The sequence below is a fragment of the Sinohyriopsis cumingii genome, chromosome 15 (genome assembly GCF_028554795.1).
Source record: "Sinohyriopsis cumingii isolate HCF-2022 chromosome 15, ASM2855479v2, whole genome shotgun sequence".
Lineage (NCBI taxonomy): Eukaryota > Metazoa > Mollusca > Bivalvia > Unionida > Unionidae > Sinohyriopsis > Sinohyriopsis cumingii.
In genome coordinates, this window is record NC_142975.1 from 63,068,108 (window position 1) to 63,212,286 (window position 144,179).

Consider the following 144,179-nt stretch of genomic DNA (forward strand, 5'->3'; position numbering starts at 1 on the left):
AAGAAAGAAAATTCATTAAATTGAACATATAAAATGTAATACTGCAACAGAGTCTAGATGAACTATTTCTTCAGAGACACAATCCAGACTCTGTGGCAGCAAAATTATCAAATAGGACACAACTAAGAGACAATCACATTTTCAGTCACAATGGTTTGACAATTATCAATGGCTTGAATTCATTGACTGTGAAGGCAAAGTGATTTGCAGTTACTGCAAAAAAAGTTCCCAAACTGTCACAGATTTTAAATTCTACCAGTGGACTTGCAAGTGTAACTGACAAATTCAGGATTTAATCAAGCAAGTCTCATGATAGTATTATACCTAATAAAGCAAAATGTAGCACAGTATATTCATGACACTTAGGCCAGCATGTACAAAATATTCCTCAAGTTACAGTTGCTAGCACTCCACTAAGAAATGTCATTTTATAATAAATAAAAATGTAATGGAAAAAAAAATCGATAAAGTGATTGCACTCTTTAACATAGCCTACTACCTAACTCAATAATGAAAATGATTTGGTTCATTATATCTTTGTGTTTTATGGAATAAATGCATACATCTGATTGAATTTTAGGCAAGAGACTGAACTTTTGGGTTAAGTTAAAATGTATGTGGAACAAATGCATTTTCTAAAACTACTTGTATCAGTGTGCATTGTGACTTTTCTTTAAGATAACTCTAAATGGTACTGGGTATATATCATTTTCTTCAACTGCACACTGTTGTCTTCCATTTGATTGTGATGACTTACAGCTATACTGTCTACACAGTAGGCCTCAGTATCAGGAAAAATTCTGTATACTTCAGTTACAGCTGAAATAAGTTTTGCATTAGTACCTGAATCAGACAAAAAAGGTTGTGTTCTGGTGTGTGAATAGAAATGGCTAAAAGTAATATAGACAAAAGCCATAAGAGTACACAAGTTACATATGAAAACCACCAATTCACTTGCATGTGTGGCATACAAGTTCAAAGATTTGCTTCATGTTTATTTGTGTACACACATTGTTCAACTCCTAAGATATTTTAAGAGCTATTTCTCTATTGTATGCATAATTCATTTACAAATGTGATTAGTGGGCCACACCGAAGGCCATGCTATTAGTTCACTTGGCAATATGGTAACGTCAGCTGAAAAGCATAATCATCCATTAAAAGAGCATTATGATATGAACATTAGGTATTTAGAACATATAGATTTTTCTTTTCCAAATGGAGTCCAAGTAATTATTGCCCAATCCAGGTATAATTTTGTACACAAGTAAAGAACAAAATAAGATAAATCTTCATTTATTTGCAATTGACAATACACTTCTTAATGAATATACACTTTTACATTTATTTTGTATCACTTGAATAAACAATATTTCTTTCAGTTCATTTTAAACTTTTATTTTATATCACTTGAGTAAACAATATCTCTTTCGTTTCATTTAGCACTTAGAAACAGGTTCTTCAAGTTACGATAATCAACTCTGGAAACAATAAACAAACTGGAACTTTTGACCTAATTATATTACATTTACTAGGGTTAAAACAATAAATTCCTTAACATAATAAATTAACAGTTCCAGTTAATCAAACACAAAATCATCTTTTATATAGGGTGTGAACTGTTAATATTTACAGGATAAAGCTTATAGTTTCCAAATTGATTGAAGCTTACATGTTGCAGTTGCTGGCACATATCTATTTCCAGCATGGTTTGCATACATTCCACCTTTAATAATTTTGTTACTTCCCTACCCCACCCATTCAGTAACAAGTATCAAAAATCAGGCTCATTCTAAGGCAAAGTCTGTAACTTGTGTACCACAGTCATCAGAGTGACAAAGATGCAAAACTTTATGATGCCTGTCAAAGGAAGAAAACAGTTTGTTGTTTACCCAAGTTTTGAACCAATTAACTTGAATTCTCAGACCATCAATTGCTACAGCCCCACTAATTACAATTGTTAGGGAATAATGAGAACTCACCTTCAGTTATCTGTGTATATATATAATTTTAATAACCAAGAATACCGGATGTCTGGGAACATTATAGCATTCAATGGTAACGTCAGAACTGAGATGAGAGAATTAAACAAGCATAGTACATGACATAATACATCCATAAACTATTGACTGGGAAAAATACTACAGAACACCATTTCTGCTGGCAGTAAGATGTTGAACCTATATGTCATAAATATCAGGTTGGACATCTAGGACCAGTAATATTCATAATGGACAATACCCACCCCCCACTCCCCAAGTGAGAAGGGCCTGATTTGTAATCTAAGCCACCCAACCTATCACAGCCTTTATAGTACTTGAAACAAATATTGAGTAATAGTAAAACAAACTCTGAAAGTTATTAAAACCAATTTGTTATATTTCCATAACTCTGCATAGTTAACTGTGCAAGCAGACTTAAACATATCAGTGTATGACAGTTAAACTGAGCTATAGCATCGATTAACAGAAGCTACGAATTCATCAACAAGCAGTGAACAATCATCTTCACAATAAATGTCAAATATTAGCATCCATAAGCTGTCAAGACAAGTTGTTACACTGGATATATAATCATCCATTTATTTCAAACAAGCTGTGAAAAACGAACCTCACGTCCACTATATGTACGCTGGCCATTGCAAAGGATGCTTTAATAGATTAATGTTTATCGTCGTGTCTTGACAACCATTTTGCGCGCGCACACCGGAAAGTCATGCTATATATTTGTTACTTGTGAACATATTCGTGGGCAGTACGCTATATATTGTTCCCGTGGCCGTATTCGCGGGCAGAATGCTATATGTTTGTTCTTCGTGAACGTATTTTTGGGCAGTTACTTTGTCATCTTCAACCTAAAGGTCAAAACTGCCCATGAAATTTATATATCTGCCCACGAACCGAAAACATGAATTACTATGTAAGAAATACAACCTATGTATATGTATTTTGATTTGAAATGTAAACTATATCATGTCCTTCCCGTAAACCCACTTTCGGGATGACTGCCCACAACGCACCTAAAACGTGTATATATATATATATATATATATATATATATATATATATATATATATATATATATATATATGTACTGTACTGTACTATAGGTACTGTCGTAGACAGAAAACTCACGTTCTCTCCACAGATTAAGCACCTAAAATTTTAATGATTCAAAGCGCGTCATTTAGCGAAAGTAGAGGTGGACAATGACTTAGCTTCTGATCGCAAAGTTGTTCTTAACATATATAGAACCGTTATTGGATCCTAACTGGACTATGATTGTGTTGTTAGAGTTAAGTTGTTAAGTCATACATAAAACTTATCGGTCAAATCTGCCATCAGGCAATACAACTCGCATAGCGTGCATTTAAGACATCCCATGTGAAAGCCTTTTGGCTGATGCAAATAAGCCAACTTTGTCAAATCGAAGCGGAACATTATCTGTAGAATATGCTTTAAAATTATGATCAAGCCTTCCGAACACTACACCACAAATACAAAATAGTATACCAAAATAAACCAAATCTCATTAATACCATTAGCATTAGAATATCATTCAGCTATGCTAGTACAAAAAATGGTATCCTCAAACACAAAAGTATTATGTTCCTATTACACCTATCAGGCTTTTAAAACAATCCTATGTACTTTGTACACTGCATCAAGGTAAAAAAAGAGACATAGCTTTCTATTTTTTTTAACTCTAAGGAGCGTCTCTCCAAATATAAGAACCGCACAGACATTTACAATACGGCTTGAAGGTTGAAGAATAGGCTACTGCACCTTTCATTAGTGGCAATCACACTACAAAAGTCCGCTTTCGAGACCGTTTATCAGTTTTATAAGCTGAATTCAGGACAATAATCCTGAATTATATTGAAATAAATACTTTTTAAAATCTATCATTTCCTCCAATTCGCTATCAGTACTTAAGTCTCTACACAATAGGAAGCTGGAAAACCTACTATTGACCAATATATGCTCATCAGCATACCGGGCTGCGTACCTCTCACAATATAGTATACTGTTAGTTATCCAGCCATGTCGGTTTTAAAAGAACATTCGTCTGATGTTAAAGTATCATACACCACGTTTTAAACATGATATCTAACAATACTTGTTTAGCAAATGGCAGGCGTCATGAAATGGTGCTGTTACTAACAAGCCATGTGATCAAACCTACCTTATGCAATTAGCCTTTTTCCTGCATGACCATCCATTGCAAGAATTAAAATTGGTCATACATATAAAACCCACTCGTGCATATTAAAAGGCGAAGGCCCACCTGCGTGCATTTTGTGAAATGAATCCTTCAGAGTGGAACACTTTATGATAGATTGCTTCTATACCCAAGCTACTCTATATCCTAGCTATAATATTCGGCATATTAATCAACTTTCTGATACAGTACATGTGATTTGCATTTTAAATTGTTTGAAGGAAATTGACATTTTCCTCTGTTAATCACCCTAATTTATATTTTATCATCTAATTACCCTATATACACATCATTTACATTCGCTATTTGATCGGGAAGCGTCACATAATTTCATTACACAACTATTGTGGTTAGGTTTAGTACTTGTATCTCTTGTAAAAAAAATACTTTTTTATACATACTATGTTACCATAACACATTTTCTGTGGAGTTATATAACCTTACAGTGCTGGTGTGCCGTAATGTCAACAATCGATCAATTATTGAATCAAAAATAATCGGTGACACTCTAAGATCCGTAGGATGGTTCAAACTTCGCGATTTATTCTCAGTTCACTACGATCAAATCTTCACTTGAGTTTTCTTTCGTCATCGAGAGAAAACTGTCGACATGTAGCTACCAAGTGTTAAATCTTTGGCAGTATCGAACATTGAGGTAGGTAGATAAACCAACTATTAAGCATTGTCACGGAATGGTGTAAATATTGTTCATTAAATACATGTACTCGGGTTTCGTTTTTTTCGCTGTACAACGATACCCGAGGGTGATTATATATATAGTCTATTGTATTTCGTAATCATGAGTACGATTCGTCCTATGCCGCACGTGCAAGGTGCTTTCGATACGGCAAAACGAAAATTCTAAAGGTATAAATACGTTACTGCATGTAAAGGGTCTTTACAATACTAATGGTTTTGTCAGCAAGCGGCCTGCTTAAAGGATTCGCACAACTCCAGCTGTAGGGGTAGGTAATTTTTCGGTTTTAAGTGATAACTAGTGTATTACCATATTTACCTTTGCATGTTTGTTATATAGTTTTCTTTACACAGCACAATGCGTGCATTTCTTTTATTCTTGTTGCGACGTAGTACAGGATTTATATTGGTAATGTAAAGCTAAATTTTTTTAAAAAGAATTCTTTACTATTGTCTTATCGAGCAGGGCTAGGTTACCTATTGAACCTCTGTTTTTGTAATTGCCATAATAATATAATCTGTATAACTTACCATGTATAACGTCCTTACGTTATGTCTGTATCAAGTTTAGTACACTGTATCGGGTATATTTTCAGCTGTTTTTGAGGGTAGGAATATCCGGGGTGTCCGGTGTTTGAGGGTAGGAATATCCGGGGTGTCCGGTGTTGTCGGAGTGTAGAAACGTCCGTTTGTCCGGAGCGTTTAAGGTGCCAGAGTGTCTAATGTCTAGCGTCCGGAGTGTCTAATGTCAAGAGTGACTAAGGTGACCCAGCTGTAGAGCCGTCAAAGGACCAGGGTGTCCGGAGGGTCTAATATTTCAAATGTCCGGAGGGTCTAATGTTCCGAGTGATCATAGTATTCCGAGGGTCCGGAGTCTATAGCAGTTGTGAAATTGATTCGTAGGAGCTGTGGAGCGGATATGGTCCACGGGTAACGGATTGTATCTCCATACATGTATTTTATTAGCTATAGGCTAATTTTGGGTTAGTAAGACCCAGTGTATCATTCAGGACTGGAAGGATAGATGGTATATCCGTTCTTGTGTTTAGTGACATAATTTCGCTACCTGAGCGAATACATTTTTACTATGTGTAAAAGATGGTACATCGTTTACTATTTGAGTGAACTATATTCATCTTTCCATTATTGAATCATTTGTGAATCATTTATCCTGACATAATTTCGTTACCTGAGCGAATACATTTTTACTATGTGTAAAAAAACTTACATCGTTTACTATTTGAGTGAACTATATTCATCTTTCCATTAATCATTTGTGAAATCATTTATCCTGTGTTTTAGTGTTACTGAACTAATTTATTTGTATTTTTTTTTCCATCTTTGAAACTGTGCGTTTTTATGTTAAATAGATCCAATATTTGGATTATAAATACGCACACATCTTCATAATCTACTGCTCATATCAATCACCACATTAAACCATATATATCTGTGTCGTCAAAACGTGTTCTGTTGTTAATCCGAAATATCCCACCCGGTTATCTTCTTACAAGCATGGCTTGTGCAAGCTACCGTCTTCCTTTGTTTTGATTGACATATGTCAATGTGATACCTCATATGTCCTAATACCGAAACTTGTTCAAACTAATTTTTATCATTTTAAGTGTTGTACAAGGAAAATAAATGCTAGCTCTTTCCTTCAGTTTTAAAATATCATTGATTATGCCTGTGTTAAGTTCTAGATTCAAGTCGTCGTCTTCCTAGCATCATTTTGTGGTACAAATATGCCTAATATCCTATACATTTAACAAGTTTTATTCTCGATCGAGACCATGAATGAATTCGACATTCACAGATATTCATGTCAGTACCCCATCTTGGTCATCGTGGTGACAACGATAGTCTTGACTAGACTTTATTTGCACACGTATAGCATAAAGAAAACATATGTTACCTGTGGCAGTGATGAGGTAAGACGGGATGATAAAAGTTAGTCGGTGAAAGGAATGCACATTGATCAAACTGTCGTATTGATAAGCGTGTTCTTCGACGATTTGTTCTGACAAAAGTTTAGTATGACCGGTCGGAATCGAGCATATTTACACACCAATGATGCAACGAAAACGCATATATGTGCGTTTGGTTAGTTCACCTTGAGATTCATTGGCCTTGCACAAACTATTGTGTGGATTATGAATTATTAAATTCATCACATCCTAATTTCAACAATGCAACACAATTCTGGATCTGTTGTGAAACATCGATCGTGTTCGTGTTCCCACGTTTTTCTCTCTTGGTATATTTGACTTCTGAACACTTGAATCGTTGGTAAGTTGTGTCGAACAAATCTTGAATAGTGGCCTATGTGAAAGGATCATGCAGGTATCGTTGACGAAAACAAGTAGGACATCTATGAAATAAATATCGCTGCAATTCGTAAACGATCTGCGGTTTTTCTAAGATCCGAAGTTATTTGCTGCAATGTACATAGCATGTGGCATGTACTAGTCTTGTACTTCATTCAGTAAATGTTGCAAGCGGAAATAATTTGCAGAATGGCCACAGCCAACAAATAAAACTGAGGTGGTATAATCGCTAGTTCGTTATCAGGCATGAACTTTATTCTGTGACTACGCAATACGCTTTGGCTAAGGTGGAATCTTACTTCAAGTGATCAACCCATCCGTGATTTAGAAATGACAGTTATTTGTTCCATAACAACATCGTAAAATGTCCATATCGAATTGGAAACATTTCAACATTTCTTCTCGAAAGTCAAGGTGTTTGAAGAATGAGTTTGCAGTTGTCCTCAACTATGTGAAAGTCGCATAGTATGTAGCTTCAGTGTTAAAACAATCTTGAGGTGCAATGTAACGACATTATGTCGTGATTCTCTTGAACTTCTCGATCTTAGTTGCATCAGAATAATGCATGGTTTGTTCGGTATCGTCGGTGTGAACTTCTGCCAAGACTTAGCGTATGCGGTGATATTTAACGTCTTCATACCTTGGTGCCTCATTACTTTTTGGAAAGATGTGATTGTTCCATGCTGATCCAAATTTATTTGACTAGAATATACTCTCTAATTCTCGCTCTCTCCATCATCATTCTTTCTTTCTTTCTTTCTTTCTTTCTTTCTTTCTTTATTTCTTTCATATTATTATGGTTCTTGTTCATTATCCCCATAAACAATTATCTTAACATCTTTCCTTCAGCTCTTCCTCGCATAGTACTTTTGGGATATAATTTCTTGATCAAACCTTGAAGATGGCGTTGATCTCTCGCCGCGCTATGTTTCCGTCCTTTGTTCACAACTTAGAATTAGGTCCAAACATGCTGGTGCACTATGTGAATGACACAATAACCCTCGCGACCCTTAGTTTTGCATAACTTTGTATTCTTATATTTTGCTGCTGTAAATGGCCCCTATTAATTAAAACCTGTGGGAACCAGACGTTTTCTTAGATTTTATGTTCTCTGTCCTTTAATAAGTTGTCTTTCCTGACGCAGAGCTAGTTTACCCCAAAACATTGAGAAACTGTTTTGAATTTGCGTCGGTATCACAGTAAACATATTTAACAGATCGGCTCTACCCAAAAAGAATGCACTCATTCAGTTTCAAACTGAACTTCCCGTCAGATATTATCACACAGTGAACAAGAATTCGGATCCGAGATAAAGATCAAGATACTCGCAGAGTATGTCGGGAAAGTGGACATAATGCTCAGGGGTGCACGCAACGTGAAGGAAAGGTGGTTGGAATAAAGAAGTAACGACAAATAGAACTAAACATACTTGTTATCAATAATATGTGTCTTCACAGTGTCATATGAAAAAGAGGAAGAGAGAAAGTGGGTTCAGAAGCATCGTTATACGCAAACCCCATTCCAGAAAAAAGGTACCACAAGCAAAACACATTGAAGAAAGCATATTCCAGTAAAGAAATTTAAATATTGAAAGACGACAATAAAATAAATCTTTACGATGTGATTTAAAATGTCACTATTTATTTTCCATGACAATATACTAACAAATATAAATATATTCTTTCATGATTTATTTGCCAACTATGGTTACAAGAACAAAGACATTATAATAAGGGCTTTTAATTTTATTTGATTAGTTTTTCTTGTCGTGTTGCTTTCTTTATATCGCTTCTTGTCGTTAATGAATTGTTCGTGTTTTTAATGTTGTTTAAAAGTCTAACTCTTCTGTTTGTTTCTGAGACGTATTCCGATAAAGCAGATGATGAAAGTTGTACTGCCAGCAAGATTCTTGCGAACACGATAATAAATCGGGAAAAGAAACATGAAAGTTGTCATCTTCTAGAAGAAGCGCCGCTGCAGCAGCTGAGATAGTTATATATGACTCTGTAGAGGTGAACCCCAATATAACGTGTACATTTAGTCCGTCCCCTTGCGAGTCCAGGGTGGTAGAATTGACCCGACGTGTCCTAGCTGCGTGTCGTAAGAGGTGTCAAAGTAGAGGCATCCTGTTTTCCATGGGTTGCGTCCCGTGTCGGGGGAGGTAAGGATACTTGTAGCTTAGCAGAGGGGTTCCAATGCAATACACTACTTTGTCCACAACTTCTAGACGGGTGGTCGGGATGGCCCGGTCTCGATAAATCGGCTGGTCCTTGTATCTCTCATGATACCACCGTTGCTACTACAGTCTACCCCTTTGTGTTTCTTTTTCTTCTACTCTCAGACAACTTCCTGGAAGGCGGTTGATTAAAGAGTCAATCGGGAGGTAATGTTACCTATTGATTATACCACCTGTGTATCCCTTGTACTTAAAAGTGCTCCCATGTTGGACTCAGGTGATGAAACAACCGAAAGACAAAACAATGGAAAATCCAAGAGAACCAAAACCATTCCAAACTCGAAGGATGAACTATGTGGCGTGGAACCTTTCCCACGCTTCATGGTCATACAATCCAAATAAGAAAGCAAAACTTGCCCCACTATTACCATTTATAGTCGAAATGACTGTACTTGAATTAGTCAGCAAATTCAGAAGTTTGGAAAAATCTAGCGTCAGGTGGCTTCCTTGTAGAGTGTGATCGGAAGCGCATACTGAGAATATCCACCAAATTAAGACATTTTACGATGTTCCAGTAACCTGCTTCGTCTGCTCATCGTTAAATACATCAATAAGCGTCTTTCCTTGTCTTGACTTGGCTGGAGTCAGCGACACAAAAATCAACAAAGGGATGAAAACTGAAGGTGTCATTACCGTCTGTAGAATTCGTATTAAACGAAACAATAATTTGCAAGTGACCAGTACCATTATACTCACCTTCAACAAACCAATAATACCTAAAGTTGTCACAGCTGGATTTTTAAAAATCAATGTTGAGATACACATACCAAACTATGAAGACAGATGCTCGAAGAGAGGGTAAAGTACCATTCTAACATGCCCTATCCAGTACAAGGTGACTACAAGCAAATAGGCAGCATAATTGGTTCGATAACCCCATACAGCTGTACAACAGCTTTGGCAACATCGCTGACATGGATGCAGTGGAATCTGCTCCATGTAATCAAGGTGCTCCAGACATGCAACCAAACATTTTAACCCAATGGAATTGTCAAGGACTACAAACCAACTACAATTATATTTTTCTTCTTATAAATGAACATGTTCCTGGAGTTTTATATATGCAGGAAACGTTTCAAAATGATACGGACAACATCACACTTATCTTTTTAATACCTAGTCAAAAATATGTTGACTAGACCTCATGAGGAGTTTCCGTCCTCATAGCGTCATCTTCTTAAACACAAATGTGCAAGCCATTGCAGTATGCGTCACTCGACATCAAGTGATTGCCTTTTGTTCCATTTATATACCATCAAACATCAACCTACCACCAAACGAATTAGACAAACTTGTTCAACAACAGCCGGTGTCACTTGTTCTCCTCGGGGATTTTAATGCCCATAACATTTTATGTGGATCAAATCACACAAGTGACATATACAAAACAGTCAAAGACCCCATTTCCGGACACGATTTCTGTCTATATAACCCCAAATCCCCGATGTATTTACATCTAGGAACGAGTACATACACTTGTATCGATTTGACAATATGTTCTCCTTCGCTGCATTTGGACTATGATATGATAACCACTGATGACCTTCACAGTAGTGACCACTTTCTAATCTCTCTTAAGAATAATAACTATACAATCGATGAAGCGTTTCTACAATGGAATTTAGAGAGAGTTGACTGAGCCAAGTTTTAAACCCTTTGTAAAACTATGCTTAATAGGGGCAATGTTTTCAACGTGAATGAACCTATTAAACATTTTACATCTGTTTTGATCGAGAGTGCAGAAGAATGTATTCCCAAAGTCCTCACCAAAGATTTAAAGAACCTAAAAGCATTACTAAAACATGTGAAGCATCCATCAGACACCGCCGAGAAGCACTGAGAAAATTTAATGATCATCCGACGCCCGATAATTTAAAGCAGCAACATATTCTCCGCGCTAAGGCTCGCCGCACTGTCGGCGTAAACAAAAGATTGTCGTTGAAAAAGTACGTTTCTAATTTAAATTCTCGTTCATCTATAAAGAAAGTAAGGGACACAATCCACACAATGAACGGAATGGAAAAGAACAATTCTTTCTGAAATATTAAATTAAACAGTAACAATTTCAACTCCAAACTTGACATCGCAAATATAATTGCAGATAGTTTCACTAAGGCGTCCTCATCGTCTAATTATTCAGAAGCCTTCCGAAGACTAAACAGTCAAAAATAAATAGCATGGTTGAAATTCACATCTAATAACTAAGAAAACTATAATCAACCGTTTTCATTATTGGAGCAAACGGATGCCTTGAACAAGGCCCGTGATATATCCGCTGCGCTGACGAAATGCATTGCCACTGTTTCAAACATTTAGTTTTTGAAACACCTACCAGAACCATCACTAACAGCTGTTACAGAAATCTTCAATGCTTTTTGGATTACTGGTTATGTACAAAACATCTGGAAAGAAGCAACAGTAATACAAATTCCCAAACCAGGTAAAGATATCACAGATCCTACCAACAATCTCCCCGTTGCACTGTCGAGCCGTAGGTGTACATCAAAGGAACATATGCGTATTTCTTGGCTTGTTTGGTACTTGGAAATTAACAGTGTAATATCTCCTTTCAGAGTGGGTTTGTATATCGCCGTAGCACCAATGATCATTTTACTAGACTGGAAACATTTATTCGTGACGCGTTAATCAACAAGATACATTTCTTTGATTTAGAAAAGACCAATGACACGATATAGAAGTACGGGATACTGAATAACCTGTACGATCTGGATCTAAAAGGTCCTCTGTTATATCAAACGTTTTCTCAAACATTAAATTCAAGTTACCAGTGGGTTCCTTCCTCTCTGATATGTGTGTGTAAAAGTTGGGTGTGCTCCTGAGCAGTAGTTCATCTGTAACGCATTTCAACATGAAGATTCATAGCATGACTAAGTGTTCATAATATGCTATTGAACAAAGAACATGCATACAATTGAAAGACAGCTAGAACAAAATATAAACAAGATCACAAATATGGTCAATGCCAACGGTTTCAAATTCTCAAAGTCAAAAATATTACGCATGCATTTATGAAAGTTACAAAGATACAATGACGAGCATATGCTCACGCTTGAGGAAACACCTATACCAGTTGTTGAGGAAACAAAGTTTCTAGGTTTTATCTTCGACAAGAAACTGACTTGCATGCCGCAAATAAAGAACTTGAAAGCTAAATGCTTTAAATCTCTAGATTAGCTTAAAGTAGTAGCTCACACTGAACTGGTTTCTGATCAAAGAGTCATCTTCAATTGATTGAACGTTTCTTCTCTCCAAAATGGACTCTGGTGGCGTTGTTTATGGCCCAGCTAGAAAGTCATACTTGACGATGATTGACCGAATTCATCATCAAGGAATAAGACTCGCTCTTGGAGCATTTCGAACATCCCCGTTTAAAAGCCTTCTCGCCATAGCTAGCGAGCCACCTTTATCACGTCATATAGAAATGCTTTCCGCACAATATGGTCTCAAATTATGATCGAACTCTCTTAACTCTGCTTTTTCGGCTGTTCAAAACCAAAATACAAAATATTATACGAAAATAAAAAAAATGCCATACCTTCATTTGGCATTAGAATACCATCCAACCGTGGCAGAATAAAAATGGATTTTTCTGACATTCATAAAACATCCATCTCCTAAAAACCTCCCTGGCAACGTAAGCAACCAAAGGTACTTTTCACACTTCACGATGGAGAAATAATATGAGACTGACCCTTCCATCTGTCATACCTCTAATTACGATCTCCTCACTGAATTCAATAACTACACAACAATGTACACTGACCGATCAAAGGAGGTGTATATGGCTACTGAAGCCTTCGTTAGTGGAAAAGACAATGCAAGTTTGCTTGCCAAATGGTACATCGATTTCTTCAGCCCAAATCAAAGCAATATACCTGCAATATATCGAAAGCAAATAATTTTCTCCAGTTCACCATCATTACTTCAGTCTCTACACAATAAAAGATTATAAAACCCATTAGAAACCAATGTTTTCATAGAAAAGACTGAGCTGTGTACCACTCACAATATATAATAATGTTGGTCACTCAGCCATAATGGTATTAAGGTAATGAAAAAGCAGATCGCGATGCTAGAACGGCCTTTTTCCTATAACCATACACTGATTTTAAACCTAGTATCAACACTTTTTTGAATGATGCAATCAATAACAAACGTCATGCGATCAAGCCAACCTTATGAGAATGGGCTCCGTCCTACAGAACCGTCCGTATGGACGAGGTAGTCATTGCAATAATAATAATTGGTCATACTTATATAACCCACTCCTACATGCTAAAAGGCGAAGACCCACCAAAGTGCATTTATTGCAATGAATCTTGCGCTGTTAAGCACTTTACGATAGATTGTTTAGCTCACTACTACAAGGTGCACGACATGAAGGAATTTTGTGATACAATATACATCGCTTGTATTTTAACATTCCTGGAAGAAGTAAACATTTATTATAATTTATGACATTTATGATATCACCTTGAGTATTTTAATGTAATGCATATACCGTCGTTCATAATCATTACTTTTTCATCTAAAACTTCATTAACACACACCATTTACATTCATCGTTGATCGGGAAGCTTTATATATCAACCTCACCATCTCATCATTTTGTTTTTAACTGTTCGTTTTTTCTATCGCTGGTCGATAAGGAACCTTTCATCAAATGTTGTTATGATACGTGTAGCCTTTTCTATGGACCTAAATGGCCTAAGAGTGCTTGTGCTCCGTAAAACTAACGGCAATCAGTTTTTATATACATAGGCGTTAATATTGTCTTGTGCATTACGATCAGGTGTAGTCATAGGATATTCCTTCGAAACACCTTAGCGTCGCAGAGGACAACACTTGTGTAAAGTTCAAATATGGTACGATATTATTTGGGATGATAAACTAGGAATCATTAATTGACATAAAAAATAATTAATAGACCAATGACCAATATGATGCAGTGTAGTTTAGCCTTTGTAAAGTACATTTTTACATGTAGGTGTTTGAATCCTGGGCCAAAAGCTGGCGAGGAATGTTATACAAATCACCTATGATCCTTAGATCAGTTGCTTATTCCTGAAATTGGGAATTGGTGACTACTGTTCTCTTGAGCATGATGAACAATTACAAGCCTTGTAATTTGTTAGACAATGCTGTGAAAAATGTGGCCCTGCTCAAGTAGAATAACTATGTACAGGAGACACATAAAAAAGCATATCAATCTTTCTACAAACCAAGATATCCAGATGTATTCAACAGAGAGCACATTGACTATATCATTGGTCATATCACTTTTGGACACAAAAAAACAAAAGTACAAATGGGTGTATGATATTATTGACTACACCACACTGCATTTTGATATATAACAACCCACACAGGAAAGTTCAAACTTTAATATATTAAGAACAAATAGAAACGTCTCATAATCAAGCTAGTACCTGCTTCTTGTGTGCGAGAGTGTGTGTTAAATGTACTATGCGACATATTGATAGATACAATTGGAGACAGTTTGGAAATTGGAAACGTAATTTGATGTATCTATTCACCTGCATTCTTGATTGTCCTTCAAGTTCGAAGATAACCATGATATATCTAACTTACGTGGTTTATGTATGTATGCGCGTTGCTGATCAGTACCAATTATTCACACGGCAATACATTCCGATACAAAGAAATACATGAGCAACTGACGATCAAAGTTCAATCAAAAAGTAACGTTTGTTTCGTTAGCGTGATGAGTACATTACTGGTGTCATTTTCAACTTGCATTGCAACTTTGTGACAATTTCAAGGAATACCCGACTCCTTAAGCGAAATGTGTTGAAGATGAAAATGGCGTATCTGCCGTCGCAAATAGCTTTTATTGGTGATAACGTAGGTAAAAATAAACAAGTATCAAAACTCTCTTTCTTGTTGACAAATATCAACTATGTAATTATTTAGCTTTATAGACATACAATTTACATAGAGGTGGTTTTGTGATTTAATAATGTTACTAATAATGCAAAAGTTGTTAATATAAATTTAAACATAAGTATATGCTCTTAAAATAAATAAAAGAAACGCGTGAATACAACACACTTTGCAAACTTTAACAAAACATTTATTTCCCTAGAATAAAAAGTGAAAATGAGAAAAAAGAACTTACAATTTTGCGAATTAAATTCACAAATAATACAATAATTAGAGACAAAAGTCCTAGTAATAAAAACATCTTGAATAAAACTTGCGTGAAGTCCCGTAGAGATTTAATGTTGAAATCGATGACGTTCTGTTATGGCCTGCATCGTACTGAAGTGTGTAAAGTCTCTTGTTAAATCAAAGAAATACTATTCCAAGTTTAAATTCATTAAAATTTCCAATGAATGTCTTTATACAAGACTTTTGTCAGAGTACTTTCGCAATTCCAGAGACAATTATCAATTAAATTCAATAATTTGAAGAAAATAAAATTCAGCCCAAACTGGTTACAAGACAATACGATTTACATTACTAGATGTTAAAGCACAATTGGTAGAATTATGACAGTCATAAGATAACATATTTCTGTGTTTGAACTCAGGTCACAAATTAGCATTTTCTAAACACAATCATTATCTAATGGAAAATAACTTTCTAGCATGATTTAATGAGCCTTGTTTATTTAAAACATAATACACTTTTGAATCCACTTTGAGGATCTCAAAAATCCTGACACAGATCAACATGTTTGCCACTTCTTGTTTACTTGAATAATAATTCGGTCAATCAGCTCATACAAAGAGAATAAAGACAATATTATTACTTCTTTACATGAACGAAATAAATCAAAGAAAAAGACAATCCGGCCAAACAGAACTCAACTAAATTTTGGACAAGGTCGAGTCTAGCAATGTTATATTACAATAACATGTAATGGAATGAAAAAAAATTAAAAGTAAAGGAGACAAAAATTAAATTAACTATACATAACAATATATATATATATATATATATATATATATATATATATATATATATATATATATATATATATATATATATATATATATATATATATATATATATATATATGTATAGATAGATAGATAGATAGATAGATACATACATACATACATAGATAGATACATACATAGATATATCTATAAATATACAGATAGTTAGATAGATAGATGTTGCTGTTGTACGGTTTAACGCCATTTTTCAGCCCAGGATAGGCTATACATGGCGGCCAGTATTAATGGTGGAGGAAGAACCATGGAAAACCCCGGAAAGAACCACTTTTATTCTCGGAGTACAATGATTTGTTCTTATCAAGGACATACATGGGCTACGTGATTTTTATATATGTAAACATGATCACGTGATCCTCTATTTCACAATTAGGCATTTCCTAAATTCCGAAATACTTAGTATTAATAGTATGTTTAGAGAGAGAGATCTCAGAGTTTTTGGGCTTTTAAACACGTGATGTCGAGTTGTTTTCTTTTGTTGTGACCAGTATTTCTTTTTGGAATGTTTGAGTTTTATTTTAAATTTTCGGATTCTGAAAGATTAATTCGTTTCTCTGGAAATATTTTGTGCTCATGCATACTTCTTTAAAGAGATATTTCTTGAAAATTTTATTTGGATTTCCAATTTTATGAATTTAAGATTCTTGTCAAGTAATGTCATGTCTTTGGGCAACCATTCCCTAAATATTATTTTGTTGCCTCCTCGTCTGGTATTGTGTTTTAGTGTATTATTAGAAATCTATTCTTTTTTGCTATTGTTTAATTGTGTAATATTTCTTACAGCAGTTATGGTTTACTCAAAGGATATAAACCAATTTTGTTTATTACATCTGTAAACTTTAAGCACATATAACCTAGTTTAGGAGAAATCGGCCTATAATCTCCCAATTATTCTGACACTGTTTTTTTTGCAATTTTTAGTAGATACCAATGCATTTATGACGTATATAGTATATTGGTCTAATTACTTTGCTTTATATTTTATAAAGGGAAACGTTTCTATCATTTTCGGACGTGTAACACTAGTCTTGCCACTTCGAGCTAAATTATTTGCCGAACAATACAGTATATTTCAGCGACTTTGTAGGCAATATTTTGTGATAGGTTCCTTCCGGTTCTTTTTCGCCTCTTCATCCCGGGGTATTGACCTGGGATGAGCTGCATACCATGTCTACTATCTTGTTTTCTTATTGTATTTGATTTAGCATGTTTCTTGTGTGGGTGTTCATACTTTGTCGAGAATTTAATGATTTGAAGGATAAGATTCAGATTGTTGGATTCTGTAATCGTCGTGCATAATGACCACTTGATTTATTACGTATTTATATGTTTATTGCTGATATTAGCGAGATAAATGTGATTGTGTAAATGATGAGAATGTCCGATTATCTCCTTCCAAACACTGCCTTAAATTGTCTGTTGACCACTTCCGTTGATGCCTTATATGGGTTATCACTTAGGATCCATCTATGAAATCTTTCTGAAATCTCTCTACTTATGGTTAGTGTAAATAAGGATGATCTGTACACTATTGGTCGTGTTTAGAATATTCTAATTGCCCGAGATTAAAGTCTACGTTGGGTGTGGGGCAGATTTATGGTGGCTCTCGGAAGTATTTTATTTTGGCTGGGTTAATGTATGGTATATCCGGTTCTTTTAGGTCGGCCATGATCTTTTCGCTAGGTTTTGATCGTTCGTGTTTCTTTGCATTTCTTTAACAACGTGTAATTTATGATTGTTTACTCCATGTGTTATAGGGTATGCGAACCATTTGCACATCTTTTCTTACGCCTCAGTCGCAGCATGAATTCCTTCGTTATTGCAAGGCTTTTCTTCGTGGAAGAACGTTTAATTAATCTAATACATGCCCGAAGCTCTTTGTGTCAAGCTGTTTGGAATTCTGCGATGCTAACTGAGCCGTAGACTTGATATTTGCAATCAACTTCAGCTCTGATTATTTATCTGTATAGAATTAAAAGCGAATTTTTGTTCTTCCTATTGAGGTTCATATCACGATTACATAATTCAACGACCTCTTTGATACGGGTTTACCATGTTATCCCTTCAGCAAGTATCTTACCTATGTAGGTATCTAGTTTCCCAATTTTATTTGCATGCTAATAAGGAGCATGTTTTTTTTGTGTGATGCGGGGGATAGCGTACCTGTGCGGAGGACACATTTTTTATATTTGTTTTGAGATTAAACCCATTCATCTCCATAATTTCATATATATATATATATATATATATATATATATATATATATATATATATATATATATATATATATATATATATATATATATATTTATTTATTTATTTATTTATATATATATATAATCTATTCTTGGGTTTGCACCGAGATACTGATATAAGAACATTCCAGACATTTAATATAACCCCGCGACTGGAATTTCATTGTCTTGGTGCGAACCTCAACGTCGATTATTTATCTCACCTAATATATTTATTTAATGTGAGGGAACTCTTCACTTTTGCAATATAGTCCACGCACAAAATTTTACGTGCGGTGCATTAGTACAACTATGAAAATGACGGCTGTGGCGTGACCGTTTCATCTGAAGTACACAATATGTACCCGTGGGCAAGAAAGAACATGAAACGGTTGATAGCATTGAGGTAGTTTGATGTTTAATATACGGATGTTATATGAAATTAACGACAGTCCAAAAAATCACTTGGGCTTTTGTTCATAAATCATTTATAGATAGCTGTAATATATCTATATGGAAACAGGGTTAGCGTAGATCTTTCGTTTTTTTATTTTTTGTGTTTCTTATGACCTCCCCTCTCCTCGTCTCCATCTGTCTCATTAAACTCTATATATTATAGTTCCGTTCTCAATATTGCTTTAATGATATTTTCCCCCACTTTATGTTTAAGTGTTCTTTATCCTTATCTGTAAATCCCAAAATGCAAAGTATTTAGTTTCTTTCCTCCAAAATCTATTGTAGTAAATTTCCTGAAGTGTTACCGTTTGTTTGATCGGAAAAGAACTCCATAAGGCCAAGCAGAAGACAACAATTATTGCGTCCCTTGACATAGTAGTCCCTAGTGCGTGGACACCAAGACTGAAACGATTTGACTGAGATAGGAAAGTAAAGGTTAGCAAAAACAACAGGTTGACGTTTCTGTCGCATGAGTGATTTATATATATATCATAAATGCATGTCAATCCTTCCTGCTTCCTCTGTCCATGGTAATATTTGGAAGGGGGTTGAGTTCCATCTATCCTTATTTCTACATTCTTTCTTAGGTTTTCGTGTTTGGTCAGGTTTTTGGGACCAGGTATACATGCTGTTATAGCTGCTTTTATGAACGTTTGTTAGAAAATACATCTTGACATGTACTTCATCCTCGTTACTAAAGTAAGTCACTGTGACGCATATTTCATGTTCTACTAACTTTGGTTACATCTGGGTACCGTTGAAGTTTCAATTTCTGTTCATGTTAGAATAATGAAGCAAAATAAATGTTTCTAACATTATTTGGAACACCCTAACAGCAAAATGAAGGTCATTGTGACATATATTTCCCATTTGACGACCTCTGGTTAATACTTTACTTTAGGTGATAACCTCATATATTCCTTGCACTGCGTATATCTGAGATCATACAACTTGGTGAACATATACCTTTTTACGAGTCTTGCTAAATTGTCATATCGAAGTATGGAACTCTAACACATATTTCATGCATCACAGTATCTAGTGAACACAATACAAATAACTTAACCACATCACCAAAAGGAAACAATCGAGTTTTAAAAAAATTAGTTACATGACTTCAGTACAACTGCACAGAAATCAATACAAAATAAAAGATGTATGACATGCTAATTATTGATGAACTAGTTAGTTGTCTATACTAATCTTCTGACGTATAGAGATTCAGTAAAGAAAATATAGCAAATACGGGCCGAATATAAATGTACGGACTAACGAAAATATACTTGAGAGAAAGAATGAAATATTACATGAACGGGTAGCTGAAATATTGGCTGAGAAAGTGGATAATATATTAGCTGAAAGGTGTCTAAAGAATTATGGCCCAAAATATATTATCATAAATATCTGAATTTGTTTTTGTATTCTGGCCACGTTCGAACATGGATTAACTCAGTCTTCACAGATGGTTACATCTCTTTCATTCTTAAAGAACGTGATTTCACACATTTGAAAATCGATTATTGGCCCCAACTTGTACCATCGTGATCCTCCTACAGCACATGTATGTGTATTATGTTTAGGCATGCAGCGCATGATATAGACCCATAAAGTTATGGTGGTAGGAGGGGACAGAAAGCAGGTGCGACAGTCAGGGCTGATGTTTGATATTATGGAGAAAACTATCAGGGAACCACTCGCAATCAATCCTTCGGCCTCGTTGTTGTTTTTATTTCCAGACGAGTTGATAAACGAAGTTTATTATCAAATTGTTAAGTATTTGAAAGCTAAATTCTTGAAAATGGAGAATTTGACGAGATTGAACAAAGATGCAAGCTTTCTCTTAAAATTGTCCAGCCTAGGTAATCTGTATACATGAAACTATCCAGTATCTTGACCGTTAAACCTTGTATCAGGAATAGGAAGTGTGTGTGTGTGTGTGTGTGTGTGTGTGTGTGCACATTATACTTTTCCACTCACAATGCGAAGGAACAAGTTACTGGGTATGAGACCCAAACTTGAAGTCCCAAAACCCCATAGGTATACACTGATGCCTCGACTGCACACAATGTGGCACAAACTGCCATCATTTCACTGTAATTCGAACTCTTTACACACATTACTCATTTTATCAATCATAAAGTGACCCTTCAAATCGTACTATTGCCCTCTATGATTGTTTCATGTTTAGAATTTCTTACTTTAATTGCTTAACCTACTAATGATCCCTTAGCAAATGCTAACATACAAGTGTGAAGTCTTGCACTATGTTATAAAAATGTACGTAAACCAATTGCAAGTGCAATCTACATTATGTTTTGATATTTTGACCTCTGGATTTAATGAGCAATCATCTCAGCCACCGCCCCTTTCATTTGCAACTCATATGCATCTGACACACGTGGCTAAAGTAACATGATACATAACCCATCTCAATCTAATCCTACCCCTCTTGTTCAATGACAGACATTTATACAGCAACAAATACTAGCCAATGCCCATCATTCCAAAATCATGTATTACCTGTTTTAATTTCTTTAAATATATTGCTATGCACATACGTAAAATATCATGTAGAATAATGCTGTTCCGGAACTTGGAAAACACATCAATGTGTTATTTTATTACTGGGTTCAATGGGTCGTGGAAATATGACCGAAACTTAAAATTTTATGTTTGTTGTTGTGATCTGGCAGCAACCTCTACATGCTGATTAATGTGCAAGGCCTTTTCATCCTTTTCAGCTTGAACGCATCTGTGTCTGTTCTAAGCTTAAACAACTGAAGTTATTTATCGTTTCCTCATCATTTTGTCTAGTTCGCTAAAACTACCTTACACTAGATCGAGAATATTAACCATTTGTTGACAAAAATGTTTTTTCCCATATAGTTTATATTGATCAATCTATGCCGATGTCGCGCTACATAATGTGGCCGAAGTTATGGCTTTATAAATTTAACTATCGTCCTAAAATCTTTAATAGTGCATTGTAAGTTGTTTTCATAGTTCTAATAATACTGTCCTTCGCATTCAGTTAGCTTTTGGTGTCATCGTATTTTTTTGTTGTTGTCCCTTTCAAATCTTTTCCTTTTATTCATGTCTGACAGAGTATTACTGTAAGCACTAATCTCGTTGTTGGAATACATAACTAAATCAAAATTAAGTCATTTATTAACCCTCTAATGAAACAGTCCTCTTATTGGATTACATTATTTAAATAAATTTGTATTTAACCGTTCATGCCCTGATTGTGGTTTTTAAAGTATTCTTCTTTAAGTCCCAAAATTATCCAAATCACGCTTGATCCCTTCTCTAATGTCCGTAATTTTTTCAAATGTTTTATCTCCACCCGCTCTTTTTGTTAATGTTTTCAATCCTTGCATTTAGTATATAAAGTTCCAAATCTCATTCGGTGCCATTCCTATGCATGCACATTGTTTATTTCCTTTCGGCATCTGATTTGCACGGCAGAGGTTTTGTTCGTTCTTTCAGTATTACCGTGTTCATTAGCTATTATTTTATTGATTACTTCTTCCGTCGGCGTCGTAATATCGTTTTAAATTTTATCCACTAATATCATACATATTTAAATGTCAATTTGCTTTTTAGCAACACCTTTTATTAGCGTTATCCATTGGTTTACCACTAGTCCCATATTGGTAGTATTCGTATTGCTTATAGTTGAAAGATAATTTGCAGAAGCCATGTTTCTGTTTTTCGTTCATTATTAATGTAAACCAAGCAGATAAGAATGTTCCCAGAATAAAGTACTATGACTTTCTAATCATGTTTCTGTCATCATGCGATATTTGAACTATACTATTTTTTCTTGAAAAACTTGTGTTACGTGTACAATGTGAAACGTTATAACTTTTTTATATTTTGATCTGCCAAGCTGAAATTAATTCTGTTAATTGTAGTCATCTGCAGTCACTTGTAATGGTGGTTTGCATTGCCTGAAACATACTCGACGTGAAAAGCATAGTTAAAACTGATAACTGATTTAGTCAAAGTAAAGTTTGAGATTTATTAATTAAAAACCTTATACTCTGTATCAGTTCTAGCAGCTGTAGATAAAAGTTATTGTTCAAAATATTTATACATGATTGCCTACTGTAATTCATTTAAAGCATCAATGTTTTGACAAGTATTAACAAGTTGGATTATGTATTCGTCTTTTGTGCATATTATAAAGAGCCTGTAATTTACTTTTATTCTTATCCTGTGTGCTGCTCCTGCATGCATACTTACACATATGCGCTATTCCTCGATTCTACAAGAAAACCCTAGATAGTATGGAGTGAATCTGCATATGGAGAAATACTATCATCACATTGGTTCGAGAATTATTTAACCTGCTTAGTAGGAATGCACTATAGTTTGTCTGAACGTAAGCGTGTGATGCTTTCGGAATAATTTAGTATTATGAAATGTCCTTTAATTATTGAAAGGTCATTTGTAACCTTAAACCTTACACTGTACGATGTTGTTGTATTAAGAGCATTTACTTAAGCAAAGATGTCAGAAGGAATTGTGAGTTACTTGGCAGCTTTTAATTCTAGATCATGAGATGATCGAAACAATCTGCCATATTTAGAACATACACACTCAGTATTTAACATAATAGTTTATTAAAGATTATATATATAGATAAACGGAAATCCTGCACAGGATATATTTGCTGTGAATGGTTTACAGAACTTGTGATTGAATGGAATGTACATGACAGATGGAATAAAATATCTTGAATACAATATAGAATGTAAATACAGTATAAAGGGTAAATATAATATTTCAGCACAAGCTTTGTTTTCAAATGAGATATCATGTGTGTGATATATATATATATATATATATATATAAACCAAAACTTTTAGCCACTAGCACATGCATCACACGGTGCAACCTCTTCTATAGCAAACTGACAATAGTCTCCCCCACCATTAGCTGGGTAGCTGCAGGTTCTAGTTCTTGTTTTCTTGCCTTTGCATGCATTAACTGAGACACAGGACGAGAATTAAGACCAAGCACTAAATACGCCATCAACAGCTGAAATGTAACAAACATTTTTAATCCGCTTTGCAAGAAAACGGATCAAACATTAAACATGCATATTCCAGCAGTTCAAATGTTTAGTTATATTTATGATTCTCATTCTGAAAGACGAATTGTTTGTTTTCTTCGAATTGTTTAATATTCCTTTTTGGATAATTAAGGATGGCTGATATATTCTGTTCTCAAATATAATTCTGTGCGAACGTTTTGTTTTCTAGTTAGTGAAAGAAAACAAAATGTGCTCACAGTTTGCATGCATCTTTACTAAATAGTAAATGTTTAATAATAATAATAATAATAATAATAATAATAATAATTAATAATAATAATAATGATAATAATAATAATAATAACAGGCCTTTAATAATTGGGATTACAATTTATTAGTAGTATGTACAAGGCAAATGAAGCTACCTTTTATTTTACCACTTACCACAGGAATGTGTGTTACATCTCTGCTGTTCTTCGGCAGAACCTAAACAGTAAGCCCCGCCATGGGGTATCGGGTTGTTACAGTATCGGTACCTCTTTTGTATACCACCTGCAGAATGAATGCGTTTTTTCTCTAAAAGAGCTAATTCATAGCAGCAATATATATTTATCTGAAGCATACACTGTAGGAAATGTAAATTTAAAAAAAATTAGTTCATAAAGTAAAACAAAATCGTTTAATGGAAAATAGTGGGAGGCTGACAGTTATAGAGACAAATATTGATTAGGATAATCAACACTTTATTTATGTTAATTTTGGAAACGTTGCACTTCAGTAGTTTAAAGTAGAAATTTATTTAAAATTAAAATTATGTAAACATTTCCGATAAAAGTGTTCACGTCTTGGGTGTGTCCTCTTAGAAGAGTTCAGACTTCATTTTTCATTTTTTGGAAATGTTAGTTATAATGAAGTAATCAGTTGCAATATTACAGTTCATTATCTTTTCTAAGCCTATAGGAAAACATAACGGGATTTCTCTACATTGCAGATTGTTGTACTAGATGATGTAGTGCCAAGATTTTATGGCTTTCTCTCTCGTTTTTTATGCTATCAATACCAACCTCCACATGTAACCGAGCAGCTACTCCAGGGTCCAAAATCACCCCAGGCTCCATCTATTGTTCCTCTGTCTGCAAATGGACGTGTTGACTTGGCACCAACACCCTAAACAATATGAATTCATAATCAGTAATTCAGCTTAAATTACTAGTTTATGCTTGTTAATATGATGTATTGTATTATTATTAATCAGCGTCACATTACAACGCAGTGTAAAAGATAACATATTCTAACGCACTCAAACGCTATTGCACATTTTCAATATCATCACAGATTCTTTGAAATTGTCTTTGTGTAAAAGTGGAAATAATTCTATATTTTACTTCTACGCAAATATTAATTCGTCTCTGCTGTCTCGCTCTTCTGACTATAGATAAATAGAAACTTCATGTAGGAAAAAGGCTTACCTGTGGAGCGATCTCAGTAACTGTAGAAAGAGATTGCGTGTCAGTAGCCAAGGTAACCTAGACAAAGAAAGTCATACACGTTGAATATTTTTATTTTTATTTGTCAACAATTCGTGAAGATTTTAAAAATGGTGAAGTAAGCAAACCACACTTTCTTCCTTTCTGCTTAAACTTGAACTGCAATGAAACTGGGTTTGCTCTTGTCATTTGGATACTCAGTTTGTGAAAGTGGAGCATTAAAACCTAATTCCTTCCTAGGGATGAAAAATGGATGAATAAAGTAAAATGTACGAAATTGATGTGAATTGTTATGTACGTCTGTACTATTTGCTTAACTTTAATCCATGAGTATCGATTTTAATGATCACTGATAAAGAACATATCAAATTTCGAAATTCACGTTAATGATTGTAGACTCTGATCGTAGAGAATGGGCTATAAATAGGTCGTTTACTTGGATACTGATTCTGTGCTCTGCCTTGATAATGAACATGTTAACTTTTTTGAGGTAGATTACCATTGGTATACGAGAGTATTGCGGCATATGTGACGTCGGAATGAATTGCGATATTTAAGTCTTAATAGAATCGCGCAGTTACTAACAAGTGGAGAAGTGAACAATTATTCATATTCTATTCCTATTGAGCGGCATTTAATATTAGTCTTGTCGTTGGTTTTGTTTTGAGTTTGAAGCCATTTTTCAGCACCTGATAGGCTATACGCATAGCGGCCAGTAAAGGACGAACCCAAGAAAGTCTCTGTAAAATCCACCGACCTACTGAATGCTACTGGCCAGCTTTCTCACATTCACACGTTAGCCGAGCCTGAGACTCAAAACCACCACTGGTAAAGGAGAGCTCTTTAGAGTGCTCAACCACGGGTTCCCTCTCAATGGTCTAAAACTACGTAACATAAAGAAGCAAAAGCAGAATGTCTAGTACAACTTAACAAATAGTTTAATTTGTAAGTTATAATATGAAAATTTAAGAGAAACTTAAAGTTGTATTTATCTCTAATAACAGTGTTTAAACTTTATCATCAATATGCTGTCATGTTCACATTTTATGTCTGAGTGCTTAATGGCTTCTTATAGACGTCAGCAACTCAAAAGTTACTATTAGCAAAAGTAAACAAATGATAATGCAAAATGGTAACTAAAGGAAATAAATTGATCTTAAAACAACTTTGTTTGATGGGAATAAATCAGAACATTATAAACGCAATTCTCCTCAGTGACCCGAAGTCAACTAAAACGAAAGAAATATTACTAATATAAAATACATAACGAAAAAGTTTGGTTGGTATACTGACGTTATTTCCTCAGTCACGATAACAGAATATTGAATTATCGAATACAATTACTATGTTGTTAAATGTAGTGAAAAGATACTTATAATGTGATAAATAATGTATCAAGCCACATTTTGAACCTCTTTATTTTATTCAAATTGTTCACAGAGAAATACCTTGCAATATATTAATGATCTGTAATGTTTCCCAACAAACAAACAAAAAATTGGCCAGATGGGCGATTGAGACGATGATTTCAATACAATAGTTAACAATGCTGTGATACGATTTATTTATACACGTTCCTTAATCTAAACGAATTCTGCTTAAAACTGCACTAGCAAGAAAGAAGAACGATTTATTTATACATGTTCTTTAACATTTACCTTAACCTAAACGAAGTTTGCTTAAAACTTTACTAGCAAGAGAGAAGAAATATTTATTTATATACAATATTTCTTCTGTCTCGCTTGTTAAAACTTTAAGCAAAATCCGTTCAGATTTAGGCAAAATATTAAGCTCACAAATATTTTGGGATGTACTTTTGCAAGTTGAAAGGTATTGAAATGTCACCTGCCAAATCTATTCTTGTACATGAGGAGTTTACCTTTCAACAGGCACAACTTAAAAGCCCACTACCGGTTGAAACAGCTTAGAATAGCAAACACTGACTGATTGTGCCACAAAATAAAAATAAAATTCACTTTTATGGGCATTTAACATAAAATGGTTTTCCTTCAGAACTTTGTTGTAGTGGATACATTACCGTGCTTTTCTGAATGTTCAGGCGGGCCCTACAATCGGCATCAGTGCGATTGATGTTGGTTCCACTCATAGTTATCTTTACCATGGGACAACGGTCCTTTGGGCAGGCAGTGGTTTCTCCCGGTTGGCGATCATATTGGTTGATGAATTTGAAGTAGAGAACACTGTTAATTGAGTAAGACATATATTCAAGTGCGCATATAATAGGGTAGGAAACAAAGTTAATAATGTTGCATCCTTTTAATGTTTACCCTTAGTATACCTTAGACAAAAGACCAGTCATACGTTTTCATATTTTGCATGAGATCACATGGTATGCTTTCCCATGAGACAGTCGGAGAATATATCGAAAAACGTACGATATCAAACAAGTGAAAGACCATCCCTTAAAATATCAAGCCGAAATAACCACAAATGTTCCATTTTGCCGTCCCAATGGATGTCTAAAACTGGATGAAGAAATTTTCATGACAAGAAAAAGAAAGTATTTCTCTGAGTTTAGCGTTGATATTTATGCCAAGTCGTATGCAACCGGATCTAGCAGCAATTGTTGTAGTACGAAGGGACCTGACTTAGAAGACGAGAGCTGAATAATAATGCCAAATGTTAGAAATTCAACACATTCAAAGTTTTATCAAAATAACGGTACAGAATAGTTTTTGCCCAAAAGGCATAATTTCTTAGCTAAGTTATACTGCGTAAATCAAAGTTAGGAGGACATGCATTCAGAGGTCAAATCTCGTCTGTTATTATGGAACCTTTGAAATAAGCTTATTTAAGAATCTCATCAGTATAGCACTGCTTGTTAAATTTAATGCGTAAAGATGTGCTTTGTAATTCAAGTAGAACTCCAAAAAGAAGTAGACTACCACAAGGTCTCATCACTCTGATGCTACAAGTCCAGCAATTGTGGTGATATTAGTTTATATATTTTTCAAAACCCAAGGTCAGCACATCGGACTGTTTTCAAGGATACTAAACGTTTGCAGCACGTAAAAAAGGTAGACGGAGAGATTCTCATGCACAATTACGTAAGAATATGTTGAATGGTTCTTGAGCTAAAGTAGCTACAAGCAATATCCCACGTGAAGATAAAAAGTTAATTTCAAGAGACATTCCTCTTTCACAAATGCAATGTCTAGGCCTTGGTACAGCATATTCAATAAATTGTATCCGAATTTTGAAGAATGGGTCCTACGCTATGATTATTAGACGGAGCTGGTATAGTAGGTATTTTATGTTGATAAAATAACTTTATCAACTGGATCTCAGAAGACAAAATGCACATTTAGATGTAATAGTCGATTCACCTGATAAATGACACAAACATATTTGAAAGGTTGCAAAGCTATGCAGGTTTTAAAGAATTCATGTGTTATGATATAAATGTAATTTTCAAGAACGATAACTCAGTTTACAATGAAGTTGACGAGACAAGCCCTGCTAATGGCACATCGAGGTTTGTATGAACGTTAATATAAAAAAGACAGAATAACAAGAACATTAAATGGTTCCCGAGTTATACAGGTCATAAAGCTTTTCTGTGGTGCATTTTTAATATTGGTCGCAAAAGGGTTATAACTATTTCGAGCCTTGACAAAATCTATAACAGCTTTAGAAGGCAGGTCTACTTGTAATAATCAATTTTGCCAACAAATTGCAACGTGCTATGTATAATGGTTGCAAGGCTACGCTGATTACAAGAAGTTTGAGTAGACGGATAAATGAACCGAGGGATGAACGGAGGGAAAATATAATTGTTTGCAACAGAGGGGGTTAGCTTCCACGACGTAGGACGATTAATAGTTTTAATCATCTTTACAATTATCAATTATAGCTGTTGTCAGCATGAACCAAATAGCTTTAGCTTTATCGTGTCCAACATGTTACATATATTGAGCAAAACTAATGTGAGCAGAGCTTTCCTTTATTTTGTAAACTGCGTTATTGTTATAGACAGTACAACAAATATAGGCTACATACCCATTTGTGCTATCGTAGTAATATTTCTTGCCATCATTAATTGTGCTTTCCAAATCGGCAATACTGCTTGCTGCTATCCAACTACTCAAAGTCGGGGCCCAGTATGGAAAGTAGGAGTAAAGGTCAAATGATACTCCTCGAGGAAGACAAACTCCAAATGTTACCCACTTATCTCTGAAATAAAATTATATTATGATTTTAACGTGATATTAAATCCTCTTTCTACTAAAGCGTCTGAAATAATAATATATATGTCATATTTGTGCTCAACCAGGCAGGAACGAGGTCATACTCCACCCATTCAAAACTGAATAAGAGTTTCAGTTCATATTTGTAACAATTTATTTATATATCGTTATTTTGGGGTATTTAAATGAAATATCGTGCATCGAGTGCTTTTCATTTCTTTTATTTCATTTATTTGTTTACAGTTACCGTGCTAATTTGTTATTTAATGTTTAGTTTACATGTTCTCTTTCTAAATTATTAAAACTGTAATTCTAATGTGCAACTCATTTTGTAAAAGCCTGTATTTGTTTTCCCTTTAGTGTTATATAATATTGTATTAGCAGAATAATGTATCATTTTAGTATTGACCAGAATAAGGTCATGTATTCATCTATGGTTTACCTCTGTATCTTTTCCAGAACTACCTAACAATCAGCCTAATTAGCCACCAAAAGATGGTTATGCTTAAGACATTCCCCAAGCCAAAAGCAGAACATATAATTGCTGGAAAACAGGCTGGTTTCAAAGCAGGACGTAGCACTATAAAACAGACCTTTATCCTCAGAATCCTCTGCGAAAAATATCTGAAACATCACCAGAACCTCTATCATGTCCTCATTAACGTCAAGAAGCTTTCGACAAGGTATGTCATGCGGCCTTGTGGGCCAGCAGGAGGATATACAACATAGACGCAAAAGGAATCAACACCATAGAAAACATGTATTTTAAGGCGACTAGCGCAGTTCTCGAAACTAGCAACCAAAGTAAAAGTGAAATAGGCGTGCATCCTCTTACCCACTCTCTTCAACATAAAGTGTATCTGGAAAGGATAATGTCCGATGCCTAGGAAGACAACGAGGGCAGCATCAGCGTTAGAATTAGAACACTCACCATCCTGCGCAACGCTGATGATAATATCGATGTCTTAACATCAAAGAGTGGATAGGCATGGATTTTGCGAAGACCCAACAAGGAGTGGAGAACAGGGTAAAATAGAGAGAGTGTCGCAAAGTCATCAGTGGAGCCCCTACTACCAGCCATATATGGGTGCGCATGTTTGATTGTATATGTGCATCTTACTTTTCAATTCCATCACTGTATATTTTGAGAGGGTTCGGAATTTGGCTGCTCCAGTGAAGAATATATCTCTTGGATCCACCCAAGATTACCATAAAATCAGCTGAATCACCTCCTGTTAACTGCTCCTCAGCCCCCGTATCTACCCGCGTCATGATGGGATCTGTTATAGCCTCAATACTGTCTGGTACCCTCGGACGGATCTAAAATCAGAATGTGACCTCTTTGACTGGGGAACCGCTTGAGATGATACAGACGTTCTCAATAGATGCATGTATAATATACAAGCCACAACATTTCTACCAAACATTGACGTCATATGAAAGTTTCATATTTAGTTTTGTTTTAAGGAATGAAAATGGTGCACTTTTGAAGGTCTATGAGTAGCGTCAAACCTTTTCACTCGAGGTTATAATTGTTAGGAGGTTACGATTTAAAAAAGTTATAAGAAATACATTTGTATTCTGAAAACAAATCCATTATCTTGCTTTCTATTTGACAAAATAATCGCCATGTCATGCATTTCGCTCCATTATCATTTGTTAGCATCAAGACCCATGACAGACTATACTTGTGATGATGTATTGTTTATTATATACATTACCAATTGATAACATACAAATAAATAAAACATTATTGGACATAGAGTCGCAAAATTCAAATATGCTACGAATGATTCTCTCTTGGCAGAAATATCAACTGGATATAATATACCTCGCAGGACAGTATTGAATAAATAAAACGGTATCTGATTTAATTAATATTATTGTATTATACTATAATATGCATTTGTTCAAAAATTTACTTTGCGATGGTTTTATTCGTTACCTTTCCATAATCATGTGGACATATCGCCATTTCCCAGTTTACTCTCTTCCTGCATTGGTTTGTAACATAGTAATCAAATGGTTTTACAATCTGATTATTAGCAGCGCCAGAAACAGAGCCGTCCGTATCTTGGAATGTTGCAGCCTTGTCGCCGTCTTCATTTCCGAATCCAACATCCTCCTGGTCTCCATTTATGACCCAGTTTCCTGTAGAATCCTGAGTTGGAAGAAATACAAAAGCAAATACAGTTCTACTTATTGTTGTGTAAACCTTATCAAACAGATATTAGGTGGGTGCACGTTTCTCATGTGCTGGATCTATTTCCGATTTCAAGACTGAAATAGAGAAAAAGAGATGTTGTTTGGGTTTCCACTTATCCTTTTTCTCCCACACGTGCTCTTGCAAAATGTCTTAAGGAGTCATAGGGGACCAAGCATATCTAAATCCTAAAATAAATGAACCATATACAAAACTTAAAATATTTTAAAGTCACACAGGGCTCCTTATATTAGCAATTAGATCTGCAGAGCTTAGTCCCGATATTTCATCTCGTCCCGATTCGATTAATAATTAATTTGACTGACTTAGTTTTTAATCCACTGTTTAATCCAGTCCAAAACTTCTGAAACCGAATAACTGTGACTTTCTATACGTTAATGGTCCCCTCAAAACCTTCTCATCAAACCGATGTATTGATAGCGGACGACTAGTAGTTATTATTAACTGTTATATCAATTACACAGGAAACGGTCACTCGCACTAAATGAGGCGGTCATGTACAATACTTACCCCATCAACAAATGCAAATTTGGCAGCCTTCATGGAATTACCAGTAGAACTGCTAAGCCTATTTAGCCTCAGAAATCCTATAGCTCCCATGTTGTAGTAAGGTGTTTTCTTGTATCCCTTAAACCAGATGTTTTCCGCAAATACTGGTCCGTCCGAGTAGATAAATCCTTGCCTTGGACTGGTCCTGCAAGAGAAGTAAGTTTCAAAATAACAAAACTAATTAATACTCAATCACTGTAGTCTACACCTGATTTTCCTACTTTCTTTTATGTGCCGCTGATTTTGTAGTGTGTGTGTGCGCGGGTGTGTGTGTGTGTGTGTATGTGTGTGTGTGTGTGTGTGTTTGGGATGTTTAAGGTAGCTTTCAAAAAATTCAGTCATATCGATACGATGTCTGCAGTGTTGCAGTTTATAGTGATGTCTAGAACTGGGGCGTTATGCCGCAAACATGTAGCATGATACCACACCCAGTCACATTATCATGACATCAGCCGAAATGTCCTAACACGGACCTCTTAATGCTGAACTCCTGACGAAGCAGCTGTGAGTATAATTTTATAAGTCTTTGGTATGACTCGGCCGGGGTTTGAACCCACGACCTTACGCATCCAAGGCAGATGCTCTAACCACTATGCCACCGGAGCTGTGTCGCTGTTTTTTGTGTAGCATTATATATAAACTTATGAAAACACTGCATGATAGCTTTGGTTTAGGTTTAGATTAGAAATCGCACGTTAAGCAATATTATCATCGATAATATATGCTAGGAAATGAAGGACAATTCAATCGTAGCAATATAAATTAAAGAGTATACGGAATATAAAGAATATTCGTGATGGCTGTGGTACAATCTGGAGTAGAATGATCTCCTTTATTTTTCTGCTCATTGACATATCTTGTCACCTATTGGGTTACCTTATGTGAATTTAAATTTGAATATCCATGCAATGTTTCTTGCCAAAATATCGAGGTTCATGAAAGTAAATAGATTTATAACAAATTGTATTTACCTGAGTATGTTAAGATACATAGTAGTTGGCATGTTCCATCTTTCCATATATAATCACAAAAACCAATGGACCCTCATTGTAAAGACAATACTATAGTACTGTCCATGTTATAGCGTATCGAAGCCATGAATCTCAGCAAGTTGCTTGAATTTTGTATATTATTTCAAGATGAATAATTTCTCTTAATTTAACTGCATTTCTATTGACAACTTTTGAAAATGCAATTTCACACTGTTAATAAGCTTACTTTTCTATTCTTGTATAATAATACTCAGCCGCACCATGAAACAATCGTCAGAATACAATGCCATAACTGATAATGTATGTCTAAACACGAGAGGGGAGCATTGTATAACCAGTTTGAATAATTGAATAGCACAATGATCGACGCAGCAATACAGTACAAGGATTTCACAACGAGACGTGCCGCACAGCGCGACGTTTGCATCAATGTCGATTTTTGAGAGTTATACGTGATTAACAATTTAGAACTTAAATATTATTTCTCCTGACAATTATTCAGAGCAAAAATATGATGCAAACAAACTGAAAGCACTTACAAAGCCCTATCCGTTGGTACTGATCGGTGGTATTTGACTGTCGTTCCATTGAAAGTAAATATAGCTGGTTCACCAATATTGCCGGATTCGCCGATGAAAACACTGTCTTTTATGAACTTTTCTTTCGGACTTGATCTAAACCAAAACAAGAAGCGATTGTGATGTTTTAATATTTCCGTAGTGAATGGTTCCTGACATGATATAATCGATAACCTGTTGTTTATGATATGTCTAGGATATGACTAAAATTAATTTGGTGTTTGCAAAGTCTCCAGTAAATAACAAGCATTGCAGCATACCGTATTTCTTCTTTTTTTCTGGGTCGCTGCCCTATTCATTGTGACTCAAAACAGCTGGACTTTAACCCTAAGAATATCTTAATGTTTTGTCTTTATGTCACACATGCTGTAATGTAGCTATACGTCATGGAAATTATTTGCTTTTCATTTCACAGTTTAGAACTCACACTTTCTGTCATTATTAACCATGCACATAAATCACCTGTGAATTATCGAATAATCGCATGCTTCTCAAAAAAATGTAATTAGAAATGAAGAGCTTTAGAAAAGTATGTGTCTCACCTGGCATATGTCAAACCTCTAAGACCGCCCAGAAGCCTGGAAATAAAATGTTCAGAGAGATATATTTGTGAAATGATAAAATCTCTTTTTCGTCTTGATATACCACAAACAGGAAGAAATAAATATACATTAAAGGTAAAACGATTTACACGAACACGGTGAACGAGAGAGAGAGAGATAGAGATTTATTTTCCTACGTTAATGCCGGATTTATTCCATCGTGTGGTACCAAAATAATGATATGTTATCGTGAGGCTATTTGTTTGGTATAAAGGATAAACTATTTCCGGTATTAACGTAGGAATATAATATGTTCTTCTTGTTATATGCCAACTTCCTCCAGAATCGAAGTTTAGAAGATTAAACTAAATCTTCGGTCGAACGCACTCACACCCAACGCTTTTGTTCGTAGCTTCACCTTACATTCATAGTCTGAAAATATAAGTATAAGTGACTTGAGAAAGCGGTAGGATTGGGTTGACATAATCTGCCACAGTAAATTACATTTTGTCCATTTTATAAGCAATTTAAATCTATCTGAAAACATTGCACGTGTGGTTCAGTGCAAATGAGTGGAGTTCTCGTTGTTATTCTTGTTTTTGTTGGTTTTTGCTGTTGTAAGGTTTAACGCCATTTTTCAGCGCAAGATAGGCTATACATGGCGCCCAATATTAATAAGGGAGGAAGAACCCGGGAAACCCCCTGAAAGAACCATCGAGAAGCTACTGGCAAGCTTTCTCACATACACACATTGGCCGAACCCGAGATACGAATCCAAGCAGACATATGTGAGATGGCTGTGATCGATAACGGTGAGCGCCTGGTCAGATTTCTTTATCAAAGATTAATTTCCATGCCTGAGATGTAAGGCAATATCTATCTATTTCTCCTGGCATGCAGGTTACTCTTTTATTTAGTTTTTGCAGGAGCAACTTTCGAAGGCACCCACAATCAAGATGGGAAAAGTTATTATAAGGGCATATTTGTTACATGCGAAAATATAGGAACGATAATATATACACATGATTTCGCAACACAAAATGGAAGACGAACACTTACGATGAATTAGACATTTCAAACCAGCCACCACGAATCCATGCATTCTGGTTCCAGTTGTTGTAAGCTAGAAAAAGACAACCGTAAACATCTTTCACGTCATTGCCCAGTCATGCATGATACAAGTAAAATAATTCTTCTGAATTTGTTTAGTCACACAAATTATCTTTCTTTGTAAGGGTTTCATATTTCTATCGTATCACAGGTTCCGAAAATACTCAAAATATGTTTTAATACAATTATCTCTAATATCGTTAGCGTAATAGGTGGAGCAATCTCAGCAAGTATATTTCATCCAAAAGCAAATGAAATGAAGGCTGCATTGACATAGGTAAGTGTAAACATTGTTTTGAAAAGAAAATACCCTCCACATAATTAGTATTCTGAAAGACTTTGAACACATACAGGATCCTTTTCTTTCCTTTTTCATGGCTCACAACCCCAAATGGAGTTCCGAAACCAGGAAAGAAAAGGAATCTAACTGGATACCCCGCCTTAGAACATTTAAACCAAGTTAAACCAAGAAGACTAGAAAAAGACAGCCATTCACAACTAAAGTTACCTTTATCCAGCCGGCATGTTCGCTTTTCCATAATTCTCTAAATTTCCTTATTAGTCACCCAATAATCTATAGTTAAAACTATATCAATGAAATATCCGGGGTATAATTTACATAACAGATGACGCTATGGCTCATCGATTTCTAGGTCAATATAAAATATATTTCAGCATCCGCAACAAGTCATAGTCATGTAAAGTTTACAAAGACAACGGTTTGTCTGTTTTATTTGATTATTTTGTCCATGTTTTGTATTTGCCTTTGAAAAAGACTCATTAAGAGTCGAAAGCGCATAGGCCAGCTAGATACTAGTTTTCTACTGTTCGTAGAAAGTTTCTTATATATATATATATATATATATATATATATATATATATATATATATATATATATATATATATATATATATATATATATATAATGCTACAAACATTTCAGCTCATTTATATATGTTTCACTTCCTCTATTCTACTTTCCCTATTTAGAATTTACGTTTGTATGTCATTGACCCCTTTACCTGTTAAACTAATCAATTTCACTTTCTTAGCTGGTGAACTGCTATTGGTTGGATCTTCCAGTGGATGATAGTCATTGCAGCAATCCATTTGTCCATCAGGTGCTAATTTGTTGTCGATGAATAAACCCTAAATAGATATAAAACATTTAGCATGCTTGCACTGTTAGAATACAGTTCAAAAATAAATTATAATGTGTCAAAACACACGGAGCAGCAGTAAATTCACTAAACAGTGCTACCTTCTGCATGTGATAAATCCTTTACCAAAGTAATGTAACATTCTCCAGGGTTGTCAACAAATGTCACATACTCGAATCATGAGTAATGGATTCTGATAAAGAAAGCATATGTTACCGAAAATGCATTCTTGTCAGTTTCCCTCTTTACCGATTATATCAATTCCCGTCCATATTTTCCAAAAAACTAATTACTTTAATTAAAACATACAAATATGGTGCTCCCATCATTGTATTTGTCAAAGAGTAAATGCATGCAACTCTGAATGTTTCAATGCTTATGTCTTTTTCAGGTATTAAACTAAATGAATTCGTTATTAAATAACATAATACAATCCAGGTTTTGTTTTTGTAAAGTACTTACAGATTCATATCCGTGTACTACGTTGTTTTCGAATAAGGAAATAGCTGTGCGGCGAGCTTCCCCTGGTGCCATAAAGTTTTCCGTAGCTGATGGACCTAGAGGTGACTCTGGATAAATGTACCAAATTCCTTTCCCCTGAATTGATGAAAATCATGCTTATCAAAATTGTGGTGAAATAAAACGTGTATTCACAAAATTCATTAGACCAATAAGACTTAAAACACCCAAAATAATCGAATCATCTTGGTTTAGGTTAGGAATAAAAACCGGCCTTCTTGCAGGAAGCAACTTGAACATTTTTGTAAAGCTACGTTTGTATGATTTTAACCATTTTGTAAGTTAACTAATCAGTTGTGTGCGTTGTAGGATGAACTTTCTTTTCATAAAATGAGTTGCTCCTGATTTTACAAACTGTATTCAAAAGAATGAAATTCGTGCTAAACACGTGGACAAAACAACATACCTCGCCACCAGCACCAGCATTGTTTTTTAGGTAATTCAGAGGATTGGTCATCCAGTAGGATGTAGGGTCACTACAAAAAGATCAGAAATTGAAATTTTTTCATTTATGTAAGAAAATGTATCTTTATTTTCAATGTCTTGTCTGAAAGAAAAATAATTAAAGAAAAAAGAATCCTAACAAATCATTGTATAATTCAAATGCAAAATTTGCAAAAGATAACCACAAACTCACTGAATTGTTGCAATAGTTTTATGAATATAAGATAACTTAGCACAATTTTTTTTATTAATGTTTGAAATATTTTGGCACATTTGTTCACGATGCGTATGTATTTAAAATTAAAAACAAAAGCTACCTTTTTCAGTAACATAGTAGAAGATTCCAAACTAAAGCTACACGTTTAACTCTGAGGATGCACTTTGTGTTATTCATTACGACATAAAAAGTTTATTATAATATAGCCTAATAAACTTACCTATCAGATGGGATGAGCTTTGCCTTCAAGGTTCCAAGAGCCAAATTCCCATCCAATGTATTATACTTTTCCCCACCGTCCTCCAGAAAGTAAGAGTGCCCAAGAGAACGATAGCAAACATTGTCCTTGACCTATAATATAATTAATATAACTCATTAATATTTATATACAGACAGGGTCAGCAGCAGAATAACGTGACATGACTTGATAGAGATCATTTTAAAAATGACATTAACGACAGGAGGAAAATGCCCAGCGTGTAAATTAACCAAAATATTTCTTCACAGAGGAAGCATTTTATTTTGAGAGGCTCTAGCGATTGAAATAAGATGTATAGCATATTATGAATAAATACGTTTATATAACAAAAGTTAGAATACCAATGTAGATGTCATAAAGAGCGGCCATGGTACATAAAACTAATATAACGAACATTTTAGGGACGTTAGAAATCATGCCGTGTGAAGCGGAACTCACAATGGATTTTTCCCCCATGAAAATGTGAGAATTTACCGGCAATTTGCTGGGATTTCATCTCTGCCATTTGATAGTATGTATGATAATGGGTCATTTGATCTTTTGTTCAATGGGTATAAATGTTCTCTTCTTTAACGAAGTTTTTGACGCTTTGAATGCTTTGAAATCACCAACACATAAGGTAACATTCGGTCCATTTCGCTTTATATTATCGATCGTCTATAAATCAGCTCCTAATTCAGTTCTATTTTAAGATAACAAACTTTACATCATATCACACGAACTGACGCGCAATTCAATTCAGGCATGCTATCAATGCAAAAAACCAGCAGTTGTTCGATTTGTTTCAACGGAACCATTTCCGTTTGTGTGACACAAATTAATTAGCAATATGAGATGTTTCGCAGGAGCCGGGTTTGTTACCAGGGTACCAAATCATTGAATATCCAGAAGACCCAAGGGAAACGCCACAAATTATAGTTAAAACAGGAGTTTTGCTTTTAGCTATTTAGTTGTAAATAAATTTTATTTATACTGTATATAGTACACATTTTAATGTGATCGTCTCTGGAAGCAAAGGTTTGATCTGCCTACTCAGTTGCTTTATTAATTAATAGATAGCTATAAGATAAAATATTTGCGATGTGATAATTTATTTAATAATTCCAAAGTACTACCGATGGATCAGTTCGCATAAAAACTAAAATCTAGGTTATTGTTTGCATAATCAAAATGGAGACTTTGCAAGTTGCACAGTAATCTGACTATCTTTCAAAAATTCAAATGCACAAATTAGTTTTTATTTCCATCAATGAGACCTAACTACTTAATATTCGCGTATAAAATTGGTATCGTGATATATATACAATACAAATGTCCTGATACTGTCACCATATACTCAACAAGTGAAGGTTTGTGTTGGAAAGTTTTCTCTCATTTGCATGGAGGGCGGGTCCGCTAAAAACAACGGAACAGTCTTTTACGAGTGGAATTTTGTTTTAGACTGAAACGGGTTCATTTCTACATGCAATGAGCGTTCTGTACAAACATGATGCTTTTACCAATACAAGTCCTGGACTGGATAAGATCAATCAACACATAACCGAGTCTAAACCTGAATTTTAGAATCCTGAACCTGTCACAGATTTCACCTACAGAACATAAATAGAGGTTTAAACAAATATTTACGCATTTACGCCAAAGTTTAAAACTGACTTAAATTTTAGACATTAACTAAATTTTGAGTCTGGACAAAATTTAAGACTTATTTTGACGAAATATAAGTCTGATCAGAAGACATTTAAGTCTGATCAGAATAAATTTAAGTTTAATCAGAAGAAATGTAAGTTTGATCAGAAGAAATATAAGTTTGATCTCAAATGAACCAAACATTCTGAACTCCACAAACAGACTAAACTTTAAGACTAAATTTAGTGACATTTGAATCTGCTTAGGCGGAAAGTCAGATCTAAGTCACAAGAACAGCTAGAACTGAGCAATATATCTAACTGTTTTTTAGGCGTAACTTACAATTTCCGAAATCAAACGATTGGACATGACTTTAAAATTTGCGTTGTTGAAATTTTGATCCAGTTATTCAGTCTAATTTTCAATTTTAAAGTGGCATTGTTGCTAAGAAGCATGATTTCGACGACCATTTAAACAAAGCTGAGAAACAATATGATTCTAAGTAATTACAGATAATAGCTAAAATAATGTTCCTGTTATCCCAAAAGGTCTTGTAAATAACATATTCGCAAGTTTTGGTATTCAAGGGGTTAGCATGAGAATTGTGACGTCTAGAAATTGTAGAGTCTAAACGATTACGGTGTGAGGGAAATACCCATCTAATATTTTGGAAGTAATAAATATGACATATAAAGAAGTTTCACTTTTATTTGACAAAATGAGATCTCTTACCAATACACCGTGAGTTCCATGGATAGTTACACATCTAGCAAAGGTATGGTGTATACTGTTCTCCTTGACGTAAGGTCTGTTGGTGTAATTTCTCGTGTCTTTGCACATATGGAAGTGAACGGGATATGAACCTGGAAGGAACGCGAATTAAAATATTTAAATGTATATCAGTCACATGTCTTGATCCAATTTATGTCAGTAATTTTATGGCTTGACCGTCTCAATACTCATACAAAACAAACGTCTCATCATTAGTATAATCAATACAAGCATCGAGTTAACTAAAGCTAGAAGAAAGACAGAATAAAGAAAAGCGCAACTCAGAATATTACAAATGCAATTGGTAAATTTAATGATGATGTTTTAAGGAATCCTCTCTGACATATCTTGTGGAAATTACATGCAGAAGATTCATGTATGATTTTCTGAACTTTAATGCATTGCTATTATTTGTATTTTGTCTTTTTGTTTTAAATTTTCGACAAAAGCCATAGACATCACAAGTAACCCTATATGGCTATTGGGAAAAAAGACAAGAAACGCATTCTTGAAAACTTCGTTAAATGTACGGATATAATCATAGCCGGTGTAAAGTTAAGAATAATTTCTTATTTACTTAAAACATGCTATTACAAAAGCAGTATGATAGATTGATCAGAGAGATAATGATAATATTTTCCTTAATCATGTATTTATTGTGAACAAACACGGCTTTAAGCACGCATACCCAAATCGGTCTGTTGTCCCATGTGATACAGTTCAGTTCCTTCTACTCTCCCATTCTTAAAACCGTATAAAAACTGAAATGAAACCAAAGTACATGCATGTATATGTCTAAACTATATATAGCAGCAGAATTCCACCTTCTACGAGGAAAATGCATGATTATGGATTTATTAATGACGTAATGTCAATGAAGAATATATTGTTAATGACATATATGTTTATGGTAAATATGTACAAGGCCACATTTTATGGTCAAAATGAATCTAGCGTTAATTCCTGGCAATAAGCTGAATGTATCACATTTATTGACAAGTATTATGTACATATGCTGAAATTGTATATGATATAAATTCGGCTTGTACCTTGATGTGTCCCCCAAACGTGTCATAGTTGAAGTTGCTGCACTTTCCTGGACTATTGGCATCATTGACGTAACAACTAGCCTCCATTTTGCCCTCAAAAATAATGTTTCTGCTCAACAGCGCCACCTCTGCTCTCATGTCTACTACTCCATCTTCTACCCCGCCCCAGTGAGTGTAACGGGGTGGTACTGGTAATGCGAAGAAATCAACCATTTAATAATGTATGTAGAAGATTCCGCACGAGCACCACCACTGTCTCCTATTTTTGTACAGACCTAGTATCCACCCTGCTTACTATAAAATGCAAAACTATGAAGACGAAAGTGTTGACATGCACTGAAAGTGTATCACTTTTTTCTTATTAAAGCTGTTCGGCATTGGCGCGCAGTTTTTTTCCTTAAATAATATTTGTAAACAGTGATAGACACTAACACCGTCTATAAAGGTGTGAGTAATACTTCAGTCAGAGATAAACATCGTGTCCAATGTATTTTCGTACGTTTATTACCTTTAAAGGTGTATTATAGAACACAAAAAAAAAACACAACAAAAAACAACGTGTATCTCTACCTTGTCAATTGCTAGTTAGATTTCTATTGCAACTATTTACAATTATGTACAGTGCACGATGATATTGTTTATAATTATCAAAAGCGTAAAGGTTTACTTACAGTCTATCCTGACTTGCTTGTTGCTACATGAAGAACATTCTATTATTGTCCCCTCTTCCGCCTGGTTCCAATCATAATCAGTGGAGGAAATAACGACCTTGTCCCCTTTAATAAGATGGGATGAGATCTAAAGTACACGCTCATTCATTATTATTATTATTATTATTCCTCCAGACAGGCTAATAGATTGTGTATGCCATCATATCAATATGCAAAGAGGAATTCTACAAATTCTTTCTTTATATTCACTTAGCATCCATTTACCTTAAATCTTATGGCACATCTTACCTTTGAACTAAGCATGATGTCCTTCTATTCGAACCTCTATGATTATTTCTACGTCCTAATACTTACTGAGCTGAGCTAGGTAAAACTATTGATAACTAATGGTTTATTACAGCTCTATGCTGCTAAGGAGCTTGCTGTTGATGACTGGTGTATTTAAATTTTAGAGTGGTTTTGAGTCCATGTATGCCTGTCCTAACAAACAAATTGATTATTACCAATATTCCATGTGGTCACATAATCGATGAGAGTTATTATGGGATATGCGGCAAAAGTAGTAAAGATGAAAAAATTCTGTTTGGCTTTCCAGGATTCGTCAGTGTCAGTCAAGCTCTCCACAAGAAACTTCAGCCCTTTGTCCCAAAGAGTCAAGTCAGCGGAGGCAAGACTTCCTGAGCTGGATGGTGGAGTGATTGTCTCTTTCACCACTACACCAGTGGAAGCTGCAATAGTATAAAATGTTTATGGTCTGGCACGCATACATACATGCACGCACGCACGCACGCACGCTTGCACACACACACACACACACACACACACACTCACACACATACATACATACATACATACATACATACATACATACATACATACACAGACATGCAAACAGCAAAGCAGAATGAATCAAAATGGTCATTTGCAAGGAGATAATATTATTAGGATCATGTATAGAGAAGATAAATGACACATATAAACCATTTAATACTATTTCTCTATTGTATTAAGTAAAACAATCACTGATAAACTTTGCTCATTCCTTAGGAGCAATGAATTATAAAAAAGTGCGCGTATTTTTCCAATTCATAATTTAAGTTGCTGTTTGGTATTTGGAAATGTTCCTGAACACGTTATATGAATGCAAATTCAAAGGACTTGTTTGGAATTTTTTGTAGTATTGGGATTTGTATCAAATTTAAGAATGCCTGGGAGTCGTGAAACTAATAATAATTCACTAATGAAATTGAATTTGGCTACAAACATTTCATTTCTGCATGGAGGATGGCTCGATTTATTACAAATTATGTTTATTTTAAAATGTGAAATTTTACTTTTATACACCAAGGCTGCGTATGCATTCATGTTGTTGCTGACTGTCCTCAGCTTGCTTGTGCCTGTCACACTTCCAAAAACTAAAGTTTCAAATGCGTTGTAGATTTCGGTTAAATCATTGGTCAAGATCAAATTCTTTCTCAGCGAGAACAAAAGCACCTCGTTGTTTGCTAATTCTGTGAAAAGAGAAACACACACATATAATAATAACGTCATCGTTCAGATTTAGTTTCACTCAAGATAATCGGAGGCTCTATCTATTCTGTATTAAAACAAGGATTTCATGTACCCAAGGATGAAATGAATAAGCACAATTCTATACTTAATCAAATAAGGATACTCCTTTTGATTTTACATATTTAATTTAAATTCTTTATAACCTAAAATTAGAAGAAAAAAATTGTTTGCAAAGCTTGACGTTGACAGATATTGCTCAAGCGTACCTGTAATCATTTTTCGTAAAGTATCCCGCTTTTCAAGTTCATTCGAAGAGTAAAACCCAAACACTTCAAATTTCTTTTTCACAGGCTGATTTAGGGTATTGATTTCGAAGACGTATGCTACAAGGGCGTCCATCCAACTGTCAGGATCGTTGGGTCCATCCACCTGAATGAGAATGTAAGGGTGGATTAATATATATTTATAGAATTTATGTTGGTGTTTGAACAGAGACAAGGAAATCCCAGTCAAAGGGTTATATTTCTGTCTCCCACGAGGCTATGCCACGCGGAGAGATAACTAATGTAACCCCGTGACTGGATTTTCTTGTCTTAGTACAAACACCGACATAGATAGTGTTCCTCACTCATCTTTTTTCAATTAAATTAATGGTACCCGGCATGCTTGCAATATAGCTAGCAAATGCAACACGCATATTATCAATGAGCTAATAGTATAGCCTCTCACGTTATGTAAAGGTCATCAAGTTTTATACTATTTATGAAAATATGAATAATTTTCTAAGTGTAGTCTAGTTGTATATGCCGTTCCTCGTAACAACAACAAAATCAAGAAGCGGTTTGGAGAAACGTGCTATAGTTATATCAATACCGCACATTAATATGAATATGTTAATGAGATCAATTAGAAGACCTGTCGACAAAAAGTACATATATTCTACGCATGAGAAAATAGAAACATAAAAACATTTGAGATTATTACTGTATTAATACATTGAATCGATGTATGCCATACTAGAATAACTATACATAATTAATATTTTAAATGGATAATATGTAACTTTCAACAGTGCCAATTTGGAACACGTACTATGGCAGAAAATGGCACCATACTTTGCATTACAAGAGGCCTACTGGATACAGTTTTAATCAAGTGTGTAGTAGCTGAGGAGATTTCAAATTCATGACTTTCTGGGAAATTTATATTTTCTTTCATGGAAATAGCAAAGATGTAGCAATCGCTATTGCAATGACATACTACAAGGAAATCTACTTGTGGAATAGCGTGGGACCTGATGAATTATCAGTCTGGTTGGTAGGTGCAGATGTTGTCATTCGAAATTGCTTTACTGTGTCTGAGTCATCTGGTGTGGAGTGTTGTTGTTGGACAAAATTGAGAAAACCAGCATGACATAATACATTGATGATTTTGTGCCGGCTTTGCAGAGAGTATGGATTTCTGTAGCCAGCGATGTGTATAGCCTGTGTGCCTCGAACTATATCAAAAAGCTCAACGTCGTGTGTGTATGTGTGTGTGCGTGTCTCAAAATGGTTTGGTTTTGTGTTATTAGAGTTGCAGATACCTTCAATTGCTTTATTAGTGAATTTCGTTATGATATGTATTCGTTGTTTTCGGTTGTTGTAGGTGTTGATGTTGTTAGATTTTATAACAACTCCGTAAGGCACAACAGAAAACAGCAAAGGTATCTTCATTGTAAAAGAATTTCCTATTGCATGAACACCATGACCGAGACGACCGGACTGAGATAACAAAACTGAGATAAGACAAATAAGCTTAGCAGAACAGCTAGATTTCTTTGTCGAATCAGTGAAAAATAGATGGGAAGAAATACAAACACATACCAAAATTAATCGTAAAGATCACGCTAGATGGATGGAAACGTAGAGATGGCTAAATAAGTAAACTGTTAAATATATTTATATTCTACTTTGATTTATAGATTGTTGAGCATCAGTCAAGGAATAAACATATGCACGTTAAATGCACTTCAGAAAAAACTAATTTACCAGTTAGGAATATTCCTTGGAGGAAGACAATAAATAATTCTAATAATTAGCATGATACTAAACGCTTTGATTGTGAAAGAATATAGGTAAATAAGGCTCTGATGTCAGTTATATTCGGCACTGGGAAGAATAATTTCTTTCCCGTTTTCCGATTATTCTATCAAAACTGACCAGAAATGCATCTGTACATGCACCCAAAGATAAGTTACGATAAAAACAATATTCTGGTGGAGCCAATAGCAGATATAGGTCTATTAGTGGTTTGACTTTGACCCCAACACTGGCTTGTATCTATCATTGAGAAAAGGTCTTTGTCATGCACAATCTTTGCGAAACAAAAGACCAAATATGATCGTCCGACCTCAATTGGTTAAACAGGGTGTAGAATAAAATTGCGTTTCCAAATTACCCATAACAAGGTCAGACTAATCTAATCTACTTCATATCAGGGCTGTATACGGAATAGAATCAAAATATACTAATTTTGCAGTAATGAAAAACCAAATAAGATCACCCTCTCTCAGACGGTGTTGAAGACAGTTTGGTTACAAGGTTGCCATTCGGAAGAACGCTTAGATCGCGAATGGACAAGAATGCTACAAGACATTGAAGAAACATCTACTGGATATTTTCAATTGTACACATACGCTATGATCATAAAGAATTCCGTTTGATTTGGAGAGCTTCTGTAGAGTTCCATCCAGTTTAGTCCAGGACAACTTTCTCTTGCCATGAACCTCCAGTGTACCACCGCTCTTCACTAAAATTGACTTTCCGATTTCTGGGAAATCACCGCGCTTTCCTGTCAAAAAACACAGAAAAATGGGTAAATGGGTAAATGAATCGATATTCGTCATTGTTATTCGTCATTGTTGTTATCGGTCCTCTATATCCTGTCCGATATAAGTTCATCTATTCATCTCTTGCACTTGCATTATTTCCTGTTTATTCTCCCCCAACATCTCTTCTAACATCACACTAATACGCAGTTACGTGAAATGCAACCTATCATACAAAAACTATGGTAGATATATTGCCATTAACTTATTTTCATAAAGAGCCATTAGTCTGTTAGTCGTAAAAGTAGTATACGATGAGACTTTGACGCTTGAACCTATTACGTACATAATTAGCATTCGAAAGTTTCTATACGTTTGCGTCAAAGATTAGATCACACTATTCTATTTTGTCTATCTCATCAATTTATTTCGCCATGCTTCTTCAACTCTTTTGCATCTAATCTAGTATTTATTATTTAGACGTAATATGCAGTAATATCTTAGATATGAATAACACGCAGAACAATTAAATGAATCGATGACATGTTGGGAAATTCAGTTCTTACCGGCAAGTGTTACATGAACGTTTCCTTGATGAAGACAAGATTCACTTCCAATGATGACCTCTCCTGATATCTCTATAAAGTTTACTGTTAGCGTGATATCCACCTTAGGACTGAATACGAGCTTCCCACTAGAGATCACTACAATGCCTGTCAGGGTAAGGTTTGATTCATCTAGGAGTATGCCCGTGTCGATTGTCACATTGGCGCCAACAGCTGGCTGAATAATAATAATAATAATAATAATAATAATAATAATAATAATAATAATAATGATAATAATAATAATAATAATAATAATAATAATAATAATATGTTCGAAAGCATATATGCTATAGGAGACAGATATATATATATATATATATATATATATTGGATGACATCAGTAGCAGATCCACAATACCTAGATAATTAAAAACGATATTATACATTGATGAGATGATTACACCGGTCAACAATGGAAAATTATCACAATATGTCCGATGTTCGCTTGATATACCCCAGGCTCACGAAGGATAGAAATATATCGATCCGTTTTGTAAATTTCATTTGCTCATGGCATTCTTGTTTCTTTATTTTCTACATAAGTAGTAATAGGTGATACCCTACGGACAAAGGGACTTCTATGTTAAATTTACGTGGTTGTACCCTACCTACAATGGGAATTTAACATGAGGAATTTTAACATTGGATGCATAGGGACAATGGATTGGGACTGTCTAGGGTCAAAAATGTTGGGACTGTCTGGCATCAAAAATAGTGGGTTTGTATAGGGACAATAGGAATGATGACGTCACGGTGGCAAGAATGTTAAATTCCCATTGTCCGTAGGGTACAACCCCACCCAAATTTAACATAGAAGTCCACTTGTTCGAAGGGTATTACTACTTACCTCTCTTGTTATTAGTGTTCAAGACTAAATAGTCACGATCTCTTCAGAAAGGAAAGTCTGCATGAACATTGAAATATTTCACAATGGCGAGGTCACAATATCAAGTGATTAAATAACAGGCTTAGTCTCACTTGCTCGGCAGCTCTGATGGGTGTTAAGCATATACAATTTCCATTTTGCAATACGCTAAGAAAATATCTCCTGGAAACACCTAATAATTACCTTTAGCTGCAATGAAAACTAACGCCTAGTATTAATAATGTAGGGCAGCCACCCTAAGTGTTACAGATTTCCCTTAGCATGCGAGAAAAGACACAACCGAAATATTTCATACGTCTAATACAGATTTATACACAGATGTGACTTCAGACTACAAAATAGGAACCCGCTGTCAAACGTTATATCGAGTCAGGTATCTTACTACAAAGTTAGCAAATAAAAATAACTTGAATACAATTGTTATATGGTATAAAGAAATTGGCAAAGTACGTAAATGTTAATAATCATTCGGTTTGCGAATAGTTAGTCAGATCCTTCAATCTATCTGTCTTATTTTAAAATTAATTGCAGACTGGTAAATGTGAAAATGTGAAAAAAACTTGTTTCTATTGATCTTGTTTTCAGGTAGATTTCTGATAGTTTTCACACATTGCTACAACCATCATCATCATCCTCATCGTCGTCGTCGTCGTCATGATCTCATTCATAATATCGTGTTCTTTTCGTAATAACGTATACCATCTATGTTCAGATGTTGCAATGATGTTCACATCTATTTCTTAATATCTGAAGCCTCTTGTGAGTAAGGTTTCTGATTTTGTTTTATTTTTGTTTTCCATTTCCCGTCGATTTTATCAATCTTGCCATCTCTTATAGATGTAAACGGGTTCGCCACTTATTACGTTTGAATACCTATCTGAAATCTCCTTACCAAACTGCCTTTATTGAATGTATGTATGCATTATAGCGAACATAACTGTTTGTAGCCAATAAAAGTGGTACGGTCATTGAAGAATAATGGTGTTGAAGACATACTAGTGGTGGTGGTGGTAGTGGTATCCCTGCTCTTTGCACAAAAATTATAAATTCTCTTCTTCATATTTAAAATATGTAAACCAAAAACCAACCAAACCAAACAAAATGGATTCTAAATCTGCTTCCCCTTCGGGGTCGATAGCTACCGCATTTTGTTAGATAACACCTATGCTCGCTGCATATATAACCAAATTGAAACAACAATACAACCACCATAGTCGATTAAATGTAATACTGTGAACGCAGACATGTTTGGAATTGTAAATGATCATAGGAATAAAATGTTTCTGATAATTAATTGTCCAATAAAACACATATTTTGATGTTTTAAGACTTTATCGACACCGTTTAAAGGCATTTGGATTAAACGATGTTAAAAATGCAATCAAATAACAAAAAGAAAAATAGAAAAGACAACATTACCTTTCCTGAAGACCACGTTGTCGGATCTGACCATAATTTAAGAGATGCATCTTCATGTGGACAAGTGGCTACAGCGGCCGTTTGTTCATGTGCTACTAATAGCAGGAACAACGCCAATATATGGAACGAGATACGACATAATGCCATCATCAGCGTTCGGTAGTATTTTGCTAGATAAGGTTAAGGTGCTTGTATTTATACTGAAGTTTCCGATCGCTATTTGTGTGCTTTGCCACGTGTCTGATGACATCATGTTTCGCTTTCTTTCATACTCAGCTAATAACAATGTCATACAAATATTGGGTCCGGGTACTGATGTACCGTTCTGATGCACACGTGTATCAGACGTAATCACCTCGGGCGATTCGTTCAATTTAGTTTAATTATACTTAACCAGAAAGCGTTATGGGCTAAATAAGTTAGCCTAGATACGTGACATACGACTACTAGGTCAAGTTTCGTCTGGCTGATGCTTCATACATTTCCCTGATAAAGATTTGTTGTTCTAGCAATCAGTGAGGAGGGTTTCAGGGGCGTACAATAGCGATTTTATTAGTGTCTTATACCGATTAGGGTGTGTACGATATTTTATGGTTTTGTGCCGCTAGCGTGGTTTGTGAGAAGATAGTAAATTTTGTTGATATCATGAAAACTGGCCTCAAAAATTCACTCTGATATTTCAGGACTTTTCTTCTTGTTGCATTCAGAGAGAGAGAGAGAGAGAGAGAGAGAGAGAGAGAGAGAACTCCAGGAGTAGCTAAAAAGAGCGGCATAGACGCCTTATGGATTACATGTTATGAAAATATTTTGGAAAAACATTATTACAGGTTACTGTACCATTATAACCCAAATGGAAAATTAAAACTAGTCATGAAAAGATGTTTCACCATGGGAACGGAACATTGCGGATGACAATAGGGCCTCCTTTGGAAGTCAATAGCATGTTTCGGTTATAAATCACTTCCCCCGAAAAGAGTTTATATGCAAGCATACTATTTGTATTAAAATAATGTTAGATTTTCTTCAGACGCACACGTACTTTCTTTGTTTGGTTTGATTGGGCAATACAAGGATAACATCAATTTTATGAGCAATTTTGGTTGTCATGAAATTGCCAGTTTAACAACGTCAAAAGATTTTCTATTAATAGCTCGAAGTGATTTCTTTGAATGTCTTAGTACGAGTCAAACAATCTTGGCATCATTGTCCTTGCTGCTGTTCTTGCTGTTGTTGCTTTTGATGTTATAGATATTGTAGAAAGTATATGTCTCTTGTTCTTTGGTTTTCACAGGTAGGTTCGATATAACGCTCTTATTTCTTTATGTTCGGTCCGAAACTGATGTAAGAGATCCACTGTTACACTAATTACACATTATTGACTGCTGAGAGTCATCGTTTTCGTTTCTTGCGTCATCGTCTTATGTTGTTGTTCGACTGAAGTTGATTCTTCCTCCTTCTAATGTTGTGTATAACACAGAAATTATTCGTTTGCAATTCATTGCATTATGTCGGTACCCTCCTAAATTGTTGTGTGGCAAAAGTCAGAGAAAGTTAAACACAGAAACTTGGTTAGAAGTAGAAGCTGTGACAGTAATGTTACTGCATCCTGTTTTGATTTGATTGCAGTGACATGAACCCTAATATGCTCAAAACGGTTTCTTGACTTTCTCATAGTTGATCGTATAAATGCTATTTTTGAAAAATCAAAAAGGACCATGCCTAACGTCATATCACACACTGAACACAGTATACTACTTATATATGAAAATAAGAGCAAACACCATTCAGTCATACTATATAATATGAAGCAAGATGAGATAAGAATACTGTCTGATATCTCTCGTACTACATATGGGTAGACAAAACATGGTGTTATAAATGTATCGTTTTCAATGATGTTAATATTATAGTTAAAAATATAATTGGTCCCTTTTAAACAACAACCCAATAAAATAGGTTTTATCCAAGGGATTAAAGATGTCGTCACATATATGGGCTCGGCTAAAATCACTGGTACTAATATATTTCTAATATCTGTAAAATGAAATGATATTTGTCTTCTATATGACTGTTGTCTCATAACATGTTCATTGATTATCAAGGATATCATTATACGGAAATTTCTGTGTAATTAAATTATGGACCACTCATGACGAAACTATCACTTGTGCAATATTTATAGGTTCCTGCATTTGTATGGGAAAATATGAACGAGCTATTTGGATGGAATACTGCACGATCTTCTGACAAAACGAGTTCATATTTTCACATACAAATGCAGTAACCTTTTTATTATATGCTCATTTTTTATTCTACAAGAAACAACGTAAATGAATGTATGCCGCATTCCAAGCTAAATACACAAGCTCATATTCATCATTACACAAATTATCATTATTACTGCGCACATAACTCCGCCCAGATAAATTTGAACTTAGCCGCACGCTCGACATAACTTTGGAAAGAAAATGGTGCGTCTAGTTAAAATTGAAATTTGGAGTCATATTGTGCATGAATGTGCATTGCAAGAACTTTTCGATTTGATCTCGAGTGAATAGACTTTGGTATTATTCTCGATTCTAGGAAATTTCGTGATTATGGACTGGATTTGTATGCGACAATTCCACATGAAATACATGAGATTGAGGACGCTAAGGAGAAGCCTGTTGGCATCTGCAAATGTGTTTCTGTTTCTGTCATTGAATGTTTGAAATCATAATGTGGAAAATATTTGAAGTCTTTCATTTGCAATTATCAAAAGGACGCTATGGAATTTAATGTTTTTTTTCATTTTGAGTGCAGTAAGGAGGATGTAATTGCAATTATCATCGAAATTACAGTACAATTTCGAAATGCGTAATCAAGATTGAGAACCTATGACATGGCTCATGTAATTTGGATTTGCAGAATTAAGAAAATACATTTTGAGGAAATTCAGGATACAAAACTGTAAGTACATTTTATTTTGCCATTCTTATCACCAGCTAAAGAAGAGAGTATATGACTTGTCACTTGTATGTTATTTGTAAGGACCAATTCTTGCGTCTGTTGTATACTGTAGCTAGCCTAAATCCGAAACATTGTATCAACGCGGAATGTGCCAAATCAGCTGGTATGTGGCAGTCCACGAAACATCTCTTTTAGTTCATTCAGAAACAAATTTAAACAACCACAACGTAAAGAGCCCCTTACGCGAGTGTACATGATTTATACACAAATCAGAAGTGCTGGCGTATGCATCCATTGTTTGTTTACAATAGAAAGCAGTTCCTTTATGCATATGAATGCTATATGTGTATTGTCGCGCGGGTTCAATATCGGGTAATACTGCACGATTCTGACAATGTAAAGTTAATGGGGGAAAAAATGAGCATATAATAATTCCGTGTGTCTACAGAAAATAGAAACCATCCTGAAAATATTGTGCTTTATAATACTGCTCTAACATAAAACACGATGGCTTTCGGTACATATCAGAGACAAATTGGACAGCTTCATCAGTGCAAGCAGATACAGAAACAACGAGTATGCTTAATTAGGAAATTAGACTGTCTCACTTTAGAATTCATTCATTCAGTCGTTCTTCTAATTTTCCTTTTAGCTGAATATGGTAATGATTTGATCGGTATACATTACTAAGAGTATACAGGAGCTATAATGTTGACAAATTGGAAAAGTGAACTCATATATGATCGGGAAATTCACATATTCATTCATACAATCAGAACATTATTTAAATAGACCGATTGAGGAAATCATATAATCTGTTACACTAGCATCACCATTTGAAATATACGTGAAATAACTCAGCCGATATGGATTCATTCTGCAATATATGATGTATATAGAATATATTATGAATAGTAGCAAGATAACAAATGTGTTACAAGCATACTCTTTCCATTTACTGTCCAAGTAAAATTCATTTGAGTAAGAATACGCGTTTTCGTCCTAACATAAAATTAGTCATATCACTATCTTAGAAATCACCTAGATAAGGAAAGCATTACAACTCTAAACGGATTCTTTTCACATTAGTTACGTCTGCTAGAGATAAGGACAAAACAGGCATACACCTTAAACATCCGCGAACCAACTGACTTTTCTTCCTTTTTTATTTTGCAAATGATAAAATATTGTTCTATAAAACTGTGGCATTAACGTAATAAATAGAAAAAGGTTGACAAAAGCACAGATATAAACTCTTGCGCAAAGCGTCTGTCGGTTATTTTCAAATTTATATTTAATCACAAGGTCCATATTTCAAACACAAACGTGTATTTTGTGTACATATTTTCCACGTGAGGGTCTTGGGGGCGTTCCTATTTTTTAATTTGTTTGTGATGTTTCCAGCTTGCTGTTTCTAACCAATAGCTAAATATTATCCTTCTTCATCCAAGTTCCTCTGTTACCACGTGAAATGGGATAAATATCCACGTATTCGCTTCCACGCGCAAGTTCAGGCTGTAATTATCACGACAGGAGAAGCTGTTTATGATCATATACTCTTGGGTGTTTGATATCAATTTCTGCATCAAATATGCACTTTCTTCATCAAGTAGTATATATTAAAGCAGTCGTTTGTGAGTCAGACAATAAAACGGTTTGGGACAGTTTTATTGTGAACTAGATTAACTGTGTCCCGAATAATGGCTTAAATATTCGCGTGAAGTTAGTTAACAGGTGCGATTTCTCAAAACCAAGTGGTAGTAATAATTTAAAAGGCAAAATATTAAAATCTAGTATTTTAACGTCATCGACACACTATGTCTCATTGTTTGACGACTATCCATCCAGTAACGTCTATTCTCACCCCGAGGCACCAAAAGTAAATGGTTGACTAAGTATATTGTCCATTTGCTCTTAAAACTTGAGTAGTTACGTTTCATTTGTTTAAGTTCTTGCTATATACCAGTTAAAAATCAATATTGTCCTTACAATTCTCAATAACACAATGCCTGGGATTACTACTGGTGACAAGGGCTTAACATTTATCAGTAGAAAAATGGGTCTATGAGTTTGTGACCTATAAGATTGTCATATAATCCTTGGGAACTAAGCGATCTACCTGGAGTCACCGAAGCCTTTAGGTTACTTTGTGAGATAAACAATGATTTATTGAAATTGCAAGTTTAAACGATACTATTTTCACGCATCAGCGAACGCAATGTTTACTCTCTTAGCGGGTTAAATGTATTTTGGTTCACACGTGGGTCACAATTTATCCGAAACAAAATATGGACAATAACATGTCCCACACACAAAAACATTTGCGTCAGATGTTTTAGTTTACTGCCAATTATCTAACTAGGTACACGTTCTAAAAAATTTTTTTAATAAAAAAAATTCGTCGAGGCGATTTCGAGAAATCTACTGCTAGATGAAAGTCGATTAAGACACGTGCCGTGAAAACATTATATCTTTAAACCGTTTCGACATGGAACCTTCTTTTATATTTTATCTCTAGGGGATAGTCAACTCTCGAACGAAGTCCTGACGAATTTCGTCGATAGCAAACCGCGATATAAGGTGCGTCCGACGGGTACCAGGTACGAAAAACACGCACATATTAATAGACTGAATAAAAGAGTTTGTACTAACTGAACTTCTGATTAGAGGATTTTGATTTCAACGCCTGTTGAACAGTACGAAAGTAGTGATCCGTTCTAACAGTAGGAAAATTTGAGAAAAAAAAAACTTTTCAGCCTATTTCTAGAACATCGCGGCTAGATAAAGCAATCAGAACTCTACAGATGCTGTAAGATTATATCTTACGTTTCCATTTGAGCCATTACGTCCCCTCTTTATTAGGTTTTTACATGGATCCATCTTTGATATTTTAATCCTAGGGTATAAAGTCCACTAACCAAGGACGTCCTGACATTTCGTCGAGAGAAAACAGCGAAATAAGGGCGCATCATGGTGTAACAAGATAACCGGGTGGACTTTTCGGATTCACAACAGAACACTTTTGACGAAGATATAACTACAAGGTTTAATAATGGATGACTTGCATGAGCAATTAATTATGAATATGTGTGTGTATATACAATCCGAATATTGGATTTAATTAACATAAGAACGCACAGACTTGATGAAAAATACAAAAAAAAATAATTTAGCAAATACAAAGACAAGGGGTGAATGGTTCACAACGATTTGGCAATGAAACGATGGATATAGTTTACTCAGGTAGTAAAAGATGTAAAATTTTACTCAAGTAGTAAAATGCATTCACTCAGGTAGCGAAATTATGGTGACAAGAAAGAGGGACAGATATACAACTTATCAGTCCAGAAAGATACACTAGGTTTTACGAACCCTAAAATTAGCCCACGGCTAACAAATTACATATACGGAGACACACTCCGTCATCAGTACACTTTGTTTCAGCTCCACGGCTGCTACAGTTCAGCTTCACAGCTGCTACAGACTCTGGACACTCAGAAGACTGCGAAACACTCGGAACACTCTGAACATTAGACCCTCCGGACACCCGAACGTTAGACACTCCAGACACCCCGGACAGTAGACCCTCCGGACACCCCGCACTGTAGACACTCCGGACACCGCGGACAGTAAACACTCCGGACACCTCGGACAGTAGACACTCCGGACACCCCGGACAGTAGACACTCCGAACACCCCGGACAGTAGACACTCTGGTCACTCCAGACACAAACACTCCGGTCACTCCAGACACATACACTCCAGTAACATACAGAGACACAGACACTCTAGTCACTCCAGACACAGACACTCTGGTGACAGAGAGAGACACAGACACTCCGGTCACAGACACAGACAGCTGAAAATATATCCAATACCGTGTATCATACAGGACACGGGCATAATACCACACTGACGTTATACACGGTAAATTATATAGATTACATTATCAGCACAATACTTACAAAATGACAGGTTCAAAAATAAACCTAATCTTGCTCGATAAGAATCCTACTATATTAAACAGTCTTTTTTAAAAATGTAGCTTGGCATTGCTAAAATAAATCCCTTGCTAAGTAGAAAACGAGAATAGAAATATGTGTATTATGCTGCGTAAACCAAAGCCATATAGCAAAGATTAAAAGATAAACGTGGTAATACAGTACTTATAGCTTATAAACTAGAAATTAATAAACTTACATATCTCGACAGCTGGATATGTGCACGTTTTTGAAGCAGACTGACTGCTGACAAGACTATTTGGTATTGTTAAGAAACTTACGTACGGTAAAGTATTTATACACAAACATAGTCTGTGCATTATATGCATTGGTTCGTCCCATCGAGAGCACTTCGCACGTGCGGCATGGGATGAACCGAACTTACTATTTCGAAATACGACACAATATACATAAATCATCCTCTGGTATCGTTGTAACAAAAAACGAAACCGGAGTACATGTATTCAATAAATAAATGAATTTAATTCCGTGACAGAACCTACCCCCCCAAAAAAAAAAAGTGGTAACACTTTTAGAAAAATCACGGAATGTGAACATAAACAATTGTTAACACTTCCAATTTGAATAGTGAACGAAAATGATCTGCTAACTACACCCTACTTTAAAACTCAGCACCCACATTTTCCGATCCTCGAATCGCCTCGATCCGGAAACTATGCGGTTGCAAAGACAACGCCCAACGCACCAATCTTGCATTGCGACCTTTGCTTTGTTCAAGTATAAGAACGGCTGATGGTCCGTTTGGAAAGTAAACTCCCTCCCGAAAAGGTACTTATATAATTTTCCTATCCCCTATACTAAGGCTAGGCACTCTTTTTTAATTACGAAGTAGTTTCGCTCCTAGGGAGCAATTTCCTACTTGTATAAGCAATGGGCAATTTCATTCCCTCTTGCTCCTGTATCAAAACAGCCCCAAAACCCGTTTCGGTCCTCAGCACAAACGTTTTGTTCAATTCTGGCAACTTTAACATTGGTGCACTTACAGTTTCTGTTTTAAAGCATTAAATGCTTTTTTCCTGGCACACACCCCAAGGAATTTATTCAGTTGCCCTTTTCTAGTCAAGGCTGTTAATGGGCTGGCAATAGCCGCAAAATTGGGGACACATTTCCTATAAAACCCAATCAAACCAAAGAAAGATCGTACTTGTTTTTTAGTTTCTGGTCTAGGTGCATCTTTGATTGCTCCTATTTTATCTGGGTGAGGTTTCAACTAACCTAATCCACTCACGAGATGTTCCAAACACTCTAGGCTAAAATACCCTATACTACATTTGGGTGGGCTTAGCTGTAATATTTGCAGTGTGAAGTCTATCGAACAGATCCCGTAATACTTTAACATGTTGATCCCATGTATGTATATAAACAAAGATATCATGTACAAACTGTGGACGTTTTCCATACCGTTTAATAGTTTGCGCATGAGACGAACGCATGACGCACCGGCGTTGACTAAACCGAAAGGCATAACTTTAAATTGATAAAGACTTTTCGGATTCGCGAATGCCGTTAACATTCGGGCATTACAGCGATTGGTATCTGCCAATATCCCTTGGTAAAGTCTAATTTGGGGATGCATTTATGGCCTGCCAAGTTCGAAAATAAACTTTCCATATCTGGCATTGGTTCTGTGTCGAACACGGTGATTTTGTTCAATTGCCGAAAATCAATGCAAAAACGGTTCTTCCCGTCTTTCTTTCTGACTAACACAACAGGGGACGAGTACGGGGAACTGGAAGGTTCGATCACTTCCTTGTCTAACATTTTCCCCACTTCTTCGTTGATTGTCTCTCGCACATTAAAGGGTATTGGATATCATTTAATCCTGATCGGCTCAGAGGTATTCAACTTGATCTCGTGTTGAATCAATCCAGTAGAGCCCGGTTTGTCCGTAAACACGTCAGGGTATTGGGACAAAACCTACAATATTTGTGCACGCTGACCCACTGATACATCCGGGCATACGTTGATCTGGTCAATACCTTCTTTCACTACGTCAATGGGGTATTCAAGGGGCATTTCTGTCCTGGAGACGATTCCAATTCGTCACACGACTTATCCTTTATCACCGCTACGCATGCTACATTCAAGACCCCTTTATCCATTGTTTGTCTAGGTCTTTCTAGATAGAGTTTAAGCATATTGACGTGAAATATCTTGGACATACCCTCCACGTCAATGATATAGTCCATTTCGCCTTTCACCTGTTTGACTTCGTATGGCAATTTCCATTGGAATAGCAGCTAATTTGTATTCGTTGGGAGAAGCACGAACATCAAACGTTTTACTTCGCGTTCCTCTCTTGTAGTACTTCACGTACCTACAACTAGATTTCGCGAGTTTGCCTTGCGTCATTCGACATGTACGCTCTAATCGTTCGCGCAGATCTACTGCGTATTGGTAAGTAGTCTTGACTTCTTCGTCCGCGACTTCGTCTGACCACAGCTCGCGTAAAATGCGCATAGGACCACGAACTGTCCTACAGTACAATAGTTGAAACGCGGAGAAGCCTAACCTTTCATGAGGAACCTCACGATACGCGAACAGAATTGCGTTCAGATACCTATCCCAATCCTTAGGTCTTTCCGCACACATACTAATAATAAAAATAAGGACTTTGTATAGCGCCTAATCTTTACTAAGCGTTTTACAACATTAGACAACACCTACAAAATAAAAAAACATATATAATGATAAGATTACGAATACAAACACCATGAAATTAGAAAACATAGAAGAAAAAAAACATGCTGAGTTTATTTAAGGTAGGAAACATTATTAGGTCTTTAAGTTTGTTCCGTCGCAACATTTGCTTCAACGTCGCGTTGAATTTCTCGACCAACCCATTGCACATAGGGTGGTAGGGTGTCGTGCGCAACTGTTTAAGGGACAACAACCTTCTAATTTCTGCCATGAGATCTGAGGTGAATTGCGCTCCACAATCCGTAAGAACCTCTTCGGGCACTCCGACCCTGCTGAACATGTCCTCGAGCGCTTCGGATACACGTTCGGTTTCAATCCATGGCAAAGCTATGGCTTCGGGGTATCTGGTAGCGCAATCTACCAGCGTCAAGATCAATCGGTTTTACCGATCTGTATGTGGAAATATCACGTAGCCCCTGTATCCTTATTACTCCGAGAATAAAAGTTGTTTACTTCACTAAAAGCTATTTACAAGTCGCGGGTCATATATCCAAAACAGCCACGATCTCAACCTTATTATTCCCACAATAAAAATAAATGAAAAAATAACTTGTTCGCGTGACTGTTACTAATTTTAAAGTAAGACCGACAACCAGGTCAGCTTTATGTTTACGAAAATGAAGAGTCAAGGTCAAACTATTTTCTGGAAAAAATACTATTTCCTAGTAAACGAAACAATATTATTTTGACATATAATGACATTAAAAAATTAAAAGATTTTAAAGCTGACAAATAATTAAATAAGATATAAATTACGTCAAATATAAACAACGGTGCTCCAACAGTGGGAAAATGTTAAAGAAAACTAGTTGAGGCGATTCCGAGAAACGTTTGGCTGTATAACGGATTTGGGTACACTGCCTGGCGTAAGAAGATTATATTTTACGTATACAGTTGGGACATTACCTTCACTCTTTGAAGAGTTTTTAAAGAGACCTTTCCTTACGATTTTATCTCTGTTGGATAGAGGCGACCTAAGAAGGACGTCCTGACGAATTTCGTCGACAACAATCAGCGAAATTAGCGGGTTCCTATGGTTATTGGGTATGAAATCTCACGCACAATGTGGACCGATTGTTTAAATATTACATATTAAATATTTCAACACCTTCTAAACGGTATTTGATTTCAACGCATCTTCAGCTATATCTAACCCGATATCGTTTCCAACATGAGGAAAAGTTTAAAGTAAATTCGAACAGAAAAAGAAGTTCGGTACCACACATGCCGTAAGGATATCATATCTTACATGTAAAGTGTAGATATTACGTACCCTCCTAAAGAATTCTGACATTTACTCTTCTTTGACATGTTACATATAGGTGGTAGAGGCAATCCACGAAGTAATTTTCGTTTAATTAACGTTTACATTTAATTTTAAGTGTTAGAGCGCTTTGTTATATATATATATATATATATATATATATATATATATATATATATATATATATATATATATATATATATATATATGTATACATAAACTTATGCTGTAAGAAGATTTTACATTACGTATACAATTGGGAAATTATGTACTCCCATTATAGAGTTTTGACATGGACCCTTCATTGATATTTTATCTCTAGGAAATAGAGTCCACCTACAAAGGAAGTCCTGGAAAATAAGGGGCGCCTTAGTGTGTACCGGGTATGAAAACACGCAAATGTGTATAAATTGTATCTATAGTTTGTACTTATGGGACCCTTACTTAGAGGATGTTGATTTCAACGCCTCTTATACTGTTTCGAAATAAGACCCCTTGCTAACAGCAGAAAAAGTGTAAAAAAATTAGTCAAGCAGATTTCGAGAAACTAAAGAAATTAAGTCGAGCACATCAGATGCCGTAAGATTATATACATGTGGGCCATATTACATCCACTCTTTATACAGTCTTGACAAGAACATTCCATGGATATTTTATCTCTTTTAGATAGAGTCCACCTACGAAAGAAGTCCTGACGAATTTCATGGAGATAAAACTGCGAATGAAGGGGCGCCTTAGGAGGTACCATCTGTGAAAAACACGCAAAATGTGGATCAAATTGAGCTATAACTTGATCTACTTATAAAATGACTTAGAGGACTTTGATTTCATCTAGTTTGGAATCAGTTCCCACAGTAGGAAAAGTTTGTAGAGAATTTTATCGCATACAACACATACCGTTGGAAGATTGTATTCGATGTATACAGTTGAGACATTACGTCCCCTATTTACAATATTTGACATGGATCCTTATTTATACTTATCTCTAAGGGAGGAAGTCTACCTACCAAGGAAGTCCTAATAAATTTCATGAAGTGGAATTGGTGAAATAAGGATCGTCTTGCGGGTGCAAGTATAAGAAACACGCAACAATTGTATCAATATATGTTTGCTAACTGAACTTCTCCTTATAAACTATTTATTTCATGTATGTGTTCCAACTGTAGGAAAAGTCTGATGAATATTTATTGAACCGATTTCACGAAATTGTCCGCTAGACCAACGGGTTGGATACAATGCATGCAGTAAGAAGATTTTTTTGACCATTTTTTTTACATAGACACTTCTTTGACACTTAATGTCTATGGGTCAGCGTCGACCAACGACGAATTTGTTCGAGAGGAATCAGCGAATTAAGGGGCACCCTGTGAGTACCTGGTTTGAAAAACACGCTCAATGTACATCTAATACAGGGATTTCAAACTTTAACCACCCTGATGGCCGCATTAGGGGATTTTTGATGGCCCAAGGGCTCTCTCTCATGACACCTTGTGACACCAATCATTTTGTGGGGCACAGGATACGGCCTTGCGGGTCGCGTGTTTGACAACCTTGATCTAATATATCAATAATTTGTAGTAATGTGACGACTACTTAGGGGATTTTGATTTCAATGCCTCTTGCACAGCATCTATCTCGGGATCTGTTCCATCAGTAGGAAAACATAAAAATAAATTGTCGCGCCGCTGTCAAGAAATTCTCGGCTAGAGAAATGTGGCCGGTACAGCACATGCCGTTAGAATGTTTTATTTTACGTCCCCTCTTTAAGCATCTTTGACATGGGCCCGTCTTTGACACACACTTTAACACACACACACACACACTCACACACACACACACACACACATACACACACAGATATATATATATATATATATATATATATATATATATATATATATATATATATATATATATATATATATATATATATATATATATATATATATATATATATATATATATATATATATATATATATATATATGTATGTATATGTATATGTATATATATATATATATATATATATATATATATATATATATATATATATATATATATATATATATATATATATATACATACATACATACATATATACATATATAGATATAAAGAGGGTCTTTACGAATAAAAGCAGTTATTAAAAACCGTTATAGTCTCTGAACCGATTGGAAACAAACTTTGCGATACTTGAGAATTATGATTTCAACCCCTGTTTGACAGTCGGTAAAAAGTAACCAATCACAGCAGTAGGAAACCTTAGAAGGAAATTAGTCGAGAAGATTTCAACGAATTCGTGGTTAAATAAAAGAAGTCGAGGACACCACATGCGATCAGAATATTATACCTTACGTATACAGTTGGGCGGGCCTCTACGTCTCCTCGTTAGAGAGTTCTGACAATGGACCTTCCTTGATATTTTATATCTGTGCGACAGAGTCCACCCACGAAGGAAGTCGTGACGAATAACGTCGATAGGAAACAACGATGTGTACCGGGTATACAAAATACCCCACTAAAATGTTCATAGATTGTATCAAACTTTTGCTCTAACTGAACCTCTACTAATAGTATTTTGATCACATGGTTGATTTTGGGAAGTCGGTGTCCTCATCCCGACTAATTAGCCAATTGCTCGGGCAAAACATCACAGACTGCATTGTTGATGAGATTCCAGGATGGATGTTTTAATTTTAAAGTGAGTGCAGGTCAGAGTACCATAAATGTCCCTGGAGATGAGTAGGCCGTATTAAAACCTAATCATATGTAACGATTATGTGTGTGCATGTGCATTATTCGTGACGGATGACATGTAAATTGTGCAATAGAGTAATTCAAAACGGACGGTTCCGTTGTCTGGAGACGTCTTGTGTTGTTGTTATAATGGTAGACATGGTGGAAGGTTATAGGTGAAATGTGGCCTAAAAGCATAATTTCACTGGCCTGAGGATACGCAGGTAAAATAGTTCCCTGTCTAGGTGAGTGAGTTGTATATTTTCAAGGTGTAAAATACTACAGATACCTTGCGGAAATGGAAGCAGGAGAAAGAGTGCAGCTGTGAAGTAGTGGCGAAAACAGCAAAATAAGGGGATCCTTAAGGGTTACCGGCCATGAAAAACACGCAAATGTTAATAAACGGTATCAATAGTTTGTACTCATGGAAACCTTACTTAGATAATTTTGAATTCGATGCCGCTTATAAAGTTTTGAAATATGACCCATTTCTAACAGCAGAGAAAATTTGAAGAAAATTCGTCGAGCCGGTTTCGAGAAACTCGAGACTAAATAAAGGAAGTCGAGCAGATCACATGCCGTAAGATTATATACATGTGAGCCATTAGTCCCCTCTTTATAAGTCTTGACATGAATCCTCCATGGATATTTTATCTCTAGGAGATAGAGTCCACCTGCGAAGAAAGTCCTGACGAATTTCGTGCAGATGAAACAGCAAAATAATGGGCTCCTTAGGGGCTACCGGCCATGAAAAACACGCAAATGTTAATAACGGTATCAATAGTTTGCACTCATGTAAACCTTACTTAGAGAATTTTGATTTCGATGCCGCTGATACTGTTTTGAAATAAGATCACTTTCTAACAGCAGAGAAAATTTAAAGAAAATTCGTCGAGCCGATTTCGAGAAACTTGAGACTAAATAAAGGAAGTCGAGCAGATCCCATGCCGTAAGATTATATACATGTGAGCCATTAGTCCCCTCTTTTTAAGTCTTGACATGAATCCTCCATGGATATTTTATCTCTAGGAGATAGAGTCCACCTGCGAAGAAAGTCCTGACGAATTTCGTGCAGACGACGTGGATCCGGTATCTTGAATTTTGGCTAAGTTATTTTAGACAACTTTGTTGTCTTTTTTATTTGAATTCCCTATGTTTTCGAAGTCTTATGTGAAATTGACAAACAGTTTCTACAACGTCAACAAAAGTGGAAATCTTTTCTTCAAATCCTACCCAGGAACAATAAGATCTTTAAAATAGATGAATTGATTCAACTTTCCAGAAAATACGGTCATTCTGAGGTAAAGGCTTCCTTAACGAAACAAGAAATAAGAAATATTTTGGTCCAGCATTTGGCAGAAAATAATTTTTTGGATAAAAATGCTTTGGTTTCAATCAGTATGTCTGTATCAGACTCTGACATAAAAGTGAAGGAATTAAAATTAAAGTACAATATGGAATTGGAGTTGAGGAAGCTGGAGCTTCAGAAAGAAGAAAGAGAAAAACAAACGCAATTACAAGCGGGACAAAGAGAAAGAAAGACAAATGCAATTACAAGAAAGAACAAATGCAGTTACAGTTGCAGTTAGGCGTGAGTAAGTGTAAGAATAGGGGTTCCTCTAAATTCCTTACTCGAAAAGGTTTAATCTATAGGGAATACTCTATACTTGATAGGAAGTTCTTGCAACTAGTGATCCCCCATAAATCCAGGTCGCATGTACTCGAGGTCGCGCAGGAGTCGAGTATGGCGGGTCATTTAGGCATGAAGAAAACAACAGAGAGGGTATTAAGAGAATTTTATTGGCCTGGTGTCATTAGCCACGTAGCGCGATTCTGTCGCTTGTGCGAAGTTTGCCAGAAAATTGTCCCTAAGGGCAGGGTAACTAGAGTACCGTTAGGTCAAATGCCATTGATAGATAATCCGTTTAGAAGAGTGGCCGTTGACATTGTGGGACCTATATTTCTACATACAGATCAGATAAACCGGTAGATTGCACTACCAGATACCCCGAAGCCATAGCTTTGCCATGGATTGAAACCGAACGTGTATCCGAAGCGCTCGAGCATATGTTCAGCAGGGTCGGAGTGCCCGAAGAGGTTCTTACGGATTGTGGAGCGCAATTCACCTCAGATCTCATGGCAGAAATTAGAAGGTTGTTGTCCCTTAAACAGTTGCGCACGACACCCTACCACCCTATGTGTAATGGGTTCGTAGAGAAATTAAACGGGACGCTGAAGCAAATGTTGCGACGGAACAAACTTAAAGACCTAATAGCGTTTCCTACCTTAAATAAAATCAGCATGCTTTTTATTTCTTCTATGTTTTCTAATTTCATGGTGTTTGTGTTCGTAATCTATCATTATACATGTTTTTGTCTTGTAGTTGTTGTCTAATGTTGTAAAGCGCTTAGTACAGATTAGGCGCTATACAAAGTCCTCATTTGTATTATTAGTATGTGTGCGGAAAGACCTAAGGATTGGGATAGGTATCTGAACGCAATTCTGTTCGCGTATCGCGACGTTCCTCATGAAAGCTTAGGCTTCTCCGCGTTTCAACTATTGTACTGTAGGAAAGTTCGTGGTCCTATGCGCATTTTACGCGAACTGTGGTCAGACGAAGTCGCGGACGAAGAAGTCAAGACTACTTACCATTACGCAGTAGACCTGCGCGAACGATTAGAGAGTACATGTCGAATGACGCAAGACAAACTCGCGAAGTTTGGTCGTAGGTACGCAAAGTACTACAACCGAGGAACGCGGAGTAAAACGTTTGATGTAGGCAATCAAGTGTTCGTGCTTCTGCTAACGAATAAAATTAAGCTGCTATTCCAATGGAAATGGCCATACAAAGTCAAACAGGTGAAAGGCGAAATGGACTATATCATTGACGTGGAGGGTAAGTTCAAGATATTTCACGTCAATATGCTTAAACTCTACCTAGAAAGACCTAGACAAACAATAGATAAAGGGGTCTTGAATGTAGAATGCGTGGCGGTAATAAAGGATAAGTCGTGTGACGAATCGGAATCGTCTCCAGGACAGAAATGCCCCTTAAATACCCCATTGACGTAGGAAAAGAAGGTATTGACCAGATCAATGTATGCCCGGATGTATCAGTGGGTCAGCGTACACAGATGTTGGAGGTTTTGTCCCAATACCCTAACGTGTTTACGGACAAACCGGGCTCTACTGGATTGATTCAACACGAGATCAAGTTGAATACCTCTGAGCCGATCAGGATTAAATGATATCCAAGACCCTTTAATGCGCGGGAGACAATCAACGAAGAAGTGGGGAAAATGTTAGACAAGGAAGCGATCGAACCTTACAGTTCCCCGTACTCGTCCCCTGTTGTGTTAGTCAGAAAGAAAGACGGGAAGAGCCGTTTTTGCATTGATTTTCGACAATAGAAAAAAATCACCGTGTTCGACGTAGAACCAATGCCAGATATGGAAAGTTTATTTTCGAACTTGGCAGGTCATAAATACATTCCCAAATTAGACCTTACCAAAGGATACTGGCAGATACCAATCGCTGTAATGCCCGGGAGTTAACGGCATTCGCGAATCCGAAAGGTCTTTATTAATTTAAAGTTTGCCTTTCGGTTTAGTCAACGCCGTTTCGTCATGTGTTCGTCTCATGCGCAAGATATTAATCGGTATGGAAAACGTCGACAGTTTTGTAGATGATATCTTTGTTTATACACATACATGGGATGAACATGTTAAGGTATTATGGGATCTGTTCGATAGACTTCACACTGCAAATATTACAGCTAAGCCCACCCAAATGTAGTATAGGGTATTTTAGCCTAGAGTGTTTGGAACATCTCGTGAGTGGATTAGGTCAGTTGAAACCTCACCCAGAGAAAATAGGAGCAATCAAAGATGCACCAAGAATAGAAACTAAAAAAACAAGTACGATCTTTGCTAGGTTTGAGTGGGTTTTACAGGAAATGTGTCCCCAATTTTGCGGCTATTGCTAGCCCATTAACAGACTTGACTAGGAAAGGGCAACCAAATAAAGTTCCCTGGGGTGTGTGTCAGGAAAAAGCATTTAATGCTTTAAAACAGACACTGTAAGTGCACCAATCTTAAAGTTGCCAGAACTAAACAAAACTTCTGTGCTGAGGACTGATGCGTCCGATACGGGTTTTGGGGCTGTTTTGATACAGGAGGAAGAGGGAATGAAAATGCCCATTGCTTATGCAAGTAGGAAATTGCTCCCTAGGGAGCGAAACTACTTCGAAATTAAGGAGTGCCTAGCCTTAGTATAGGGGATAGGAAAATTCCATACGTACCTTTTCGGGGGGGGGGGAGCTTACCTTACAAACGGACCATGAGCCGCTCTTATACTTGAACAAAGCAAAGGTCGCAATGCAAGATTGGTGCGTTGGGCGTTGTCTTTGCAACCGCATAGTTTCCGGATCGAGGCGATTCGAGGATCGGAAAATGTGGGTGCTGAGTTTTAAAGTAGGGTGTAGTTAGCAGATCATTTTCGTTCACTATTCAAATTGGAAGTGTTAACAATTGTTTATGTTCACATTCCGTGATTTTTCTAAAAGTGTTACCACTTTTTTTTTTTTTTTGGGGGGGAGGTTCTGTCACGGAATTAAATTCATTTATTTATTGAATACATGTACTCCGGTTTCGTTTTTTGTTACAACGATACCAGAGGATGATTTATGTATATTGTGTCGTATTTCGAAATAGTAAGTTCGGTTCATCCCATGCCGCACGTGCGAAGTGCTCTCGATGGGACGAACCAATGCATATAATGCACAGACTATGTTTGTGTATAAATACTTTACCGTACGTAAGTTTCTTAACAATACCAAATAGTCTTGTCAGCAGTCAGTCTGCTTCAAAAACGTGCACATCTTCAGCTGTCGAGGTATGTAAGTTTATTAATTTCTAGTTTATAAGCTATAAATACTGTATTACCACATTTAGTTTTTAATCTTTGCTATGAAGCTTTGGTTTACGCAGTATAATGCACATATTTCTATTCTCGTTTTCTACTTAGCAAGGGATTTATATTAGCAATGACAAGCTACATTTTTTTTCAAAAAACTGTTTAATATAGTAGGATTCTTATTGAGCAAGATTTGGTTTATTTTTGAACCTATCATTTTGTAATTATTGTGCTGATAATGTAATCTATATAACTTACCGTGTATAACGTCATTGCGTTATTATGTCCGTGTCCTGTATAGTACACGGTATTGGATATGTTTTCAGCTGTCTGTGTCTGTGACCGGAGTGTCTGTGTCTCTCTCTGTAACCAGAGTGTCTGTGTCTGGAGTGACCAGAGTGTCTGTGTCTGGAGTGACCGGAGTGTCTGTGTCTGGAGTGACCGGAGTGTCTGTGACTGGAGTGACTGGTGTGTCTGTGTCTGTCTGTGACCGGAGTGTCTGTATCTGGAGTGACTAGAATGTCTGTGTCTGGAGTGACCGAAGTGTTTGTGTCTGGAGTGACCAGAGTGTCTAACGTCCGGGGTGTCCTAAGTGTCTACTGTCCGGGGTGTCCGGAGTATCTACTGTCCGGGGTTTCCGGAGTGTCTAATGTCCGAGTTTTCCGGAGTGTCTAATGTTTGGAGGGTCTAATCTTCGGAGTGTTCCGAGTGTTTCGATGTGTTCCGAGTTTCCAGAGTCTGTAGCAGCTGTGAAGCTGAACTGTAGCAGCCGTGGAGCTGAAACAAAGTGTACTGATGACGGAGTGTGTCTCCGTATATGTAATTTGTTAGCCGTGGGCTAATTTTCGGGTTCGTAAAACCCAGTTTATCTTTCGGAACTGTAAAGAAAAGTTGTATATCTGTCCCTCTTTTTAATCACCATAATCTCGCTACCTGAGTGAATGCATTTTACTACTTGAGTAAAATTTTACATCGTTTACTACCTGAGTAAACTCTATCCATCGTTTCATTGCCAAATCGTTGTGAACCATTCACCCCTTGTCTTTGTATTTGCTGATGAAGCGAAATCAAGTTGGTTACTTATTCCTTATTCCTTATTCCCGATTCAATAAAGAATAAGTAACCAGTTACCCATTGAATAAGGAATAAGTAACCAGTTACTTATTCCCGATTCAAATATTTTCACATACATTTTAATACTTATTCCTTATTCACACAGGTTTTTTTATTATTATTTATTCATTATTCCCAATTCAGTGTGTAATTGGATAACATTTAGTTAATGCAGATGAAAGCTTTTTAGGGCATGCAGTGGTGTAATTCTAACCGTATTGGAGAGTGCTATATGAAGCTAAATATAGACAGATCACGGACTATATGTAGGAATCGTTTAGGATATTGATAGGAATACGTGTTTTGTAATGTGTTTTGTAATTTGATATAGGATTAATGAGTTGTTTTAGGCATTTGGGTCGTGTCTTGTGTTGCATAGCGATAAGTATTAGTATTCGGGTTCGAAAAGCTTACTAATGACTCAAGTAAAAGGGAAACCACTAAAAACCATACAAGTTTGAACTTGGAGATTTCTCGTGTGTGGTCGTCATGTCCTTAGAGGAGAATTATGTGGAGTATTTACGAGTTTAAGAAGCCTTCAGTTGACTTGAATATTGTCTTGAAGTCCTTGGAACTGGGGAACTTAGCATACTTGTAACCGATTTCCAGAAATTGGGGTTATAAGGGGAGTGGAGGACAGGTAAAGCACATGACGCAAGAAGATGATATCTTACTTATACAGTTTGGTCGTTAAGTATCATCTTTAAAGAGACTTGACAAGGACCCTTCTTGAGATGTTATCTCTAGAAGATCAGTGTATTAACGAAAGAAGTCTTGAGAAATTTCGTTGAGCCGATTTTGAGAAATCAGCTAGATGACGGAGGTGTCGTACGACACATACCGTAAGATTATAACATAGACCCTTCTTTGACATTTTATCTCTAGGGGATAGAGATCCGTCTACGAAAAATGTCCTGACGAATTTCGTCGAGAAGAAACAGCATAATAAGGGACGCCCTATGGGAATCTGGTATTACCCCACCCCCACCCCCGATAGTTTGTACTAATTGAACACCTGCTAAGAGGATTTTGATTTCAACGTTTCCTTCATATTATCTAACTAGGTACACGTTCTAAAAGTTTTTTTTTATATAAAAAATTCGTCGCGGCGATTTCGAGAAATCTACTGCTGGATGAAAGTCGATTAAGACACGTGCCGTGAAAACATTAGATATTTATACCGTATTGACATGGAACCTTCTTTTATATTTTATCTCATGGGGATAGTCAACTCTCGAACGAAGTCCTGACGAATTTCGTCGATAGCAACCGCAATATAAGGTGCGCCCGACGGGTACCAGGTATGAAAAAACATGCACAGATTAATAGACTGAATCAAAGAGTTTGTACTAACTGAACTTCTGATTAGAGGATTTTGATTTCAACACCTGTTGAACAGTACGAAAGTAGTGATCCGTTCTAACAGTAAGAAAATTAGAAGAAAAAGAACTATTTTCCAGCCTATTTCTAGAACATCGCGACTAGATAAAGCAATCAGAACTCTACAGATGCTGTAAGATTATATCTTACGTTTCCATTTGAGTCATTACGTCCCCTCTTTATTAGGTTTTTACATGGATCCATCTTTGATATTTTAATCCTAGGGTATAAAGTCCACTAACCAAGGACGTCCTGACCTTTCGTCGAGAGAAAACAGCGAAATAAGGGCGCATCATGGTGTAACAAGATAATCGGGTGGACTTTTCGGATTCACAACAGAACACTTTTGACGATGATATAACTACAAGGTTTAATAATGAATGACTTTCATGAGCAATTAATTATGAATATGTGCGTGTATATATAATCCGAATATTGGATTTAATTAACATAAGAACGCACAGACTTGATGAGAAATACAACAAAAAAATAATTTAGCAAATACAAAGACAAGGGGTGAATGGTTCACAACGATTTGGCAATGAAACGATGGATATAGTTTACTTAGGTAGTAAACGATGTAAAATTTTACTCAAGTAGTAAAATGCATTCACTCAGGTAGCGAAATTATGGTGATAAAAAGGAGGGACAGATATACAACTTATCTTTACAGTCCCGATAGATACACTTGGTTTTACGAAATCCAAAATTAGCCAACGGCTAACAAATTACATGTACGGAGACACACTCCGTCATCAGCACCCTTTGTTTCAGCTCCACGGCTGCTACAGTTCAGCTACACAGCTGCTGCAGACTCTGGACACTCGGAACACTGCGAAACACTCGGAACACTCCGAACATGAGACCCTCCGGACACCCGGACGTTAGATACTCCGGACACCCCGGACAGTAGACACTCCGGTCACTCCAGGCACAAACACTCCGGTCACTCCAGACACAAGCACTCCGGTCACTCCAGGCACAAACACTCCGGTCACTCCAGACACAGACACTCTGGTCACAGACAGAGACACAGACACTCAGGTCTCTCCAGACACAGACACTCTGGTCACTCCAGACACAGACACTCTGGCCACTCCAGACACAGACACTCTGGTCACAGAGAGAGACACAGACACTCCGGTCACAGACACAGACAGCTGAAAATATATCCAATACCGTGTACTATACAGGACACGGGCTTAATAACGCAATGACGTCATACACGGTAAGTTATATAGATTACATTATCAGAACAATAATTACAAAATAACAGGTTCAAAAATAAACCTAATCTTGCTCGACAAGAATCCTACTATATTAAACAGTTTTTTGAAACAAATGTAGCTTGTCATTGCTAAAATAAATCCCTTGCTAAGTAGAAAACGAGAATAGAAATATGCGTATTGTACTGCGTAAACCAAAGCTATATAGCAAAGATTAAAAGATAAACGTGGTAATACAGTAGTTATAGCTTATAAACTAGAAATTAATAAACTTACATACCTCGACAGCTGAAGATGTGCACGTTTTTGAAGCAGACTGACTGCTGACAAGACTATTCCGTATTGTAAAGAATATTACGTACGGTGAAGTATTTATACACAAACATAGTCTGTGCATTATATGCATTGGTTCGTCCCATCGAGAGCACTTCGCACGTGCGGCATGGGATGAACCGAACTTACTATTTCGAAATACGACACAATATACATAAATCATCCTCTGGTATCGTTGTAACAAAAAACGAAACCGGAGTACATGTATTCAATAAATAAATGAATTTAATTCCGTGACAGAACCTCCCCCCCCAAAAAAAAAGTGGTAACACTTTTAGAAAAATCACGGAATGTGAACATAAACAATTGTTAAAACTTCCAATTTGAATACTGAACGAAAATGATCTGCTAACTACACCCTACTTAAAAAATCAGCACCCACATTTTCCGATCCTCGAATCGCCTCGATCAGGAAACTATGCGGTTGCAAAGACAACGCCCAACGCACCAATCTTGCATTGGCGACCTTTGCTTTGTTCAAGTATAAGAGCGGCTGATGGTCCGTTTGTAAAGTAAACTCCCTCCCGAAAAGGTACGTATGGAATTTTCCTATCCCCTATACTAAGGCTAGGCACTCCTTCTCAATTACGAAGTAGTTTTGCTCCCTAGGGAGCAATTTCCTACTTGCATAAGCAATGGGCAATTTCATCCCCTCTTGCTCCTGTAGCAAACAGCCCCAAGACCCGTATCGGACGCATCAGTCCTCAGCACAAACGTTTTGTTCAATTCTGGCAACTTTAACATTGGTGTACTTGCCAGTTTCTGTTTTAAAGCATTAAATGCTTTTTTCCTGGCACATAACTCAGGGAACTTTATTCTGTTGCCCTTTCCTAGTCAAGGCTGTTAATGGGCTGGCAATAGCCGCAGAATTGGGGACACATTTCCTGTAAAACCCAATCAAACCTAGGAAAGATCGTACTTGTTTTTTAGTTTTTGGTCTAGGTGTATCTTTGATTGCTCCTATTTTCTCTGGGTGAGGTTTCAACTGACCTAATCCACTCACGAGATGTTCCAAACACTCTAGGCTAAAATACCCTGTACTTTATTTGGGTGGGCTTAGCTCTAAGATTTGCATTATGAAGTCTTTCGAACAGATCCCGTAATACCTTAACATGTTCATCCCATGTATGTGTATAAACAAAGATATCATCTACAAACTGTCGACGTTTTCCATACCGTTTAATAGTTTGCACATGAGACGAACGCATGACGCACCGGCGTTGACTAAACCGAAAGGCATAACTTTAAATTGATAAAGACTTTTCGAATTCGCGAATGCCGTTAACTCCCGGGCATTACAGCGATTGGTATCTGCCACTATCCGTTGGTAAAGTCTAATTTGGGAATGTATTTATGACCTGCCAAGTTCGAAAACAAACTTTCCATCTCTGGCATTGGTTCTGCGTCGAACACGGTGATTTTGTTCTATTGCCGAAAATCAATGCAAAAACGGTTCTTCCCGTCTTTCTTTCTGACTAACACAACAGGGGACGAGTACCGGGAACTGGAAGGTTCGATCACTTCCTTGTCTAACATTTTTCCCACTTCTTCGTTGATTGTCTCTCGCGCATTAAAGGGTATTGGATATTCTTTAATCCTGATCGGCTCAGAGGTATTCAACTTGATCTCGTGTTGAATCAATCCAGTAGAGCCCGGTTTGTCCGTAAACACGTCAGGGTATTGGGACAAAACCTCCAATATCTGTGTACGCTGACCCACTGATAAATCCGGGCATACATTGATCTGGTCAAGACCTTCTTTCCCTACGTCAATGGGGTATTCAAGGGGCATTTCTGTCCTGGAGACGATTCCAATTCGTCACACGACTTATCCTTTATCACCGCTACGCATATTACATTCAAGACCCCTTTATCTATTGTTTGTCTAGGTCTTTCTAGGTAGAGTTTAAGCATATTGACGTGAAATATCTTGTACGTACCCTCCACGGCAATGATATAGTCCATTTCGCCTTTCACCTGTTTGACTTCGTATGGTCATATCCATTGGAATAGCAGCTTATTTTTATTCGTTGGGAGAAGCACGAACACTTGATTGCCTACATCAAACGTTTTACTTCGCGTTCCTCGGTTGTAGTACTTCACGTACCTACAACTAGATTTCGCGAGTTTGTCTTGCGTCACGAAGTGTCCTACAGTACAATAGTTCTAACGCGGAGAAGCCTAAGGTTTCACTAGGAACCTCACGATACGCGAACAGAATTGCGTTCAGATACCTATCACAATCCTTAGGTCTTTCCGCACGCATACTAATAATAAAAATGAGGACTTTGTATAGCGCCTAATCTTTACTAAGCGCTTTACAACATTAGACAACACCTACAAGATAAAAAAAGAGACATATATAATGATAAGATTACGAACACAAACACCATGAAATTAGGAAAAATAGAAGAAACAAAAACATGCTGAGTTTATTTAAGGTAGGAAACATTATTAGGTCTTTAAGTTTGTTCCGTCGCAACATTTGCTTCAACGTCCCGTTGAATTTCTCGACCAACCCATTGCACATAGGGTGGTAGGGTGTCGTGCGCAACTGTTTAAGGGACAACAACCTTCTAATTTCTGCCATGAGATCTGAGGTGAATTGCGCTCCACAATCCGTAAGAACCTCTTCGGGCACTCCGACCCTGCTGAACATGTCCTCGAGCGCTTCGGATACACGTTCGGTTTCAATCCATGGCAAAGCTATGGCTTCGGGGTATCTGGTAGCGCAATCTATCAGCGTCAAGATGTGTCGATTTTTCCGATCTGTATGTGGAAATATAGGTCCCACAATGTCAAAGGCCACTCTTTTAAACGGAGTATCTATCAATGGCATTTGACCTAACGGTACTCTAGTTACCCTGCCCTTAGATACAGTTTTCTGGCAAACTTCGCACGAGCGACAGATCCGCGCTACGTCGCTATTGACACCAGGCCAATACAATTCTCTTAATACCATCTCTGTTGTTTTCTTCATACCTAAAGGACCCGCCATACTCGACTCCTGCGCGACCTCGAGTACATGCGACCTGGATTTATGGGGTATCACTAGTTGCAAGAACTTCATATCAAGTATAGAGTATTCCCTATACATTAAACCTTTTCGAGTAAGGAATTTAGAGGAACCCCCGTTCTTACTCTTCCTCACGGTACCCGATAATGCTTTCTTCGCGTTTGCACGTAGAGACGCGTCGTATTTTTGCTCATTCTGAAATTCTTCGTGGGAGATATCTGTAATGGCTTCCGGTAATTTTAATTTGTGTAAAGGTTTGTTATCTTCCTTTACCTGAGCCCTAGTTTGCACTGCTTGGATGATCGGGAATCGGAAGTCTGACAGGTCGGGAACCTAGATCCTTGTACATTGCCAATCGTAAGTTCATAGATCGGGTTGGCTGTGCACAATGCTTCCATGTTTTCGGTCTCTCTTATATTCTAACTGCATTTGTTCTTTCTTGTAACTGCATTTGTCTTTCTTTCTCTTTTTCCCGCTTCTACTTGCGTTTGTTTTTCTCTTTCTTCTTTCTGAAGCTCCAGCTTCCTCAACTCCAATTCCATATTGTACTTTAATTCTAGTTCCTTCACTTTTATGTCAGAGTCTGATACAGACTTATTGATTGAAACCAAAGAATTTTTATCCAAAAAATTCTTTTCTGCCAAATGCTGAACCAAAATATTTCTTATTTCTTGTTTCGTTAAGGAAGCCTTTACCTCAGAAATATCGTATTTTCTGGAAAGTTGAATCAATTCATCTTTTTTTAAAGATGTTATTGTTCCTGGGTAGGATTTGAAAAAAAGAATTTCCACTTTTGTTCACGTTGTAGGAAATGTTTGTCAATTCCACACAAGACTTCAAAAACATAGAGAATTCAAATAAAAAAGACAACGAAGTTTTCTAAAATATCTTAGCCAAAATTCAAAATCCCGGATGAGCCCCCAATTCTTATGTTACACATATAGGCTCGAATAAACAGCATCGCAAGATAAAGTGAAAACAACAAGCTTTGAAAAATTGAACAAATAATTTATTTCCCTGGGAAAATGCTGTAAAAATAAAAGAATAAGAACTTACGGTTTTAAGAATCAAAGCCAAAAAACAAACTCCAAGAATAATCCACGAATAAAAGTTTAGAAGTCCTAATAATAAAATGTTCTAATGATTTCAAGTCGAGTCCCGACGAAAAATCCAAGATGGAAGGCGATGACGTATGCTGTATTCTGTTCAATGTTGTTGTCTACATTTCCTTGTAGAAACACAAGAAATAATCCTCCGGTTTTTGAAATCCCAAAAATATTTTTACAAAATGTTTTATTTCAAGAATTCTGTATGAGCACAACAAATATTTCCAGAGAAACGAATTAATCTTTTAGAATTCAAATAATCTGAAGAAAAATTCACATATAATTCACAAACTGGCTACAACAGAAAGGAAACGACTTGACATCAAGCGTTTTAAAGTCCAGACTGTGAGACTGAACTCTAAGCATCACTTTTAAATCTAAGTAATGCGCAATTTTGGAAATGTCTAATTGCAAAATAGATGATCACGTGATCATGTTTATATATATAATATCACGTAGCCCCTGGATCCTTATTACTCCGAGAATAAAAGTTGTTTATTATTCCCACAATAAAAATAAATAAAAAAAAGAACTTGTTCGCGTGACTGTTACTAATTTTGAATTAAGGTCGAGAACCAGGTCAGCTTTATGTTTACAAAAATGAAGAGTCAAGGTCAAACTATTTTCTGGACAAAATACTAGTTCCTAGTAAACGAAACAACATTATTTTGATATATAATGACACTAAAAAATAAAAAAAATTTAAAGCTGACAAATAACTAAATAAGACATAAATTAAGTCAAATATAAACAACAATGCTAAAACAGTGGAAAAATGTTAAAGAAAACTAGTCGAGCCGATTCCGAGAAACGTTTGGCTGTATAACGGATTTGGCTACACTGGCTGCCGTAAGAAGATTATATTTTACATATACAGTTGGGACATTACGTTTACTCTTTGAAGAGTTTTTAAAGGGACCCTTCCTTACGATTTTATTTCTGATGGATAGAGGCGACCTAAGAAGGACGTCCTGACGAATTTCGTCGACAAGAATCAGCGAAATTAGCGGGTTCCTATGGTTATTGGGTATGAAAACTCACGCACAATGTGGACCGATTCGTTAAATATTTGTAATATTTAAACACCTTCTAAAAGGTATTTGATTTCAACGCATCTTCAGCTATATCTAACCCAGTATCGTTTCCAACATGAGGAAACGTTTAAAGAAAATTCGTACAGCCGATTTTGAGATTTTCTCGGCTAGAAAAAGAAGTTCGGTATCACACATGCCGTAATGATATCATATCTTACAAGTAAAGTTTGGATATTACGTACCCTCCTAAAGAATTCTGACATTTATTCTTCTTTGACATGTTTTATATAGGTGGCAGAGGCAATTCACAATTTTCGTTTCATATAAGCTAATTTTTGTTTCATTAACGTTTACGTTTAATTTTAAGTGTTAGAGCGCTTTTTTGTACCGTATATATATATATATATATATATATATATATATATATATATATATATATATATATATATATACCAACTTATGCTGTAATTTTATCTCATGGAATTAGAGTCCACCTACAAAGGAAGTCCTGCAAAATAAGGGGTGCCTTAGGGGGTACCGGTTATGAAAAACACGCAAATGTGTATAAACTGTATATATAGTTTGTACTTATGGGACCCTTACTTAGAGGATGTTGATTCCAACGCCTCTTATACTGTTTCGAAATAAGACCCCTTTCTAACAGCAGAAAAGTGTAAAGAAAATTAGTCAAGCAGATTTCGAGAAACTAAAGAAAGGAAGTCGAGCAGATCACATGCCGTAAGATGATATACATGTGGGCCACATTACATAAACTCTTTATACAGTCTTGACATGAATCATCCATGGATATTTTATCTCTAGGAGATAGAGTCCACCTACGAAGGAAGTCCTGACGAATTTCGTGGAGATAAAACTGCGAATAAAGGGGCGCCTTAGGAGGTACCATCTGTGAAAAACACGCAAAATGTGGATCAAATTGAGCTATAACTTGATCTACTTATAAAATGACTTAGATGACTTTGATTTCATCTATTTTGGAATCAGTTCCAACTGTAGGAAAAGATTGTAGAGGGGATTTTTGATGGCCCAAGGGCCGCACCATTTTTGTGATCTCTCATGACACCTTGTAACACCAATCATTTTGCGGGGCACAGGATACGGCCTTGCGGGTCGCGTGTTTGAGAACCCTGATCTAATATATCAATAATTTGTAGCAATGTGACGACTACTTAGAGGATTTTGATTTCAACGCCTCTTGGACAGTATCTAGCTCGGAATCTGTTCCAACAGTAGGAAAACATAAAAAATAATTTGTCGAGCCGCTCTCAAGAAATTCTCGGCTAGAGAAATGTGACCGGTACAGCATATGCCGTTAGAATGTTTTATTTTACGTCCCCTCTTTAAGCATCTTTGACATGTGCCCTTCTTTGACACACACACACACACACACATGCACACACACACACCTACATACATATATATATATATATATATAAATATATATATATATATATATATATATATATATATATATATATATATATATATATATATATATATATAGAGAGAGAGAGAGAGAGAGAGAGAGAGAGAGAGAGAGAGAGAGAGAATCGACCCACGAAGTATGCATTAACAAATTTCTTCGAGACGAATCAGAGAAATACGAGGCGCTTATTTCGGTACTAAAGATGAAACACCCACCTTGAACATAGATTATCTCAATACTTTGTATTAATTGTGCCCTTACTTAGAGGGTTTTGGTTTTGGTGTCTCTTGGACAGTATCTAGTTAGGGACCCATTTTAACAGTAGAAAACATTTAAATGAGAATTTTCGAGCTGATTACGATAAATAAGGAGCTCATTATACGATCGTTATAACGATGACCACTAGGATGTTGCCTCTATCCTTATCTAGATCCTACGGTTCTCGCCTAAATGACCCCGTGATCGATCTTTCTTTTGAAAGATTGTACATATGGATATGTTTGACTCCTACAAGATATATTAACTGCAGTAATCGAGAACAAAGTGATTACTGGGAAAGTCGTTATGGATACCCACAGTAGTGGAGAGTTACAGCCCTTTGGCAGATTTTAGTAACACTTTTCGAAACAGGTGTCTGATTAAATCGAATATATATATATATATATATATATATATATATATATATATATATATATATATATATATATATATATATATATAGTCCCATGAATAACTCTTTACAGAGTTTTACATTGGCGATTTTTGAGTTTTTATGTCTGGTAATATGTTGAAACCACGAAATAAATCTTGACAAAGTGAGAGGAATCAGCGAAATGACGGGGGGGGGGGATTTCTAGGTATCGAATATGAAAAAACGTTCTATGACTGTCGATTGCATTGATATTTTGTACCTGCAGATACTGTACTGCGAGATATCAGCGGCTCATGCAGAATTTCTCTCTACGGACCTGCTCCATCATTTGATAGATTTATTGAAAATTTAAGGGGCCGATTTCTAGAGATATGGAGCTCAATATATGTTATGTATAACCAAGAACATATGAAGATCGCAACTTCAGTCCTTCTCTTGCGGTGGAGAACTAAAAACTGTTTTTCAATCTGCCGCCGAAAAAATGATTTGATGTCCACCCATGACACATACATGCACGTGATGCCCTACAAAAAGAAATTTTGAAGTCTTCACCCTCTAACATTTGGAGAAACTCGCAACCTGGAAAATTAGCTATGGATATTCGCATACGGGTATCCAAGAAAGCAAACTTCCTTGCCGTCTTAAATCACAAAGAAGTCGGTATATTTTTCGATTCCCAAATTTGCTTGTCTCACGTCATTGGATATTGCTGCCAGGGCGCCACTAGGCGCCTTAGCTGGTGTGGCCCTAAAGTCCATCGACTGCCTGGAGAGACGGCGAGCACCATCTCCGACTTTAAACGGCTCCGAAACGCCCATCCCGAAAACACTTATCCTGCAACTTCGTGAGTAACGAGCTGGAACATCTGCCATGGTGAGGTGTTTAAAGGTTGGCACTGTCAACCTTGGCAACTCGCAAAACTGCGTGACATATTGGATGGCTTTGGATCATGGGGATAGTCGCGTACCACCGTCTTACCCGCGGTGTCGGCTACTACACTCTATTCAGAAAATTATGAAGGGCCGATAATGATAGCAAATGTGCTCGATAACGACCTGAAGCCAGGTGCGCTGATATCGACGGATTTGTTTCTGCTAGGCTGTTTATTGAAATAGGTCGGATTAAGGAATGTAGGCCATTCCGGTGGACAGTTTCAACGGCACGAGAGATACACACAAAGACCTCCTAAGCGCATTGGCGAACATAAACCAGTACGTGAGAAATGTTGAGCTACTGAATTGCAAAAACAAAGACTACGTCATATACATGAATGACATTATGTGTTCACTATGACCGCCACTTGACCAAAATTATCTGACGTATATTTATTCAATTCAACAGAGGATTAACGAAATGGTTTAGGCACGACAGTATAATGAGGGGATATAATGGCTCACATGTATAACATCTGCGTGCTTTTCATAGCCGGCATCCCCTAAGGCGCCCCTTATTTTGCTGTTTCGTCTGCACGAAATTCGTCAGGACTTTCTTCGTAGTGGACTCTATCTCCTAGAGATAAAATATCCATGGAGGATTCATGTCAAGACTTATAAAGAGGGGACTAATGGCTCACATGTATATAATCTGACGGCATGTGATCAGCTCGACTTCCTTTATTTAGTCTCGAGTTTCTCGAAATCGGCTCGACGAATTTTCTTCAAATTTTCTCTGCTGTTAGAAAGGGGTCTTATTTCAAAACAGTATAAGCGGCATTGAAATCAAAATTCTCTAAGTAAGGTTTCCATGAGTACAAACTATTGATACCGTTTATTAACATTTGCGTGTTTTTCATGGCCGGTAACCCTTAAGGATCCCCTTATTTTGCTGTTTTCGCCACTACTTCACAGCTGCACTCTTTCTCCTGCTTCCATTTCCGCAAGGTATCTGTAGTATTTTACACCTTGAAAATATACAACTCACTCACCTAGACAGGGAACTATTTTACCTGCGCATCCTCAGGCCAGTGAAATTATGCTTTTAGGCCACATTTCACCTATAACCTTCCACCATGTCTACCATTATAACAACAACACAAGACGTCTCCAGACAACGGAACCGTCCGTTTTGAATTACTCTATTGCACAATTTACATGTCATCCGTCACGAATAATGCACATGCACACACATAATCGTTACATATGATTAGGTTTTAATACGGCCTACTCATCTCCAGGGATATTTATGGTACTCTGACCTGCACTCACTTTAAAATTAAAACATCCATCCTGGAATCTCATCAACAATGCAGTCTGTGATGTTTTGCCCTAGCAACTGGCTAATTAGTCGGGATGAGGACACCGACTTCCCAAAATCAACCATGTGATCAAAATTCTATTAGTAGAGGTTCAGTTAGCGCAAAAGTTTGATACAATCTATGAACATTTTAGTGGGGTATTTTTTATACCCGGTACACATCGTTGTTTCCTATCGACGATATTCGTCAGGACTTCCTTCGTGGGTGGACTCTGTCGCACAGATATAAAATATCAAGGAAGGTCCATTGTCAGAACTCTCTAACGAGGAGACGTAGAGGCCCGCCCAACTGTATGCGTAAGGTATAATATTCTGATCGCATGTGGTGTCCTCTACTTCTTTTGTTTAACCACGAAATCGTTGAAATCTTCTCGACTAATTTTCTTCTAAGGTTTCCTACTGCTGTGATTGGTTACTCTTTACCGACTGTCAAACAGGGGTTGAAATCATAATTCTCCGAGTAAGGGTTCAAGTATCGCAAAGTTTGCTTGCAATCGGTTCATAGACTATAACGGTTTTAATAACTGCTTTTATCCGTAAAGACCCTCTTACGTTTTCCGTTTGCATTAGACAAACACAGTCAAAAATGCTTTTGGGAGTCAAATATGTATTTGTTTAGAAGATAATGTGCAATAATAAATGTCTGTGTCGTTTTATTGGTGAACTATAGGAACCAGATATGGACTGAAGAGGTAATTTGCTAATGAACTTTGTTACAACTATCATATATTAATCTCCGGATTCCAAGATATCGGGTCGACGAATTTTCTTTAAACTTATCATACAGTTGGAAGAGATCTCTAACTAGATATTCTCAGAGAGGCGTTGAAATCGATATATTCTAGTTAAGGGTTTAATAATAACAATCTTTTCAATCGATCCAGATTGTGCGCATTTTTCATACCCGGTTCCCATTGGTTGTCCCCTTTTTTTGTTGATTCCTCTCGATGAGATTCATCAGGACTAAAATGTCAGTGAAAAGTCCATGTCAAAACTCTTTAAAGAGGAGAAGTATTGGCCCACTTGTAAAATTAAGATATTATCTGCTTGCCGCATTTGCTGTACCCACCCACCCCCTTTATGTAGCTCCAATTTCTGGAAATCGGTTAAACAAATTCTTTCAATGACTTTGGCTTATGTTGGAACAGATTCCTGAATAGAAACTGTTCATCAGAAGTTGTAATCGAAATCGTTTAGATTTTCCTCACACTGAGCGTGTTTCATACACCTACCCGTATGCTTGTTTACCCAGTTCCAAGGACTTCAAGACAACATTCGATGTCAACTGAGGGCTTCCTAAACCCGAAGATACTTGAAATAATTATTATCTAAGCATATTATGACCACATAAGAGAAATCTCCAATGTCACACTTGTATGGTTTTTTGTAGTTTCACGTTTACTAGAGCCATTAGTAAGCTTTCGAACACAAATACTAATATTTCGCGTCATGCAAAACAGGACGCGACCTCAACATCTAACATAACTAATTAATCCTATTTCAAATTAGTAATTATGTATACCTATCAATATCCTAACCCTTTCCTCCAAAAGTCCGATAATGATGCCATGGGGCTATGTCACATGGCGCTACGCGAAGTGAACAGGCCCATGGCAGAATCTGGAAAGGAACCCCTCTTGAAAAAAATAAATTTTAACTGAATTTCTATCTTTTCTATCACTAACATCAACAAAAAATCTATGTGAATTGAAATTGGATTTTAAACTTAAATTTAAATTTAAAACTTATCTAAAATTTAAAAAAGAAAATGTATAAAATCAGAATTTTGGTTTGCAACTCAAATCAATATAAGAAAAAAAAAATTATTATTTTTTTTTTTCCTCTCTCTCCACGATTGAACCATTTTTGAGATATTTCTAATTAAAAGATAGACCTGTTCCATGGGGGAGAAGCATAATAATTAAAAAAATGTGAACCCTTCATGGAGCTCAGCCTCATCTTATTAAGAAAGGTGATTTAACACATACATAAGAATCAATAAGATTAAAAAAATAACGGGATATCACCGTTCTTCAAAATTCAAAACGTATGAAAAGAATTTCCGTTGTATATGAATACGGAATATAATAGGAAAACTTATGCACTACAAGAATTTGATCCAACAAGCTATCCCAACAAAAACACATTATAGCATACATAACCCATAGCACAAACATATAACAAACATGGGATGTAGGAGACCCTAGCAAGGTCACAGAGAAAACGAAAAAGAGGAAGTTTAACCGAGAGGATAATCTAAATCACTCTCGGAGATACTCCTCTATAGATACACTAGGGATTGAATAAATACCCGAACTCCTAAATTCACGTTACAAAAACGATGAAATAATACATTACAACATATCTGGGGGAATACAAAAACACATAAATAATTTATGTAATTAGGAAAGGGGGGGGGGGCATCTGTCTGGTGCCCCAAAAAAAGAAAAGAATTAAACCCGTTCCTAAACGATTTCGATTGCAACTTCTGATGAACAGTTTCTATTCAGGAGTCTGTTCCAACAAAAGCCAAAGTCATTGAAAGAATTTTTTTAACCGATTTCCAGAACTTGTAGCTACATAAAGGGGGTGGGTGGGTACAGCATATGCGGCAAGCAGATAATATCTTAATTATACAAGTGGGCCAATAGTCTCCTCTTTAAAGAGTTTTGACATGGACTTTTCACAGACATTTTATCTCTAGGTGGTAGTGTCGAGCCACGAAATAAGTCCTGATGAATCTCATCTAGAGGAATCAGCAAAAAAAGGGACAACTAGATATTCTCACAGAGGCGTTGAAATCGATATATTCTAGTTAGGGGTTCAATAATAATAATCTATTCAATCGATCCAGATTGTGCGCATTTTTCATACCCATCAAAAAATGATTGTGTGGATTTGATTACATGATGAATGCTTTAATTTTATAGTGAGTTCAGGTTAGAGTGCCATAAGGGTCCATGCAGATTTGTAGTCCCTATTAAAACCTAACTATATATAACGATTATGTGAGTGCATTTGCAGTATTCGTGATGGGTGAATGGTAAATTGTGAAATATAGTAATTTAGAAGGGACGGTTCCGTTCTCTGGAGACGTCATGTGTTGTTGTTATAATGAAAGATATGGTGGAAGGTTATAGGAGAAATGAGGCTTAAAAGAACAATTTGACTGGCCTGAGGTAGCACAGGTGAAACAGTTCTGTCAATTGGTGATTGAGTTGTATATTTTCACGGCGTGAAAAACACGAAAATGTTAATAAACGGTATCAATAGTTTGTACTCATGGAAACCTTACTTACAGAACTTTGATTTCAACGCCTCTTATACTGTTTCGAAATAAGGTCCCATTCTAACAGCAGAAAAAGTTTAAAGAAACTTCGTCCAGCCGATTTCCAGAAACTTGCGACTAAATAAAGGAAGTCGAGCAGATCACATGCCGTAAGATTATATACATGTGGGTCATTATGTCCCCCCATTATACTGTCGTGGTTAAACCATTTCATTAATCTTCAGTTGGATTGAATAAAAGTAGTAAATGGGAGCACCCTAGCGACAATGGGAATTAGCATTACAAGACCCCTTGGGCAACTCTAGCGACAATGGAAAATTAACATGGAGAAAAATCGTGGGACAATCTGGCGACAAGGGAAATTAACATGGAGAAAAATCGTGGGTCACTCTAGCGACAAGGGGAATTTAACATGGAACTATAGTGTGAGTCTGTCTAGCGACAAGGGGAAATTAACATGGGAATAGAGTTTGGGTTTGTCTAGGGACAAGGGGAATTGAATATGGGATTTTTTTTTTTAAATTTAAATTTAAATTTAAATTTAAAAAGGGGTAGGCAATGGAAAGGCTATCTCTTTTCGAGAAATATGGCTGGCGCTTATTTATAGGTACAGGAAGGATTGAAACGGATTGAATTCATTCACCAATCCGAACACGCGTTACAAAATTCAGTCAGCTCGCATCCAATCCGAAGAGAGCAGTCTGTGACGTCACGTGGTCTATATAGATTCGTTAGCGCTTGTGTGCGGTCAATCTATGCGACAGTGATTCAACATGACGGAAACTCAGAAAACGATCCATTGGGGTGCACCAGCAGGGGAGACTGCCCAAGGGAACCCGGACTTACTTTCAGAAGAGGTACATTGGGATTTTGTGGATTTTCTTACCTCGCAAGAATTTGTTCCGGAACCTTCGTTACCTTCTTCATTACCGCAAGTGGAGAATTTTAGACAGAGACAGAAAGAAGAATTGGAGAAATTTATGCAACGACAAAAGGAAGCGGAACAAGCTTTTCTCCTACAGCAACAGCAACAGCAACAAGAAGAGGTAAGAAAAAAACAACAGCAACAACAGCAAGAAGAAGTAGCAGCAAAGAAACAAGAGGGTGAAAATCAAACGGCTACGGTACTGTTGGACATTTTAGCGGAGTTAAGAAGTCTGAAACAAATGTATCAGACTTCTTTATCACGACCGAAGAGAATACGACCTTCCCGAGCTAAACACGCCAACCCTGTGACTAAGCCTGTCGTACCACCCTTAGTGATTTCAACCCAATCATCAGAAGTAGGCCTTGGCCGTGGCAAAGGCTTAAGGCAGTTAAAGTTGATTGGTTAAACTCACCCCTACACCAAAATAAAAAGGCGCTTTTCAGGGCCACCCACATTTCTCGAAAAGAAATACAATTTCAATTTGCCAATAACTCAAAAATAAACCACACCCATTTTACCCTTATAGTACGTGTCTGTGTATGAGTGCGTGAGTGTAGCTTCTTATTTTAAAATCAAAACTCAAAGACACTTACCTTATATCATTCATGTATTCTTTTATCCATTTTTTACAATCCAATTCACAGCACAACACTTTAATTAAAAGTTCATTGACTTCTTCTTTCTCCTTGTTTAGTCTCTCTGTTTTTTGAATTTCTTCACCGTTTTTTCCTCATTTTCTTCCCTTCTTCTTTTCTTCTCCTGTTTCTTTGCTTCTTTTAAATAGAATTGTCTTCTTTCTTCCTCTGAAGAATCCCTCTCTTCTTTCGAAGAATCCCTCTCTTCTTCCGAAGAATCCCTCTCTTCTTCTGAAGAATCCTTCTTTTCTTCTGACTCCTCTTGTTTCTTTTTTGGGCAATCTGGAGACCAATGTCCTTTTTCTTTACAATAATAACAGGTATCTTGACTTTTGTCTTTTTTAGCCCCTGTTTTTTTTTCTTTTTTGACGGTCTGGACACTCTGAAGACCAATGCCCTTTCTTCTGACAGATATAGCAAGTATCCTGACTCTTATCTCGAAAGGAAGGAGAGTAGTCTGTCGGCTGGTCTGAAGAGAATTTTATAATGACCCCTCGCAAAACTCTGACGAAACGTTCGATTTGGCTAGTCTCTTCCATCGTTCTCCTCGGTTTGAGAGTGAAATGAATAGTGAAAGGACAAGACACACCCTTTTTATATACGCTGGTTTGCCATGACTATAAATTAGTCTATGGTGTTTGAACTTGAGTCATTTGACGTTTTACACTCAAGATGAAACGATCCTATTCATTCGAGAAGAAATAAGAAGAAGAAAGTAAGAGGCAGAAACGTGATCTATCGCCTCGTACCAGGGCTGAAATCTTGGCACAAATTCATGCCAGTGATTTTGAAGAGGACATGAGTGAACCAGAATCCGAACCCTCTAAACCAAGTTCACCACCCTTAGTCAACCCTGAAAAGTACTATTCCATTCGAGAGACGGAAAAACGCTCCTCTAGAAAATTTAGAACCACGGCTTACACCTACACGGTGAAGTTTAAAGATTTCAAGGCCGACGTACCCTTGGAGAAAGCAGAAGGGTTTATCACCGAGATGTGGGATTCTTTGCTCACCGCACTCAAGCGACAATGTCAACCCAAAGAAGACGATCGCTTGACACTATCCATAGATCACGACGGTTTGAAATCCCCTGTTTGGATCGAGTTTAGCAGACCCGCAGAACTAACCCCTTCCAAAATCATGGACAAGATTCAACACGTACAACAATCTAATGACCAGTTTGACATCACCGATGGTAAAGCCACACTGAAAATGGCCCACGTCTCTCTTCCTCAAGGGACAGGACGCAAAAAGATGTTATTGGTGGACAACCTTCGCAACACCAAAACAAGTCTCGTCCGAATTCACAACCCTCAAGACCAGATGTGTTTAGCCCGTGCCATCGTGGTGGGACGAACCTATGCCAACAAGAACGACACGGTAGAATGGAAAAGAACCTGGAAAACTATTCAACGATCCGATCGAGCCAAACAACGAAATGAAGCAGAACTCCTGTTACAACAAGCCGGACTGTCCAAAGACACACCCTGTGGCATTCCTGAGATGCAAAAATTGCAAGATGCCCTAGCTCCACGCTACACCTTGAAAGTGCACCCTCAAGAAATGCGTGGAACTCTGTTGTTTCGAGGCCAAGATTTTAAAGACGGAAAATACATTCATGTCTATTATCACGATGAACATTTCGATACCATTACCAGTATCACTGGATTCCTGGGATACAGTTATTATTGTGAGAAATGTGATTATGGTTATAACAATCGAGAGCAACACAAGTCTTGTGGATGGAAATGCCCAGGATGTTTGGCCTCTCCACCCTGTCTGAGCGAAGAACCAGTGCCTTGTTCAACTTGTCTGCGCACGTTTGTCAGCCCTACCTGTTACCAGCAACATTTGAAAACACAAGGTTCACAGAAGAAATGTGCTTGCCAACTCCTGAGATTGTGCCCTACGTGTGGACAAGGTATACGTACCAATAGTACCAAGGCACACGTATGTCGAGGAAAGAAAAAATGTCACATTTGTCACCACATCGTGGACTTGGAACATGAATGTTACGTGCAAAAATACCAACCCCCACCAGAGGAAGAGGACGGTCACAAGAAGAAAGGCAATTTCATCTTTTTCGATTTCGAATGCATGCAAGAGACCGGCATTCACATTCCTAATTTCTGCGTGGCTCATCGAGCGTGCGAGAAGTGCATTCAAGAACCTATCTTCAGTCATTGCCCTCACTGCAGCAAGATTCCTGGAGGACGTGAAAAAATCTTTCGAGGACCAAACACGTTAGCCGATTTTGCCCAATGGGTCTTAGACCCCATCGACAAGACATGGAGCAAAGAGGACATCAAACGTTACGGAGATTGTCATCGTCATGCCACGGTGATGGCTCACAATTTCTCCGGATACGATGGACAGTTTCTTCTCAGATACTATACGGAACAAGGCACCGAACGTCCTAAAGTCACTTTGAACGGAGCCAAAATCATTTTCATGCAAGTGGGACAAGTACAGTTTAAAGATTCGATGAGTTACTTGGCCATGCCTTTGAGTCGAATGCCTAAAACGTTTGGAATGACAGAAATGGCTAAAGGGTACTTTCCACACTTTTTCAATACGGAAGCCAATCAACATGCCGTTCTACCCCATTTACCTGAGGATCACTATTACGACCCCGACAACATGCGTACCGAACAACGAGAAGCTTTCTACGCTTGGTACCAGGCTCATGCCTCTGACCCCTTCGACTTTCAGGAAGAAATGTTAAAGTATTGTCGTTCCGACGTGGACATTTTACGACGTTGCTGTGGAAAATTTCGAGAACTGTTCATGGAACACGGAGGGGTCGATCCTTTGAAAGAAGCTTGCACCATTGCCAAAGCGTGTTCCTTAGTGTACCGCCAACGATTCATGCCTGAAAACACCGTGGCTGTCATCAGTCCTCAAACGACCCACTATGTCAAGCGTCAAAGCCCTACGTTGGTTACATTACTTGTGCGACAAGGAAGACAAATGGATTCAGCATGCCCGCAACGGAGGAGGCGAAAAGACCATCGGAACGTATTCGGTAGATGGCTGGGACTTAGAAAACCCCAAGATCGTGTACGAGTTTAACGGTTGCTTATTTCACGGATGTCCCATCTGTTACCCTGACCGTGACACTAAAAATCAGTTTTTGCAACGAACCATGGAAGACTTGTACCAGGACACTTGTCAGCGACGCCTAAAGTTAGAACAGCAAGGATACCAAGTGGTGGAAATGTGGGAACACGAGTACGATCACCGTTTGAAAAACGATCCCGAGTTTAAACGCCTCGTGGAAAGTTACCAGTTCATGGACCCGCTGAACCCGAGGGATAGTTTGTACGGAGGAAGGACCAATGCCACCTGTTTGCTGTACCAAGCCGACGAAGAGAAAGGAGAAGAAATCAAATACTTGGACGTGTGTTCGCTGTATCCCTACGTGTGCAAATATTGTCGCTTTCCTGTAGGGCACCCGCAATTGTTCACGGAACACATCGACCTGAAAAACATTCGACAATACGAAGGCTTGATCAAGTGTAAAGTTTTGCCTCCCACGAACCTATACCATCCCTTCTTACCTCACCATTGTCAAGGCAAACTGATGTTTCCCTTGTGCCGTACTTGTGCCGAAACGTGCAACCAGGACCAACCTTGCCATCACAGCCAGGAAGAACGTGCCTTGACGGGAACCTGGGTCAGCGTGGAATTGTTCAAAGCTCTGGACATGGGATACCAACTGTTAGAAGTGTACGAAATTTGCCACTTTCCCAAGACACAACAGTACCACAAGGGTGACCCTACTCAGAAAGGCATTTTCGCCGACTACGTGGATGCCTTTTTGAAACTGAAACAAGAAGCCAGCGGCTATCCTTCCTGGTGTCACACTCCCGAAGACCAAATACAATTCAAAGAGAAATACTACGCACAAGAAGGCATCTCTTTAGACCACATCGAAAAAAACGAAGGCAGGCGATCGTTTGCCAAAGTGATGTTAAATTGCTTGTGGGGTAAAATGGCACAACGACCGTGTTTACCCAAGACGGAATATTTGACAGAACCTTCCCGCTACTTCCAGATGATTCACGACAAAACCAAATACATGAAACACGTGGACGTCGTTCGAGAGGATTTGATCTTGGTCAATTACGAAGAAGATCTGGAATTTGTACAAGACGACCCTTTTGGAAATGTCATCATTGCGGCTTACGTGACAGCTCATGCTCGCTTAAAATTGTACGAAGCTTTAGAACTGTTAGAAGAACGCGTCCTGTACTTTGACACGGACAGTTGCATTTACATCCATCACCCGATTCAACAGCACCATGACATCGAAGGAGACCGTTTAGGAGCCTGGACAGACGAGCATCCCGACGACAAGATTCTAAGTTTCGTCAGTGGTGGTCCCAAAAATTACGGCTACGAATACCGGGACAAACAAGGAGAAGTGCACACGACGTGCAAAGTGAAAGGACTGACTCTGAATCATCGTACCAGTCGAGTGGTCAACTTTGGGGTATTGAAAGAAGCCTTGCAATCGGGAAAGGATGGAAACTTTAAAGTGACCACTTATCAACCGAACAAGATTGTACGTTTACCCACTCACCACATCGTCAGTCGGCCCCTGGAAAAAATCTATCAAATCGTGTACCAGAAGCGAGTGAGACTTCCCAATCACTTTACGTTGCCGTACGGTCACATCGATATTGGTCAGCATATAAAAAGGGACAACGTCCAAGACCAATAGTTCATTGTTCATTGAAGTAACTTACCATGTCGTTGGCGAAGAAGAAACCAGATTGGTTAGGAGTCAAATGTTGGACATCACCGAGACCAGGGTTTTGAGGCTTGGACACAAGAGGTGGCCCAGTATGCACGAGAGTTATTCAAGGAAAAAAGTTACTTTTCAACCTGTGTTAGTGACGGTGCCAGAAGAACCCGTCACCCAGGACAGGACTGTCGTGGACAGGCCTGAAAGACCCTTTCGGGAGGACACTTGTGTGACCTTACCCCCTACTATAGAACTGGTTAGAACTTTACCCAAAACATGTGGCTGGTGTACAGACACTTGTTTTTTATTCCACGTTCATGTGCCTTTTATTCTTGTACTTAATCCTTTGGCTTGTATGTATTTTTGTCTTTCGTATTCATGTTTGAAAAAACATTCAATAAACGTGTTCTGAAAAAGTATATAAACTCTTGTCTTGTTTCTTTTTTCGTGTCACAAGTGACATTCCTCACACCATGGCTACCTCTACTGTCTCTGCTCCCTCTTCCTCTACTGTCAAAGTCATCGACGAACACTTAGATCGTGCCAGTTGGGAGGCTTTGTATCTTCGCCATCCCTTTAACATGCTCATTGCTGGACCTAGCGGTTCTGGCAAAACCGAATTCGTCAAACGTTTGATCGAACATAAACATCATTTGATCGATCGGCCCCCTCAACGGATCGTGTGGTGTTACAAAGAGTGGCAATCGGCGTACAGCCTCTTGCGAGAAAGTCAAGGCGATTCCATCGTGTTTGTGGAAGGCATTCCTAAAGAAGACGACGGCATCGTCTCTGACTCCCGTCAAACCCATTTGGTCATTTTCGACGACATGTTAGGAGAAGACGAAGAAGAAATTAAACTGTGGTTCACGCGCAAAGGGCATCACCGTAATGCCAGTGTCGTTTACATCACCCAAAATTTGTTTCAACAAAGTAAAGCCCATCGCACCATCAGTCTCAATGCGCATTACGTGGTCTTGTTTAAAAGCCCTCGAGATAAATCGCAAGTGCAAGTCTTAGCCAAACAGTTAGGAACGCCTTGGCTGACTCAGGCGTACGACGATGCCACTCAAACGCCACACGCCTATTTACTCGTCGATTTGAAACATACGACCCCCGAGGATTTGCGATTTCGTACCCACTTGTTTCACCACTGGTGCCAAGACGGAGGGCCTGTCCTGTACACGTCTCCGTCCTCGACTTCATTTCACTCCCCATAAAAAAATCTATAAAAACCTCAGACCCTTTCTCGTCTGTCTCACACAGTGCGAACATGACGTCCATTCAGTCGCATCTTCCCGTCAAATTGATTCGTGCCTTGTATGGCATCAGTCGAGAAAAAAATCCACAAACACGACCTCGTGTCTTAGAAGCTAGTCTCAAAGAAGTCTTACGATGGTTCACGGTGACGGCACGTCAATTACTCCAAGGAATCATTCAGATTCCTCATCAAACCAAACGCTTTTTTGATCGAAACAAAGTCGCTTTGGTCCAACTGGCCGATCCCCGCATCGACACTCAAACCAAAAAACAAATCATTTTGAAACCTGGAGGGAGCGGTACTCTAGGAGGGGTCATCATTCGCTCACTCTTAAGATGGGATCCTAATGCCCCCAAAGTTATACCCAAGACAAAAGTCCAACGAAGCCCCAAGAAGAAAAAGACCAGGTCCCCAAGGAGAACTTCTCCAGTGGCAGGACCCTCCTCTGACCAGACACCACCACCACCCCGGAAAAAGAAAAGAAGCCCCCAGAAAAAGAAAAGTCCACTTCGGCCAGGACGCAACCTTACACTCGCAAACCACGACCTGCCACGGCGGTGACTGCGTCTCCGGCAGCTTCACGTTTGTCCACTTCTCCGTTAATGACACCCAGAACTGAAGAGTACTTGGAGACGTTGATCACACCAAGAACTTCTCCGTTGATGACCCCCAAAAGAACTTCCCCAGTGGCAGGATCTTCCAATTTAGTGGCAGTTTCTGCTGCTCACAAAGTACCTTCTCCCAAAATCAAAGTTCAAGAAAGATCGGGCATGTTACAAAGTTTACTGGATTTGTCCAAGCAAGAACTGGCTCGATTTAGTCCGTTACGTACCCCTGCACGACGTGTCATGCCTGTCCTCAAACTAATACGACGTAAAGACAATCAGTGGCGACGCGTTCCAGTATAAAAAAGGCCTGTGACCAAGTCGGGTATCAGTGTTTTTTGGTGCTCCTGAAGACTCAAAGATGTCACCCTCCAGAAAACCCCAAGGAAAGAAAAGGAAAGGACTGCCACCACGTTTAGCCAAACATGGGGACATGTTATCTGTCCTGTCCAAAGCTTCTCCACCACTACGAAAAAAACTCATTCAAACAGCCTCCAAAGAGGTCATCGATACCGTGTGCGAATGTTGTTTGAACGTTTTGAAAGGCACGATCCTTTTGTCCAAACACCAGAAACAATGCTTAGGCAAACATCGTCACGTTCTTCGCCAAATGGTTCAAAAGAAAATTCCCATTCGTCAAAAAAAGAAGATGTTAGTGCAACGTGGAGGTATTTTACCTCTCTTGTTAGGCCCCATACTGAAAGGAGTCTTGGGAACCATGTTGGGAGGACTGGTGGGAGCAAGATAAAAAGGCCTCGGAAGTTCCAAGATCTCAGAATCGACCCCTGACAACCCCATGGAAGGACGAAAACTAGCTTTAGTGCCTTACAAACGATGGATGGAATACCATCGGTGGCAAGAACAACACACCCCGCATTTACCTCCCAATCCCCATTTGAGCGAGATGTCCCAGTTCCAACGCGAATTGCAGTCCTTGATGGATCGCCAAGATTTGTCCGAAACAGAAAAATCGCAAAAGTACGGTCAACTCTTGCAACGACTGCAACTATTTCACCAGAAAGCTTTAGACGAAACAGCTCTACCCACTCTGAAAGATTTTAAGACCTTGATGAAAAGTCCAGCACCATCACCAGTACCAGTACCAGTACCACCAGTACCCGTGACGAAGACAGAAAAAGGAGAAGAAGAGGAAGGGTTTCAAACTCCACCAGAAAAAGTACGCAAGTTAACAACACCACCTACCTCCAGAATTGGATGGATTAAAAAGATGATGGCCACCCCTTCTTCCTCACAAGAGAAAAAGAAAGTGAAGACAGAAGTGAAGACAGAAGTGAAACAAGAACCGATATCCCCCGCTCAGACATCCTTCTCCTCTTCGACACCTATTGCTGGCCGCACACGCAAAGCATTGCAATCCAAGAAAATACCCCAAGAGAAAAACAGTAGCATCCTCCAAGAGTGGGTGTCTTATTAACACACCAACCAACACAAAAAAAATGGAAAAAGTCTTAGCCAGCATTTACTACGATCCCTCCCATCCTGCAGGTTACGCAGGAGTTCAAAAATTGTATCGTGCTGCCAAAACGCGACTGAAAAGTCTCCGTTTACCTCAAGTGCAACGATGGTTACAAGAACAAGCTACCTACACTTTACACAAACCCATTCGACGCAAGTTTGCCAGAAGTCGCACCCGAGTGGAAGGCATCGATCATCAATGTCAAGCCGATTTAGCCGATGTCTCTCATTTGGCCAGCTACAATCGTGGCTACAAATATTTGTTTTGTGTCATCGACGTCTTTTCCAAATTTGCCTGGGTTGTGCCCTTGACTTCCAAATCGAGCAGCGAGTTAGTGCGAGCCCTGCAACGGGTGTTGAAACAAAGCGGTCGTCAACCTCTTCGATGGCAAACGGACAAAGGCACCGAATTTCTGAACCAAGCTTTCCAAAAAGAATTAAAGAAACGTGACATTCATTTTTTTACCACCGAGAATCCCGAAACCAAAGCCAGCATCGTGGAACGTTTTCAACGCACTTTGAAAGAACGCATGTGGAAATATTTTACACATCACCACACTCTGAAGTACATCGACATCTTACCGCACCTGGTGCAAGCGTACAACCAATCTTACCATCGAAGCATCGGACGTGCCCCGCAAGACGTGACTCCCGACAACGAAGTGTTGGTGTTTGAGCGCCTGTTTGGTACGTACCCGACGAGGGCTGTCCCCAAGAAAAGTGGAGAGTTGGCCGTAGGAGATTGGGTGCGCATTGGCAAAACCAAACGCACTTTCGACAAAGGTTACTTACCTAACTGGACGACCGAATTGTTTCGCGTCACTGGACGAGTGCATGGCCGTCATCATGCCGTCTATAAATTGGAAGACATGAACGGAGAAGTGCTCAAAGGAACGTTTTATTTGCCCGAGTTACAACGTGTCACCAAAAAAGAAGACGACGTGTACGACATCGAAAGCATTCTCGAACGCAGAACCCGTAAAGTGGGCAAACGACGTGTCAAAGAAGTCAAAGTACGTTGGAAAGGATATCCACCCAGTTTTGATTCTTGGATCGACGCTTCGCAAGTCATCGACTATAAAAAGAAGTGACCATCATGCCCTTTCACACAGCAGACGCAGCTACGTCGACCACTCCTCCTTCACCTAGTTCTTCTGTGCAAGATTTACAAAACAACCCTTGTGGGTGTGGTGCGGAGAACGTGTGCCTAAAACGCAAATCGTCTTTTTCTGCCAAATCTTCGTGGTGTATTGTGTCATCGGGGCAGCCATCGCCAATTTGAGTTTGCAACAAGGAGACAAACAATTGTGGACCATTTTATTGAGCAGTTGCATCGGTTACCTGCTTCCTAATCCCTCCCTGAAATTCACCTCGAACGGGAACCCCGGGAACCTTGTGTCCAGTGCCAGTGCCAGTCACCACTTCAATCACAACCAGAACCCCATTTTAGACGGAGACACGCCTCTGACGTCCAGTAACCCCTCGGACAGCCACAGAACTCTGGAATTATGAGTCACCAAAACCAATTTTACTTAACCTTACCCAGTGACAGTTCCATGGAGGTGTTTCCCAAGAACACGTTGTGCTGTTACACGGCCAAATTACCTCAGGCCATCCAGTTAGATCACGAAGCCCATTGGGAAGTGGCTTTAGTAGAAATGATTCACCCGACCCAAGTCCTCAATGTCCTTCCCAATCAAAATTTTTTTTTGATGTGGAAGTTCATGACGAGCAAATGCAACAGTGGATGGATAGCAATGTCAAATATGACAAGAAAACCCGTACACAAAAGTACACCACCTATCACTTGTTCATTCCCCCATGCTATTATTTTAGTGGTCAACATTTGGTCAGCACCATAACCTCCAGGTTTAATGTCGTGTTTCTGAAAGCTTTGGAGCATGTCAACAAAAATGTCACCATGGAGTACCACAAAACAGCTCGTCGCTTCTTGATGAAATTTGAACGTAGTAAAATCCTGTCCATTTTATTTTGTCCTGAATTGTATGACATGTTGGGCGGAGACATGGACATGAGAAAGACCATGATCAAGAAAAACGAATTACCCATCGTTTACGACAACGAGTCTTTTAGCAAGTTATTTCGTGCCCCGGTAGAACTGAACCAAGGACTGAATTTGATGTTCGTGTATTCCGATGTGGTGGAGTACAACGTGGTGGGACACACCTCCGTACCGTTACTGCGTGTCATTCCTTTCAAAGTGGATTCTGCCACGAACACTGACGAGGAAGGTGGAAACACTTACCACGTCCACCGCGAATTTGTCCATCCTCACTATTTGCCTGTCAGTAAGTCGTATTTGGACACGGTCAACATTGCCATAAAAGGAGACCTGGGACAAAATATTCCATTCACCAAAGGAAAAGTCACGGTGAAACTCCATTTTCGAAAACGGTTCTCTCACGACTCTTAAGTCATGTATCCAGTGTACCGAGGGGTTGCTCGACAGCGAGGACACGGCTTAGGAGATATGTTAAAATCGGCCTTTCGTTCGGTGGCCCCGGTGTTGAAACCGATGGTGACACGCGGATTGCACGCCTTGAAAGATGCGGCACTGACGCAAGGCAAAGAATTTCTCCAAAATGTCATCATCGACAAACAAAACCCTAAAGAAGCCTTCATGAGGGCAGGCAAAAATGTCTTGCTGCAAACGGGCAAAGACATTTTAGGCCAACGAGAAACACCTATAAATGCCCTGCACGCTACCGAGTCAGGCATTCAGCAAGGACAAGGCAGAAAGAGACGACGAAGAAAACACCCTTTCACCAGACTTCAAGCGAGAAAGGCCAAGAAAAGAAGAACCGTTCGAGACTTAGACGTTTTCGATTATTGAGAAAAGAGACAAAAAAATGATGCACCGAGAATCTTGCGCTTGTTCCAAGACGGAACTGGATCTGTTTGCCATGCCCCCCACGATGATGACGATGCAAGAATCCCAGTGGGTGGAATTTCACCCCGTCTCCTCACTGACCGATTCCGCTCTCATCGAGTTTGAAATCAAAGGACAGCCCGAAGATTACATCGATCTGAATAGCGGTTACTTGTACCTGAAAGTCAAAATTCTAGATAAGACTGGAGGTGCTATAGACGATGAAGCAGTAGCTCCCGTCAACAATTTCATGCATTCCTTGTTCAGTGGAGTGGATTTGTATTTGAATAACTAACTGGTCAGTAGCAGCATGGATACTTACCCTTATCGTGCCTACCTGGAAAATCTCTTGACGTACGGAATAGATGCCAAGAACACTCATCTCAATGCCTGTGTGGTATGGGAAGCTGACGAACCTACCAAGTTTGAAATATTGGAAACTGATGAAAAGAAAGACAACAATGATGGATTTGTAGAACGAAGAAAGAGAATCACGGGAGCCGACACAAGTTTAGAACTGATGGATCGTTTGCATTTGGACATGTGGTTGCAAGAAAAGTATTTGCTGAACGGGGTGGATGTCCGCCTGAGACTGAATCGTAGCAGTGCCGCTTTCCATTTGATGGCTGATAGTGACGGTTACAAAACCAAAATCCTAGAAGCCAGACTCTACGTACGCCGTGTGGAAGTGTTACCTAAAGTGGGAAACGACATCAGTCAGACGTTGAGCAGAACGACCGCCAAGTATCCCATACGACGCGTGGAAGTGAAAACCTTCACCATTCCCAAGGGACAGCGATCCATGATCGAAGATCATCTGTTCCACGGACAGTTACCCAAACGTTTGATCGTTGGTATCGTCGAGAATACAGCCTTCAACGGAGCTGCCGAAAAAAATCCTTCCTATTTTCAACACTTTGGCGTGTCCAAAATCGAAGTCAGTCGCGATGGCAAGACCTTGTGTACCCGACCTTTCGAACCTGACTTTAAAAAGAAGAATTACTTGAGATCGTACTTGTCCTTGTACGAAGCCACCGGACAGTTAGGAACCAATGCCAGTCACGGTATTACGTACGAGGATTATGCAGGAGGCTACGCTTTGTGGGCATTCGATTTCACTCCAGACCAAGGCAGCGACGAGAGACATTTCCACCCTATAAAATCCGGCCAGATTCGTGTGGAAATTCAGTTTAAAGACCGAGACCCTGATGAAACGGTGAACGTCATCCTGTATGCAGAATTCGATAATACCATAGAAATCAACAGTTTGAGAGAAGTCATCCTAGATTACTAGAAACCATGGAAGACTGTTATACCACTTTACCTAGTGGAGAAACTTTTAGTGTTGCATTGTTGTTAAAAAATGTTAGAGTTGTTGTTGTTTAGTGTTAAGTGATTTTTGAATAAAAAATGTTGTGTTTTGAAAAAATTGTTTGATGTTATATTGTTGGATTATTGTTAAAAATGTTAGAGTTGTTGTTTAGTGTTAAGTGATTTTTGAATAAAAAATGTTGTGTTTTGAAAAAATGCCTTTGTCTTTTGTTTAGCTATAAGAATGTTGGATTGATGCTCTTTCATTTCTTACTATCCCTCTCATGACACTCACTGAACGTTGCGACTCAAAAACCGTGTGGGGGATGTTTTCCTTCACATCCGCGCTTTGACTTTAAGAACCGGGTTGTTTCCAGTCTAACCATCCATTGTCGACTCATCCTCCTAAGAAGATGTGCTCCAAACTAGCTAAACTCAACGAAGCCTACGTGACTTTGCATAGGGTCAGACACAGTCTGATACCGAAGCCAGAAGATATAAAGAATGTGAGAATGTTAAAAATCACTGAAGACCTGATAGAAGAGCTCTTCAGAGAAGAAATGAACAGGGAAAAAGAAGAATGGACAGAGAAGTACAGACTTCAGAGACAGCAGCAACAACAACAGCAAGAGCAGCAGCAGCAACCTGAAGCTGACAGAGGCTTTGTCGATTGTCGTATCGACACCAAAGAGTTCTTCTTCTCTTTCCGAAGAAGCAGACCTATCGCCAGAAAGTCTATCCTCAGAGGACATCGCATTCTTAGAAACTAAAAAGAATGCCATAGCAAACAAAAAAACAGCCCTTTTCAGGGCTACCCAATACTCTAGAAAAGAAATAACAATCGATTTGCCAATGTGTGTAGGTAGAGTAGTGCGAAAATAAACACTAACTCTTTTTTAAAAAAAAATGTGAGGGTATGTGTTTGTGTGTTTGTGTTTGTAAGTGGTTAAGTAAGTTGGTATGGATAGTAGATTAAAATGATGTCTTTTTTTTTGGTGTTTGAGGTGTAAATTTGGGGTTAGATTGGATTGCTTTGCGTATGTGGATAGTCTATTGAAGTGATTTATAAAAAATTTTAAAATAGTGATGGGTAGCATAAAAAGTGAGTGAGTGTTTCTTTTAGGTCCGCGCGTTGTTGTTTTTTGGTCATGATGTAGGTAAGATCAATTTTATGTTTTTAGGGGATGTTTTCCTTCACGTCCGCGCTTTCACTATAAATTGAAACTCGTTCGGCAGTCCAGCTACCCTTGTTGATTGATCAACACCAAAAATGAACACGAGACTGGAGAAACTGTTGGAACTTCATGTGCATCTGGAATATGCCAGGCGCATATTAAATGAACTGGCCGCGGAAGCCATTGTGGAGGAGGGAAGGATAAGAGAGGAGGAGGAAAGAAGAAACAAAGAAAAGGAGGAGAGAAGATATAAAGAAGAAGAGGAAAGAAGATACAAAGAGGAGGAGAGAAGATACAAAGAAGAGGAGGAGGAGGAAAAGGAGAGAAGAAGAAGAAATTTCAGAATCCCAGAGAGCGAAAATTGGGATTCCGAAGCGACATATCCTGCCTCTGCTCTCTCCCCCAAAAAGGTAAAAAGTAACTGGGGGACAAGATGTGTATGTGGCGCTAGGCCTGGAAGGTGCCACCATTAACCAGGTGTCCATGAAGTTCCAAAAAAAAAAAGCCCTTTTCAGGGCTACCCAATACTCTAGAAAAGAAATAACGATCGATTTGCCAATGTGTGTAGGTAGAGTAGTGTGATTATAAACACTAACTCTTTTTTAAGATAGTGTGAGGGTATGTGTTTGTGTGTTGGTGCTTGTAAGAGCTCAGGTATGTTTGTGGGAATAGTAGATTATGGGTTTCTTTATTGTTTCTTAGCGTAGGTGAAGAGTATAGTTAGGGTTCTGTAAGCGCTCACGTACGATTGTGTGGATAGTAGATTATGGATTAGTTTATTGTTCTTAGCGTATGTGTTTGTGTGTTTGTGTTTGTGTGTTTGTGTTTGTGTTTGTACCCGCTCACGTACGATTGTGTGAATAGTAGATTATGGATTTGTTTATTGTTCTTAGCGTATGTGAAGAGTATAGTTTGGGTTTTGTAAGCGCTCACGTAAGATTGTGTGGATAGTAGATTATGGATTTTGTTTATTGTTTCTTAGCGTATGTGGAGAGTATAGTTTGGGTTTTTATTATATGAAATGAGAAAGTATAGTTCGGGTTTTATTATATGAAATGAAAAAGTAGGGGGATGTTTTCCTTCACGTTCGCGCGTTGTTTGGTCATGATCTAGGTAAGATCAATTTTACCTTTTAGGGGGATGTTTTCCTTCACGTACGCGCTTTAAGTATAAGAACCCATAGTATTCGTCGTTCAGACCATTCTGCAAAGAATAAAAAAAGAAGATGGCTTCTAACCAAATGGACACAATACAAACATTACAAGACGTTTTAGACAACTTAGGAATGATGGAGCAGATGTTAATAAGACTGGTTGAAGACCATTATTCCTATAGTCCCCATCGTGTAAAGATGGAAATTAATAACTTAAAAAAGGTAAAGGACAAGATTAGTGGTGTCATGAAAGAGATAAAGGAGGAGAAGGAGGATGAAGAGGAAAGAATAAGAATAAGCAAATGGAACGAAAAGATTGAAAAAGAAGAAGAAAATGAGAAGAGGAAGAAAGAAGAGGAGGAAGAGAAGAAGAAGAAAGAAGAGCAGGAGAAAAAGAAAGAGAAGAAGAGAAAGAGTGTTGGAGATAAAATAAGAACTTGGTGGAGAAAAAGAAGAAATTAGAAGCAGAAGAAGAAGAAAACCCAAAGGCCCTTTTCAGGGCCAGCCATATTTCTCGAAAAGAGATAGCCTTTCCATTGCCTACCCCTATTTTTAAATTTAAATTTAAATTTAAATTTAAATTTTAAAAAAAAATCCCATATTCAATTCCCCTTGTTCCTAGACAAACCCAAACTCTATTCCCATGTTAATATCCCCTTGTCGCTAGACAGACCCACACTATAGTTCCATGTTAAATTCCCCTTGTCGCTAGAGTGACCCACGATTTTTCTCCATGTTAATTTCCCTTGTCGCCAGATTGTCCCACGATTTTTCTCCATGTTAATTTTCCATTGTCGCTAGAGTTGCCCAAGGGGTCTTGTAATGCTAATTCCCATTGTCGCTAGGGTGCCCCCATTTACTACTAATAAATTTACGTCATATAATTTTGGTCAAGTGGCGGTCACAGTGAACACATAATGTCATTCATGTATATGACGTAGTCATTGTTTTTGCAATTCAGTAACTCAACACTTCTCACGTACTGGTTTATGTTGGCCAATGCGCTTAGGAGGTCGTTGAGTATATCTCTCGTACCATTGAAGCTGTCCACCGGAATGGCCTACATTTCTTAATCCGATCTGTTTCAATAAACAGCCTCGCAGAAACAAATCCGTCGATATCAGCGCACCTGGCTTCAGGTCGTTATCGAGCGCATTTGCTATCAATATCGGTCCTTCAGAATTTTCTGAATAGAGTGTAGTAGCCGACACCGCGGGCAAGGCGGTGGTACGCGACTATCCCCACGATCCAAAACCATCCAATATGTCACGCAGTTTTGCGAGTTGCCAAGGTTGACAGTGACAATCTTTGTACACCTCACCATGGCAGTTGTACCAGCTCGTTACTCACGAAGTTGTAGGATAAGTGCTTTCGGGATGGGCGTTTCGGAGCATTTTAAAGTTGGAGATGGTGCTCGCCGTCTCTCCAGGCAGTTGATGGACTTTAGGGCCACACCAGCTAAGGCGCCTAGTGGCGCCCTGGCAGCAATATCCAATGACGCGAGACAAGCAAAATTGGGAATCGAAAAAGACACCGACCTCTTTGTGATTTAAGACGGCAAGGAAGTTTGCTTTCTTGGATACCCGTATGCGACTATCCATGGCCAATGTTCCTGGTTGCGAGTTTCTCCAAATGTTAGAGGGTGAAGACTTCAGAATTTATTTTTGTAGGGCATCACATGCATGTACGTGTCATGGGTGGACATCAAATCATTTTTTCGGCGGCAGATTGATAAACAGTTTTTAGTTCTCTACCGCAAGAGAAGGACTGAAGTTGCGATCTTCATATGTTCTTGGTTATACATAACATATATTGAGCTCCATATCTCTAGAAATCGGCTCCTTAAATTTTCAATAAATCTATCAAGTGATGGAGCAGGTCCATAGACAGAAATTCTCCATGAGTCGCTGATATAAAATATAAAACGTCTCGCATAACAATATCTGTAGGTCCAAAATATCGATACAATCGACAGCCATAGAACGTCTTTTTTATATCCGATACCCAGAAATCCCCCCCCCCCCACCAATTTCACTGATTCCTCTCACTTCGTCAAGATTTATTTCGTGGTTTCAACATATTACCAGACATAAAATCTCAAGAATGGCCAATGTAAAACTCTGTAAAGAGTTATTCATGGGACTATGTATATATATTCGATTTAATCAGACACCTGTTTCGAAAAGTGTTACTAAAATCTGCTAAAGGGCTGTAACGCTCCACTACTGTGGGTATCCATAACGACTTTCCCAGTAATCACTTTGTTCTCGATTAATGCAGTTAATATATCTTGTAGGAGTCAAACATATCCATATGTACAATCTTTCAAAAGAAAGATCGATCACGGGGTCATTTAGGCGAGAACCGTAGGATCTAGATAAGGATAGAAGAGGCAATATCCTAGTGGTCATCGTTATAACGATCGTATAATGAGCTCCTTATTTATCGTAATCAGCTCGAAAATTCTCATTTAAATGTTTTCTACTGTTAAAATGGGTCCCTATCTAGATACTGTCCAAGAGATACCGAAACCAAAATCCTCTAAGTAAGGGTACAATTAGTACAACGTATTGAGATAATCTATGTTCAAGGTGGGTGTTTCATCTTTAGTACCGAAAAAAGCGTCTCTTATTTCTCCGATTCGTCTCGAAAAAATTTGTTAATGCATACATCGTGGGTCGATTCTACATCTATCTATCTATCTATCTATCTACCTACCTACTTACCTACCTACCTACCTATAAATCTATCTATCTATATTTATCCATCTATCTATCTATCTATCTATCTATCTATCTATCTATCTATCTATATATATATATATATATATATATATATATATATATATATATATATATATATATATATATATATATATATATATATATATATATATATATATATATATATATATATATATATATATATATATATATATATATATATATATATATATATATATATATATATATATATATATATATATATATATATATATATATATATATATATATATATATATATATATATATATATATATATATATATATATATATATATATATATATATATATATATATATATATATATATGTCTGTCTCTGTGTGTGTGTGTGAGTGTGTGTGTGTGTGTTAAAGTGTGTGTCAAAGAAGGGCCCATGTCAAAGATGCTTAAAGAGGGGACGTAAAATAAAACATTCTAACGGCATGTGCTGTACCGGCCACATTTCTCCAGCCGAGAATTTCTTGACAGCGACGCGACAAATTATTTTTATGTTTTCCTACTGTTGGAACAGATCCCGAGATAGATACTGTCCAAGAGGCGTTGAAATCAAAATCCCCTAAGTAGTCGTCAGATTGCTACAAATTATTGATATATTAGATCAAGGTTGTCAAACACGCGACCCGCAAGGCTGTATCCTGTGCCCCGCAAAATGATTGGTGTCACAAGGTGTCATGAGAGAGAGCCCTTGGGCCATCAAAAATCCCCTAATGCGGCCATCAGGGTGGCTAGAGATTGAGATCCCTGTATTGATGTGCATTGAGCGTGTTTTTCAAACCAGGCACTCACAGGGTGCCCCTTAATTCGCTGATTCCTCTCGAACAAATTCGTCGTTGGTCGACGCTGACCCATAGAGATTAAGTGTCAAAGAAGTGTCTATGTAAAAATTTATTTAAAGAATCTTCTTACTGCATGCATTGCATCCAACCCCTTGATCTAGCTGACAATTTCGTGAAATCGGTTCAATAAATATTCATCAGACTTTTCCTACAGTTGGAACACATACATAGCTAGGCATTCGCGAAGAGACGTTGAAATAAATAGTTTATAAGTAGAAGTTCAGTTAGTAAACATATATTGATACAATTGATGCGTGTTTCTTATACTTGCACCCGCAAGACGATCCTTATTTCACCAATTCCTCTACACGAAATTTATTAGGACTTCCTTGGTAGGTAGATTTCCTCCCTTAGAGATAAGTATAAATAAGGATCCATGTCAAATATTGTAAATAGGGGACGTAATTTCTCAACTGTATACATCGAATACAATCTTCCAACGGTATGTGTTGTATGCGACAAAATTCTCTACAAACTTTTCCTACTGTGGGAACTGATTCCAAACTAGATGAAATCAAAGTCCTCTAAGTCATTTTATAAGTAGATCAAGTTATAGCTCAATTTGATCCACATTTTGCGTGTTTTTCACAGATGATACCTCCTAAGGCGCTATTCATTCGCAGTTTTATCTCCACGAAATTCGTCAGGACTTCCTTCGTAGGTGGACTCTATCTCCAAGAGATAAAATATCCATGAAGGGTTCTTGTCAAGACTTTATAAAGAGTGGACATCATATGGCCCACATGTATATAATCTTACGGCATCTGATGTGCTCGACTTCCTTTCTTTAGTTTCTCGAAATCTGCTTTACTAATTTTTTTTACACTTTTTCTGCTGTTAGAAAGGGGTCTTATTTCGAAACAGTATAAGAGGCGTTGAAATCAACATCCTGTAAGTAAGGGTCCCATAAGTACAAACTATTGATACAGTTTATACACATTTGCGTGTTTTCATACCCGGTACCCCCTAAGGCGCCCCTTATTTTCCAGGACTTCCTTTGTAGGTGGACTCTATTTCCTAGAGATAAAATATCAATGAAGGGTCCATGTCAAAACTCTATAATGGGGGTACATAATTTCCCAATTGTATACGTAATGTAAAATCTTCTTACAGCATAAGTTGGTATATATATATATATATATATATATATATATATATATATATATATATATATATATATATAGATGGTACAACAAAGCGCTCTAACACTTAAAATTAAATGTAAACGTTAATGAAACGAAAATTACTTCGTGGATTGCCTCTACCACCTATATATAACACGTCAAAGAAGAGTAAATGTCAGAATTCTTTAGGAGGGTACGTAATATCTAAACTTTACATGTAAGATATGATATCCTTACGGCATGTGTGATACCGAACTTATTTTTCTGTTCGAATTTTCTTTAAACTTTTCCTCATGTTGGAAACGATACCGGGTTAGATATAGCTGAAGATCCGTTGAAATCAAATACCGTTTAGAAGGTGTTTAAATATTTAATATGTAATATTTAACGAATCGGTCCACATTGTGCGTGAGATTTCCTACCCAATAACCATAGGAACCCGCTAATTTCGCTGATTCTTGTCGACGAAATTCGTCAGGACGTCCTTCTTAGGTCGCCTCTATCCAACAGAGATAAAATCGTAAGGAAGGGTCCCTTTAAAAACTCTTCAAAGAGTGAACGTAATGTCCCAACTGTATACGTAAAATATAATCTTCTTACGCCAGGCAGTGTACCAAAATCCGTTTTACAGCCAAACGTTTCTCGGAATCGGCTCGACTAGTTTTCTTTAACATTTTCCCACTGTTGGAGCACCGTTGTTTATATTTGACTTAATTTATATCTTATTTAATTATTTGTCAGCTTTAAAATCCTTTAATTTTTTAATGTCATTATATGTCAAAATAATATTGTTTCGTTTACTAGGAAATAGTATTTTTTCCAGAAAATAGTTTGACCTTGACTCTTCATTTTCGTAAACATAAAGCTGACCTGGTTCTTGATCTTACTTTAAAATTAGTAACAGTCACGCGAACAAGTTATTTTTTTATTTATTTTTATTGTGGGAATAATAAGGTTGAGATCGTGGCTGTTTTGGATATATGACCCGCGACTTGCAAATAACTTTTAGTGAAGTAAACAACTTTTATTCTCGGAGTAATAAGGATACAGGGGCTACGTGATATTTTATATATAAACATGATCACGTGATCCTCTATTTTGCAATTAGACATTTCCAAAATTGCGCATTACTTAGATTTAATAGTGATGCTTAGAGATCGATCTCACAGTCTGGGCTTAGAAACGCTTGATATCAAGTCGTTTCCGTCTGTTGTAGCCAGATTTTGAATTATATGTTAATATTTCTTCAGATTATTTGGATTCTAAAAGATTAATTCGTTTCTCTGGAAATATTTGTTGTGCTCATACATAATTCTTGAAATAAGACATTTCGTAAAAATATTTTTGGGATTTCAAAAACCGGAGGATTATTTCTTGTGTTTCTACAAGGAACTGTAGACAACAACATTGAACAGGATACAGCATACGTCATCGCCTTCCATCTTGGATTCTTCGTTGGGACTCCAACTTGAAATCATTAGAACATTTTATTATTAGGACTTCTAAACTTTTATTCGTAGATTATTCTTGGAGTTTGTTTTTTGGCTTTGATTCTTAAAACCGTAAGTTCTTATTATTTTATTTTTACAGCATTTTCCCAGGGAAATACATTATTTGTTCAATTTTTCAAAGCTTGTTGTTTTCACTTTTTCTTGCGATGCTGTTTATTCGAGCCTATATGGGTAACATAAGAATTGGGGGCTCATCCGGGATTTTGAATTTTCGCTAAGATATTTTAGAAAACATTGTTGTCTTTTTACTTGAATTTCCTATGTTTTTGAAGTCTTATTTGAAATTGACAAACATTTTCTACAACGTCAACAAAAGAGGAAATCTTTCTTTCAAATCCTACCCAGGAACAATAAGATCTTTTAAAACAAAAAGATGAATTGATTCAACTTTCCAGAAAATACGATATTTCTGAGGTAAAGGCTTCCTTAGCGAAACAAGAAATAAGAAATATTTTGGTTCAGCATTTGGCAGAAAAGAATTTTTTGGATAAAAATGCTTTGGTTTCAATCAGTAAGTCTGTATCAGACTCTGACATAAAAGTGAAGGAATTAGAATTAAAGTACAATATGAAATTGGAGTTGAGAAAGCTGGAGCTTCAGAAAGAAGAATGAGAAAAACAAACGCAATTACAAGCGGGAAAAAGAGAAAGAAAGACAAATGCAGTTACAAGAAAGAATAAATGCAGTTACAATATGAGACAGAGAGAGAGAGAGAGAGAGAGAGAGAGAGAGACCGAAAACGTGGAAGCGTTGTGCATAGCCAACCCGATCTATCAACTTACGATTGGCAATGTACAGGGATCTAGGCTCCCGACCTGTCAGACTTCCTATTCCCGATCATCCAAGCAGTGCAAACTAGGGATCTGGAAAGGAAGATAACAAACCTATACGCAAATTAAAATTACCGGAAGCCATTACAGATATCTCCCGCGAAGAATTTCAAAATGAGCAAAAATGTGACGCGTCTCTACGTGCAAACGCAAAGAAAGCATTATCGGGTACCGTGAGCAAGTGTAAGAATGGGGGTTCCTCTAAATTCCTTACTCGAAAAGGCTTAATGTACAGGGAATACTCTACACTTGATAGGAAGTTCCTGCAACTAGTGGTCCAACATAAATCCAGGTTGCATGTACTCGAGGTCGCGCAGGAGTCGAGTATGGCGGATCATTTAGGCATGAAGAAAACAACATAGAGGGTATTAAGAGAATTTTATTGGCCTGGTGTCACTAGCGACGTAGCGCGATTCTGTCGCTCGTGCGAAGTTTGCCAGAAAAATGTCTCTAAGGGCAGGGTAACTAGAGTACCGTTAGGTCAAATGCATTGATAGATAATCCGTTTAAAACGGTGGCCGTTGACATTGTGGGACCTATATTTCTACATACAGATCAGAAAAACCGGTAGATTGCGCTACCAGATACCCCGAAGCCATAGCTTTGCCATGGATTGAAACCGAACGTGTATCTGAAGCGCTCGAGGACATGTTCAGCAGGGTCGGAGTGCCCGAAGAGGTTCTTACGGATTGTGGAGCGCAATTCACTTCAGATCTCATGGCAGAAATTAGAAGGTTGTTGTCCCTTAAAAAGTTGCGCACGACACCCTACCACCCTATGTGCAATGGGTTGGTCGAGAAATTAAACGGGACGCTGAAGCACATTTTGCGACGGAACAAACTTAAAGACCTAATAATGTTTCCTACCTTAAATAAAATCAGCATGTTTTTTTATTTCTTCTGTGTTTTCTAATTTGATGATGTTTGTGTTCGTAATCTTATCATTATACATGTTTTTGTCTTGTAGGTGTTGTCTAATGTTGTAAAGCGCTTAGTAAAGATTAGGCGCTATACAAAGTCCTCATTTTTATTATTAGTATGTGTGCGGAAAGACCTAAGGATTGGGATAGGTATCTGAACGTAATTCTGTTCGCGTATTGTGAGGTTCCTCATAAAAGCTTAGGCTTCTCCGCGTTTCAACTATTGTACGGTAGGAAAGTTCGTGGTCCTATGCGCATTTTACGCGAACTGTGGTCAGACGAAGTCGCGGCCGAAGAAGTCAAGACTACTTACCATTACGCAGTAGACCTGCGCGAACGATTAGAGAGTACATGTCGAATGACGCAAGACAAAGTCGCGAAATCTGGTCGTAGGTACGCAAAGTACTACAAGCGAGGAACGCGGAGTAAAACGTTTGATGTAGGCAATCAAGTGTTCGCGCTCCTCCCAACGAATAAAAATAAGCTGTTATTCCAATGGAAAGGGCCATACAAAGTCAAACAGGTGAAAGGCGAAATGGACTATATCATTGACGTGGAGGGTAAGTCCAAGCTATTTCACGTCAATATGCTTAAACTCTACCTAGATAGACCTAGACAAACAATAGATAAAGGGGTCTTGAATGTAGTATGCGTAGCGGTAATAAAGGATAAGTCGTGTGACGAATCGGAATCGTCTCCAGGACAGAAATGCCCCTTAAATACCCCATTGACGTAGAGAAAGAAGGTATTGACCAGATCAATGTATGCCCGGATGTATCAGTGGGTGAGCGTACACAGATGTTGGAGGTTTTGCCCCAGTACCCTGACGTGTTTACGGACAAACCGGGCTATACTGGATTGATTCAACACGAGATCAAGTTGAATACCTCAGAACCGATCCGAATTAAAGGATATCCAATAACCTTTAATGCGCGGGAGACAATCAACGAAGAAGTGGGGAAAATGTTAGACAAGGAAGTGATCGAACCTTACAGTTCCCCGTAATCGTCCCCTGTTGTGTTAGTCAGAAAGAAAGACGGGAAGAACCGTCTTTATCAATTTAAAGTTATGCCTTTCGGTATAATCAACGCGGTGCGTCATGCGTTCGTCTCATGAGCAAACTATTAAACGGTATGGGAAACGTCGACAGTTTGTAGATGATATCTTTGTTTATACACATACATGGGATGAACATGTTAAGGTATTACGGGATCTGTTCGATAGACTTCACATTGTAAATATTACAGCTAAGCCCACCCAAATGTAGTATAGGGTATTTTAGCCTAGAGTGTTTGGAACATCTCGTGAGTGGATTAGGTCAGTTGAAACCTCACCCAGATAAAATAGGAGCAATCAAAGATGCACCAAGAATAGAAACTAAAAAACAAGTACGATCTTTCCTAGGTTTGAGTGGGTTTTACAGGAAATGTGTACCCAATTTTGCGGCTATTGTCAGCCCATTAACAGACTTGACTAGGAAAGCTCAACCGAATAAAGTTCCCTGGGGTGTGTGTCAGGAAAAAGCATTTAATGCTTTAAAACAGAAACTGTAAGTACACCAATCTTAAAGTTGCCAGAACTAAACAAAACTTTTGTGCTGAGGACTGATGCGTCCGATACGAGTTTTGGGCCTGTTTTGCTACAGGAACAAGAGGGGATGAAATTGCCCATTGCTTATGCAAGTAGGAAATTGCTCCCTAGGAAGCGAAACTACTTTGTAATTGAGAAGGAGTGCCTAGCCTTAGTATAGGGGATAGGAAAATTCCATACGTACCTTTTCGGGAAGGAGCTTACCTTACAAACGTACCATCAGCCGCTCTTATACCTGAAAAAAGCAAAGGTCGCAATGCAAGATTGGTGCGTTGGGCGTTGTCTTTGCAACCGCATAGTTTCCGGATCGAGGCGATTCAAGGATCGGAAAATGATGGTGCTGAGTTTTTAAGTAGGGTGTAGTTAGCAGATCATTTTCGTTCAGTATTCAAATTGGAAGTTTTAACAATTGTTTATGTTCACATTCCGTGATTTTTCTAAAAGTGTTACCACTTTTTTTGTTGGGGGGATGTTCTGTCACGGAATTAAATTCTTTTATTTATTGAATACATGTACTCGGGTTTCGTTTTTTGTTACAACGATACCAGAGGATGATTTATGTATATTGTGTCGTATATCAAAATGGTAAGTTCGGTTCATCCCATGCCGCACGTGCGAAGTGCTCTCGATGGGACGAACCAATGCATATAATGCACAGACTATGTTTGTGTATAAATACTTTACCGTACGTAGGTTTCTTAACAGTACCAAATAGTCTTGTCAGCAGTCAGTCTGCTTCAAAAACGTGCACATCTTCAACTGTCGAGGTATGTAAGTTTATTAATTTCTAGTTTATAAGCTATAAATACTGTATTACCACGTTTACTTTTTAATCTTTGCTATGTAGCTTTGGTTTACGCAGCATGATACACATATTTCTATTCTCGTTTTCTACTTAGCAAGGGATTTATATTAGCAATGACAAGCTACATTCTTTTTTCTTCAAAAAACTGTTTAATATAGTAGGATTCTTATCGAGCAAGATTAGGTTTATTTTTGAACCTGTCATTTTATAATTATTGTGCTGATAATGTAATCTATATAACTTACCGTGTATAACGTCATTGCGTTATTATGCCCGTGTCCTGTATAGTACACGGTATTGGATATATTTTCAGCTGTCTGTGTCTGTGACCGGAGTGTCTGTGTCTCTCTCTGTGACCAGAGTGTCTGTGTCTGGAGTGACCAGAGTGTCTGTGTATGGAGTGACCAGATTGTGTGTGTCTGGAGTGACCAGAGTGACTGTGTCTGGAGTGACCGGAGTGTCTGTGTCTGGAGTTACTGGAGTGTCGGAGTCTCTGTCTGTGACCGGAGTGTCTGTGTCTGGAGTGAATATAATGTCTGTGTCTGGAGTGACCGAAGTGTTTTTGTCTGGAGTGACCAGAGTGTCTACTGTCCGGGGTGTCCGGAGTGTCTACTGTCCGGGGTGTCCGGAGTGTATATTGTCCGGGGTGTCCGGAGCATATACTGTCCGGAGTTTCCGGAGTGCCTAATGTCCGGGGTTTCCGGAGTGTCCAATGTTCGGAGGGTCTAATCTTTGGAGTGTTCCGAGTGTTTCGCAGTGTTCCGAGTGTCCAGAGTCTGTAGCAGCCGTGAAGCTGAACTGTAGCAGCCGTGGAGCTGAAACAAAGTGAACTGATGACGGAGTGTGTCTCCGTACATGTAATTTGTTAGCCGTGGGCTAATTTTGGATTTCGTAAAACCCAGCTTATCTTTCGGGACTGTAAAGATAAGTTGTATATCTGTCCCTCTTTTTTATCACCATAATTTCGCTGCCTGAGTGAATGCATTTTACTACTTGAGTAAAATTTTACATCGTTTACTAGCTGAGTAAACTATATCCATCGTTTCATTGCCAAATCGTTGTGAACCATTCACCCCTTGTCTTTGTATTTGCTAAGTTATTTTTTTGTTTGCTATTTTTCATCAAGTCTGTGCGTTCTTATGTTAATTAAATCCAATATTCGGATTATATATACACGCACATATTCATAATTAACTGCTCATGCAAGTCATCCATTATTAAACCTTGTAGTTTTTTCATCGTCAAAAGTGTTCTGTTGTGTATCCGAAAATCCCACCCGGTTATCTTGTTACACCATGATGCGCCCTTATTTCGCTCTTTTCTTTCGACGAAATGTCAGGACGTCCTTGGTTAGTGGAGTTTATACCCTAAGATTAAAATATCAAAGAAGGATCCATGTAAAAACCTAATAAAGAGGGGACGTAATGACTCAAATGGAAACGTAAGATATAATCTTACAGCATCTGTAGAGTTCTGATTGCTTCATCTAGTCGCGATGTTCTAGAAATAGGCTGGAAAATAGTTTTTTTTTCTTCTAATTTTCCTACTGTTAGAACGGATCACTACTTTCGTACTGTTCAACAGGCGTTGAAATCAAAATCCTCTAATCAGAAGTTCAGTTAGTACAAACTCTTTGATTCAGTCTATTAATCTGTGCGTGTTTTTCATACCTGGTACCCGTCAGACGCACCTTATATTGCGGTTTGCTATCGACGAAATTCGTCAGGACTTCGTTCGAGATTTGACTATCCCCTAGAGATAAAATATAAAAGAAGGTTCCATATCAATACGGTATACAGCTCTAATTTTTTCACGGCACGTGTCTTAATCGACTTTCATCCAGCAGTAGATTTCAAGAAATCGCCTCGACGAATTTTTTTTTAATGAAAAAAAGCCTTTAGAACGTGTACCTAGTTAGATAATATGCAGGAAACGTTGAAATCAAAATCCTCTGAGCAGGTGTTCAATTAGTACAAACTATCGATGCTGTATATTAATATTTGCGTTGTTTCGGGGTGGGGGGAGTTGGGGGTGGGGGGTAATACCAGATACCCATAGGGCGTCCCTTATAATGCTGTTTCCTCTCGACGAAATTCGTCAGGACATTTTTCGTCGACGGATCTCTATCCCCTAGAGATAAAATGTCAAAGAAGGGTCTATGTTATAATCTTACGGTATGTGTCGTACGAGACCTCCGTCATCTAGCTGATTTCTTGAAATCGGCTCAACGAAATTTCTCAGGACTTCTTTCGTTACTAGACTGATCTTCTAGAGATAACATCTCAAGAAGGGTCCTTGTCAAGTCTCTTTAAAGATGATACTTAACGACCAAACTGTATAAGTAAGATATCATCTTCTTGCGTCATGTGCTTTACCTGCCCTCCACTCCCCTTATAACCCCAATTTCTGGAAATCGGTTACAAGTATGCTAAGTTCCCCAGTTCCAAGGACTTCAAGACAATATTCAAGTCAACTGAAGGCTTCTTAAACTCGTAAATACTCCACATAATTCTCCTCTAAGGACATGACGACCACACACGAGAAATCTCCAAGTTCAAACTTGTATGGTTTTTAGTGGTTTCCCTTTTACTTGAGTCATTAGTAAGCTTTTCGAACCCGAATACTAATACTTAACGCTATGCATCACAAGACACGACCCAAATGCCTAACACAACTAATTAATCCTATATCAAATTACAAAACACATTACAAAACACGTATTCCTATCAATATATCCTAAACGATTCCTACATATAGTCCGTGATCTGTCTATATTTAGCTTCATATAGCACTCTCCAATACGGTTAGAATTACACCACTGCATGCCCTAAAAAGCTTTCATCTGCATTAACTAAATGTTATCCAATTACACACTGAATTGGGAATAATGAATAAATAAATTTTAAAAAACGTGTGTAAATAAGGAATAAGTATTAAAATGTATGTGAAAATATTTGAATTGGGAATAAGTAACTGGTTACTTGTACCTTATTCAATCGGTAACTGGTTACTTATTCCTTATTGAATCGGGAATAAGGAATAAGGAATAAGTAACCAACTTGATTTCGCTGATGAAATAAGCAAATTCGCTTTTTAAAACCAATGGTTAGACTGTCATAAAAATGTTGTATTATACAATATACCGCTTTGTAACTAACTATACATAACTTCAGATATGTAATATCAATTAAAATTAGATAATATGAAAACTTGCATGAAACAACGTTTTGTAACACATAGCACTTTTATTTGCTGTATGATTCTCTTAGAGTTTCCCCACAGAAAAGAAAAGACTCTTATTTCAACAAAGATACAAAACTGTAGCTTCGAAACAATTTCTAATTCACTAACACGCTATAATAGCAGGCTTGACTCGAGTGAAACTTGTGTAAAAGAAAACTGGATAGAGATACAAACAAACCCTGCCTTTTTGCATGAGTCAAAGATAATTAGATTCACATACCTTCTGAACAACTTATTTTGCATACACAGTTTTCAAGTGTTTGTGAGTTCCTTTGCTGATCAATTTTCAGCATTAATAGCTCATTTTGTATAAAAGTGTAAGTGTACTTTTTTATGTGCGATAAATTAATTTGATATCAACAGAGGTACGGAAACGAATCGGTTGATTTGCAATATGCAGAATTTACTAACAGTACTAATTTAGATTATACTTTTAAAATATTATATAAACAATCTAAGCAGATGGCCACACATCAGTAAGACTTTAATCTAAGTCACTGCATTCGAGTAAGGTAAGATAAATATTTCAAGTAACATAAAAGTTATGCCTAAATATGACTGTTTGGTTATCGTTCGTATCTCTTCATTAATTTGTCAAAACGTCAGAATAATAGCTTATGAAGCACATACAAATGTGACATGAGATATGAAACTTACTAATTAAATTATCAATGAACAATTGGAACCATTTATAGTTTCACATCTCTGAAATTGAATAATAGCACATCTGCTGCTAAGTTTAAGCTCTATGTCCCAATCTTCGCTCACATAGTTCTCAATGTCTTTGCTTTCGTCTTTGTTCTACCTTCTTTGGACAGTAAAGCAATAACTTTGTCTACCGCAACTAAATTGTTTCCTCAAAATGTTGCTTTTTATAGCATTATTGAAAGATAAAAACAATTAACATGTTTTTGATCTTGCAACCGTTACACTATCCTGTTGACCTCCAATATATCTTTTAATAGCAATTAATAATAAAATCGATAATGGCAGATGTTCCAAAAATATTAACCTGTACGTGACTTGAAATGTCGCAGTATGTTTTCTTTGTGTGATCATGTAGATAGTGCAGGTTAATGAGTTCATGTTCAGCCTACAGTGTCCGGCTAATTAAATGAGTCTCATATCAACAAAGCATCAATACGTGCTATTTTCTTTATTCCTCTATAAAATGAGCAAAACTGCAAAAAACAGAGACGGGAATAATGCTCCAGCAGATCATCTATATTGTTTGTTCTACTGATTACTCCTAGCAATCGGCTTAGACCCATATCTGCCGGAGCTTTATACAACGACATATCAGATTCTCTTCACTTTATTGTTTAACTCTAAGTAAAACGGGATATATACGGTAATTAGTTTTGTACTAAATATATTCCCATAAGTACGGCATATAATGATAAGAATCATTAAGTGATTGGTTAAAAAGGTGAACACTAACTGTAAAACTAGATAACATTCAGAGATATATTAGAATATAATAATCTGCAAAAATATATTGACCTTATATTAATGAAACCAGTATCGTAATAAACGGGTTCATTTTTGTATGACATTTTGATCTTTTCTACATAGAAACAAATACATTTTATATTTGTTATACGTAATACAATGAGGATAAATATAATGTGTATTTTATTAACACTTGTAAATATTAGTAGTGAAGGGGGACAATTTAGCCTCAATGGGAATTAGCATTGCAGACCCTCCCCCCCCCCCGGGACGGTTTAGACTCAATGGAAATTTAACATGGAGAAAAAGCGTGGGATTGTTTAGCCTCAAGGGAAATTTAACATGGGAATATGGGACTGTTGAGCCTCAAGAGGAATTGAACATGGGAATATGGGACTGTATAGCGTCAAAGGAATTTAAACAGGGTGGGACTGTATAGCGTCAAGGGAATTTAAACAGGGTGGGACTGTATAGCATCAAGGGAAATTGAACATGGGAAAAATTGCTGGGTCACTCTAGGGACAAGGGAATTGAACATGGGAATAGAGTGTGGGTCTGTCTAGGGACTAGGGGAATTTAACATATGGAAATTGAACATGGTGGGTCTGTATAGCGTCAAGGGGAATTGAACATGGTGGGATTGTCTAGGGACAATGATGGTAGAGGGTCAAACACAACAGAGACAGAAACATACATACACTAGTACAAGCGTGAGATTTATATATAAAGCATTACCAAGACCTGAAATCTTGCTGGGGTGTTCAAAAATTTGCATAATTGTAATGATGCTATAAATAGCTATAATCAAGGAAATGCTCAACGACAAAATGGATGTGACTAAAAGTAACGCTAAAATGACGAAATTGTCCCAGAATTTAAAGGAAAATAAACATATCCCCGAAAATTAAGTTACAATGGTTTAGACTAAAATGGATAAAATTAGTAACTACTTACAATATCAACTTGTGTGACGATCGTGGATAAACACCCATGTATCTATTTATAGCTATAATCAGCTAAAATTCCTATGAAATCCCACTATCTATTTATACTACAACTTGTGGGTTATTCCTTTGGAAAACCCCACTATCTTTTTATAGCCTCAGCTTGAGTGACGTTCTTGTTTATGAACTCTAGTACATATGTATAGCTACAACCTGTGGAAATCCCCAAGTCCATATTTATAGTCTCGAAATTTGCAGCATCAGTGACGTCACTGTACTCAACAGTAGGGGATAAATGTCAACAGTGTTGCAAGTGGCTGACCTGAATACACGCTACTGCAGGTAGGTAGGTAGAGTGTATCTGATAGGGATAAAGTGAGTTTTATAGGGACAAACAGAGACCAATACACACACACACACACACACAACGTACGCGCGCAGACATACGCACACACACACACTCACACATACACACACACACACACAGAGGGAAGAGGAAAAAACAAACCCCAAATATACTATCAACACAGAAGGGAGATAATACAAACCCCAAATAAACTATCCACACAAACGTACGCGAACGCATACAAACCCCAAATATACTATCCACACAAACGTACGCAAACGCATAAAAACCCCAAATATACTTTGAATACAAACGTACCCGAACGCATACAATTCCCAAACATATTATCCACACAACGTCGCTAACGCGGACAAACCCCAAATATACGATCTACACTCGGGAGGAAGAAGAAAAAAACAACCAAATATACGAATTACGCAACGTACGCGAATACACACAGACACACACAGACACACACACACACACACCCAGAGGGAAGAGGAAAAAAAAAACCAAATATACTATCAACACAGAAGGGAGATAATACAAACCCCAAATAAACTATCCACACAAACGTACGCGAACGCATACAAACCCCAAATATACTATCCACACAAACGTACGCAAACGCATACAAACCCCAAAATATACTATCCATACAAACGTACGCGAACGCATACAAACCCCAAATATACTATCCATACAAACGTTCGCGAACGCATACAAACCCCAAATATACTATCCACACAACGTCGCTAACTCATACAAACCCCAAATATACTATCCACACCCCATCACTAACGCATACAAACCCCAAATATACTATCCACACTCGGGAGGAAGAAGAAAAAAACAACCAAATATACGATCTACACGACGTACGCGAACACACACACACACACACACCACAGAGGGAAGGAGAAGAAAACCATTATACACTATCCACACGGAGTGAAGAAATAACTCTTTATATATACTATCAACAGAGAGTGAAGAAAATAACCCATTATATTCCATCAACACAGAGTGAAGAAGAAAAAGTTTTTTGAAAGCACCTAAACCCTCACCTGCAATGACCAACTCTGCCAAACACCTACACCCCACCCCCACTCACAACACTACAAAACCCATTTAACTCGTTATTTTATGGCATCAGTGTGTGATTTAGGAAACATCAAGACACAAAATGATGGATGCATAGACTGACTATTGTTTACCGACTTGCATGCCTAAAGAGCGTGCGTGAAGGAAAACATCCTTTCATTTCAATTCTAACTAAAACATGTTCCAGAGGGATAGAGATAGGTGAAAGAGCACAATTTCATAAAGTGTGAGTAAAAAACGAAACACGTCATCCTTATTATAGAATGTCAAGACTAAGAGACACTTACGTTTTCTTTCTGGTCTATTCTCTTTTAGAAGGTAGTGTGAAATTTCACATCAGGGCCAACGCATCGGCTCACATTGTCAATTTTTTCCATTTCCATGTCTTTACTGGCACAAGTTCTTCATCATCTTCAATTTCTTCTTCTTCTGAATCCCTCTTCTCTGTTTCGTTTTGTTTCTGTTTCTTCTCTTTACTCGTAGGATACTCTGAATCCCAGGGTCCTTTCTCCCGACAGCGATATTAGGCATATTGACTTTTGTCTCTCTTTCTTAGACGAAGCAGGTATTCTGGAGACAAATACCCATTTACCTTTGCAGATATAGCAAACTTCATCAGCACTTACACACTTTCGTATGACTCTCATCAAATCAACGACCAAAAGAGTAAGTTTTGTTGCCACTTTCGCCTGTGAATTATGCTTTCGTATGACGTTTAGCAAATATTTGACCAGCAGGTCGATCTGTGCTGACTCTTCCATCTTCTTGATCGTTTGAGAGGAATGAATACTCTGACGCTAAGACACTCTCCCTATGTACAGGGACCTGCTGCGTATGAAGCCTAGTCAAATGTAATTTTGCAATAAGATGAAACGATTTCATTGATAAAGTAAAAGGCAATGACGTGCCGTGTCGCCTCACACAAGAGCTGAAGTGTTAGCTCAAATCCGTGTCAGCGATTTCGAAGACGACATAACTGAGCTTTCATCAATGTTCTCCACATATGCCACAAAACCACGGGTCCTGCTTCACGCCAAAAGAAATTTCGTTCAGTCCGTAAAATATAGTATCACATCTGAGAAACGCAAAAACGAACTTCCAGAAAACTGAGAACGACGACTTATACCTACAATGTAAATGTATGAGTTCAAGTAGTGCGTAAAACTTAGTCAAATTAAATTTTTATAGTCAAGACGAAACGATCTCTTTTCGAACAAGAAAGCAGACACCAAGCGACAATGGCGATCCGTGTCACACAACACTTCTAAAAATGTATATTATCAGAGGTTTGTTCTAGCGATCTGCACGGTTAAATTAAATGTTGATGTATTTTGCAATAAGACGGACACAATTTCCATGGGATCGCCCATGGTACGATTGTTCGTGCATTAGTTTAATGTTTAAAAATATTTTTTTTTATATAAATCGCCTATAGGATAGACTCAGTAAAGCATGGCCATTCTCGTCACTGTCTGAATAGCTACTCAAGTCAATTCGAAGCGAACGCGGTAAGAAAATAAGTATAGCCAATGAAATGGCTTACAATGGGTGATGCATTGTTTTGTTCTAGGACTGTGTGGCATAATAATCCCTATGTCCTTGCGTTATTACCATTACAGTGCAGACAGACTGAAATGTGAACTTACAAGCCCTCTTTGTGTGTGTTGTACCATTTCTTCTTACCACATCAAAATACTGAGCGTCACAGTATTGGTTCGCGTTTTCAAGCTGACCATTTTTGTATATCTCACTTAAACATTTTAACATAAACACTCACACTCACATCGGTAGAGTCAGAACAGACGTGTTACAGTATTGAGGGGCATGTTATCTTTTTTTGTTTTTTCAAACTAATAAATTTGGGGTTTGTATGAAGTAAAGAACCGAAAGTACAGTGAAACTCAAGGATGATGACCCAATCTGTCTGTCTATTGATGCGTGTATTTACTTAAGAAGAAATATGACCTCTAAAATACAAAGAGATACGGCAAGCATGATTAGATTAAACACAACGATGTTTTCCTTCACGCCCGTGTAATTTAGAGTTTCAATCGTCTTTGAAGACAAACTTGGTCTGCTTTTGTAGGGGTTGAAATAATAAAAAACCTGAAAAAAATCTTAAGCACTTTGCTATAGATAATTTCATCAACAGACTAAACAACATAAATACCGTTACAACAATAGGAAGCCTTAAATCTTCTATCAAAAAGAAATGCATCAAAAAAATTAAAGATTAACGATAACTAACCAATGAAACCGAATTTAACAAAGGCAATGACATGTGAATAAATGCCTCTCACTTTGGAAAGGTAGGCGAATGTACTCTGTCATGCACCATCAACTTGAAAAAAATTATAAACAGAGAGAAACCTGAATTCAAAATTCAGTTGTTTTTTTCTTCAAAATTGTTTCGTTTCTTTTTTCTTTTTTTGGAAAAAATTTAAGCACTAATATAGAGTAGAAAAGGGAAAATGCACATACAGGCTTTGATATTTCTGAAAACATGAGGTTATATTCCTAACGTTCATAACCACCTATATATGCTTGGACTTGTCTGTGACTTATCCACAAAACAAGATGTACATATTTCTGGGCAAGCTGCAAGTGTGTGCGTGTTTTTGAAAATGGTAAAAATTGGATATACAATTTTCTCGTGACACTTATAAAGTGAAGAGTCTGTGCAAGTGTCAAAACCCAAAGTCATATAAGTTTTGTATTTTGTACGGCTTGTAAAGATTTCCACTTTAGAAAATGTGAAGTATCACAAGTTATTATCACAAACAGAAGTGGAACATAGGGGCTTGCTGTGTTGATGGAATATAATGGGTTATTTTCTTCACTCTCTGTTGATAGTATATATAAAGGGTTATTTCTTCACTCCGTGTGGATAGTGTATAATGGTTTTCTTCTTCTTCCATCTGTCGTGTGTGTGTGTGTGTGTGTGTGTGTTCGCGTACGTCATGTATATCGTATATTTGGTTGCTTTTTGCTTCTTCCTCCCGAGTGTGGATAGTATATTTGGGGTTTGTATGCGTTAGTGATGGGGTGTGGATAGTATATTTGGGGTTTGTATGCGTTCGCGTACGTTTGTATGGATAGTATATTTTGGGGTTTGTATGCGTTTGCGTACGTTTGTGTGGATAGTATATTTGGGGTTTGTATGCGTTCGCGTACGTTTGTGTGGATAGTTTATTTGGGGTTTGTATGATTTCCCTTCTGTGTTGATAGTATATTTGGGGTTTGTTTTTTTCCTCTTCCCTCTGTGTGTGTGTGTGTGTGTGTGTCTGTGTGTGTCTGTGTGTATTCGCGTACGTTGCGTAATTCGTATATTTGGTTGTTTTTTTTTTCTTCCTCCCGAGTGTAGATCGTATATTTGGGGTTTGTATGAGTTAGCGACGTTGTGTGGATAATATATTTGGGAATTGTATGCGTTCGGGTACGTTTGTATGGAAAGTATATTTGGGGTTTTTATGCGTTTGCGTACGTTTGTGTGGATAGTTTATTTGGGGTTTGTATTATCTCCCTTCTGTGTTGATAGTATATTTGGGGTTTGTTTTTTCCTCTTCCCTCTGTGTGTGTGTGTGTGTGTGTGTATGTGTGAGTGTGTGTGTGTGTGTGTGTATGTCTGCGCGCGTACGTTGTGTGTGTGTGTGTGTGTGTGTGTGTGTGTGTATTGGTCTCTGTTTGTCCCTATAAAACTCACTTTATCCCTAAGTGATACACTCTACCTACCTACCTGCAGTAGCGTGTATTCAGATCAGCCACTTGCAACACTGTTGACATTTATCCCCTAGTGTTCAGTACAGTGATGTCACTGACGCTGGAAATTTCGAGACTATAAATATGGACTTGGGGATTTCCACAGGTTGTAGCTATACATATGTACTAGAGTTTATAAACAAGAACGTCACTCAAGCTGAGGCTATAAAAAGATAGTGGGGTTTTCCAAAGGAATAACCCACAAGTTGTAGTATAAACATATAGTGGGATTTCATAGGAATTTTAGCTGATTATAGCTATAAATAGATACATGGGTGTTTATCCACGATCGTCACACAAGTTGATATTGTAAGTAGTTACTAATTTTATCCATTTTAGTCTAAACCATTGTAACTTAATTTTCGGGGATATGTTTATTTTCCTTTAAATTCTGGGACAATTTCGTCATTTTAGCGTTACTTTGAGTCACATCGATTTTGTCGGTGAGCATTTCCTTGATTATAGCTATTTATAGCATCATTACAATTATACAAATTTTTGAACACCTCAGCAAGATTTCAGGTCTTGGTAATGCTTTATATATAAATCTCACGCTTGTACTAGTGTATGTATGTTTCTGTCTCTGTTGTGTTTGACCCTCTACCATCATTGTCCCTAGACAATCCCACCATGTTCAATTCCCCTTGACGCTATACAGACCCACCATATTCAATTTCCATATGTTAAATTCCCCTAGTCCCTAGACAGACCCACACTCTATTCCCATGTTCAATTCCCCTTGTCCCTAGAGTGACCCAGCAATTTTTCCCATGTTCAATTTCCCTTGACGCTATACAGTCCCACCCTGTTTAAATTCCCTTGATGCTATACAGTCCAACCTTATTTAAATTCCCATTTTCCCATGTTCAATTCCTCTTGAGGCTCAACAGTCCCATATTCCCATGTTAAATTTCCCTTGAGGCTAAACAATCCCACGATTTTTCTCCATGTTAAATTTCCATTGAGGCTAAACCGTCCCGGGGGGAGGGGGTCTGTAATGCTTATTCCCATTGAGGCTAAATCTTCCACCTTCACTACTAATATTCATCAACAAGCAAACCATTAATTATATCATAACTTTTCTTTCTATTAGCATATTTTTCAATCATAATACATAATAATATTTTGCTATATTTTTCCATGTGTGCGGGTACTTTGGTAGAAAGGAACTCCCGAGTGAGAAAGAATTTATAAGGTTGTGTCCCAATGTATAATACAAAAATATATATTTATTTCGTGTTTGACTTATTCTGCGCTCAAACCGCGAAAGATTAATTTTCAGCAGCAGGCAGCGAATATTGTTTCATGTGTCAAATACATTTTTTCTTCAAGGTTTAAGAGGAAAAACATATAAATTGCATGAACAAATCTGTTATTGTTATTGGGCGCATATCTTAAGTTGAACTGATAGTAATAGACGAAAGGAAAATATCATGATGGGTTACATATAAAGAGTCAATGCTATTTTGGTTTTCTTATGTCACTTGTTTACGCTCGAATAAACAGTAACACAAGAAAGAGTAACAACAACAAACTTTGAAAAAATACAATAATTTATTTCCCTGGAAAAATTCTGTAAAAATGAAGAAGAAAAAATATGAACTTACGGTTTTATAGATAAAATAAAATATTTGTTGATCTTGCTTTTATTTCAACGATCCTGCTTAAATCAGATTGTTACTAATTCAGTATTTTGATTCATTGATTTTAACTAAAATCATTAACAACTGTATTTCATTAACAAAACTCACAAAATAAGTTACTTGTTCATTTCCTGTTTACTCCGAATGTTCAGTGTAGGAAATGAACAACGGAAGAGCCTCTCCTTGGTACGACATAATAGTGTGATAACTATTTTCATAGTAGATTATGTACGTTTCATGGGCCGGTATGTTTTGTTTTTACTTCAATCTGTGCTGGGTTATCCAGAAATGATAGTTGCGAAAAAAAGCTAAGAGAAATAACTCTTATATAGCTCCACATGCAGTCCAATGTTCATTCCATTCCCCTTATTTGCTCCATCAACGAACAATCGCGGATATGATGGTATCAATTTGTTGTGAGGGATAGTGGGTTGTTTATCATTATTTCCAGAAACTTGAATGCTAATGTTTGTTGAAATAAATATATTTTTTATCCAACTTCAGCATGTGTGTTGCAGTCGTAGTCAGTCATTTTTATTTAAGAGAGATAACTCTGTTAGAATTATGCAAGAGAAAGAGTTATCTATTTGCTCCATACATTCGAAATGATGTATATGCAGTGAAAATAAATCATAAAAAGACAAAATATGATCTAGATATGAATTAACATAATCTCACATTTTGTCAAGAGACTCAACGTCTTGACAGTCCTACAAAAATATAACGCACCAATTACAACTAGTTTTGTTGTTTATTTTTTAATACAGTATTCTCTACACATGAAGCTCCTACCCTCACCCCTTGACCACCACCACCAATGGGCTTGTGCAATTGGCGGTACCGTTATAACATTACATAGTAGCCCATATACAGCCTCGCTCCACCTGCTGATAAAGTTACACAAACACACACACTCATATATATATATATATATATATATATATCGAATACACAAAAACACAAGAAAGAGTGAAAACAAAAAGCTTTGAAAAATATAAATAATTATTTATTTCCCTGGAAATTTCAGAAGTCCAAATAAAGAAATGTCTTAATGATATCAAGTTCGAGTCCCGATGAAGAATCCAAGATGGAAGGCGATGACTTATGCTCTAACTTGTCTACAGTTCCTTGTAGAAACGCAATAAATAATCTTCCGGTCTTGGAAACCCAAATAAATTTTTAAGAAATGTCTTTTTTCACGATTTTCGCATGAGCACAGAATATTTTCAGAGCAACAAATTAATCTTTTAGAATCCGAAAAATTAAAATAAAACTCAAAAACTCAAAAACTCAAAACTGGCACAGCAGAAGAAAACAACCTGACATCAAGAGTTTAAATGCCCCAAAACTCGGTGATCTCTCTCTCTCCAAACATCACTACTAAGACTAAGTATCTCACAATTTTGGAAATGCCTAATAGCGAAACAGAGGATCACGTGATCATGTTTACATTTAAAATCACGTAGCCCCTGGATGTCCTTAATAAAACCCAATCATTTTACTCCGAGAAAAACTTGTTTACTTGACCCACAATCAAGGCCTAGAACTAAGTCAAACATAGAAAGTTTTTCTATTATTAGCTATTTATGGAAAAATTCAGGTCAAACTGAATTTTCTGGAAAATATCAAATTCCAAGTAAATACAATTACATTAATTGACATGTAAAAAAATAAATAAAAAGATTCTAAAACCCACAAACAATCAAATCAAATCAAACACAAATTATGTCAAATAGACATAACACAGGAGTGTGGATTTTCCCCTCTTTATCTAGATGTAAAGTTGGAAACCTTTCAAAAATGAAATATTGATATAGGTACCTTAAGCTGGGTCTGCCGAAATCAACGAAATACTGTAACATTGAGCGAGTTTTTCTTCTAATGGACGTTACATTTTCGGGTACAAACATTACTCAGGTCACTGGTATGTTTCCTATATCATCTCTACATTTTTTTCCGCGTATTGAATTAACCACTGTGTCTAAATCGCAATAAATCATATCTTCATCAAAATTACTTTCAAAGAGGAAATTACGGTGAAGTGCTCGGTATAGATTATTCGGCATTTCTTTGACAGGCTGGACTATTAACAAAGCATCGTGCAATGGATTACATATTTCACTTCCGGGTCACCAGTATTGCCTCAATATTTCATTGTGCACTGTCGCCTAAATACTTAAGATAAACAACACTATAATGTTCATATTCACAGGACGAACACTTTCATTTAAATCATTACAAAAAATGCATAAATCCAACACTTATATCACCACCAAAATCATAGAAGAAAATGTTGTAACATCGACCGGGACTAAATTCTTGGGTGCTGAACAGGAAGTAATAACTGTTACAAGATTCCAACAATAAAGACTGAACTGGTGTCGCATCTCGTCTTGGAACCAAAGCAATTCTGCTTATTATACGTTAACCAGTACACCTTTCTACGTTCGTGATATACGTTTAACAATATATACAAGCTGACAGGACGGCTATTGAATATATTTGTTTTGGATAACAAGGAAATCTAGGGGAATAAAGATGTAGATGTTAGGGATTACGTTATATGTTGGTAAGATCCAGAACAAACAAAAACGCCTGGCATGAAATCGCTGATGCTGTGAACGATAAAACTTCGTTGCAACAGGAGTGTATGATAATAACAAGAATAACTGGATTACAATTAATAAGCATGGACTCATAAAGTCCTTTTATCAATTTCATTATTCAATTTGAAGAAGAAAAAAAAAAACAATAGGACTTGATAGGGAGAAACATGAATGTATTTCACTTCATTAAGCTATACCTCCGCTTTGATTTTGATAGCAAGAAGCAGTCTACCTATAATGCTGACAGTCTATATTGCTCACCTGGCGTCATTGTAGGCAGGGAGGATATCATTTATGTCCAGCGAAACATGTTTACCAACTCAAAGTAATACCAGCGATGGGGAAGAAAATAACAGGTGAAACGTTTGATAAAATGCATTTGAACCCATATCTCTCTCTCTCTCTCTCTCTCTCTCTCTCTCTCTCTCTATATATATATATATATATATATATATATATATATATATATATATATATATATATCTTTACAAGTTACCTTACGATCAGCTCATTTAAGAGACCTCTTCTCTATAGAACATGTATATATGTTTTACCTGTTGTATGCTTTAGGTGCTACCAATGTATGCAATAAAATGACCATTTTTATTTCGCTGCCACTGTTTCTGCGCCATGTGATGCCCCTATCTTAGTCAAATAATGAAACCTCTAAACGAACAATTCGAATTATTACAAGAAAACAGTGGTCGTCCTCACTTTGTTTTCTTCTTGTAAAGTTCTTACCATTTATACAGTAAGGTATATTAGCAGCAAAGGGATTGGGTAAGTGGGAAGCCAACCAGCAGCTTCTCGTGGGTCTGTGGTTCTTCTCTGGGTTTTCCAGGGTTCTTCCTCCACCAGTTATACTGGCCGCCATGTATAGCCTATCTTGTGCTGAGAAATGGCGTCAAACCATACAACAACAACAACACCGTCGTATACCGGCGAACAACGACGCATGTGTATCAGCGTAGTAAGCAAAAAGAACTCAGCGATAGTTCCTCATCATAAAAATTTCGCCACCTTGAGTGATGAGGTTCGTATATTTATCGAGGTTTCAGTGTGCTTTATTAAAACGACATAAGTGACCAAGTAAAGTTCAGGTCACAAAGTAAAGGATATTTTAAACTGATAACTTGATTTTCATTACACACACACACACACACACACACACACACACACACACACATATATATATATATATATATATATATATATATATATATATATATATATATATATATATATATATATATATAGATACATATATATAGATACATATATATAGATACATATATATATATATATATATATATATATATATATATATATATATATATATATATATATATATATATATATATATATATATGTAATGAAAATAAATTATCAGCATCGTGCTCGTTGGTCACAGAAGAAGTATTTTTAGCTAGCTAGAGCTAAATTGCCATGGCCGTGTTCCAGTTCACACCTAAATGATCTTCATCAGCGATTGGGAAAAACATTCTTCGTGTTCAGGATATTGACACATTTTATACTGTAAAAGAATTTCACAGATTGTCAGAGATGGAACATAAAGTAGCGACACCTCTGTTTGAAGTTAACAAGTAATATCCTTATGGATGTATAAGTCCCAAAACTAGCATCAATGAAACTGACGTCAAGGATGAATGGTACTGAGAGACAAAATGATCCAATACGAGAGAACGCAAGCTTAGTCAGTAGATTATTATCGCTAGCGGTTCCCCCCTTCCCGTAGCTGATGATCATCGAAGACGTCAATTGCAACAATGCATATCCGAACACCGCTGTTGTATATGAAATTTACGTGATGAATGAACATAATCGTGATGCACACGCTCCAATGAAATCTGGTACAATTAAACGCAGAAAGTGGTAGTGGCTTAACCGAGTCTATACGTGCTCTGTGGGATCAGCTTGTGAAAGAGACTAGCGCGCTTTGAAATGTCCAACCGGGGCTGCAATTTCCATTCTGGCACACGATCAATTTATATTATGGCGGAATTTATGGAACATTTGTGAACATTGTTAAAAACTATTCATTATCAATCTGGTTGCTTAGCAGTGGTAATCACCATGAAAGTGTTTTTTTGATGCATTTGTTCTGCTGAACGGAGGTTGCTACTGCTCGGAGAAATTGCACAAGATGTGGATATTAGTGGCATCGAAATACATAGACGACGTTGTTGAGATCAGTGATCTAGCTCGAAATACATTTACAGAAGCATCTGTGGTCTAAAACGTCCGACGATCCTGTTTAGAATATGGGCGTGGTAGTCTTTGCAATACCGACTATTGCTCGGACGACATTCTTTCCGTAGACATGGCCACTTTGCTACCCTACCTCTTTTCTTGCACGTGGTGAATGCCTACCATACATTGATCGTTTTATTTTGCTGATTCCACACAAAACGGGTCTCTACCTGACAGTAACTTGATTGAATTTGCCGAGATTAGTAGTTTTGAGTTTTCGTTCCAATGTTCATTCTGTTGTTTCAGCATTGTTTGGCCGTCTTTTTAATAAACCAAGTGGGGCCCCGAGTGGCCGAGTGGTCAAAAGCGCTCTCCGTAACGGATCACTGCCTTCTCACCTCTGTCTGCGTGGGTTCGAGTATAGGATTCGGCCAATGTGGGTATGTGAGAAAGCTTGCCAGTAACTTCTCGTGGGTCACTGGTTCTTGCCGGGGTTTTCCCGGGTTCTTCCTCCACCATTAATTCTGGCCGCAATGCATAGCCTATCATGTGATGAAAAATGGCGTTAAACCCCACATTAATAATAACATTGACAATAAACCATGTAATGATGAATATTCAAGACATACTCGTGGTTAGGCTTCCATTATTCTATTAAGTTTTAAACTCTTCGCTCACATACTAACAAGTAAAACAGCGATAAGCGATAATAGCATACGAAAATAAGTCTGGCTTCCTGAGCCATCACTAATGTCGACGCGTTTGGAGGTTTTAAACCCACAGGATCTCAGGACAAGAATCACAGGTAAATTTACCACAGGGAGCATCAATGGATTTCAAACGTCTGAGTAACATGGTTGTTTATAACTAGGCTGAATTTGATTTTCTCATAAAGAACTCAATGGGGGGGGGGGCAGTTATTTCGAAAACCACTGAGGCGCTTACGGATAAAATGCTCTGGAATATAATTTATCATCTCCACAATACACTCATTTAAGAGCATTAATCCTTGCAATGGCAAGTATTAACATATTATTAACGATTGATATATTTCCCACTGAGGCAGGCAAGACTGATACGGTTAGAGTTACTAAATCTCAATAAACTTCCAATGATTGCACTGACTGACGCTCATATGAGGAAATAAAAATACGTTAAATATGGCCACTGGAGAATTAAGAAAGAAACAATTATATCTCAGAATATATTGTCTAAGAATCATGTGCCAGAAAATTATAATCAAGCTATTCCATCGATGGCTCCACCGGCAAGTGAATCAGTCACGTCTCATAAAACTGTATATCTACACGGGTTGTTAATCTATTACATAAATTTCAACGATTTTGTTGCGTTAACACACACACGTAAACTGTCAAAATACATAAGAGAAACAAAACAAGTTATATAGCAAACTTATCGCTTTTTCTTCAGATGACGGGATGGGTGATCCTTGGCGAGGTTCAGCAAAGATAAGAAATATTGATATTTATCGTGTTATGATATATGGCAAAATAAGTAATGTTCCATTGGAGAAATAAAAGACGTATATAGAATGGCTGAATATGAGATGATGTTGTGTGAATATCTGTGAGGATCAAGGTCAACTACTCCACAGTGCTGGTGAAAATACACACAACGTAGTTTCTCGAAATTTATTTTCTGATAAACTTCGGCATGAATTATGTAAACTTCACCAAGCAAAATGCTCCAATCAACCTTTTCCATTGACGTATTGATTGGCTAATACTCGTAGTCAAAATATTCATGTGAAATATCGGTTATGATTCTAGAGACTCAAACTGGTTTATGTCCACTGTGTGAAGTTGAAAAAACGTTGAGTGCCGCTGTGTTGACTTTGATGAATAATGATGGTCAATAATTCACAAGGATTAACCATAAAATATCGTGAACGCGTCTGGATTATCAACAATCGCATTGAATGCCCAAATCTTGCATATCTCGCCGTATTGCAAGCCGAATATATGTCCCAGTTGTTGCGAGTAGACTTTGATGTAGCGTTGTTCGATGCCTCATTGATTGGCAACAAACAGACGCCTAGACCACATATAAAGTGCACTACGACTGCAGAAAATAATATCTTACAGGCGTTGTGACGAAAACAAAGTGCGAGGCTCTCTTGAGCCCAGTGTGTTTCACACCCGGTGATCGTACTGTGGATTGTGTCATCGACCTGGCGCAACAGCATAACAGTCATTGTAAACATTGTTATATCGAAATTTTACGGGATTATCCCGCTGATAATTCTACACACTTTATCGTAGATCTTATTGATAATCTAAGAGGCCATCTACGTGCTAACGTTATACTGACGTGTCTCTAGTGCAACCGACGTAGGGATGCTAGCGCCCTTGTCATCTCATAACCCTTCGTGCAACCACTGATATGACTTGCGATTCCTCACGGACAAACCAGCGTTTTGGTGCTGGCGCTTGAAGGTTTTCAATTGCCGGTGCATTTCTGAGACGAGTCACATGTTGAATTTTATGCATGATCAAACTTCAGATAGGATTAGTAGCTCTTTTTGTTCCATAGGCTGGTTCTTGTTAATATCTCACGACAGTGTTTCTAGCGCCGCGTAATAACGCTTCAAGGTGACCAGTCATGGCTACATAACGCACTAGTGCTCCTATTTTGTTATCAAATGCCTTAGCTGGTTTTAACACGATCGAGAGCGTAACTTTCTTGCTCAACGCGGCATCAGCCTTTCTTGCACGTTTTAATGCCCAAAACATCTTTCCGCGAGTGTACGGTCAAAACGTTTAACGATGGCTTCATAGCGATGAACTCAAACATGTTCCTGGCGAATTTGAACTCTGTTAAGTTTCGTCAACACGGTAACTTCTTCGAGAATTTATCAGCCTCTATCAACCTGCAAAAGATTTAGCCAATGTAACGGTCAATGCCCCTGAATACGGCCGCGACCTCCTTGGTCGTTTTGGATGTTAACGGTTCAGCTTCATTGTATCTACTGTCTATTTCAACGACGGTGAATCGGCATTTACGTGTGCCGTCATGTGGCAGAAAGAAAAAGTATCAGCCTGGTGAATTTCGTTACATGTTATGACATCAACCAACCGACGTGGAAATATTTGGGGGTGATACTAAAAGTATCTGCCATAATGGTTGTCGCACCAACCAATCAGCATAAAATGTACTACCAATGCGAGCGACACTCACTAAAATGCTGATCGCTGAGGTGCCCTTCTAGTAACCACTTGGTCTGGAAGGCTTATTTGTTTTTCAAACTCGACAACTGAATTCGCAAATGGGAAAAGTTATATTTGGTCGCGCCAACAACAGGTGATCAGACGAGGCCGCCAAAAAATCCTTGAAGTGGGCACCCCAACCAACGAAGACACGTTGTTGAATTTATGAATGACGTTGATGAGTCTCCTTCCATAATGGATATGCATATGAGCATTAATAACTAAGTGGTGTATGATGATGTCACGTTGAAGCAAAAATCAATGGCCGCATTTTTCTTGCGGCAGACACAAAAGCATAGACGTCATGTATCTGACACAACCAGACAGCAACGCCAATGTGTTGTTTGTGTTTAACGGGGTTAACTCGCCACACGATGAGTAATATCCATGCCGCCAGTTATCAAAGGGCCGCTAGCAGCCTCATTGTAAGCACTGCTGGGGAGTGCCAAGGATATGGCCTATATATTTTCATCAAATGTGCCTCTGGGTGATCTTATATAACGGTGTTTTTTAAACGATCTCACAACGATATTATTTCCGTGATGAGATGAAACTGACGTCTGCCTGAATTACGTAGAGAAACATTCACTTTAAGTTTGGAATATTTGGATTAATTTATACAGTCCGTGGTTGACACGCATCTCCAAGCGGGCTTGGGAAGATTGCAAGATGGTCTTGCCTCACAAAGATGTATCGCTGTGGTGCAATTATACAAAACATTGATTTTTTGAAGGGATCGATGGACGAATGAGAGCTATTAACTTACCTGTGGAAAACATATAATGTTTTCTGAATTTGTACCTGCGGGAGCTAGCTAACTATGTGCGATTAATCATATGCGCATTACCAATAGAAACATGGCAACAACAAAAAAAAAACAACACCAAGTGGATATAACACTGAATTTAAATCAAATTACGTAATTTTGAACGGCCGCCGATAACAGCTGTGGGACGACGATCAGATAAATTAGTACTAACAGAGAGACAGATGATACGTTTCTACAGAGCGCGGGAAGCACGGCGTGGAGTGGCAATAACACTATCTGCCTCTGAGATTGCAGATATAGCCAAGGACGGAGAAATATTCTCACTTCTGTCTGCAATACCGGGACTAATTGCCGCTGAACCGTCAGTCAAGTACGCTGCGTTCGTCGCCGTTGCAGCCGTTGACGGTGAAAAAGTCCCAGGGGGCGGGTAGCTCGCTTGGGACTTAAACAGAGGTGAAGATATGCAACAGACAGCCCGCATGGTTGGCAGGGGTCTGCGATTAATACCAAGACATATAGCTGGTCAGGGACTAAGACTAATGGGAATATAAAACACGCATCACGAACATTATCTGTTGATTTGTTTCCTATGACGCGGAATAAACAAATCAAATATTTCAGAGGAGTTTTATGCCCGATGAATTACCAGCTTTGCCACATGCACGTGAAAAGAGAATTATTAACTTTGTTTCCACTTTGAACACGAGCATTTATTGGGTCGCGAAATCGATTGATCTAGGTGCGGTTATTTATTCATGGCCTGCACCGCAACGTAAATATATCAATTATGTGGCATCGCGACACAAATTCAACTGGATATCAACGCTACCCAAACAAATTGCGACAGATTCATCTATGTGTGTACTAGGAGCAATTGCGGTGCTTGACGAGATCACAGACTTGACCAGTCTTGTGGCAGCGTTACATAAATATACAGCGGGATGACAATTAATCGCATACAATTAAAATTACTGCAATTAGAGTATTAGTCATCCAAATATGTTCGTGGATATCTATGGATGATCTAGACACCAACGCGTCAGTTCAGGCACTGATAACATAACAATTCGAAATGTCCCACAAAAAGGCAATTAACCGCTTTAATGAATCTCACTGAGGTCGACCAAAATAGATTTGTCGCGTTTCAGAATCAATTTGGCCAGCTGAAAACCGGCAATGTCCAAGTTACCGAAATTGTTACCAGGATGCTTAGGTCAATCGCTGTTGCTTTTATTGAGATAGATGAAACTCGAAGGATCATAAATTCTGATGTATCCCACATGGAAATACGTCGTGCACAAATTATCCATTTATGAAAACTATACATGTTAGAACTCAAGCCTTCTTTCTTGTATATTTCACATGATACTGAATTTTCTTCAGATGTGGAAATGTAAGAAATAATGAGATATCAGCATATTTTATGCATAACAATATTGAATGCTTTGAAAACAATACTGAGATGCGTCTTGACATTTGGCATATACTGATTATTTTCACAGAGAACATACCATATTAGAACAGAAATTATAAATGATATATCGCTGATTCCTCCGGAAAAGTCCACTACGTTTGCTCGAATTTGTTTAGTGCAAAACATAAGACGCTTTCAACTATCCTACTTATGAGCAGATAATGTGAATGTCTAGTAGAATGTTAACATACCCGATTTTCCTTTATAGAGGGGATCACTCCGGTCACTTAGAGCTTAGTGTATCCGCCTCGGATACGGGAGATCGCGGGTTCCATCCCCGGAGGGTCAAACCAAAGACTGACAAAAATGACACTAGTTGAAATAAACTAATCGTAACATAATACATTTAAAGGTTTAATTCCTGCAGAAATAATCATGCAAAGTTTTGCAAACACAACGGATATTGTTGTTTCATTTGTTTCTCTTGTCTATATTAAGACACATGCATATCTATCTATCTATCTATTTGACGTAATTAACGTTTTATGTTACGCATGGTGAGATAAACATATAATCGCTCGTATTATTACATGACGGATGCATTGCAGACCAAATGATACATCAAATTACAATATGTGCCATGATAATATTATTCTTTAAAAATTGGTCAAGTGTGCATATTCTTATTTTCAATACACTGGTGATGCTTTTATTCACATTGGGTACACAATAAATGTTATTATTATATGCTCATTTTTACCCCGTTATCTTTACATTTTCAGAATCGTGCAGTATTACCCGATATTGAACCCGCGTTACAATACACATACAGCATTCACGTGCATAAAGGAACTACTTTATATTGTAAACAAACAATGGACGCAGACGCCAGCACGTTTGATTTGTACAAAATCATGGACACTTGCGTAAGAGGCTCTTTACGTTGTGGTTGTTTAAATTTGTTTCTGAATGAACTAAAACAGATGTTTCGTGGACTCCCACATATCAGCTGCTTTGGCACATTTCGCGTTGATACAATGTTTCGGATTTAGGCTAGCTACATTATATAACAGACACAAGATAAGGTCCTTACAAATAACATACAAGTGACAAGTCATATACTCTCTTCTTTAGCTGGTGACAAGAATGGCAAAATAAAATATACTTAGAGTTTTACATCCTGAATTTCCTGAAAATGTATTTTTATAATTCTGCAAATCCGAATTACATGAGCCATGTCATAGGATCTCAATCTGGATTACACATTTCGAAATTGTACTGTAATTTCGATGATAAGTGCAATTACATCCTCCTTACTTAGAAACTCCCAAACATAAATTCATAAGAGTCAATGTAGAACTGATGCATTAGGTACACAACTTAGTTGATCACTCATTAGATTATGGATAGCAGAATGTGAAAATCACTGTATATTGTATGCATGCGCTCATCTCCCACATTTAGGATAACATCTATACTCCATACAAACGTGTGGTAGATAATATATTTATTAAAATAAACTGGATTGATAACAGTTTTCATGTGCAAAATTCCGAATATCTATTCAAACGTTTCATTATTTATTCTTTTTTGTTACAATGCGTAAAATCAAATAGTAGAAAAACTAACTTCGCTTTTAGTTATTTTTCAATTTACGCGTAAGAAGTCTTACTATGACGACCGAATCTGCAAGAATGGAGCAAATATATTATTCTTTTAGTTAGTCCAGACCGGACTAAATTCACACCTAACGTCGAATACTTGGATCTTATCGTCTGTAAATACGTATGGACATTTTATTTAAACCCGCCCCCCCCCCCCCCCCCCGAACGAAAGTATATCAATCGTACCATAGATTACAACCTCGTAATTTTATCGAAAAGTTGTATCCATCATCTTAGGTAACACGGGGACATACATCAAGGTGTTCGCTTAATCTCTCTTGACCAGGTATTGATCGAACAAGTGTTTACTCACGTCGGTTAGTCTTTCTAACTCGTTGATCCTACTAACTTTTAATTTATAGACTTACAATGGACTACTGGTCATATTAAATTGGTACGAGATTAGCCATCTATGTAGTTTTATTGCAATATCATACTTGCTGTCTAATGAATAGACTTATACAAAATCAAAGTACAGACGAAATGGTTTAGGAATCAATATACACGTTGCAAAGAGGAAAACTATTGAATAAATAAAATAATGGAGAACGAACTGTGGGAAGAGGGATAAACTACTTTTTATCTCTAAAACATATTTGAAAGGATATTTTTAAAAGGTCATACTATGACCTCGTAATCACACTATGTAAGTACAAAGACTCGGTCCTTCTTAGATATTGTTTGTACTGCACTGTTTTATACCGTTAGGCAGTACCAACGTGTATGTAAACATAACATCAGAATTAAATGAGTTTGACTATGACCTCAATTATTGGTAATCTAATATAATCAAACAAAGTACTTCGAACTGTTTACTTAATCTCTGTGAACCAGTTACGTATCTCTCTGTATGTTTACCCACGGTCATCTGTCGTCTAAACATTTTATCCCTCGTGCCTGTTCAAAAGTAATAGTTATGAACAAAAGTCGTATTCACGATGGTTCTTCCATCCATTGATACAGACTATATTCAAATGATTACGTGGCGCACAAATTATTCTTTTAGGAAACTATACATGTTCGGATTCATCCATTCTTTTTTGTATATTTCACATGACACTGAATTTTCGTCAGGTGTGGAAATGGAAAAAAGGTTGAAAGAGAACTCAGCCTTACTAAATTTCATACATGTCGTTAGGGATTGATTTGAAAACGACACCGAGAAGCTTCTCGATATTGGCATATATTGATTTTTCTTCCCAGAGGAAATACTATTTTAGACCAGAAGTTCTAAATGATAAGTCAAAAAAAGCCTGAGACTTTTGCCTTTATTTGTTTCGGGCAATTCATTAGACGCGTTTGGGGCAGATAATGTGCAGGTCTAGTAGAATGTCAACTTATCCTTATTTCCTTTCTAGCGCATGGTATTCCCGGATACAATGAGTACGATTCTGAAAAGGTACCTTTTACGGAAGAGACGCAGAAAACATGAGTTTATTTGCTTTGATGCATGGATGTATATGAATAGATGGACATACATTGATCAATATAAGAATGCATCTAATTAGCTTTCTATATACTATTATTTCTAACAGGACACACACACACACACACCGATACACATCCACAAACATACACACCCACACACAGATACACACACAGACACACACACACACATATATATATATATATATATATATATATATATATATATATATATATATATATATATATATATATATAACGCGATTAACAGTTTATCTTACACAAGGTGGGAACACATTTAAACATATAATCTACCGTGTTATTACCTGCCTGATGTATTGCAGAGCAAGGTCCATTTCAAATAACAATGTGTGCCATGATACTATTATTCTATTAAAACTCTTGAACTCTTGAGGAGTGCTTATATTTTTCTTTTTTTCAATACACTGGTGATGCTTTAAGTCACAATGGTGTACAATGGATGTTAATATTCAAACTTCCTGAACATGTATATATATATATATATATATATATATATATATATATATATATATATATATATATATATATATATATATATATATATATATATATATATATATTGAAGGCAGTTCTGTTGTCCTGCGACATATCTCGCGGGCAGATGAGAGCCGATGGAATCCTACCCACTCTGCACTCTTGCCGCAAATGTCGACAAAATAAACACATATACCCTCTGCTGAAACTTTAATTCTTGACAAACCTTTATCTGGAAAACAAGTGATTGCTTTGTTTTCCTATTTATTTAAGCTTTCTTCAGTATTGAATTGAATCGAATGATATACGCTGAGTTACCTCAAGGAATATATTTCAAACTGACAGCCCGTGATTATTGTGAGCGATCTTAGCTGCGAAAGAAGCGGGATGGCGATGAATAATCTACATATAAGTCACCTACAAGCACTATACATATATAATATTTATCATTATATCTAAGACGTTTTCGATAATGATAATTATGAACATGATGAATATTGAGTGAGTTTGATCTGTCTTTTGTAATACCTCTGTTACAAACTTGAGCCCAAATCTTAACTCCGCGTTGCCAGCGTAGTTATTAAGACGATTGAGCCTGTCATTTGAAATATAAATGCTACCGCTTATTTTAATTCCGAAATTATACGTTCACAACTTCTATTTTGTTTATATTATATTGCCGCGGCATTCTCTTCTCTTACTCTACCAGTAATAAAAAATATAACAAAGGCAAAACGGTGTTTACTTGTAATGCTATTGACTGTATCTTGCCCTCGGTGTTGACACATTGAAGCACTTACTGGCATCTTTTCAGAAATATATCGCTTTCATAGTGATACCTCGTATTACTTTAGAAAAACACATTTTAGCAAAGTACAGATAACCAATGACAATGATGAATTTTCGTATTCTCTTCTTGAAATGCTTTGAACCAAATAAACCCGTTCTTGTAAAGTTAATGTAATTTGTATCCCGTTGTGACGCAGTTTACTGCAATCTGTTGTTTCCTGTGACAAGGGAATATACGCTTCTTTGCAAAATATATTAGATCAACATCATGAAAACATAGGAAAATCGTTCATAGGAAGATTTACATAAATAAATTTAAATTGGCATTCATAATTATTATAGACAGAAGACATTTAGAAAAAATGAATCTGTCAAAATAAGTTAAATTTCAAGATTATATTAAGAGATGGTTTAAAAGTTATTAATAAAGAAAATTGGCCTATTTATCAGATAAAATTCTTACTACTTTTATTTAAATAAGCAAACATGTAAAGAGTCTTTGTAGTGCATGACAGTAAATGATTCCATCACTAGGGGTGAGGGAGGAGGGACACACATGGAAAAGGTTATTGGTTGTTGTTGTTTTAATAGGGTTTAACGCCATTTCTCAGCACAAGATAGGCTATACATAGTGGCGGAAGAACACGGAAAAACCGTGGAAAGAACCACCGACCCACGAGAAGCTACCGGCAAGATTTCTCACATACCCACATTAGCCAAGTCCGAGACTCGAACCCACGCATACAGACGTGAGATGGCAGTGATCCGTAACGGTGAGCGCTTTAGACCACTCGGCCACTCGGTGCCTCCCAATAAAGGTTATTTGGAGACCAATTACTTTCGGTGGTCATTAATCTAATACCAGCATTTTTCCTGCAGATTTAAATTTCATGATCTGTTGATAATAAGCATGACATACATGAAGCAATAAATCTGCAAACGTCATTATTTACAAATCCAAGTTTTTGTAGGACTTATCGAGATATGTTTAGTTGAGGGAAAAATTACGGATTGCATCCAAGTTGACAGCATGGGGTGTTCCAATTTCATTCGACAATTTATTATCTTGCTACCTACAGGGAGAAAACACAGGAACTGACAAATTCTCTGTGAAGTGTACACCATATTTGTGACAGATTTCATTACAAGTTGTCATATAATGTAAACACTGTGCAGACTAAACGTATTCACATATTATGGATATGGTTTCTTATTGTTTTCAGTTTATTGTAATATACTAAAATTTAAGTTTTAACTTTTTTCAAACTGGTATTATGGTTTTCAAAAGGAATATAAATAATGTTTGTACACGCCCATTTTGCTCTTAGCATAAACAGGTTTTAACATATCCCCTATTATGTTTGCGGTGACTGAGAGGTCAGAATGCCATAATAGTCATACATGCGCTGCTGGTCTGAATCCTACTCACATTAACCAGATAAGCTGCTACGCGTCTCTGTGCAAAGCACTTTACTTTTATGCTCTTGCGGTGAATCTTCTCAACATGATGGTATGCCTTTAAGCATTATTTCCAGCCAACCAACGTAGGACCTTCATCCATGGCGGATGAAGGAATATGAACGTCAGTAGCTTTAATAAGAACACGGTCTGACAATTAGGAAAATTAGATTTTACCAAATCATTAGATCAAGAAAGTATTTTCTTTTTTTAACGTGACTCCAGGTCTTGTTTAAATAAATTGTTAAGATATTTTACTACTTGTTTTTAAAAAGGATAAGAGTTTCCAGGTTGCATATTTTTCTTTACTTTTAATACTATCCTACAAATTATTTATTCAGATAGCATTCATAGCTTCAATTTGAGTGTACCAGTGCCATGTGTGCTTCATTTCTTTGTTAGAACACACGTTTCTACGTTTAGAGGCCTACTTACTGCAGTATGGAAACCTTCTTCTACCCGTTAAATTTTAGTTTCTGATTTATTGAAAAAGCCAGTACTTTTTTCTATTTCTAACAATTTACAATTTCACCCAAAAATATCATAAGATTGTGTTCTAATGAAACGAAGTCACATACCTCAAAAGCCTAGGTCACGCACATGTTTGCATTGTGTCTGCCTTCTTGTATCTACATGCTCCATATGTTTGCTCCTCTGGGATTCCGGTTACATTAGCTGGTAAGCCTTCAAGGAGCCCCCCACATGTGTCAGAAAATAAACTGATTAAATATCTGTATGTGTCACTCTAAGGTCTGCAGAATTGTATATTTATGAAAATAATTTAGAATTAAAAATATTTAGATAATGATTTTATAAATCAGGGTTACTCCTCCTAAGTATTATATTGGTATTGTTCCAGGTTCACATGCTGGTCTTTTAACATTTTCAATAAAAGAGATTACAGGGTTCGCCTTCCCCTCTTTAGTCACATGCCAAAGGCTGGTTTACTCACCCTCGTCTCAAAGTAATCCTTTCCTGTATCCACATGCAAGGTAGGTAGCAGCCATTGTCTAATCACATTATAATTTAAATGTGTTTGTATTCCATACAAAGACCAAATAAAGTCTGATACATTCGACTGAAGATTACTGTACCGTATAATTAAATAGGAGTTTTTACATGGTTGCCACATTCTTAACTTTTTAATGTTTGTAACATTTCATACGAGTATATATATATATATATATATATATATATATATATATATATATATATATATATATATATATATATATATATATATATATGTATATATATATATATATATATATATATATATATATATATATATATATATATATATATATATATATATATATAAACCTAAATTTATTTATGTTATCAATACCATGGTGCATGTTTACATTATTATTATATGACACAATTGTTGACGGGTCGTCTGTTGGTAAAATGTAATGTCAGTAAGATTCGTTAGTGAAAATAAATGTCACATCTATGACATCACCTTTTCGCAAATTATTGTTTTAGACAATGAGTAGTGTTCTTAACAACTCGTGTATTTGTCCCCAGACATTATGTCCTTGAACATTCCATCCTGTTGTGCGCTTCGTCGCAAGACAGTTTGAACCCACTGCAGATATTTACCAATTGAAACATCAATTCTCTGGAAATGTGTGACTGTGAATGTTAAAACAAACAGATTGTACAATATACTGTTATGATATATACTGTGACTTCCAAATAATTTTTTATAATAATAATATCATTAATAATAATAATAATAATTGGAACTTGCAGAATGCTGAATACATACATACATACATACATACATACATACATACATACATACATACATATCAGAGGACTTCAAACATCTATCTTTGTTGGACGTAGGCAGCGAATGAGCTGAAAGAACAAGTTGCCATCTAGTTCATTTGATGTTACATGGAAAGAGGTATCCCTGCGGTTGTTTTGCCATTATAGTCTGCCAATTTTTTTAATTACTTACCACAAAGAAGACAAAGAAGCACGAAATGATTTTTCCTTTTTCTGTAAAATCTCAATACTTTAATGAATGCATAAGGGTCTTTGCTATGAACATTACCTATGCACGATGCACATTTTTGTAAAACTATTTCGTGGCAATGTCAAGACTTATCAGACCTAATAACTAAATACTTTATTTTCTCTTTGTGTTGGGATGCTCATTGTTCGCAATATCAAATGTTGTTCTAGAAATAATGTTTAATGTATTGCAGATTTGAGATGTTGTACTATAAAATACGCTTTCATGTACTTGTTCTTTTCAGAAACATTATAGAGAGATCGGATTTTCCATTTTCACGTATAATTCTCCATGCAGTTAGTAATTTGAATTTATTGGTCATGAATAGGTGCCAAAATGTCTTAGAAAATACCTGTGCTTACTGAGCAAGAATGTTCAGTTCAATTATCAATTATGAATTACCAATAGCTGAAGCTATTTTAAATCCTTCATGGCAGTTATCATAACTGATTTTCACTTTGTCGCTTTGACAACCATTTGTATGAATATCTTGTTTGATTCAAGACAGCCAACATGAATATAAAGATTGAAATTAACAGCCATGTGGACCTCAATTTTATCTCATTAAACAACAGCTCAAACAGTTGCTATGGATAAGTAATATTATAGCAATGTTGACACAACATCAAATCAATTATCTTTGCTGTTAGTGTTATGAAAGAAAGAAAAAAGAAACAAAGAAACAAAAACGTATGCAAAGAACAAAAATGAATTGTAATTTATAAATGACACTCATAATATTGATAACATTGTATATATTAGTAGTTGCCTTTGGCATTTAGCCTTCTCAAGATTGCATCATGCCCCTAATGATAATCTCATAATCGTTGATTATGGATGATTGTCATACATGTATTAATACTTTCTATAAGAAAGTTACATACATTTATCAATCTTAAATTCCATCAGGATCATATTTCATTCGGAAACCACATCATTTCCTTTGAGTTCGTTTTTGTTGTACACTCATGAAACTTTAGTGCCCTTGCATGCATGTTAGCGTGAATGCAACATCTAGAACAGTAAAATGAATGAAACCAAATAAAATTAAATTTCCCTCGTACAAAGTCATCACGTATGTAAATATTCATTAGTTATAGAATGAATTAATATTTCCTGCAACACGAACAGCTCCTTCGCACAAAACAAACATGCATGTGACACAAGGCAAAGCATTTTGTCTGATGGCAGTACAATATATTTGATTTTATCATTTGTTCCTCTGGTTCATTTGGAAACCCCCAGTACATATGCCATTTAAATCAGCAAATGGCAGAAGCTGTGTTTGTTAGCTTTACCGGTCAAAGACCTGAAAATCTTATGCGTGTTGTCTGTCAGCCATCTATCCGTTAGCACATTTTTGGGATCGCTACTGCCCCTAAGCTTTTGGAAGGATTGCCATGATACTCTAAACACAAATTCATCTCATCGTCTAAGTGCTTCTAAATGAATGGTGCAGTTTAAACATCAAATCTAGCCATTAGAGAGGCCATCGTTAAAATATTGTCACCATTACTCCATAATTGGTAGCCATATCGACATGGCGTTTTTGCTAAAGGCTTCTTATAGTGTCTAGTTGGTACGAAAGAAAACTTGTGCCGACCTGATGACCAATATAGCCTTCCTTGCAGCCATCTTGAAAAACTTGTCATGGCTTCTTCTCCTGAACATAAAGTAATATTGTTATGGAACGTTCACCAGAAGACTTCTTATGA

At 37.2% G+C, this 144,179-nt stretch overlaps 1 protein-coding gene across 1 annotated transcript; it reads right to left on the reverse strand.

The window, feature by feature from the left end:
* Window positions 1–25,850: 25,850 nt before the first annotated feature.
* LOC149781943 (cell surface hyaluronidase-like) lies at window positions 25,851–75,489 on the reverse strand. The gene is made up of 18 exons (XM_089935038.1): window positions 75,451–75,489; window positions 47,509–47,725; window positions 46,811–46,965; window positions 44,400–44,562; window positions 43,125–43,349; window positions 41,951–42,138; window positions 41,590–41,662; window positions 40,863–40,993; window positions 38,466–38,596; window positions 37,991–38,060; window positions 37,528–37,662; window positions 36,928–37,054; window positions 35,855–35,918; window positions 32,645–32,828; window positions 31,856–32,071; window positions 31,031–31,230; window positions 29,723–29,896; window positions 25,851–25,938 (listed from the first exon to the last, which is right to left on the reverse strand). Exons 1-18 carry the CDS (start codon window positions 75,487–75,489, stop codon window positions 25,851–25,853), a joined length of 2,580 nt encoding a protein of 859 aa, XP_089791164.1.
* Between the last annotated feature and the right edge of the window lie 68,690 nt (window positions 75,490–144,179).

What these genes read in the sequence shown, in the direction of transcription:
- LOC149781943 (XM_089935038.1), bottom strand. Translation starts at nt 75,489, where the DNA reads ATGGCGGGTCCTTTAGGTATGAAGAAAACAACAGAGATG. An exon ending in TGTGACCACATGGAATATTG is followed by an intron (nt 42,139 to 43,124) that starts GTAATAATCAAT and finishes TCGCATTACCAG; the next exon opens with TACCACCCCGTTACACTCAC. An exon ending in TTTGAAATGTCTAATTCATC is followed by an intron (nt 32,829 to 35,854) that starts GTAAGTGTTCGT and finishes CTTCTCTTGCAG; the next exon opens with GACCAGTCCAAGGCAAGGAT.